Source organism: Magnolia sinica, chromosome 5 (genome assembly GCF_029962835.1).
Source record: "Magnolia sinica isolate HGM2019 chromosome 5, MsV1, whole genome shotgun sequence".
Lineage (NCBI taxonomy): Eukaryota > Viridiplantae > Streptophyta > Magnoliopsida > Magnoliales > Magnoliaceae > Magnolia > Magnolia sinica.
Window position 1 is genome coordinate 14,317,038 of NC_080577.1, and position 144,179 is coordinate 14,461,216.

The 144,179-nt window shown below is 40.2% G+C and overlaps 5 protein-coding genes across 11 annotated transcripts; 1 reads left to right on the forward strand and 4 right to left on the reverse strand.

Annotated features, from left to right (window-relative positions):
- The first annotated feature begins 21,652 nt into the window (after window positions 1-21,652).
- On the forward strand, window positions 21,653-27,653 carry LOC131245513 (serine/threonine/tyrosine-protein kinase HT1-like). 4 transcript variants are annotated; one of them, XM_058245033.1, is made up of 5 exons: window positions 21,653-21,898; window positions 22,218-22,321; window positions 22,404-23,181; window positions 24,470-24,925; window positions 27,228-27,653. In XM_058245033.1, exons 3-5 carry the CDS (start codon window positions 22,414-22,416, stop codon window positions 27,492-27,494), a joined length of 1,491 nt encoding a protein of 496 aa, XP_058101016.1. In that variant the 5' UTR covers window positions 21,653-21,898; window positions 22,218-22,321; window positions 22,404-22,413; the 3' UTR covers window positions 27,495-27,653. The 4 variants fall into 4 exon arrangements, with proteins under 4 accessions (XP_058101016.1, XP_058101014.1, XP_058101017.1 ...); XM_058245034.1 differs by lacking the exon at window positions 21,653-21,898 and adding an exon at window positions 21,978-22,119; XM_058245031.1 differs by having other exon boundaries at window positions 22,218-23,181.
- Window positions 27,654-30,310: 2,657 nt separating this feature from the next.
- Window positions 30,311-33,186, reverse strand: LOC131245514 (beta-glucuronosyltransferase GlcAT14A-like). The gene is made up of 4 exons (XM_058245035.1): window positions 32,224-33,186; window positions 31,751-31,826; window positions 31,539-31,654; window positions 30,311-30,828 (listed from the first exon to the last, which is right to left on the reverse strand). Exons 1-4 carry the CDS (start codon window positions 32,774-32,776, stop codon window positions 30,329-30,331), a joined length of 1,245 nt encoding a protein of 414 aa, XP_058101018.1. The 5' UTR covers window positions 32,777-33,186; the 3' UTR covers window positions 30,311-30,328.
- A 15,848-nt stretch (window positions 33,187-49,034) lies between these two features.
- On the reverse strand, window positions 49,035-53,105 carry LOC131245515 (uncharacterized). 2 transcript variants are annotated; one of them, XM_058245036.1, is made up of 3 exons: window positions 52,764-53,105; window positions 51,212-51,440; window positions 49,035-49,637 (listed from the first exon to the last, which is right to left on the reverse strand). In XM_058245036.1, exons 1-3 carry the CDS (start codon window positions 53,007-53,009, stop codon window positions 49,210-49,212), a joined length of 903 nt encoding a protein of 300 aa, XP_058101019.1. In that variant the 5' UTR covers window positions 53,010-53,105; the 3' UTR covers window positions 49,035-49,209. The 2 variants fall into 2 exon arrangements, with proteins under 2 accessions (XP_058101019.1, XP_058101020.1); XM_058245037.1 differs by having other exon boundaries at window positions 49,035-49,634; window positions 52,764-53,098.
- Window positions 53,106-66,873: 13,768 nt separating this feature from the next.
- LOC131245516 (protein SPA1-RELATED 3-like) lies at window positions 66,874-84,673 on the reverse strand. Of its 3 annotated transcripts, XM_058245038.1 has the most exons (8): window positions 83,622-84,671; window positions 82,341-83,462; window positions 82,078-82,235; window positions 76,322-77,300; window positions 75,677-75,823; window positions 75,233-75,550; window positions 74,899-74,958; window positions 66,874-67,550 (listed from the first exon to the last, which is right to left on the reverse strand). In XM_058245038.1, exons 2-8 carry the CDS (start codon window positions 83,244-83,246, stop codon window positions 67,362-67,364), a joined length of 2,757 nt encoding a protein of 918 aa, XP_058101021.1. In that variant the 5' UTR covers window positions 83,247-83,462; window positions 83,622-84,671; the 3' UTR covers window positions 66,874-67,361. The 3 variants fall into 3 exon arrangements, with proteins under 3 accessions (XP_058101021.1, XP_058101022.1, XP_058101023.1); XM_058245039.1 differs by lacking the exons at window positions 66,874-67,550; window positions 74,899-74,958 and having other exon boundaries at window positions 75,341-75,550; window positions 75,658-75,823; window positions 82,341-84,673; XM_058245040.1 differs by lacking the exons at window positions 66,874-67,550; window positions 74,899-74,958 and having other exon boundaries at window positions 75,410-75,550; window positions 75,640-75,823; window positions 82,341-84,673.
- A 43,248-nt stretch (window positions 84,674-127,921) lies between these two features.
- Window positions 127,922-130,163, reverse strand: LOC131245517 (L-type lectin-domain containing receptor kinase VII.1-like). The gene has a single exon (XM_058245041.1). The coding sequence runs from the start codon at window positions 130,104-130,106 to the stop codon at window positions 128,058-128,060; it is 2,049 nt and encodes a 682-aa protein (XP_058101024.1). The 5' UTR covers window positions 130,107-130,163; the 3' UTR covers window positions 127,922-128,057.
- Window positions 130,164-144,179: the final 14,016 nt, after the last annotated feature.

The window sequence follows — 144,179 nt, forward strand, 5'->3', positions numbered from 1 at the left end:
CGGCACTCGCATGCCAAATTCCGATCCTGGGATCCTAGAAGGAGGATTTTCAGTATAATTTTTTTTTTTGTAATGGAGCATAACCACAAGCATAACTAAGTCACAAAACAACAACACCACATATCCACTAAATCAAAAACTTTAAGTACAATGAGTATGAAAGGGAAATACAATATAATGAAAATAAAAGAAACTCCAGAAGCTCGGCCGCACGCTCAAAGCTCAACGCTACTGCAACCTAGCGCCACCTGCACGCATCTATCGTGCATAAGCTTATAGAAAGCGTAGAGGGTGGTGTAAGTGTGTGCGCAAGGCAAGCGCCAAGTGTTCAACATCAGAGTAATGCAAAAATATGTGGTAAATCCATTAATGCTATCAGCGGTACCAAAACTATGTGATGCAAGACATGAATGCTATCGGCCATGCCAAAGCCATGCGATGCGAGGCCTATGTAGCCAAATGTCATATGCGAGATGCAAAGCAAGCATGCCAGTACTCATCAAGTACACATATCAGTACAGTTCCTCTCTGGATATTATCGGGGTTTAGTACACCTCACACTGACTACCTCCTCCATAGCTGCACAGTCAAGCAAGTGGAAGAGACCACACTATCCGCCTGACCAGTAGTCTGCCAATACCTACCCGGCTCGTCGATAGCGGACTCATTTGCGAGCTGGTCAAACTCAGCCTAGCTTATAGCCCTCTCACTCGGGCGGATAAGGCCACACCCCCTTCCAACCGACCACGACACAGTGGGAGACGCGGCCTACTAGTATTCGGCACTCGAGCGCTCGTATATCCACTCGGTCTAAACGTTAGAGCATCCCCTGGTACCAAAAAGGTTCTGAGATTTTCACCTAAGGACATCCTAAGTGCCCACAATGCTAGAGCTAATATTTTTGGTATCCGATACGACCATCCACAATGTGTCTGTGGAGGCCACGGCCCTGATGTCGCTAGGGCGTGCAGTGAATCACGACACACAATGCGAAATGCATGAGTCACACCGTCAGTCATGCAGCAATCTCGCGCGTACCACGCGCTCATGTAAGGCACTCCATCTCATAAGGAGTCCCGTAAATGTCTCAGCCCAACGGCTTATGCTATGATCAAACATTCCTCATATCAAGCATACATATGATGCGTATGGGCATGAATCATAGAGATATACTAAGCATGTTACAAAGTGGTGAACTATCAACAAGTATGGGCCTACCAATGGGCCCTAGGGAGAGTTGTAATGCGGACATTTAACCAACATTATTCTTACAACGTAGACGTCAAACCAACATTGCTCCCAAGGCATGACCCGCCATAAAATATCATTACACAAACCATAGGAAATCACACATTGCAATAGACCTATATACATCTCATTGGGCCTCGACCCATAAGCCTTAGATACATCCAATGGGCCACCTCATATGGGCCTTATATAAATAAAGTGGGCGGCATCAATGGGCCTTGTGTACATTGCAGTGGGCCATATCCCATGGACCTTTGAAATACATCACAATGGGCCTCGTAACATGGGCCTTATATATATCAAAGTGGGCCTCAACAACGGCCTCATACACATCAAGGTGAGCCTCAACAATGGGCCATAAATATGACAAGGTGGGCCTAAACACTTGGGCCTTATATATACCAAGGTGGGGTCCACTTGAACTATAGATCTATCTTATTTTTAGTCTCAAACCTATTAAGACAAGCTTGCCAAATGGCTAGACCGTTTGGATGCAACACATGCATCAAGGGTGAGGTCCACCAAACTATGGATCTAGCTCATTCTTTAGCTCATACCGTAAAATGAGCTTTTAAAATGGATGGACAGGTTGGATGCAGCACATGCATCATGGTGGGTCCCATATAAATAGACAGCATGGAGTGAACACATGCATCATTGAGGTCCCACCATCCAGCCCTGGACGGTGTGGTGAAAACACATGCACCATGGTGGGTTCCACCGTCCATGGTGGACGGTGTGAATAAAGCACATACATCATTGTGGGTCCCACATGGGGCCCACCATAACGTTTGTTTTCCATCCAACTTGTTGATAAGGTCACAGTGACCTGAATGAAAAGGAAAAACAAATTTCATGTTGACCCAAAACTTGTGTAGCAACCCAAAAGGGTTTCAACAGCTGGTGTTCAATCATCACTGTTTCCTGCTGTGTGGCCCACTTGATTGACGGCTGGATGGCATGGATAAAACATGTACATCACAGTGGGTCCTACCATCCAGTACCGTGGACGGTGTGGATAAAACACATAAATCATGGTGGGGTTCACCGTCCACTACCGTGGACGGTGTGGAGAGAACATATACAGCAGGTGGGTTCCACCGTCCCGTACTGGGGACGGTGTGAATAAAATACATACATCATTATGGGTCCCACGTGGGGCCCACCATAATGCTTATATGCCATCCAATCCGTTCATAAGGTCACACGTGCCTGGGTGAAAAGGGAAAACAAATTTCATCTTAATCCAAAACTTCTGTGGCCACAAAAATGGTTTCAATGGCAGTCGTTCAAACACCGCTGTTTCCAATGATGTGGGCCACCTAAGCATCAAATCGGCCTGATCTTTGGAGGGGGCCCGCTACAGGGAAGTTCCCACCAAATGAACGGGGTGGATACATAATATACATCAGGGTAGGGCCCACGACTAGGACCGTGGGTCCTTGTCGTCTGCCCGCCGGCCCGCCATCAGCAGGCGCTGCCTGCGTCTCTGACAGCAGCAGCGTCTACTGCATGTATTTTTAATTTTTTTTAATCACGAAATATCACGGTTTTTCATGTATGGGGCCTGCATTAGTGGAATCTGACCCCGCCCTTGGTCCCCATAGCTCAAGACAAGCAGGACGAGCCTAATCTTCAATATATTTTGGGTACAAAAGAGTCAGGTGAATTTTTAACGGTGAAAACCACCGTTTGCTATGTTATGGGCCACCAGAAATTCGAATCAGTTTCATTTTTCGGCTCAACGCTTAAAATGAGGTGGGGAAAAGGATGGACAGCTTGGATTGAATTTATACATCAAGGTGGGGCCTACACAAGTGGCCCACCCAAATAGCCTTGAACCAAGGCTAATATTTTGGCTTTCCATTAACGTCCAGCGTCCATATTACATACATTTGAGGTGGGCCCTACCTATGGACATGGGCCACCAAAAGGACAGGTTGGATGGCATGGGTAATGCATATATCAACGTGGGGTCCATCCAAGTGGGCCACTTAACTACACCATCACACAAAAGGAAAAGAGAGAGAGAGAGAGAGAGAGAGAGAGAGAGAGAGAGAAATAGAGTGGGACGCGTGTGATGGAGGGACCCCGACACTATGGGCCTTCCTTGAAATCGATCATACATCAAGTGGGTCCCATTACACGTGGGCCCACCAAATTGAAAATCAACGGTGGAGATCCTTTCTCCACCAAAATGAAAGGTCTAGATGACCCTATTTATGCAAGAAAATAAACATGGAATGGCCCCATCATGGAATGATCATGAGGATCAAGGTGGGCCATTGGCCACACCTAGGGTCCAAAGTGAGATCCATACCATCAATCGGTAGGCCTCACTTGGCCTATCATCAAAACATGAAAAGTCTAGCCTAATGATCGCCCACCATTGATCTTCTCGGTCCGTTGGAACGCCGATCTCCTTGTGCTTCACTTTAACGGTGGAAGATGAGAAATGAATGGTTAGGATGATGGATTTTTGGGATGAAAAGAGGGCCACACACACTCACTTTTCTCTCCTTAGAAGTGTTGGACGTCCACACTCTTTTGCTTGGGATTTTGTGTTTTGAAAAAAATGAGAGAGAGAATGGGATGTAAGGAGAGAGAGTGATGGGTGATGGAGTGATGGATGGGAGAGAGGGATGGGTGTGTAAGGATTTTGTTGACTTTAGGGGTACATGATGTAAGAAGGGTATGGGGTGTGTAAGAAACTTTTGACTTATGGGTTGCTTGGGGATGGGTGTGAGGTGATGGTGTACTTGACCCTTCATGGGATTGATTGATTGATGGGACATGTTGTAGAGATTCTCTTGGGATTACAAACGCGAGGTATTTTTTCAAATTGAACGTCGGCCCACATCTCCCTGCCAAGGTATCGGATTGGTGTACGAGTCGCGGCGTTGGAACCGTGGCGACGGTGCGGTCGCAATGGTACAAGTCTCGGATAAAGCCGACTCAATTCTATAGAATACGACTTAGGGTCGTGCGCAAACGTTGATTATCGGTCGCATGTTGCCGAAATTCGACGAGAAAGATCGCGGGATTCAACGAAACAGTACGAAGTAGGATACGGGTCTTATATTTTTCTTATTTTATTTATGTAATATGTAATTAGCATAATCTACACATTAGATGGATTGGATCAATCAAACATCTATTATGTAGGTTTAATTAATTCATGTAAAAAGGTATGCGCATGACTTGCTAAAGTATAGAATGTGAGATTTTAAGGTATGCGCAGGGCTTTAAGAGTAATATGTAGAATGTGATATTTTTATGATGGACAAAAACCAGTACGATCCATACCATTCATGGGTGTTATGACAATTAATTATATAATATTTTTTAAAAATCAGATCGATTCGACACCTTAATGAACCGTACTGGTCATATATCTATCAATCTTCTTCCTTAATTAAAAAAAAAAAGATGGAAGAATAATTCTCTACGCAAAATACAATTTGGCACAGAAAATTATATGACATAATTTGAAATGTGTGATTAAATCATCACCATTCATTAGTTCCTTAATATTAAAAGAAATTAAAATCTTAAATTCTAGACAGATCTGACCATTGGATGGGCAATATTGATATGAATAAATAATAGATCATACGTTGTATTCATTATGTATAATCATAAGATTTAAAGAAAATTCTTATTTATGTAATTTTAGGAAGTCCTAATTCAATTCAAACCGTTGATTCACGGAATCATCTCCACCACATCAATGTGAGTGATCCCGATTGTTTTTCATCCATCAAGTTAAAATAGATGGATTGTTTGATGTGTTATATTATTATCCTGATTTAATTACCATAATTTAATTGATATGATTTAATTGCCATGATTTAACTGATATGATTTAATTGCTATGATTTAATAGCCATGAATTAATTATCATGATTTAATTGATATGATTTAATTACCATGATTTAATTTTCATGTACTCTTAGTTGATTTAAGGGACTGTGATTTCTGTATTAATAATGATATGATTTGATTAAGGTGTTAGACTATGTTGATTTAAATATGATAATCGAAATAACTTATGCAATACATGATTCATGATTATATGGTGCATTTATCAATTCCATTCACAACACGTGCTGGATTCCTGGGGGACCTTCCTGGATGGTATATCCTGGTAGAATCGTTACTAGAAGCCCACTATACTAGTGAAAGCCTACTCAAGGAGTAGATGCGGGCCTTGCCTATGCCCACCAGATAGTAGAAGCCTGCCAAGGGGCAGATGCGGGTTGATGGGTTTCCAACTCAAGCAAGTGGACGGATTCCCACTTGATGCATTATTGCATTGCATTTGCATTTTTAAAATTTTTTTTATAATGTATATATTTATTAGGTATTCTATTATAAGTTGATGTAAAGAACCATGTAAGGAATTCTCACTAGGCCTAGCCAGCTTATCCTTTTTATTGATTGGAAAACCGTATAGATGTGAATGAGGGTGAGCAGGTGGCTCAAGAACAAAAATACGTGGCCGAGCCGGAGGAAGATTTAAGGGACACGTGGCCCTACTTGATAGAGGAAGAAATTACTGCTTTAGAGTAGCCATAATTTTATTTTATTTTATATGATTTTCTTAGATTGTTAATTAATTTTTCAAGTTGTTGAACATATTAATTATTTCATTTCATAAGACCCCGAATGGGAGGGTCCTTAACTATGTTTATGATTTGAAATAAATGGTTATTTCTTGTTTATGAGATGATTCGTAGTATGAATGGAATGTAGATCTACGGTAAAGCTATTGAGTAAATAAGATTTTTGTAAGCAATTTAATAGTTTAAGTACACTTAGTATACAAGTCATGACATGGATCTCAGGTCCGAAGTATACGCTAGGTACTTGAAATCTGAGTTGTGACAAAATGGTATTAGAGATTAGTTTTTTCAAAACCTAGAGTGATCTGTAGGTCATGTATCCCACAAAATTTCATAAATTGTACACCCCTAAAATTAGAAATATTTCATCATAATTTTTTTATCTATTGATGTATGAAATGGGGTACATAGAAATTCAAAACTAAATTCCTATTCAATTTTGAACGTAGAAAAAAAAAAAAGATTCTCAGCACTCCTATTTGAATATAATTTAAATTAATATGGGTTAGTGTGGACCGAAATTAATTTTTTAAGATTTTTAATCCATAAAATAATATTTGACAGCAATAGGCAGCATAAATTACCCAGCTTGTAAAATTCGTAACTATAAAAGCACTACTCCGATTGAGGCGATTCAAAAGCCTGATCGAAGATAGACGAGTCTAAATTTATATAAAAATAAAAATAAAAATCAAATCTCAGAGTCACTATACTGATTCAGTGAGTTAGTATAGGTTGGTAAGGATTTATCAAATTCTGGACAGGTCTGACTGCAGGAATTTAAAAAAATAAATAAATAAATAAATTGTGGTTGGAATTTTTAGATAATATTTCACATAGACATATTAAACTTATAGTAAGAATTCCAGAAAAAAAAATTAGAATTTAATTTAAAATTTTAAAGTACAAGAAAAGGTGATAGAAACGACGGTCATCAAACCGGAAATCAATCTGCCCATACTAGTTTTCTATCGGTTTGACTAATGGAGTTTTTCATTTTAATAATTATTTTTAGTTTAATTAATATCTTTATTTGAATTAAATTATTTTAAAAATATATATTAAGAGTAAAATAAAATTAAATAAAGGTCATTATCTCTACTAAATTTAAAATTCTTTCTTATAGGATTATAAGCCCATACTTAGCGATTTATATATATATATATATATATATATATATATATATATAAAATTAATCTTAAACTTACTAAGACTTATTTTTAGGCCTATAAGAATATTTTCCCCAAATTTCAAGGTCCAGGGTAAGTATTTCTAATTTTTGACAATTTGTTTACATTGTTGATTGAAAATCTGGGCCATTTTAGTATCCCTGATCAAACACAATAAAATTATTACTCAAAAATATTTTAAATTTTTTTTAGAGTCATGTACATATTGCTGGATATTTTTATAAAATTCTACGACAATCTGAGCTATAAATAAATTATGAAAATTCAAATAATAGGCCATAAATGACAAAAATAACTGTTGGACAACATAATTTTTCTTCCTTAGTAGTGATGAAAAACTAAGTAGATGTAATGATTTTGATCTGAAATTTTTTTGAAAAATTCATCAGATAGTCAATGACTTATGTTCCAAATTTTAGATCATTCTGACTTCCAGTTTGGAAGCTAAAATTCTAGAAATGATGATCTGTCTATCAAATCAGAATTTGAAAATTTTCTTTAGTCACGTCGAGAGATACAACGCTTTGATCTTTAATCATCGTGACGTGTAAAACTTAGAAACCCAACCTATGATCCTTGATTAATATGATATATATATATATATAATTAAATTTTATTTCCTTGCTAAATTAGATTTTCTTCTCATAGGATTAAATGGCCCCCAAGAAGACCCGTAGTATCCGAGATTTGTTGCCCTCCGCGAGTGCACCTCTCCCTAAGACTCTCGTAGCAAATCTGACTATTCATGAAGAATCAGGGATGACTCCTGAAGAGCAAGATGAGAATATGATAAATGAGGATGAAGTGGGGGATGTAGGGCAAGTTCCTTTACCACCTTCTTATCCAGTTAATATGGGTGGTGCAGGACCGAGCACTCATTTGCCGCTATCTCCAAATACGATGCGTGCTAATTTCAATGGACCTCACATTCAGGCCTGGGATGCAGCCTTTGGGTTGATGACTCAGATGGCAGCCATGATAAAATAACAACAAGAACAATTTGCGGCTCAGTGGGATATGTTAACGAATTTGAACCAGGCCCCTCAGAATCACCGAAATTCTTCACCGCACGGAACCGAACCACCTCGAGAAGTAGATATGCTCGAAAAATTTACCAAGCTACATCTGCCAATTTTCAAAGGAGCTTTTGATCCATCAGTTGCGGAAGATTGTCTTAAACAAGTTGAGAAGACTTTAGAAGCTATGAATTGCTTTGATAACCAAAAGGTTTGACTCGCAACATTCATCATGCAGGGCGAAGCAGATGTATGGTGGAAAGCAGCCAAGAGGATGGTACCAACTGGATATTTGTGGACTTGGAAAGAATTTCAAGATAAATTCCACGAAAAATATTTTCCCAAGGCTTATCAAAACCAGAAGATGGTAGATTTTGCAAACCTACAGCAAGGAGCGATGACTGCGGCTCGATACAAGGCCAAATTCGCTGAGTTGTCAAGATATATTACAAGACTAGATGAAGATTACAAAATAACAAGATTTGAAGAAGGTCTTCGTCAGAATATCTGAACAAGATTTTGTTGTGCGGATATTCAGAAGTACTCTGAAATTGCAGATAAAGCCCTCCAAGCCGAGAGATATTGTGAACATTTTCTGAAGTCGAAGGTAGGAAGCGAAAGCAGAACCGCGCCAAATCAATAACAACCTTTGGAGAAGAGACAACGGACGCATGTTCAAACAATACCATCAGGAAATCAGGAGCAACATTTTCTTGGACATTTTTTGTATTGTGGAAAATATGGACATAAAGCTCAGGTGTGCAGGACTAGACTTAAAGACATGGGAGTGATGCCGCTTCAGCAAATACCTCTTAGATTGCAACTTCCAGCACCTACTCAACAGTCGGGTCAAGCGACGAGTGCATTACCTTCTAAGCCTCCACAGAATCCACATAATAGGCCTCAACCTCCTACGTCTCAAAACCAAGGAAATCAACAAACCAAAATGCAGCCGTCGAGAGCTCGGGTTTATTCTGTTCATTCCATCACACCGGCAGACAAGCCTGAAGATAAGCATAATGTCGTGGAAGGTACAATTGATATAAACGACATTTCAATTTCTGTGTTGTTTGATTCTGGAGCTACATTATCTTTTGTTGCGTCATCCATTATAACTCCATTAGGGTTAAAACCAGAAAGTCTTGTAAAGAAGATTTCTATGAAGTCTCCCATAGGAAAGCCTGTTATTTTAGATAAGATTTGCAAGTTTGTTTCGGTCATATTAGAAGGGATTCCAATGATAGCTAACTTGGTTGTCATGGACATGTCTGGATATGATATTATTTTTTATATGGATTGGCTCACCCCTAATTATGCCAAGTTGGACTGTTACGAAAAGACTGTTAATTTTTCTATACCTTGAAGAAAGCCATTTTCAATTCAAGGGAAGCAATGGAACGAAAGGATCAAGCATGTCATGATGTTAATGAATGGAGAGACAACAAAATTGTCTGTAGACCAAATTCCAGTAGTGAGGGAATATCAATAAAATTTTCAAGATATACTAGGTTTACCACCTCATAGAGAAGTAGATTTTGGTATTGATCTTCTGCCAGGATCAGCACCAATATCTATGTCTCCATGTCGAATGGCGCCTATCGAAATAAAGGAATTGAAAGAACAACTAGAAGAACTGAAAGCTCAGGGATTCATACGACTGAGCACGTCACTGTGGGGTGCGTCGGTATTGTTGGTGAAGAAAAAGGATGGTACTAGATGCTTATGTATTGATTATCGTTAATTAAATAAGGTGACGATTAAGAACAAGTATCCCTTACCACGTATTGATGATCTGTTTGATCAGCTAAAGGGAGCTCAATATTTCTCCAAAATTGACTTAAGATCTGGATACCATCAGCTGCGAATCAAGGAGGAAGACATCTATAAAATAGCATTTCGAACACATTATGGACACTATGAATTTCTGGTTATGCCCTTTGGACTAACCAATGCCCCAGCAGTGTTCATGGACCTGATGAATAGAGTATTCCATCTTTATCTGGATAACTTTATTATTGTATTCATTGATGATATCTTGATTTACTCCAAGACTAGTGAAGAGCATGAGCTACATTTGAGGACAACATGATAGACTTTAAAGGACAATCAATTGTATGTTAAATTCTCTAAATGCAAATTATGGAAGGAGAGTGTTAATTTCCTTGGCCATGTTATCTTAGAAAAGGGAATTGCAGTAGATCCAGCAAAGATTGAATCCATAGTGAAATGGGAACGACCCACAAATGTCTCAGAAATTAGAAGTTTTCTTGGACTGGCTGGGTATTACAGAAGATTCATCAAAGATTTTTCGAAGATTTTCGGGCCATTGACAAGTCTGACTCGGAAGGGAGTACCATTCAAATGGACTGAGAAGTGTGAAGAAGCTTTTGCCGAGTTAAAGCGACTTCTAACCTCCGCTCTCATCCTTACTCTTCCGAAAGACGGACTGATGTTTGAAGTATATACAGATGCATCAACAAAAGGTTTGGGTTGTGTACTGATGCAATTTGGTAAGGTCATTGCCTATGCATCAAGGCAACTTAAGCCTCATGAGCGTAATTACCTAACTCATGACTTGAAATTAGCCGCCATTGTGTTCGCATTAAAAATTTGGCAACATTATTTGTATGGCGAACGGTTCAAACTTTTTACAGATCACAAGAGTCTTCAGTACTTATTCTCACAGAAGGACCTGAATATGAGATAAAGAAGATGGACAGAATTCCTGAAGGACTACGATTTTGAATTACTTTATCATCCGAGTAAAGCAAATTTAGTAGCAGATGCTCTAAGCAGAAAAGAGTATAAGCAGAAGACTATAGCTAGTTTGATGATCCACGAATGGGAAATGTTAAGTTTCATAAGAGAATTCGACGTCAAACTAAATTTCCAGAAGCAGAAGGTTGAGATATGTAATATTAAGGTGAAACCGAGTCTTAGAGATCGAATTATCGAATCGCAAGCTAATGATGAATGATTGCTAAAAATGGTAGCCAAATATCAGGATAATGAGGAGTCCAAATGGAGTACTAGGGCAGATAAAGGGATTCGATACCAAGGACATATTTGTGTACCTAATGTCTCAGAGTTGAAGGACAAGATTTCGACAAAAGCACATCGAACTAAGTTTACTATTCATCCTAGGAGCACGAAGATGTATCGGGATGTGAAGAAATTATTTTGATGGCCGAACTTGAAGAAAGAGATCGTAGATTATATTTCTCGATGTTTTATCTGCCAACAGGTGAAGTCAGACCATTAGAATCCATCAGGTTTGTTGCAGCCATTGAAAATACCTGAGTGGAAGTGGGATTGTATTTCTATGGATTTTATAGTTGGTCTCCCCAAGACTCAGAAAAAGCACGATGCGATATGGGTGATTGTCGACCGACTGACAAAGTCAGCACATTTCCTTCCCATCCGTATCAACTATTCGATGGATGAACTCGCTAAATTGTATATCAGGGAAGTTGTAAGACTCCACAGCATCCGTAGTTCTATCGTGTCAGATCGTGATCCTCGTTTCACTTCGCGATTCTGGATTAGCCTACAGAAAGCTATGGGAACCACTACAGATTACAGTACAACATATCATCCACAATCCAATGGGCAGACCGAACGTGTGAACCAGATATTGGAAGATCTATTGCGTGCATGTGCCCTTGATTTTAAAGGAAGTTGGGATGACAATTTACATTTCGCTGAGTTCGCCTACAACAACAGTTATTAGGCAAGCATAGGAATGGCCCCATATGAAGCTTTATATGGGCGGCCTTGTCGTGTGCCTAATTGTTGGACTGAAGTACGTGAGAAAAGTTTGGTCGGGCCAGATATTATTCAGGAAGCTACTGAAAAAGTCGAGATCATTCGTAAGCATTTACAAGCTGCGCAAAGCCGTCAGAAGAGTTATGTCGATAATAGAAGACGTGATTTAGAGTTCGCAATAAGAGATTATGTATTTCTGAAGGTCTCTCCGATGAAGGGACTTATGCGGTTTGATGCAAAAGGAAAACTTGCACCACGATTTATTGGACCTTTTGAGATTCTTGAACGTGTTGGAGCAGTAGCATATCGACTCGCTTTACCTCCTCAATTGGCAAGTGTTCACAATGATTTTCATGTATCGATGTTGTAAAAATATGAACGAGATGCCTCCCATGTTATTGAGTGGAAAGATCTTAACCTGCAAGAAGACACTTCTTATATAGAGAAACCGGTTCGAATTTTAGACTGTAAGAAGCATGTCTTACATAAAAAAACTATACCGTTAGTCAAAATCTTACGGTTACATCATGGAGCAGATGAAGCATCTTGGGAATCAGAAGTAGAAATTCGAAAGAAGTATCCTCATCTCTTTGAGGAATGACCTTAGGTAAATTTCGAGGACGAAAATTTTCTTTTAAGGAAGGTAGGAATGTAACACCCGTATTTTTTAAAAATAAAATTTTAAATTTAAATTTTAAAATTTAAACTTTAAGTGGGAAGGACGGAAAGAGATCCACCGATCTTGTTATCCTTCCTCTTATCTCTCATCATACAAAATTCCTCGTATCTTGTAGTTCCCCAACCAACCAACCTTCTTAAAAAAAAAAAAAAAACGTAAGAAAACAAGAGTTCTATTAAAATTGAAATAAGCAAGGACTAACTCGTAGAAAAAGAATATGGAAGGGAAAGTGCGAAGGATGAATTTCTTTAAAATCCACTTATTGAGGTAAGTAATTTTATATTATTTTTCTTATTTTATTTATGTAATATGTAATTAGCATGATCTACACATTGGATGGATTGGATCAATCAAACATCCATTGTGTAGGTTTAATTAATTCATGTAAAAAGGTATGCACAAGACTTGCTAAAGTATAGAATGTGAGATTTTAAGGTATGCGTAGGGCTTTATGGGTAATATGTAGAATGTGATATTTTTATGATGGACAGAAATTAGTACGATCCGTACCGTTCATGGGTGTTATGACAATTAATTATATAATAATTTTTAAAAATCAGATCGATTCGACACCTTAATGGACTGTACTGGTCATATATCTATCAATCTTCTTCCTTAACTTAATAAGAAAAAAAAAGATGGAAGAATAATTCTCTACGCAAAATACAATTTGGCACAGAGAATTATATGACATAATTTGAAATGTGTGATTAAATCATCACCATTCATTAGTTCCTTAATATTAAAATAAATTAAAATCTTAAATTCTAGACAGATTAGACCATTGGATAAGCAATATTGATCTGAATAAATAATAGATCATACGTTGTATTCATTATGTGTAATCGTAAGATTTTAAAAAAATTCTTATTTATGTGATTTTAGGAAGTCCTAATTCAATTCAAACCGTTGGTTCACAGAATCATCTCCACTACATTAAGGTGAATGATCACGATGTGTTTCTCATCCATCAAGTTAAAATAGATGGATTATTTGATGTGTTTTATTATTATCCTTATTTAATTACCATGATTTAATTGATATAATTTAATTGTCATGATTTAACTGATATGATTTAATTGTTATGATTTAATTACCATGAATTAATTATCATGATTTAATTGCTATGATTTAATTGCCATGATTTAATTTTCATGTACTCTTAGTTAATTTAAGGGACTGTGATTTCTGTATTAATAATGATATGATTTGATTAAGGTGTTAGAATATGTTGATTTAAAAATGATAATCGAAATAACCTATGCAATATATGATTCATGATTATATGGTGCATCTATCAATTGCATACACAACACGTGTTGGATTCCTAGGGGACCTCTCTGGATGGTATATCCTGGTAGAATCGTTACTAGAAGTCTATTATACTAGTGGAAGCCTACTCAAGGAGTAGATACGGGCCTTGCCTATGCTTACCAAATGGTAGAAGCCTGTCACTCAAGCAAGTGGACGGATTCCCACTTGATGCATTATTGCATTGCATTTGCATTTTTTTTTAAAAAAATTTATAATGTATATGTTTATTGGGCATTTTATTATAAATTGATGTAAAGAACCATGTCAAGAATTCTCACTAGGCCTGGCCAGCTTATCCTTTTTATTGATGGAAAAACAATATAAATGTGAATGAGGGTGAGCCGGTGGCTCAAGAACAGGAATACGTGGCCGAGCCAGAGGAAGATTTAAGGGACACGTGGCCCTACTTGATAGAGGAAGAAATTACTGCTTTAGAATAGTCATGATTTTATTTTATTATATATGATTTTCTTAGATTGTTAATTAATTTTTCAAGTTGTTGGACATGTTTATTTCATTTCATAAGACCCCGAATGGGAGAGTCCTTAACTATGTTTATGATTTGAAATAAATGGTTATTTCTTGTTTATGAGATGATTTTTAGTATAAATGGAACGTAAATCTACCGTAAACTACTGAGTAGATGAGATTTTTGTAAGCAATTTAATAATTTAAATACACTTAGTGTACAAGTCATGACATGGATCTCGGGTCCGAAGTATACGCTAGGTACTCGAAATTTGGGTCGTGACAACGTCCCTACGATAAGTATGCCTATAAAATGAAAGACTGCATAACACAGCCATATATATAAAAGACTCATCAGGTGAACTTATCTCATTGTCCATCTCTTTATAATCCTTTCAAAATGGAAGATTTTTTTGGAGAGGTTCAAAAAGCTAGCATCAATCTAAAAGATTTCAAATGCCGAAAGGTCGAGTTGGTATGTAAGCTAACTTAGGCTTGGTTTCGGACTAGGATCATAGAGGGACGGTTGAACTTATATCAAATCCTATTCTATACGACAATTAGAATTAAGAGAATGAAAGATTCTGATCTATCCAAATGATATATCAATATCGGGGGTCAAATCTCTCCAATACTTTAAACCATGACTTTCTGAGGAGTGGTCGGATAAAGAAAGGGGTTTGATCTAGATCGTCCAACACCTGAAAGTTGACAAGGTGAGCCACTGAGAGGTGTTGGATGACTATGTTCGATAGAGATCAACCCTTAAAGTTTTTGGATTCTAGCCTGACTATTTCCGTCAAAGGCATCTAGGGCTTTTCCTTTATTAAGCAGATTCAAGCCTACTAAGGAAGAGATTACGTGCCTAAGAAGCCCGCATGAAAAATCCAGAAGGGTTCCAAAGCTTAATAATGAGTTCCCATTGCCTCAAGAAAGCTATAAAGGACCATTCAAAGAAGAGCTCGAGGTCCCACACCAAATACATGTATCTACATATCTACTTTACTTTCCTAGCTTAGTTTGCTACTGCCCAGTGGCTCCCCCACTGCAGTATATTTACCTTATGAGTAAATTAAATATCTACAACCTTATGTTACCAGATCCTTATGTTCATTTGAATTCCAATTCAGTTGGTTATACCCTAGTTATATCCCGCGGACCGCTTGCCTCAATCGCCTGTTCCGATAGGTGCGTTAGGTGTTTATCTTTCCTTTTCTTTTCACTTTAATAATAAAAAGTACGAGGCACAACGATTGTAAAAGGGCCAATACATGAATAAAAAATTGATCGCGTTTATACTAGTTTTTATTTTGTTATGTGTAAGTCTTTTGCTTTAAATGAGAAACACTACGCTAAAGCACTGGTAAGATAAAATTTCTTTAACTAACTGGTTCCATAATCATTGGTAGAAAGAAAAAAGAGCTCATTCACAAGGATTAACATGTCCCTTTGCTCAAATCACTTAAGTACAATGCACATTTCTAAATCAGTCAGTGATCGAGATGACTCTAAGTTTCGATTTAGTCTCCAACCTGTCCGTCTCAACACATATTACCTATCAATGCAATTAATATATATTTTGGAGTCGAGTAGACTCTACCAAGTCTATGCAATTATACACGCACATGTACTTCCGTTACCGGCCCTCAGCCGCACAAGTGACTTTGATTGGCTGAATTAAGGGCAACACAGTCAGTAACATCTATGTCATTGGTTGGTATGACCCTCAACAAACGGGCCTCTTCCATTAAAAATAATTATTATTATTTAAAAATTAACAAAATTAAAACATGACGCGATAATATAAGAACATCAAAGGTAAGCACCTGTAAGCACTGCATGATAGACGGCCTGCATCAAATATGACACCGCGTGATGGAGGGGCCACATCAAAGGTGGCCTGTGGGCTCACATGATGGACAACCCTCTTCAAAGGTGGGCAACGCATGATGGGTAGTCAACGTCAAGGTGGCGCCTATGATGGATCATGAACATCAAAGGCAGGACCCTGTGGGCAGATGGACGGGCCACATCAAAGGTGGGCCATACCCATACAAGATAGAAGGTGGACATTGAGTAGTGCAAAATTGCCATTTTATGAAGAGGCCGGAATCAACGATGGGCATATGATGCTTTTTTATTTGTTGCCTGTCATTACTGGACAGGGTGAACGTGAATAGCTTGTCCTCCCACCAACAGAAGTTCCCGTGGGCAGAAGTTATGTAGGGCCACCATGACATGTCTGACATCTATTCTGTCCATCAATTTCATCATTTTACGTGAGTATATATATGAGCCTAAAATGAGGTAGATACATAACTTGAGCGGGCCACCTTATGAAAAAGAGTGGGATGAAAACACCAATAGTTAAAATCTTCCCAGGGCCCACGATGATGTTTATTTACCATGCAAACCGTTGATGAGATTATTCTCATCGGGATAAACTTAAAACACAAAAACTAGCCTAATAGAAAATTTATTTAACTATGGGACACTTTTAATGGTACCCGGATCTATCCCCACTTGTGGCCCACTCAAGACATGGATTTACCTTCTTTTTTTTTTTGAGCTCATATTCTAATTGAGATGGTGAAATGGACCTACCACGTGAATATCACAAGGGTATCAGGATGGGCTCTGGATAGCCTGAACTAAAGGATGTTCCTGATGGGGGCACAGACAATTCCCATTCATGCCTCAATTGGTGGCAGCCCCTCATTAGACGCAATCTATTATCAGTAGTTGACAAGCACTTCATCCATCATCGATGAAGTGCCACCAATGAAAAAGAGCCATGTGTATGTGTCATGCGTGGTCCAAGAGTAAATAGTAAAGATTTAATTTTACATGATGACAATTTTGTCATTTTCACTGTCGGCCATGCTTGACATGCATGCATGGGATCTTTTCATTGGCGGACTATCATTGCTTATGTGGTGTGGAAGATGCAAATTGGTTGCGCATGCATCCCAGAGTAAGTTCCTTTGCATGAAAGCTATGTGGGGCCCACCATAATGTCTGTGAAAAATCTGCTCTGCTCATCAGATTTTCGGACTCATTACATTATAAGAGCTAAAAAATGAGTTACGTCATATTTATACCCAATTTGATATAGTCAAATTAAATGACTCAAAAGGTGCTACCTAACAATAATACCTCACTTGATTTTATAGTTGAAATCTGGCTTAAATAGCCAAAATAATGATAGAAATGGCGGATCCTTACTCTTGCTCAGGTGGAAGACTCTCCGGAGTTTCAACACCCGGTGAAGGGTTCGAGTATCCATAAGTGGTGAAAACCCACTACGGCATGAGTGTGTGGGTGTGTGTGTGCGTGAGTTAAAAATAATAATAATAATAATAATAATAATAAATGATAGAAATGGCTAATGGCCACAACTAACAGCTAACTATCGATGGCTGATACATCTAGAGGAAGGAGAATCATTTCGAGGAAGGAGAATCATTGGAAATCAGATAAAGACTGAGACAAGATGGTCATAGTCACATGAGCGAGTGTTACACAATTGAGCGCTGAGAGATAATAATCATTGTCTACATGTGGCAAGATATGAGATGCCAACAGCCAACCTATAGTAACCACCATCTATACTTGGTGTGGTGAAATATGAGAGACCAGGATCATTTAGTGTCTTAACCCGTCCATTAATTGTATACAGTAAAGAAAGTGGTGAAACGATAAGAAAGAATAACTGTTGGTCATCTACACGTAACAAAATATGAGAGAACACAGTCATTTTGTGGCTTAACTTCTCCAATAAGTTCTCTTCTAACCATACAAAAAAGAAGTGGCGAAACAATTACATATAGGTCATAATCACTTAATAGCTTAAATGGTTACATGCACGTCCAATGCGTGACATAGCGGTTATAAAGATAACTTTTCACTAATTGCTTGAGAAATTCTATAAATATGAGGAGCGAAGAACTCGAGGGTCCTGGTAACACGGCCAAATCCAGTACCATGTTGCTATCTCTATCTCTCATGGACCCTTATTTTTTAAAATTTATTATTATATATATTTTTTTAAAGTGTAACTCCCCATCGATCAACAGAATAAGTTGTAGTCTTAGGTGTAGTGTAATCTCCTTCCATCCATGCCACATTGTTGGGTTGTAAGGAAGATTATAGTGTAATTCCCTTTCATGTATGCCATGCTGTTGGATCACAGGGAATAATCTAGTTTAAAGAACCTTCCATCTTTACCATGCCATTGAACTGCAAGGAAAGTAGTTAGATTTTGTCAACCATATCGCCTACCTGCATGGCCTTTACCCATGTTTAGAATAGATAACCAATGCAACACTCGACTTGCACTATCGTTTGTTAAGATGATCATCTTGTTTCACTTTTCGTTCACATTGAGGTTCTAAGAGATGGTTGCCATCATCTTCCAGACAAATGCCATCCTCCCCCAATTGATCATTAAGATGATATATAGATTGCCGTTCATCAAGACAATCGTCATCCTATCATATTTAATCTAGTTTCAGCTTTTATCCAATTATCTATCTCTTCTTTTTATATTGTTGTATTGTTGAAATATAGTTGCAATCACGTGAATATTAAAATTCTTTGAATTAAAAGGCAAAAAGAACTTATATAAGGATGAATCATTCCCTTCACAAATCATTTGATCTCGATAGGCATGTGGTTAAATACACGACCAACCTTCAAGGTAGTCTCATAGTTTATTTTAGTGCCGGCGGAAGGGGAGGTTAAAGGCGTTCGGTTCGAATCAAACTATATCCAACTGTAGCACACCTGGCTTAACACATTCAAAACTCATCTGCACCACACAACAAGAAATTAGGTAGTTAGAAATCCAACCAATGAAACTTTTCACAAGTTTTGGATCACGTTAAAAATATTTGTGTTTTTCATCTTAATGATAATAACCTTAATTATGAATTGTTTGGATAACATATAAGCATCATGAATTATGAATGGTTTGGTTGACATATGAATGTCATGATAGGCTCCGGGAAGGTTTCATTTGTGAGCATTTCTATTTACGTTTGAGTAATGTGGTCCACCCAAATTCTAGATAGGCTTCTCACCTGAGTTTTGGATATGCCTCATTTTCGACCTCTATCCTATTGTTCGCTTGCAAAAATCTATGGATGAACTAGATCATTTCGGAACATCAGGATGGCCCCAAATAGCATTTGCTTGTTGCAGGGCACAGTTTGGGTGGATCCCGACGTGTGGGGCCGACTATGATGTATGTGGCTTACATCAACGCTGTCATCCATTTTCACAGCTCATGTTAGGGAATGATCCAAAAATGAAGCAGATACAAATCTTAGGTGGACCATACCACATAAACAATCTTGATTGAATCTTCACTATTAAAAACTTCACAAACCTAAGGGAATGTTTATTTGCCATCCAACCTGTTGATAATGCCCAAAGAGACCACATGCATATCAGCTTGATTCAAAAATTTCGTAGCATACGAGAAGTTTTTAATGATGGATTACCACTGTTGTCCACTTGAGAATTGGATCCACTTTACTTTTGGGAGCATGCCCCCAAATGAATTTTAAAAATGAATAGACCGCATGCCTACAATGCACATGCTCACAAGGGGTCCCGCACTTAGATTTAGATCTGCTTTACTTTTGGAAACATGCACTCAAATGAATTTAAAAAATGAGTAGACTGCATGCGTATAAGGTACATGCATCACAGTGGGTCCCACGGCAAGGTATCCCACCTACCTCGGTAGACGATAGACCCAAGCCGCGCACCCGCTGGAATTCCAGTTGCCCCGCGCGGCTAGGGGGTGAATGGGCCATCGTGATGCATATTACGTAAATCCTAGGCGTCCATCGAATATGTCAGCCTAAAAATGAAGGGGATTCAAATCTCCGTGAATTACACCTCGGGGAAAAAAAGTGTGATTGAATATCTATCATTAAAAACTTCTATAAGGGTACTCAAACCTCTTTTGAGTCTACCACCGGGCCAAGAGTCACCCAGAGGACTCTGGCTAATTTGCCAACATGAATCCGAGCGTGAGATCCAGCCACTTGTACCCGGACCCAAAAATCTGGCTGGCCCACTCATCAGGTGGTACACACATGTAAAAGAAAAAATAATAATTATTGAAGTACAATGATCGGTCTGTATTTAACATGGGATTGTTTACTACCCCACCCGGACCTATACAGAGAGGGACAGTCCTGTCAGCGTCTCTGTAAGGCCCACCGTGATGTATTTGTTTTATCTATGCTGTCTATCTATTTTGGTAAATTATTTTAAATGATGAGCCTGAAAATGAGATGGATCGAATGCTCAAATGGACCAGGACCACACGATATCAAACAGTGGAGATTGAATGCCTACCACTGAAAACCTGTTAGGGGCTGCTGCCTTCATACAATTGGATGGAAAATAAATATCACAGGAGGTCTTAGGAAGGTTTCAACAGTGGTGTGGTCCACTTCATCCTTTGATCTACTTCTTTTTTGAGCTCTCCTCTAAGATGATCTTTCAAAATGGATGGATGGATTGGATAAAATAAATGGATGAATGGCTTCGATCAAATGACAACAGAACCACGTAGCCGTTGAGAGGACCGTCCGTCTCAAGCTAGGTCCTGGTGGGGGAGTACCCAATCAGCGCCCGATGAGCAGCCGGATCTACCAATCACACGTGTAACAGTGACAGGTGTTACGAGCGGCCATGCGGTTCTATCCTTCAAACGGTGGTGAACTCTCACCGTAGCCGCCCAAGAGGGGAATCCGTACCGCATCTCAGATAGCAACAGTTGGAATCCTTTTTAAGAACCGAAAACCGTACCTCGCGCTGGTTAGCTACCACGGTTACTTTTGCTGACCGAGAGCCACGTGGTTGGAACTTTCATGCGATCCATCCGTCCATCAGGTACGATACCTCATGTTAACGATCAAACCCAAAATTAGCTATTCAAATAGGCCAGAACACACGAAAAAGTTGAGATGTAACGGCCACCATTAGTTGTGTAGGGCCCACTGTGCTTTTATATTCCATGCCATCCGTTGATCTGATGTGACTCATGAGGATGAAATAATTACCAAAAGTCACAGTACTATAAAAGATGGTGGGCCATGACACGGGAATTTAAAGGTTTTAGGTAGATTTTTTTGGTGTGGCCCATGTAAGGGTTGAATCAGCCTGATTTTGAAATTAGTCAAAGAAAAGCTGGAGTGACGTACCAGATGGACGGCGTGGATCTCATGCATATTTAGGACTTTCAACGCTGGAGAAAGTAACGACGGTACATATCCAGCGCGGTGTACGCAAGCGTTTAACCTTTTTTTAATCCCCTTTCCTCCTGCCTTTTCTGACCTTGCGAGAGGCGGGCCCCGCCGCCTTCCAACGAATAAAAGCTAGCCCACGGAATCCACGGCCGTATTCCGCCCGTACGAAAATACGTACACCATAGCCTACAGAATTGGATCTGTCCAAGATCAGAGAATGCATCGTCAAATGGAAGGAAGATGAATGCAAAAGGAAGAAGGCGAAGCAGACCTTGTACTTTCTACATGACCGTATACGGATTCTAACGCCTCATGTACGGTCAAGGTACGGTTACCGTATTTTCGCCTTTTCATTCCTTTGCTACGGCCCTCATGACTTTTGCGGGTTTTCTTGCTTTGATTGACAGAGACTGGGAAGAAATAAGGGTTACGGTTTTCCCTTTTTCTTGATTTTTTGGGTTTTTTTTTGTTTTTTGGTTTTCATTTTCTATCTGCAGTGCTGGAATTTTATTTTATTTTATTTTTTTTCCTGCGTTTAATGGAGTGGTAATCATGACATTGTCTGCTTTTCTTTTTTGATCGATTCATTGAATATGATTTTTTGGAATTTTTATTTGATTATTTTATTTTTAATGGATTTCTAGGGTTTGGAAAGGTCTGTGAAGTGCGGCTTGGGATTTCGGGTGTCTGGTGGAGTTATGGAAATCTGTTCGGGTTTGAAACCCTATTCAGCAAGAAAAGTTTGAAGGTCTGTGTTATGATTGATTTGAAGGGTTATTATGGAGTCTGAAGGTTTCTGAGGTGGAATTCGTCGGTGTTGGCTGTTTTAGGAATTGGGTCATGGAGGAAGGGAACAGTTCGTGGGTTAGGAGGGTGAAATATTCGCATACAGTCTATCATCGGTTGGATTCTTCTAGATTGCCATCTGTTACGTTCTCTCTTCAAACCAATTGCAATCCTGTGTTAAAGCCTAAGATTTCGAACACACCTCCCGGATCGGTGGTCAATCGTTTATCAGGAGTAGTTCGAAATGATCCGAGAAGAGCCCCTGTCAAACAGAGATCAAAATCTCCTCTTCCGGAAATTGCTCTTTCAGATGAATTCGAGGAAGCTAGGTCTGATAGGCAGCGGTTTTCGACCCCCGGTCCCAGGAGAAAAGAACCCGATAAGAGAGGTATTGGTAGATTATTTTCTGGACAGGCCTCTGATTCTCAGACGCGTGCTCTAGGGAAGTTATCTTCCGTGAAAATCCCTGATAAATTATCTTCGACGAAGATCACGGGGAAAATGAAGAATCGGAAAGAGACTTCATGGGTGAAGTACTTCGACCATGGAGGGGGAAGGGTCTCGGCTGTAGACACCATGCCAACCGTGGATACTACGGAGGAATGGATGGTGGATCTTTCAAAGTTGTTCCTTGGGCTTAGGTTCGCCTCTGGCGCTCACAGCAGGCTTTACCATGGGATTTATAAAGACCAGCCAGTTGCAGTGAAGATGATCACAGTACCAGATGATGACGAAAATGGAGCCATGGCGGCTCGGTTGGAGAAGCAGTTTACTACAGAAGTCTCTGTCTTGGTTCATCTTCACCATCGAAATGTGATAAAGGTAAAGCTCCTCTTGCTCTCTCTCATGTTAGGCCATGAAAAGGCTCCATGTTGATGTCATTTGTGAATTTATGAGTCTACATTCACACAGACATATTCTTGAATAGTTAAGCAATTGCATCTGGTATCATTTCTTTGTACTTAGATTTTATGTCGGGTCCAAACCAAGATGGCATTTTTTGAAGCAATTCTGTTCTACTTTTGGATCATCAAGAATTTAGCTGTTTTGGTTCTACCCTCTTAACTGTTCATCAAGTCTCTACTTTAAAGCGCTCTTTTGTAAGGTTTCAAAGTTCATGGATATTCATTGAAGTTAAGTTGCTTTTGGATTCATAGAAAATTTTCTCAAGTGCCAGAGGAGTCACTTGTAAAGGAGGCCTTTTGCATAAAATTATCAATGTTCCAACTTGAAATAGCTTGCTGTAGATAATTGATTGTATTTATAATTAAATCTAACCATTTTACATATCTAATGGATATGTTTTAGTTTGATTCCCTTGAGTAGCCTTCATATTCTTGTGTATTTTTGCAATGTTGTTAATAGACTCACCTCAACATATATACTAAATGGAAGTGACGCCACTATTTTGTATTGTGTTGGCTTACTAACGCAGGGAAGGGCAAGAAACAATGATGATCTTCCTCAAGTGATTAAAACCTTGAATTCACAATGAGAGTTCTTGAATGACCCCGGTGTTACATAAAGATCGATAGATTGTGTGTCTCGTGACGATGTTCAAATCAAAAGTTACGACCCTTTTATGGTCAAAACTTTGAACGGCAATTTTTCCATATCTAGAATGAATTTCTTCAAACCGAACACACCCGAGACCCAACTTTGTCACGCCTTACGTAGGATTGAGTCTGGTTTTGACGGACTACTTCTGCTTTCGTTTGGACTTCTTTTGGTCCAGTCATGCTAAGAATGCATCTGTAGCACGTCCTACATCACTTACCCATGTTGCGAACCACTCGTGTTACCACCATCAACTAGTACAACTTGTTAATTATGTGCAAGACTAGCCAGCCACATTTTCATAGTGATGAGTATGTTATGCTGTTTGTTGTGCATATTCTCTTGGTTGAGTGATTATTATGTTTCGATATTCTTTAACCATATCTGATTGAGCTCATGAAAAAAAAGGGATGTTGAGTGGATCATCATCATCATCATTGCCTTATCTCAATTACTTAGGGTCAGCTAGCAATTGTAGATGTTTTTAATATCATGATTTGTAAGTCTGATATTTACTTGTTCATTCTCATGTCACGTCTATGGTATGATGCAGTTAGTAGCAGCATGTAGGAAGCCTCCCGTCTTTTGTATCATCACAGAGTATCTTTCGGGCGGTTCCTTCAGGTCACTCCTGCACAAACTCGAGCACAAAGCTCTTCCTCTACCAAAATTGGTAGCAATTTCTCTAGATATTGCTCGGGGCATGGAATATGTTCACTCACAAGGGGTGATTCACCGCGACCTCAAACCTGAGAATATCCTATTTGATGAAGAATTTTGCTTGAAGATTGCTGACTTCGGAATAGCCTGCGAGGCAGCATATTGTGATTCTGTGGCTGAAAATCCAGGGACCTATCGATGGATGGCACCTGAGATGATCAAACACAAGCCCTATGGCAGGAAGGTTGATGTGTACAGCTTTGGACTTGTGTTATGGGAGATGGTGACAGGGACAATCCCATATGAGGAGATGACACCTGTCCAGGCAGCCTTTGCCGTGGTGAATAAGGTATCTCCCGCAATTGTCCTTTCTTTGCATTTCCCTTAAAACTTCTAAATTTTTGCAGGATTGGTTGTCCTTTCCTTGTGTTTCCTTCTGGAACTCTTAAATATCTGGATGATTGGTTTTCCTCAATTAGCATCAATTGAAATAACATGGATGAGCACATCAATTCATGCTACAGACTGAGCTATGTTCCTCTTTTAAATTATAGAATCCCAAGAACTGTTTGATGAAAACTACCATGTTGAATATCATGATGAGCTTAGCACAATTTTCATTATATAGTTTTCTCTTAACCATTATCCTTTGGGTGCTTTTTTTAATGCTGTGAAATCACCAATTTTAATTTTATAAAAGACAAACAAAAACTTCATTAAAGGAGAAGAAAGATACAAACAGCCGAGACTGCCCAGAGGGCTTACTGAAGGCAAAAACAAAAAAACAAATGCATACTCCAAACTAGCAGAGATAAAGACACAGCTGAAGCTCAGTAGGGAGACAAGCTGATCAAGATGCTCCTGTACTCCAGATTGACCTGGCCAGCACATGGTTGCCTGTTGTCTTCTATGAAAAGTGCAGGTCTAGATGTTCCTGCTTTTGCTAGCTGATCAGCACATCACTGGCTGCATGAATACATGCTTGAATGTGATGTCCCTGCCTTTCATAGATCTGTTAATCACTTCATCTATCAGATGCGTGATCTTTCCACAGGCACATGCTAGAATTAGCCCAAGCAATCGAGTTACTGGAGTCTCCTTCCACCACTGCCAGAAGCAAGTTAAAATTTGACAAATGTTTTACAGCTTGAAAGAATCTAGCAGCACCAAAATAATCTGCAATTTTCAGAGGCTTTTGGCCTAGAAACACTGATCTTTAGAGCACTACTCGAATCTGCACCTAATGATAATAACAAAAAGTACCTATCTTTAATGTTGAAAGTGGTCTTACTTTTCTCAAAATGGCAATGTATGAGTTAGCACTCTAGTCATACTTGAAAAAACTCACATTTTTTAGGTTTGTTAATTCTACACGCATGTAGTGGTGTACGCATCCACATTCGGCCACACATGTAAATATGAAACAAGTGTGAGATCTGAGCTTTCTATAAGGTTGGAAATAATGATTAGATCTTCTACCTTAAAAATCTGACAATTTTGCTCTTCAGGTATGCCACAACATACCATTTCAATTGTCAGTTAAATTTTCTTTCTAGCCCTCCATTTATTTTGATATGTTGGTCTGTCTGAGGTGTGAAATGACCCGATTTTTGTGCTGTAAGATTTAAACAGTTTAGATTACCTGATGGAAATCTCAGATTTTACATGTGTCACATAATGACACATGTACCCCTGTGTGTGGATATTTATGGTTCCCACGTATGTCTAGAATCAGCAAACCTCCACATTTTGACTTTAAGGGCGTGTTTGATTTTCTAAACCAATTGTAAATACACTGCAAATGGGAGTAATGATTATTTCTTTTGGTAATTGCGGCATTGTTACCTGTGCTTGATTTGATGGTTACTTTTTGAACTCAAAAACCGAGGACACTACAAAATATATTTGGAGCCCATCTTGATGTATGTGGCTTATCCACACTGTCCATTTGTTATGCCAGCTATATTTATGGCTTAGACCAAAAAAATGAGGCTGATACAAAGCTCAAGTGGACCACACCACAGGATTTAGGGAATCGAACATCTACCTTTAAAAACTTATCAGTGCCACTATTTCCTTTAGTGTGGGCCACTTGAGTGTTGGATCAACCTCATTTTTTGGTTCATGCCTCAAAACGTTACGCTAAAATGGATGGACGGCGCAGATATATCTTATATATTAGGGTGGGGCCCAAAAATTTAAATTTTCTTTTTTGACTCGGTTTTCAAAACTGAAATGTAATTGCATTTTCAAACAGGGTAGAGAAGTAATAATTACTAATTCACTGAGCATTTACATGGGATTTGGAAAATCAAACAGGCCCTAAAGAGTAAAGAAAAACATGAGTGGCCTTCCAGAGATGGGGTAGAACATCAAGATTTGTGGTATGGCTCATGCACATTGGACCCATTCTCCACAATGGGACTGTTCATCCCGTAGACGTACCTAATCATAGATCTGTGGTGCGAAAATCACACTTATTACATGATTCAGTGGGTACTCTCTATTTGGATACTTGCTACTAGAAAACAGAATTTTGTAATTTTCTTTTTGCCTTTTCTAATCAGCACACATAGTAGACTGTAGTAGTGAAAAGAAGGTAAGAGCTGCAACTCATTGCATTTCTAATTAGAAATTTGAGCCTTTTGCAGAACCTGAGGCCCACCATTCCTGCTAACTGTCCAGCTGCCCTTCGAGCTTTGATCGAGCAATGCTGGTCATTGTATCCAGAGAAAAGGCCTGAGTTTTGGCAAATTGTGAAGGTATTGGAGCAGTTTGAATCTTCACTTACTTCTGATGGCACAATAAACCTGGTTCTGAACTCAACCTGCCCAGATCAAAAGAAGCGGCTTGTTCATTGGATTCAGAAGCTTACCCATGTGAATCCTGATAGTCTATCAAAGAGTAAACACTCCTGACTCTTCATTTGCTGATTTTTTAAAGCTTTACCACCTACCATGTAATTAAAATGCCTTCAATCATCTGTGATTAGAGTATCAAAGAAACAAGAACACACACAAAAGTATGCAGGCAGACTTGAAAGCTTTTGCCTGTCATGAGAAGAGCAATTTCCTCTACTCGATTCATTCACCATAATGATTGTTGATCCAACAACAAGGTTAGGATCTTTTTAGAGCTTTTCTTTTTTATTTCTTTGTCCGGATGGTCCTACAGCCAGATGGTGGCTGAGATCAGAATAGAACCCTTCTTTATCTCCACCGTCTATTAAAACAGATGTCCCCTTGATGTTGTTCTTCTTTTCCTGCTGCCCCAAACACCCAAATGCACCATTAGTTGCCCGACAAATTACAGGATGTAGAATTTGTGTGGATGTGGTGAGCCTGCCTAATGGACGATCAGATTTAGACCAATTTAGGGCCATGGGGAATCCAAGGTGGGCCAACTAGGTGGACAGTCCAGTTCGATGCATGATACCATGATGCAAACTGAGATGCATTGATCACTTGAAGAAGCAGAACATTGTGGTGGTGAAGTATCTCCTTTTATGCTCTGCATGTGGTAAACATGAAATTTCCTTTTAATATGATTTTTTTCCCCTTTGGTTTTCCATTCTTGTTTTGTCATGGCACAAAGATATGTGAATGTGCAGAAATGAATGGAAAAAGAAATATTTTGTTTCTCATACGTTGCTTATGGACCATGAATAATCTGCCACCTGACGGCCCCATTTCTATGTGAATAGTGTTCAAGCCATGGGTCGTGGTTCATAATTAACTATGATTAGATGATCTAACCATCCAATCGATGGATGGTTGCCCGTTTAAATGTGGACAGTTTGGATCACTGCCCCTCTTGTTTCAAACCATTTGCTTACCGACTATCTGAATGGTTGAGATTGTTGGACTGTGATGTTTGGGCAATCGCCCTGTTTAAATGTGGACAGTTTGGATCACTGTCCCTCTTGTTTCAAACCATTTGCTTGCTGACTATCTGAATGGTTGAGATTGTTGGACTGTGATGTTTGGGCAATCGCCCTGTTTAAATGTGGACAGTTTGGATTACCGTCCCTCTTGTTTCAAACCATTTGCTTGCTGACTATCTGAATGGTTGAGATTGTTGGACTGTGATGTTTGGGTAATCGCCCATCCTTGGTGGGGCGTATTGGATGGACAGACCAATGTATAGCACGCATGCCAACTGAACCTTGGATATGGTGTGGCTGGAGCGCATAGACCATGAGTGCTTAATGAGCTCAAGGAGGCATGAACCTCACGACACCCTTAAAAGAGTAATTCAACCCTGTTGCATGGCCCGGGTCCGAAAACTGCACCAGATGGGCTGTGTCCTATTTGATGCACTCCAAACTACCTGATTATGCAAAATGGTTGAGATTAGATGGCAAAAGGTTTATGGTTTTGCAGGCTACGAGTTCAGGTTTTGCAAGGAGCTAATTTTGATCAGGTCCTGTTTGGACGTACCTAAAAGCAGACATTGGTTTTGCTTTTTAGCAGTATGGGAATCAGAAACTGGGTTAGGCAGGTTTCTTTCTCCCTGCAATTTCTGCCTCTAATCTCAGTAATTTTCTCATATCACATCTCATCCAAGGATTAGAATATTTGCGGAAGCCCAAATGCATGCATGGACCTGCCTGTCAACACGAGCACACATACTGATATGGCATACTTGTTTGAGACCTGAGCTTTCCATCAGGCAGGTTATAGCGTGTGGATGTTCATGTCCTGGCTCAAGAATTCGGCAAGGTGGGCCATTGTGCAAAATGTACATAAAAATGGTTTTAGTTGTTCCTTTTCATTCAGTAACGGTGGCCTACCTAAGGAATCAAGCGATTTGATTTTTAGGCCCACCTGATGGAAAGCTTGGCCATCACACATGTGCCACATTGGCATATGCTTGCCTGTGAATGGACAGGGCTCCATACGCATGTAGGCTCACTACCATTTTGTAAATGGAGAACGTTGGCCATGAAGCAGTGCCTAATAACTGGCTGTTTTTACGCCCCCCGCCCCGCCCCCCAAAAAAAAAAATGGTGTTATAAATCATAGTACTAAAACTGACTCAATTTCTAACAGGGTCGGATCAACTCGATGAATCGATTGAGGCTTTAATCGACTCGACTTGATATTTTAATATTTAGATATATAGTTTTAGTGCATGTAATTGTTGGAAACAAAAGAAATTAAACTAGGTCACCCGTTTGAATGTTTGAAGGATGCATTTTTATTTTTTATTTTTTTTTATTTTTTTTATTTTTTTTATTTTTTTTTTGCTTTTGCTTTTGCAACGAAAAACACATTTCACCGAGTAAGCCACTTTGTGAAGTCATGCTGAATCAGCTGGGTTTTCGAGCTGCATTGACAGGTCAGGCCGAGTCACAACACCGGCCAATGAGTTTGGATGAGACTGGGCTTGAAATGTCATCAAGTTGACTTGATAGATGTACCGTGTTATGATTACTAGATTATAAATCACAATGTAACACTACTGAAAACTTGGTTTTTTTTTTTTTTTAATTTATTTATTATAATCCAATAATTGACAATGTAAGTTTCAGATGGGTCCTTACTCTTGCTCGGGTGGTAGACTCTCAGGAGTTTCAACTCCCCGTCAAGGGTTCGAGCACCCATAGGTGGTGAAATTACACTAGCGTGAGTGTGTGGAGTGTGTGTGCGTGCGTGTGTGTAAAATAAATAATTAAATAAAAAATGTAAGTTTCAGATGAATGGATTATGGCCTACAAAATGACATTTTTGAGTATGTGAAGTGTGTCGTTTTATTTGCACTGGTGCTGGATATACAAACCTGATCGGACCATCCTATCCATCAGGCTCGCCAGCCTAAGAGCTCCAGGACCTGGCAGCAGGCGATACGACTCTCTGGTTCCTGAGCATGGGGGGTCACCAGTGCACCAACCACCTGGGGTGAAGCTCCCATTTCTCCGGCCAAGGAGTGTGGCATCGATCATGTCCAACACTGGGTCGCTTTGGTTGAACTTACGTGCAAAAGGGGCTTTGCTTCTTATCATCTTGGCCATGTCTTTGACGCCGAGGGTGTGGGGGTGCTGCCTCGGTGGCACATCCCATGAGATGTAGTGCAGGTCGTGATTGATGGCTGTCTGTGCGAACTCAGGCGCATTGCAGATGACCGTTTGGAAGTAGCTCTCAGGAGAGGAAAGGAAGTTGGTGTAGTACATGAGTATGGTTCTTGGAAGGTTGTCCCAACCCCACACGCAGTATTCCACAAAGGCACGTGATTGAACCATCCAAGCAGAACCTGCACCATGTTATCCGTTCATCACCAAAAATAAAGAATGAATGAAAGTGAAAAACGAATCATCTCTAATGAAATTGGCTTTTGTTTGATCCTGGCGGGCGACATTGATGAAGATTGCTAACCTTTTCCAAACCTCTTCAGTGAATTCGTTCATTGATTTGGACCATCCACTGGAAGGGATACCTCTTGTATAGGCCACTCACTGCCTTGAACCAATCAATCTGGGTTCAGGGCAGAGGAAAGGTTAATATTCTTCACCATGGCTATGGAAATGAAGGTGGTTAACAAAACCCAATGAAGTTTAACCTCTGAAATAGGCACGAGTCACCTTTCATGCATTCCTCATTTATAGTTCATTGTTTCTCATCATTTAGTATGAAATCTGTGATCGAACCTATGCCACCATGCAACTGAGCCACGGGTTTGACCCCAAGTTAAAAAGAAAAACAAAAAAGTTTTCTGTTTCACCATCCTCTACTAAATTTTTAGATTGAAAATCTTGAATGGAGACCTTTAAAGATCGACGCTGTGATCAACGATTTCAACCAGGATGTATAGAGAATGGGAAATTGCTGACCGAACAAAAATTTATCGATAGAGTGACATGTGAAATCCAGTTTCTTGTATTCGAATCCTATGTTCTGAACTTAACAGTCTACATCTAATATCAACTTAATGTCTGCAATTAGCATTGTGAAATAGGTGTTTACCTGTAAATAACTTAAATGCAGTCGGTACTTCTCTCCGTTGTGTAACCCAGAAAATGTCAGTCTTTTTCGACATGTAAAGTCCAGGATCTACTATCAATGGCTTTGCCCTTTCATTCCTGCACATTCATTCCCATGATTGAATCCTTCGCCATGTGAAATCAAAATCCACTCTAATATCAATCCTATTCCTCATAAAATCAATGGAGACTCACTCCTTCCACCCGAGGCGACTAGTGTGCTCTATGAAATTCAGATTTCTCGGCAGGTAGGAAAATGCGTAGAGAATGTCTGCACACCGATCAAATTGACAACAATTGTTATCTTGTAAGGAGAGGAGAAAAATCAATCAGCAGAAACTATTAATCAGAGCTTTTTGCTAATCCCACATGTAGCAACCTGGCAGGTCTGTGGCCCCCACCATGTGCACGACATGGCCCAAAAATCAAGCGGATCAACTCATCAGTTGGTCCACACATCTACAACTTGTGAAGAGAATCGACGGTATGGTCGGGCATTCAACACTTGCGTTTGGCAGTGTACAATTGTGATTTTTTATCTGGTCATATGTGCAGCAGGGCCCACCTATGCACGGCTTGGACATCAGAGATTGATTCCAGGTTACAGCTATGCAAAAATCCCTCCCACCCATTAAAGATCCATACATGAATGATCAATGAAAACTCACCTTCTTGCGTCACCAATGGATAATCAGAAGCGCTGAGATTTATAAACCAGTCCCATTCCTTGCTTTTGTTGAGAAGAAGACCACTGGATTGGAGGGTATTTGCGATCATCGTCGGTCCTCTGTAAGTGACCATATTAGCTCTAGTATTCATGTGTACATTTCCAACCTTCGAGAAGATCGGTTCCCTCTCCACACGGGTTGCAAGTTCCAATCTTTCAACAGCCGACGATTCCAAGTCCAAATGCACTACATACTGGTTCAAAGGGTGATATAATGCATGCAGAGTCCTCCAAAGCTGCTCTAAATCGCCTTTAGATCCAGATATCAGATATGCCAGCCGAGGGATGGAGCGATCTGACGGTGGGGTCGATGAAATCTCCGATTCTACGAAGATGGGGTCTATCTCATTTTCAATTAAACGAGCTTGGAATTTTGATAAAACTGAATTGACGCCGTGGATCGATAAAATGGAGTTCATGTTGGAGGACATCATGAGAAGGAAAGCAAAGATGATTGAGATTATAATGAGAGGGAATGCTGATTTCCTGTTCATGTTTTCCTGAAACACGATCTTTTATGAATTCAAAATTCCAATTTGCTCACATCCCAGCTGAAGTTTCCTCTAACTTGCGTAATTTTTCAACTCAGAATACGCTTTCAAATGTGGAAAAAGATCCGTTTGCATATAAGGCTTCTGCAATTCGAGCAAAGCAATCCATCGTTGGCGCCTGAACAATGTGAATTTTGGGTTTTTTGATAGATCTGTTGAAGCAAATACAAAGAAGGTGAGAAGAATCCTTGGAAAACAATAACAAATCAAAATCAAAATAGAAATATTGGAGTTTTTGAAGATAGATGGTAATGAAACAGAGCTATAAACAGAGAACACAGATTTTGAAGAGAACGTAGGACTAACGTTGAAATTTTGAAGGTCTGCACGATGATGGGTCCGAATTACTGATGGTTCTGTTCCACTCAGACCAAGCATTTAGAACAGGTGGGGTCCATCTATCAGCAATTGAGATCGTTCATCTGGTGAACCTCACTGTCGAGATTCACCACATTTGTACATTGAACAATCCAACCGTCTGATCGGTGGGCCTTTTGGCAATTGAGGTGGACCATTGGCTATATTTTCTTTCCAACAGTCCAGTTGTAGGCCGACTATGGAAATGGTTAGGTTTATTCAAAGGGAGAGTTTTGTGCAGCATCGGCCATCGGTGGTGGGGTCGACCAGATGAACAATATCGATCGCTGAAAGATGGGCCCCACCTTTGTGCAGTGATTGGCACGAATTAAAACTTTGGTGATTCAAGGTAAGCATTGTAATAATACGACGAGAATGATGGCATACACACACTGTAGGTGAACTTTCACGTACAGCCCCATCTTTCCCGCCAACTTTTCGTTTTTTGGAACATCTGACCCATTCAAAAGTTTGGCTGCACCAGGAAGATCATGTGGTTGAAAATCACGTCTGGATTACTCATTAGGCGGGCTACACTATGGAGATCACCCGGGGTAAAAATAGTACGGTACACTCATGCTGGTCAATGAAAATCCAATTCCGACTCAATGTACAAGAGTGGCGGCCCACCTACTGAGTGGATCAGCCTGATTTGCTTACTGGATGATTTTCATTGTTTGTTTAATCTTTTGAACGGTTCAGATTTTTTGCATATATCATAAGTTGGTGGAAAACAAGAGGCTGTATGTGAAAGTTTGCACACATTGCCCCCGCATTTGGCTAATAAATTTAAGGATTATTAATTGAAACAGTCCTCAATTATCACATGATAAAGGCGATGATATCAGCATTTGAATGCATCATTATTCTAGCTCCTCGTGCTTAGTTGGCTTTTTCCAGGATAAAAATGCCATTTTACCGACTCCCGCTATAGGATGATGGCTTTTCTTGAAAGTTTGAGGAGACTTTGACTAGGAGATGTGGGCTCCACTAAATTAACTATTGGAACTACCTTTCAGCTAATTTGATCTATTTATTTTAATCAGATAGTCGAGAAATCACATTAATATCATTCCAAGCTTGTATGGCGATAGCTTTTTGTGAAAGTCGATTAACCCTTTTGAGAATTTTGAGAATGGGGTGTGAGCTCCACTAAATCAATAATTAGTCACCCCTCGACCAATCTAATCCGTTAACTTTAATTAAATAGTTGTAAACCCAAAGTAGGGTTATTTCAATTTTTATTTTTTTTTAAAGTTGTTTGTAGCCTACAGCTGCTTGAGTGATGTGCGCAAATTCTGAATTGTTTCCATTGATGTGCTCCACCTATTATGAATTTTCCCCTCAAATTTCAATAGATGGTATGAAATAAAAAGTCATTTCATGTGGACGGCTTAAATATGTTATAAGATGATCTAGTGGGCCCACATAAGATATGAGATAGGTTGAATATGTGTCCATTGTGAGGAAAAGGCCATTTGCATTTTCTTTCTTTTTTTTTTTTTTTATATGAGTGAACCATTTGGCTGTTAAGACGTTTGCCACCTCCATAGGACCTACTTCGGTGAGCTTACAACATGCATCCGACATCATTCTCTCCATTCCAACAAGCTTATAGGTGTTTTTTTAAGACTTTCGGCCATACTCTCTAACATAGACGCTATGATGGATAAATATAGGTTTAAGTTAGAATAATAGTGACTTTTGTGCGTTGCTTTTATTTTTGTTAGTGGATATTAATTGTGGAAGGGAGGAGGGTGTGATGTTCCCTTTATAATTATTTTTTTTAATATTTTTTTATGGGTATGAATGATGAGAGTTTGCAAAAGTGATGAATTTTTTTAATGGATGAATGTGATGAATGTTAAAATGAATGAATATTATAGTGGAACAATGTTGAAATTGATAAATGGTTATAACTCCCCAATTATCGTAGATCCCACGAAAATAATCATACAATGCCCTCGTTATATGTCTGATTTAAGTGATTTTATATTTGTTAAAAAGATAATTTGATGAACTTTCAAATAACTTTAGAATCACTTCATTTTCAAAGCATTTGATTGCCTAAAAGTGAACCCAAATTTATTATAAGTTATCTATAATCATCGTGGATCATAGGTACTTGCCATGGATCTCTAGTCTCACGAAAACGATCATAACTCCTTAGTTATATGTCCGATTTGAATGATCTTATACTTATTGAAAATATAATATGATGAACTTTCAAATGAATTTATAATCATTTAATTTAAAAACCATTTGATTTTCCAAATGTGGGCCCAAAGTTCATCATCGTATTTATCACCGAACGAGATATCTAAATAGCTAAACTTTGGGTCCAATTTTGAACAATAAAATGGTATGTAAATGAGATTACTCTAAATCCATTTGAAATTTCATCAAATTATCTTTGTAAAAAGTATAAGGTCATCGAAATCAAACATTTAACAAGAGAGTTATGATCATTTTCTTGAGACGAGTGATCCATATTAAGTATCAACAATGAACAATAACTTTGGGCTCACTTTTGAGCAATCAATTAGTATCCAAATGGAGTGATTCCAAAGTCATTTGAAATTTCATCAAATTATATTTCCAACGAGTACATGATCACCCAAATCGAACATGTAACGGGGGAGTTAAATCTATTTTTGTATGATCGATGATTCATAATGTGTATCGACAATCTACAGACCTTGATGAATTTTGGGCCCACTTTTGGGCAATACTCACTATAAATAGCCGATATTAACTATAGATAGTTATACTCACGATAGATCACTGATCCAATGAAAACTATCATAACTCCCTCGTTACATATCTAATTTAGGTGATTTTGTACTCGTTGAAAAAGTAATTTGATGAACTTTCAAATGTATTTATAATCACTTAATTTGGACACCATTTGATTACCCAAAAATGGCCCAAAGTTCATCAAGGACTCTGGATCACTGGTACACATCGTAGATCATCCGTCCCACGAAAATAGTTTTAACTTCCTCATTATATGTCTGATTTGAGTGATCTTGTACTCGTTGGAAGGATAATCTAATGAAATTTCAAATAACTTTGGACTCAACTCATTTTGAGACATTTGATTGCCTAAAAGTGGGCCCAAAGATCATCAATGACTATAAATTGTTGGTACGCATTGTGGATTGTCGATCCAATAAGAATGATCATAACTCCCTTATTACATATTTAATTTGAGTCATCTTGTGCTTGTTAGAAAGATAACTTGATGAACTTTCAAATGACATTAGAATTATTTCATTTAGGCACTATTTTTCATTACAATATTCATCCATTCCAACATTCATCCATTATAACATTCTTTCATTATAATATTTTTTAATTACAAAAATTCATCCATTACAATATTCTTCCCCATCCTTCTTCCTTTCACAAAGTCTCATCATTCATATCCAATCAAATAAAAAAATAACTACAAATGGAACCACCACACTTTCCACCTTATCACAAACTTTCATAATTGATATCCCCTAAAAAAATAAACACAACACACAAAAGAACTCATATTTGGTCGCCATAACTATTACATCGGATATTGTGGCCGAAGAACTTAAAATTTTTTATTTTTTATACTTCGTCGAAGCTTAGCCGGAGGTTGATCAGAGTTTTTTATCGTCGTCGGGTAGTCTAGTGTTCGTCGGTATAACCACTAACTGTCAAAGAGACTTTAGCTCTTCATGTGGTCCCCTCTTGTGAAAAAAAAAAAAAGAAGAAAATGTTAAAAGACTCTTTCCACATAAGGGCATCATCATCTTTTGAACCCACATAAGACCCTATGTGGGGCCCACTGTATCATCTTGGAGTAAATACATGCTGTTCATATGAAATGAGTTTTTATTTCATGTCATCTGCCGAAGTTTAAGGGATAACTCATCACAGGTGGATACGTATCGGTGGAAATTATCTAAAATTAGCATAAAATGCTCGTACAATTGTCAGTCACAAATAACTCTAATTTTCTTTTTTTTTTTGAAATGGCCTTATTATGGGTTCAAGATTGTCTTATTAAAGTGAACGGATCAAATCCATTGATGGATGACCCTAATCATTAATTTAGTGAAGCTCACACCCTCATTCTTAAAAGTCTTTCTCGACTTTCACGAAAAGCTAATATCGTATGAGCGGACGGCTGACAAAAAGATATTTTCATCATAAAAAAAGTTAAATAGTGCCCAAGGGATTAAAATAATAATGACTTCATTACCTTTATAATGTCATAATTAAAGGCTATTTGAATTAATAATCTAAAATTTATACCACCTCCAGTTACATTTTAGAAATTGCATAGAATTTGCATAGATCATGAAGGCACTTAGAAATTGCATCGAATTTACACACGTGACGTACAAGTAGTCAAATTAAACCGTACAAATTATGTTATCTAGTGTTGATATATTACAAATCAAAGTTTAATTTTATCTAGTTATCTGACCATCATATTGGTGGACATTTATTAGATGGTTAAAAATGAAAAATATCTACTGCTCCAATTTCTACAAATGAGTGCCCACGAATAAGAGGTTACGGTTGCTCAACTAATCTGATTTTGGAAGTATGCATTGTTCTGCACAATTTAGTGGGTTTATTTGAGTTAATATATGCCAGGTGTACAATTCCTTAGTGCCTGCTGACGCAGGGGAGGACGTGAGGTCGAGCACCGTCTTCCTCAAGAGGATAACTATTCCGAATCTACGGAACTTCTCTGGACTCCTCACAGAGACTTCTCGAATCCACGAGGAAAGAAAGCAGAAAATAGAAATAAATTCTAATAAATTCGAAATTGATTGATGAATGCTTAAAATCGAGTTCACAACCCTTTAAATAAGGGTATCAAGCAATGGGAAAGAAATCATAATCAAACTACAACTCAAACTCCTAGAATCCGCGACTTACTATAAATAGTAAACTTACTATTTATAGACGGTCGTGATGTCTACTAGTGCGCAAGGTTTTCGGCCAAAAATAGTAAGTGTCCTATTTGGCTTCACCAAACCGTTCCCCTAATTATTCTAAGCTCTTTTCACGTTGGGCGCAACTCCTAAAGCCCAACGGATGAAGAGTTATAATCAAACTAAAACTTACTATTTATAGTAAAAACGGATTTAAAACAGGGAAACGACCGTCAATCAAGGGTTTTTTCGCAATTCCGGGCGGCGCAACCCGGCGTAGCGGGTTGGTTGGCTAAAGTAGCTCGTTCTACCCCAAAATCATATATTTTACGTCAGCTAACTCATTCCGGATTGCGAGATACGCCCGATCTAAGGTCCGATGGTCCGGATCACTTCTGTCGTCGACCGGGCCTTTTCTGATCCATCTTGGCCATGAAACTGTCCGCGACCCGCTCTACATCAGTCCCCTCCACTTCAAAAGAACTCGTCCTCGAGTTCTCATCATGCGCTGGTTCATGATACTCGAACAAGTCCGCGACGTTGAAAGTCCGTGAGATCGCCATGTCATCTGGAAGATCAACAACATAAGCGTTGTCATTGATCTTTCGGATGATTGGTACCGGTCCAATCTTTTTATTCTTCAACTTGTTGTACGTTCCGGTCGGAAATCGTTCTTTGCGCAGATGGACCATTACTTGGTCACCCACCTCGAACACTTTTTGTCGCCGATGCTTGTCGGCTTGCTCCTTGTATTTTTCGTTCGAGGCATGTAACTTGGTTTGTACTTCCGCATGAATGCCCATGATCTTGTCAGCCATATGTTCCGCTGCAATGCTCATGCCTGGGAGCTTGGGCAGAGGGACCAAGTCTAGTGTGTGGCGAGGGACTCGTCCATAAATAACTTGGAACGGGGATTTTCCTGTCGAGCGGTTCACCATGTTGTTGAATGCAAACTCCGCTTGAGACAAAGCCAAATCCCACTGCTTCGATTTTTCTCCTGAAATACATCGAAGGAGGTTTCCCAACGTGCGATTCACAACCTCAGTTTGACCGTCAGTCTGTGGGTGGTAGGCGCTGCTGAACTGAAGTCGTGTATCGAATCGAGTCCACAAAGTCCGCCAAAAGTGGCTTATGAACTTCATGCATGATCAAAAGTAATAGTCTTGGGAACCCTGTGTAGCCCCACAATTTTTCTGAAGAATAGATTCGCCACGTGTGTTGCATCGAGAGTCTTCTTGCATGGGATAAAGTGCACCATCTTGGATAAACGATCTATTATCACGAACACCGAATCCATGCCGCGTTGTATTCGTCGGAGACTAAGCATAAAGTCCATAGATAAATCCTCCTAAGGGCCATCAGGCACGAGCAGCAGGGTGTAAAGGCTCATATTCTGAGATTGCCCCTTGGAGGTTTTACAAATATAACAATGTTAAACTGCTTTTCTCACATCACATACCAATTGCGGCCGGTAATACCGCTCTTCCACAAGAACTCCCGTCTTGTCTCGCCCAAGATGCCTACTAAGGCCACCTCCATGTAGCTCTTAGATGATTTGTTCTCTTAACGGACTTTTGGATATGCACAGTCGATTCTCATTGAAAAGGAACCCGTCTTACATATGTAAGTCGCTGGGGTGATCTTCTTGGCATCTAACTCATGCATCATTGAAGTCGTTGTCATCGGCATATATGTCTTTGAGGCGCTCGAACCCGACAACCTCATTACTCATAGCGACTAATAAAGTTGCGCGGTGACTCGGTGCATCAACTACTTTGTTCTGTTGCCCTGACTTATGTTTTAGTACGAACGTGAATTCCTGCAAAAACATGACCCACCTAGCATGCACACGGTTAATGTTAGCTTGACTATTAATGAATTTGAGAGCTTGATGGTCCGTGTAAAGTATGAATTCCCTTTGAATCAAATAATGTCGCCAGTGCCGCAGTGCCTGGACCACCGCGTATAACTCGATCTCATATGTAGACCACTTCTTACGTGCATCGCTAAGTTTCTCGCTATAGAAGGCTACCGGCCTACCTTCTTGAGACAAAACTCCCCCAATTCCGACATATGAGGCATCACATTCGACTTCAAACAGTTTGTCGAAGTTGGGAAGTACAAGAACTGGGGTCGTGGATAGTCTGCACTTGATTTCGGCAAAGCTCCTGTCGGCTTCGTCAGTCCACTGAAACTGCCCTTTCTTCATGCAATCTGTGATTGGTGACACAATGGTACTGAAAATTTTCACGAACCGACGATAGAATGTCGCCAGTCCATGAAAACTTCGCACTTCGTGAATATTTGTAGGAACCGGCCATTCTCTGATTGCCTTCACCTTTTCCTCATCCACCCGAATGCCCGTGGATGTGACGACAAAACCCAGAAACAATAGGCTATCAGTCATGAAGCTGCACTTTTTTAAATTGAGGTACAGTTTATTTTTAGTGAGCACTTGAAGGACCTTCTTGAGGTGTTCCATATGGGTGGTTTCGTCTTGACTATATATCAAAATATCATCGAAGTAAACCACAACGAACCGCCCAATGAAAGGTTTCAGAACTTGGTTCATCAATCTCATAAATGTGCTAAGCGCATTCGAAAGCCCGAAGGGCATGTCCATCCATTCGTATAATCCTTCCTTAGTTTTAAAGGCTGTTTTCCACTCATCACCCGACCGTATTCGAATCTGATGGTAGCCGCTCCTTAGGTCCAATTTAGAGAATATTTTTGCACCCTCTAGCATGTCCAGCATATCGTCCAACCGTGGTATAGGAAACCTGTATTTTATGGTGATTTTGTTGATGGCTCGGCTGTCAACACACATGCGCCAACTCCCATCTTTCTTTGGAGTTAATAGAGCTGGTACAGCACATGGACTCATGCTCTCCCGAATAAGACCCTTACGGATCAACTCCTCTACTTGTCCCTGCAGAATCTCGCACTCATTCGGACTCATTCGATAATGGGGATGATTCGGTAAACTGGACCCAGGGACAAAGTCGATATGGTGTTGGATATCCCGCATGGGGGGTAACCCATCGGGAAGGTCATCGGGCCAGATTTCTTTGAATTCATGTAGCAGGGGCCTTAGTATTTCAGGGATGTTGGTAGGCTCGAGTTCTTCCCCTTTTATAATTAATGCATAAGTCTGTCCTGTTTCCTTTGATTCTTCCACGAAGTCCCGTATGGTTAAGAGAAAACGGCCCTCCACTTTAGAAGTTTCAGGTGGTCCCTCTGGATCCATAGGGGCCAATATGGTCTTTCGGCCGTCCTTGACGAAGATATATATATTATCTCGCCCTTTATGAGTGGCATCACGGTCAGATTGCCAGGGCCGACCGAGTAGTATGTGACATGCTTCCATGTCGACCACATCGCATACTACTTCATCCTTATAATGTTTGCCAATTGAAAAGGATATGGTGCACCGTTCAGTTACCTTTGTTTCGCTAACCTTCTTGATCCAACCGATTGTATATGGAGAGGGATGACGCTCCGTTTTCAATTGCAATTTTTCCACCATGACCTTGGAGACGATGTTCTCGCTACTCCCACTATCAATGATCACGTTGCAAACCTTTCGATTCACCCTACACCTAGTGTGGAAGATGTTATGCCGCTGTGGATGCACTTCTTTTTTTGGCGCATATAATAGTCGCCTCACGACAAGCGACTCGCCGTGATCTTGCTGAATCCAACCTGAATCATCTGCCTCGTCCTCGGTGGTATGCTCCTGTTCTTCAATATCTGGATCTTCATAAACGTTATCAGCACTACCATCATTGATGGCGAGGTTTGCCACTTTTCGCTGGGGACAAGTATTTGATAGGTGGCCCGGTTGGCCACAACGATAGCAGTTATCGGGCCTTAGCCGAGCATAGGGGTTCGGGATTCTACTTGGACCAGCAGCAGTCGATACGCCCCCTTGGGGTCTAGCTTGTCCGCTTCCCTGATCTCGGTTCCCAAACGTAAGAGGTTAAGTGTGTGCTCCTATGGGCTCTTTCCACTTACGCTGTGTAGTTCCCTAAGGCAGACTTACCACAGGAATCCTTGCAGTAGGATAGGTCCGTGTGTTAGGACATTCAAGTTGCGCTTCTGCCCAAGTAGCCAACTTGATCGCATCATTATCATCCAGACGGACTGCATCTGGACCCGATCCTGGATAGCCATACGCAATCCACCGTTGAATCGGGCGACTTGCTGCGATTCAGTCTCGACCAAATCGTTACGCGCCGCCAGGCGGTAAAATTCTTCTGCGTATTCTCTCACCGACCGACTACCCTGTCGACAATTTTGGTATTGTTGGAATAATACCTTATCATAATCGTTAGGGAGGAATCGGCACGTAGTAGCTACTTCTCCGCTGTCAGGTGCGGATTGGTGCTTTCGTCTGCCTGGTTCGCGCGAGTTGCAGTTGTTCCCACCACGCTGAAGCTCCTCCTTTCAACTTGTAGGCCACAAGCTTGACCTTCTTTACTTCAGGGATGTCCATATAGTCAAAAAATCGCTCAACTTCAGAAAGCCAATCGAGGAAATCCTCAATGTGTAATTGGCCATTGAAGCTAGGAATATCAACCCTCATCTTGAATTCTCGATCCGTTCGATCTACTCGATCGCCGCCATGTCTGGGGTGTTGGAAGAGTATGTCGTCGATTTCCTCCTCACTGGAGCCCCCTTCCTCAGGAATGACCCTTGGATGCACTGTTGGTACTATCCTACGATCAGGGCGATTAATTAGGGGTGGAGGATTACCACCAGGAACACGAAGTTACCTTAGGTTTTTCGCCAAGAGATCCGCTATGCGGTCGATGGAAGCCTGCAGCCCTTGCATGGTCAACTCACTCTTGCGCTACTTCGAAAGCTGTCGCCGTTAAAGGTAAATTCTCCGAGCACCGCCCATGGGATTGTTGCCCGACGTCGTTAGAAGCCATCAATCCGAGGAGAAACCTCGCTTTGATACCAAATCGACGCAGGGAGGACGTGAGGTCGAGCACCGTCTTCCTCAAGAGGATAACTATTCGGAATCCACGAACTTCTCTGGACTCCTCACAGAGACTTCTCAAATCCACGAGGAAAGAAAGCAGAAAATATAAATAAATTCTAATAAATTCGAAATTGATTGATGAATGCTTAAAATCGAGTTCACAACCCTTTAAATAAGGGTATCAAGCAATGGGAAAGAAATCATAATCAAACTACAACTCAAACTCCTAGAATCCGCGACTTACTATAAATAGTAAACTTACTATTTATAGACGGTCGTGATGTCTACTAGTGCGCAAGGTTTTCGGCCAAAAATAGTAAGTGTCCTATTTGGCTTCACCAAACCGTTCCCCTAATTATTCTAAGCTCTTTTCACGTTGGGCGCAACTCCTAAAGCCCAACGGATGAAGAGTTATAATCAAACTAAAACTTACTATTTATAGTAAAAACGGATTTAAAACAGGGAAACGACCGTCAATCAAGGGTTTTTTCGCAATTCCGGGCGGCGCAACCCGGCGTAGCGGGTTGGTTGGCTAAAGTAGCTCGTTCTACCCCAAAATCATATATTTTACGTCAGCTAACTCATTCCGGATTGCGAGATACGCCCGATCTAAGGTCCGATGGTCCGGATCACTTCTGTCGTCGACCGGGCCTTTTCTGATCCATCTTGGCCATGAAACTGTCCGCGACCCGCTCTACATCACCTGCGTATCAAGACTCATACAGCCAGAGTATCACATTACTCCTCATTTTAGAGATGAGTCGTACCCCGACTAGATGCCCTTTTGGACGATCCACAGAAGCACAAGGTGGGGTACTGTGTGACGTGACGTAGGTTTTTGCCGCCCATACACACATTGTAAGAAGAACCTAGACTTTAGAGAGAGACTCTGATACTCTGGCAGAAAGGATGGATGATACGCGGCACTTAGAAATTACATAAAACTCGTAACATAAAAGTAAGTTAAATTAAACTGTTTAATTTGTTCTCAGTCTAGGTGCATCCTGAGCAAAATATTGCACTAATTTGGTTATCTGACTACAGGATCGGTGGACGCTTATTAGACGGTTAGAAATTAGAAATATCCGATGGTCCTATTTCAACAAATAAGTGTCCACGGATAAGTAATTTGGATAGTTCAACCAATCTGATATCGTGACTGTCACTTGATAACATTGGGTTCCGTTGAAATTTTGAATTAACTAAAAATTTTTGAGTGCCAGCGCATCAAGTGACATAATCTGCCAGAGTATCAAATAACTACCCGATAAATCGTTTTGCATTGAGGTAAGGCTCGGCCGACCCAAGACGGCAGCGTGGGATACGTCACATCAGCATCACGTCTTGAAACTAACGCCTTTCTTTAATGACGTCTAAACCACTTCTGATCACGACAACCCAGCACGCGTGCGGACTATGCCAACATTGGAAGCGGATTGGCTGGTGTACCGCACACCAGCTATATAGCTGCTGTAGGTACGTTTCGTGGGAGGACGAGTACCGGCGCTCCTCGAGCTCCGAGTTGTCCGAACGGTTCAAAGGAGATCAAAGTCACATGGCCCCACAGTGAGGTATTTGTTATATCCACCCCGTTTACCTATTTTTAGAAATCATCTTCCCGTATTATCCAAAAAAGAAAAAAAAAGAAAAAATCATATCTAAAGATAACCACACCACAGATGGAAGCGGAGATAATGATTTTCACCGTTAAATAATACGTAGGGCCCATCATAACATTTATTTTCCATCCAATCTGCTTATAGGATCACAAATAACTGAATGAAGAGGAAAAACAAATTTCATAATAAACTTTGTGACCCCAAAAAGAGTTTCAGTGGTAGATCTTCAATCCCCCACTGCTTTTTGCAGTGTGGTCCACAGTTAGATCTATCTTATTTTTTGTCCCAATCCTTAAGATAAGCTTGTAAAATGAAATGACAGTTCAAATATAACACGTGCCTCATGATCAGACTCACCACACAAAAAGCGGCGGGGATTGAACGTCTACCATTGAAACCCTTTCGAGGGTCACAGAAGTTTCAAATTTTGTTTTTCCTCTTCATCCATGTATTTGTGACCTTATTAATAGATTGAATGAAAATAAACATTATGGTAGGCCCAACAAATTTTTTAACGGTGAAAATTATTATCCTCGCTGCTATTTTTGGTGTGGCCAATTTGAGCTTTGGATATGATTCATTTTTTTGTCTAATTCTTTAAAATAATTTCGAAAAATGGATGAACAGTGTGGATATAATAAATACATCATCGTGGGGCCAATGTAACTTTGATCTCCTTTCAACTGTTCATACAACTCTGAGCTCGAGGAGTGTCTGTGCTCGTCTTCTCACAACATGTATCTACACCAGCTATATAGCTAGTGTGTGGTACACCAGCCAATCCGCTTCCGCCAACCTTTCTTGGGTGGACCCCACTGTGTACATGACCACGCAGATGGATGGGGTTTGACTGGTGACCGCAACACCAGCCAGTTAGCTGATGTCTAAGCTTTGTAGGCCTCAACACGATGGACACGGATTGCGTCCTACCTCTGCCCGGACGGTAATCCGTCCGGGTAGGGCTCTGTGCGGCCCACCGTGATGTAGGCATTTTATCCACACCGTTCATTGCTTTTCTCAAATCATTTTAAGCTATTATAGAAAAAATGAAGCAGATACACAGTTCCAGTGGACCACATCAAAGGAAGCTGCAGTGATAATGACACCCACCGTTGAAACCTTTCTAAGGGCCACCATGATGTGTTTTTTTTTTTTTTTTTACCACCCAACCTATTAATAAGGTCATGCAGACTTGGATGAAGTGAAAACACAAATTTCTGCCTAATTCGACACTTCTCCAGTTCTAAAGAAGTTTTTAATGGTGGACGTTCAATCCCCACTTTGTAGTCCACTTAAGCCCTGAAACTACCTCAATTTTTGGCTCATACTTTAAAATAATCATATAAAAATGATTAACAGTGTGGATAAAATACTTACATTATGGTGGGCCTCACAAAGCCCTACTCACCTTATAGGACGCAATTCGCGTCCCAACATGATGGGGGCACGGATTAGGTACTACCCCCACCTGTTCCGAGCTACGAACACACAGAGGCTCCGAGGGTCACTGAAGGGCCATCATGATTTATGAATTTTATCCACACCATCCATCCATATTTCCATATCATTTTAGATGGATAAATAAAAAATAAGGTAGATCTAAGGCTCAAGTGGACCACACCACAGGAAGCAGCGGTACTAAGGATGCCCACCATTGAAACCTTCTTAGGGTCCATTGTGTCAATTATTTTCCATCAAACCTGTTGATATAGTCATATACAATTGGATGAAGCGAAAAAACAAATATTGTCTGCATCCGGAACTTATGTGATCGTTGAGAAATTTTCAACGGTAGGAATTTAACTCCCATTGTGTGGTCCATTTGGGCATTGGACATTCGTTATTTTTGGCTTCATAACCTAAAATGATATGTAAAAATGGATGAATGGTGTGGATAAATTTCATACATCACAGGGGCCCTCGGAGTCTCTGCCTGTCCCGAGCTTGGAACAGTAGCCCAACATGATGTATGTATTTTATCTATTCTGTCCATCCATTTTGTCAGCTCATGTAGTGCACCAGCCCAAAAATAGGTAAATCCATGGCTCAAGTAGATCACACCACAGCCCACCAGCCCAAAAATTAGGCAGATCCAAGGCTCAAGTAGATCACACCACAGCCCACCATTGAAAACATCCCCAGGCCTATAGAAGTTTTGCATCATGCTAATATTTGTGTTTTTCCTTCATTCAAGGCTATGTGACCTAATCAACAGGTGGGTTGGAAAAAAAAAAAACATTATAGTCGGCCTTACCATGGGAGTTCAATCACCATGATTTTCTGTTATGCCGTCCAGGTCCACCTGAGATTTATATCTGCCTTATTCTTATAATCAAAATGAGTTGACAAAATGGATGGATAATATGAATAAAATACATGCATTAAGTTGGGGCCTACATAGCTTTGACACCAGCTAACTGATGGTGTTGGGGTCACCGGTCAAACCGTGTCCATAGAGTCCAGGTTCGTCAACTTGTGGCCAAACATGTAAAAAACAGCCGACGGTTCCAATTTTTTGAGCTGGGTCATCTATATTAAACGTTGATGTCTTGCTCCAATGTCACATTGCTCGGAAAATTTTTTTAGCATACAACTTATGATCTGGTTGCCCCGAGAAGAAAGAAGAAGGTGAACCTGAGTTCCTGTGATTCAAGGCAGATGTAAAGTCTGATTTAGTAGAATGACGAAATAAGACTCGTACAACCCCTCTAAGTTAGTTCGAATAAGGCTTAGAAAAGTTCCTAGGCATATCAGTGCTTCTTACTACTGTCCATCATCTTATATAATTCTAGAAATGACACTGCCAATGGTGTAAAAATCACGTTGATTGAATGATCATAATTTTACTCTCTTATCTTAATGCCGATTAGGTTTAAATCCACATTTTAATTTGATTTTTGTGTAACCCTGTGGTTAAGCTTTAACCTCAATTGTTGAGAACTAAGGTAAAAAACTGAATTTAGCTTTGGTTGGAGGCAAATAGAGTTAAATTTTGAATTTAGTCTCCATTGAAACAATCTAGATTAAAAATATGATTTAGCCTTAGTTTGAGACAGTTGGAGCCAGAAAGATTCTTTTAATCTCAGTTGAAGAATAGAGGCTAAAGCCTTTAGACACGTGGTTACAACACCAATTTAAATAGCCAAGGTAAAACCAAAGTTAAAAGATTTGCCCCTGATTTTTAATTTTTAAGCCATGAATTTGAATAAAGGCTAATGGCTTATTTTCTTATAATGAAGTGTAATTGTTACAACTACTTTTTTTCTTTATAAGCCATAGATCACGCGGGCCAAAATCATCAAACCAAGTTGCTGCTTCAAAATTATAAGCAATATTACAAAGTGGGGTCTAAGGATAAACCATTCAAGATGCTGATTCGACTTATTTGTTTCTCTAATTAATCTTAAATGTCCACTTTATATATATATATATATATATATATATATATATATATTATTGATGAAATGAAATGCTTGGGATCATATGATTAGCACGACTTTTGCTTGATGATGTTTCCTAATTATAGAAAAGAATAGACCGTACAAATTGATAATTGGGCATTCCACATGTCATTCAACAGGACCGGGGATGTTGCTAACAAGGCATTGATGAGTAGTTGGAAAGAAACTTGGCTAGCCACACTACAATTCTTAATTAGTCCCACTTAGCATACATATATTTATGTTGCAATGTCCCCTTAGATTGTCCTACAATCGAAGATTGGAATCCGCCCTGTGTTCGAGACTGGACCACCACTGACTGGATCTGCAAGTGCTAACCATCGGAGTGTCAAAATTTCACCACGGCAAAGCCGCACTGAGTTTGAACGGAAATTTGCATCGTGTCCATGTAAGTAATATAACCATTCAAGACAACCAAACAACCACCTAACCGTCCATTCAAAGTTTCAATTGGATCTGCAGATTCTTCCTAGAGTCAGGATATGGTCCTTGATAGAGTGGAATGGTGGAAAATGACTTGTATAGCTAACACTAATTAGTTAGAATAAGCCTTAGATGATGACATCAGTGATGATGATGATAATAAATTACTATATAGGGTATAAGATATTAAATCTTTAGCTCAACCCCACCAACTGGACCCCACCCAAGATGGTTTAGGTTCAAGGACATGTACATGGGGTGGATCAGAGTATGTGGGTTAACCCATCTTGATTCCAGGTTGAGCTTGAATTGAACCTCAACCGGACCCCAAACCCACCCAAGTTGCAATCCCTACCACCCATGGTTCAATAGTCTAGACTCCAGACTATATGTTCATTGGTCCCACAAAGGATGCCCAGAGAGTCTCAGTGGCACTGAGAATGCTAACCTTTGGATTTGTGACCTATAAATAAACGGACACCAACAGTCGACTACTTCACCATCTGTCCGTTTATTCAGGCCATACATACACACGAGGATGATGTGCACGTGCTACAGAAGCTTGTCCAAAAAAGATGTAATCTCACACGTACGTCCATCTGAATCATACCACTTCCACCACACCACAGTGCAAGCCTGGCAATTTCTCCAGCAGATCGAAGGTAAGCATGGATGACTTTAGCTTCGGCTGCCTGTCGGAAAACCCCGCCATCGAGAGCGGCACGGGCACTGTCCTCTCGCACGTGCCAAACCATTTGGCTTGCATGTACTCGTGCTTCCTCCAGGGGCCCATGTGCATCTTGTTCTCCTTCATGCACATTTTTGCGGCGCTGCACAAGATCTTGATCAGCGATCGTAACCTCTCGGCCTTCCCGATGTACACTCGTGGGAGCCGTTCGATGAGTCTGTTGTAATCTGGGCTCCCTCTGGCCATCTCAAACTCAGCTCTGAAGTCCAACTCAATCACCACACGAACCGCGGGCTTGTCGGCACGTGCGGCATCTACCACGTCAATGTAGGTATGTTCCCCTGCTGACACCCAACTGCGAATGTCATCCATTTGATGTTGAGAGAGACTTAAGACGTGTTGTTAATGAGAGATGTTCCATGCGTACAGATCCAAACCGTTCATCATCAGGAACGGATGAGCCTGGTGGACCAGGCATACACAGTGAATCTTGTCAGTATCAATCAGGATGGGACAGCGATTGAGAGGGCCCAGTAAACTGTCCCGCCTTGATTGAAGTGCGATAGATTTAAGGCTAGTGAAATGAATCCAGATCCTCCGTTGTTGGGAAACAGGAATTTCTCATTTCATGCATTTTTATTGGTCCACATAATCACTGTGACATCAGCACTGTTGCAAACTGCATCTAATACAGTAGTGTCTGATGACATGGCCCAACAAAAATGAAGGAATTCAGACATTCCTGTTTCTCAGCAACAGAAGATCCGGACTTGTGATTAGCTCTCATACAGCGATTGAGAGGGCCCGCTAAACTGTCCCACCAACATGCCACTTGCATAGGACATCAGTATATTGAAAACGGTAGGCCCCACCAAGAAGACGCTGTTTCGAAAAATCAGGTCGATCGGCTAACAGGGGAAGCGGATTCCCTGTAGCACCCGCCACCAGGGATATCCCCGTGGCACGACGTGGCCCAAGCTCTGTGGAGCCCACCGTGATGTATGTGTTCTTTCACCTGAGATCAGGCCGGTCTACTCATATCTGAGCCATACATGTACGAACGAAATGTACGGTGACCAACGGCCCATATCCAACGCAATGATTCACCTTTTTTTTTTTTTTCCTCATGAATGTCTCGGATCTCCACACGTTTTTGGACGGAACAACCTTATAGTGATGTCAATGGGCCGGGCTGACTGTTAGGCTTTTGGGCCTGGTCCGCCTATGACTGGGCTTAGGCTGAAAATTCACGCCCGTTTCTCAACCGGCCAAGACCATGTACAATGGCACGTCAGACCAGCCCATTATGAATTGCAAGAGCAATTTTGTAATATTGTTATTATGTTATTCTCCAATCAGACCAACTCATTTTGGGTCTGACTGAGGCTCAGATCCAGCAATAAACATTTTGGGTCAAGCTAAGGCTGGACCGGCCCGGGCTTTGACTGAAATCCGACACTTCTATAACCACTAACTATCAGAGAAAGAGTCGGGATCCTCTGCTTCTTATAAATAGAGTTTTTTCCTCATTGCAATATGACTGGGCCACGTAGTTACTAATTGCATTTAATGTAGCAGTGCACACAACATCAGTGCTATTTGCTGCAAGCTGGGTTTTTCTACTTGTTGCAATGTGATTGGTCTACATCATCACTGATGTTGTCAGACTACATCGGTGATTGCAACAAGCAGAAAATCCTTGCTCGTGGCAAGCAGAGGATGGGGATTAATGTTAAGTAGAGGAGAAAACTACAAAAGTAGCGCCTTCGGAGCTACACCGCAGACCCGCCATTTAAAATAACCAAAATATCCTCGAACGCACGGCCACAGCGTTCGGCACAAGTGACGTGGTGTTCTAAACGCCTGAGCAACTGGGTATCACTTGGAGGGTAGTGTGGACATTTGGCAATATGAATACCTGAGGGAATACAGGGGGAGCTCCTCCACTTGGACTTGCAAAGGGCGCTGTTGTATCCAGCGTTTCGGAGGCGATCCGATACGTCTCTCACCAAGCATTTCCGGCACACTCCACCAACCAAGGGTTTAACGCAAATGCAGTTGGGCCCCACCGATTGCGAATCCCTCAGTGCCTGCTTCGTGTCGTTCCGGATTCTCGTTTCCAAAGAACTGCTCCTACGCAAGGTTGCCTGTAAATAATAAAAAAGGAAAATGGTTACCTACACCCCTTAAATTGATATTTCCAGCTCTTTATATTGATTTAACAGTCCACCGCTGGTCCACCAGATGAACGGTATGGACATTGCTCCGTCTGATCAAATTGAAACCACCCATTTCATGATCAAATAGTGAATGGGCCATGTTCCAAAAATCACAATGTTTTAGACAGTTCTAACTCTTTTCTTGGTTCCAATTAAATTAGGCAAAGTCCCATTTTTAGATGGTTGAGATAGTCTAAAGAAACAAAATTGTAGACAGCGGTCAACTGAAAGTTGGGCCTATGGGATTTTGGTTCAGATCACTACACACACGTGCCACTTAACAAGGACAGTTCTTTTTAACCCTAGTTTGGTGGACAATTGATAGGATCTTCTGATCTTGAAATTTTTATGTGCATCAATCATCCATGGTAACCCATCATATAAGTGACGTAGATCACTGCAACATAACCCTAGATCCAACAGCTACATGGTCCAGATCCGGGACATTCAGGCCCGCCATGAAAATCAGGGCATTTGCGTGCGTTCAGTATGGACAGTTAGTGCACCACCCCTCATATTTGTGTTTTATCCACACCGTCCATCCGTTCTTGCTGGGTTATTTTTGGAGTGGACCACACCATAGGAAAAAATGGTGATTGAAAGCCCATCGTTAAAAGCTCCTTGGGAGCTGCACAAAAGCTTTGGATCAAGATGATATTTGTGTTTTCACTTCATTTATGTCCATGTGACCTTATCACCAGGTTGGATGGTAAATAAACATTACTGTGGGTCCCAGGAAGGTTTTGACGGTGAGTCTCATTATCCCACTGTTTCCTGTTGTGTGGTCCGCTTAAACTTAAGATGTGCTTCATTTTTAGGCTTACGCCCTAAAATGAGCTGACAAAATGGATGGACGGCGTGGATATAAAACACATACATCACAATGGGGGACCACCAAATCCTCTCCCATGCCTAGCTAATGAACGGCCGAACCTGATTTTCTGTCTAAGGAATCAAAACGGTGGGACCCACTTGATGAGTAATTTTGACGGTGCTCAAATGTGGGCCAACGGTTGTAATTGTCCATTTATATCAGTCGATTTCGATCATCCGAGCGTCGACCATCTTATGAATATGATGACAACTTAAGTCATCAAAGTGTGGGGCCCATTCCTTTTTTTTGGATCTGAGCATCATCCAGCATCACGTTTTTACGAATGGTCGGCACGAAGTGCGCCGAATCCAAAACAAAAAAGATGAAGATACCTTTACAGATCAAAGAAAAGATAACCGACATTAACATTACTTTACCTGGAGGAGATTATGCTGCGATTCCCAAAAGGCATTCTGCTCTTCAACAATACCGGAATTTCCATCGTCATTGTCGTCGTCGTCGTCGTTGCTACAGCTCTCGTACGCTTCCTTTTCTTCAAAGAACCCTAAGACCATGTCGGCGAGGCTCGCCCCTCCTCCTGAATATTCCACGTCATCATCCGTAATCGCTGGGATTCTCCCCATCACAGCCGTCGGATTGGCCATCTGCCTTTTAAAACACATATAGCAGCGAGGTCCGATGCCCCCCTTATATATATCGTGTGTTTTGTGGGTGGGACCCACTTCTGAGAAATGGAGGAACTAGTCGCCGCGACCGTGAACTGTACAGATCAGGTTCCTCGTGTCAGATGATAATTGGGGTTGTCGTTTCTGGAGTACTCGAGATTGGGAAAGGATTCGGTGCGGCCCTTTCACCTTGATGTATGTATTCCATCCACACTGTCCATCTGTTTTTTCACATCATTTTAGGTACAAAACCAAAAATTAAGCGATACAAATCTCAGATGGACCATAGTCTGGGAAACAGTGGTAACTGACCATTAAAAACTTGTTGTTGTTCAAAATAGATTTCGCTCAAGCTGATATCTGCTTTCACACTTCATCCAGATTTTTGTGATATTATCAACAGGTTGGATGGAAAATAAGAATTACACAAGAATTACGGTGAGCCCTAAGAAATTTTTAATGGTGGATCCTTCAATAATTATTGTTTCCAATAATATGGTCCTCTTGAGATATTTATCTCCTTGATTTTTGGGCCAATGTGGAAAAATGATATGAAACAACGGATGGACGGTGTGGATATAGAATAAATACATCAATATAGGCACTACGGTAAGGGTCGCACCATCTTGAGTGAGACCGGGGCCGCACCTAATCCGCTTCTCTCGAGCGTCTCGTTTCATTTTTGAGAAAAATCTTTGATACTCTGGCACAGCGTGACGGAAGATACACAATCACTTTGAAATTACTTGAAAATTGCATACATTCTATACAAGTGAGTCAAACTAAACTGTCCAAAATATGGATCTTCGTTTATATTTTTACTGAACTTAAATTTGCTCTTACTTTACTATCTTACCATCATTTTGGTGGACACTTATTGGACAGTTGAAAATTAAAATTATTGAATGGTCCTCTCTCAAGAAACAAGTGCCCGTCAATCAGAGCTTGGAATTGTTTAAAATATCTAATTTTGGTTTTATGACGTAGATACAATTATTTATACAATTTAGTCGGTTAAAATATGATTTAACAAATTACACGTTACAATTTCCAAGAGACTGCATATCAAGTGTTATACTCTGCCACAGTATCAAATAATTCTCCTTCGCTGTTACGCGGAGAACCGGATTTGAGTAGGGCTGATTACCTCGTGAGACAGCGGGGATCCACGTCAGTCTGGACGCAATAATTCTGCAACAGAAGTTTATAGCGCGATTCGCGTGAAGAGAGAGAACAGGCGATGCGAGAGCACCAGACGTGCCAACCGAACACGTATCAACGAGAGATTATCTTGGAGGATCTAGAACGTTCATCAGGCGGGGCCCAATGTTTACATGCGTTGAACAAAACATCTGGACCGTCCTATAATCAAGTGGCCAAAGGTTTGTCAAAAGAATGAACAGCTAGAAATGTGATGATCAACGGTTGACGTTCAATTGCGAATCGACGTCCATACGGAGCGTTACACTATCAAAATATGGAACACGGAGGAAAAACTCTATGAGCCCCACCATGCGTGTTTTATATCCGCGCCATCCGTCCATTTTCCGGCTCATTTTAGGGCATGAGGCATGAGCCCAAAATGAGGTAGATCCAAATCTCGGTGGGCCACATTTTAAGGAAAGAGCGGTAATTGAATGGCAGCCCACTGCCAAAAACTTCGTAGGACCCACTGCAATGGTTATTTGCCAGCCTGTTGATTAGGTCACACCGAACGTAGATGAACCAAAACATAAATAACAAAATAACAGCTTCATCCAAAACTTTTGTGGCTCCGAGAAGTTTTTAATGGTAGGCATTCGATCACCATTGTATGGTCCACCTGAGATTGACATCTATATGAAAAGCTCGTGACCTAAAATTAAGGGGCAAAATGGATGGACGGCTTGGATAAAACACATACACCATGGTAGGCGCATAGGGTTTTTCCAGTAGCACATGGTACCGATGCGGGTGCTGTGGGTTCCACTACGCCCGTGCGTCAGGTCCAAGATTTCACACGTGGGAGGTAAGGTGGCACCTTTGGGTGGGGAGCGGATTAGGCATTACCCTTACCATAAGTCCCACCTAGAAGATGTACTCTATATCCACGCCGTGCATCATATTTTTTCCAGCGCATTCCAAAACATTAATCAGATCGAAATATCAGGTGGACCACGCCATAGGAAACAATGGCGTTTGAATGACTACCATTAAAAACTTCCCTGGACCCACTGTAGGAAGATCTGTAATGTTTATTTTCCATCCAGCCCGTTGATAAGGTCATCCGGACCTGGATGAAGTGAAAATACAAAGATCAGCTTCTAAAAAATTTGTGGCCTGTAAAATGCTTTTCATGGTCGTTCGCCACTTTTTCTAAATGTGTGGTCCAAAGGAGATTTGAGTCTTATTAATTTTTGACATAACGTACTCAAATGAGCTGAGAAAACGAATGGACGGCGTGGATATACAAAAAAAATATCAAGATGGTGGCCCGCCTGATGAGTGGTCAGGAACGGTCATCTTATCACGCGCCCCATTTCTGCAGTCTCTTCTACGAGAATCCCCATCATGTTTTATTCTAATTGATACGGAAGTATGCAGGTATGCTCCAATTGAAAATGGTGGTGACTCATCTTCCTTACATGTGTCAGTCGTGTGCTGCTGTCCAGATCATCCAAGTTGCGAGGCACATTATAAATGGACTGTATCTCTGAAATCACGCCCATCAATAAATCCCAACCATTTCCATAATGGATATGGAATGGGCGGTTAAAATCGTGAGTGGTCCGAATTTCCAGGGCAAAAGCATAGGTTCAATATCATATTCATACGTCTTACGCTCTACTGATAATCAGGTTCTAGATTTTGAACGTTCTAAATTGCTTTACAACTATGCAATGCGTATGGTTGAAGAATCACAACCATTTTTTAAACGATGGTGGATGTTAAGTATTTTATTAGGATTTATTTTTTTCATATATACACCCACTCGCTTTTTAAAATATTATTTTTTACACATTGGTATACTGGCTCTATCGTCTTTGGATCATTTTGTCCTTGGGCACATTTTTTAAATTTCTGTGCAATGATACTTTCTTTGTCATTATAAATCTTTATTGTATTTTCAATTTTTTATACATCTTAGAAAAAGATAGCAGATTAGGTTACGGCCCCAGCCTCACCCGAGATGATCTGACCCTTATTATGGGACCCTTTTTGATGCAAGGATTTTATATACATGTCGTCCATACTTTTTTTTTTTCATATCATTTTAGGGCATGAGCACAAAAACGAGGTAAATTCGGGTCTTATGTAGACCATATCATAGGAAACAATGGAAATTAACCATTAACAACTTATAATGAGCTATAAAAGTTTTCGATGAAGGTGATATTTGTGTTTGCCCTTCATCCAAGTTCATGTGACCTTATAAACGGGTTGGATAGTAAATAAACATTATGGTGGGCCAAAAGAAGTTTTACTGGTGGGATGTTTGGTCACCACTTTTTTTTTTATAGTATAATCTACATAAGATTTCACGGAAATACATTACTTTGGGTGAAGTTGGGGCTGCATCTAATCCACTCGCTTCAGAAAATAGGTTCTCTTTCTTCTTTTTTCCCAAAAATTATGGATGGATGAGTCTTTTTCCAATAAGTGGATAAAATGAAATAAAAGAAATAACAGAGAGAGAGAGAGAGAGAGAGAGAGAGAGAACTATAACTATTTTTGTAGGTCACTCGATGATGTTGGAAACAAGTGTGAACATGACCTGACAACAACATAAACTTTAAGTTCACTTTTGAATAGTCAAATAGTGTCCAAATGAGATGACTTCAACTTCATCTAAAAGTTTATCAAATTATCTTTTTAATGAACATAATATAGCCTTAATCAAACATGGAACAAGGGAGTTATGACCTTTTTTTGGATTGTGCGATGCTGGAAATGAGAGCTACTATGATGACTTTTAAGTCTACTTTTGGACATTCAAATGGTGTCTAAATGAGATGATTCTAAATTCATTTAGAAGCTCAACGAATTATCTTTTCAACGTGCATAAAATCACTCCGATCAGAGCTGTACAAGGGAATTATGATCATTTCACACGATCGTGCGATGCTGCAAACCAAAGCGAGTAAAGATTGCCTGATTATTTAGAATTGAGAGATTTTAAAGACCAGGCAATCTTTTGAGAAGTCAAATGATCTTTAACCGAAATGCTAAATTCATTTAAAAAATCATCGAAATATCTTTCAAGCAAATACAAAATCACTCCAATCAAAATTGTAACAAATGATTTGTGACATTTCAAAGTTGGTGATTGCGTGAAAACAATTCAAAATCCGAGTCAAGACATACACAAGCTTGGCTCCTTGATAGCCCTACCCCCACGATACAGTGGGTGTATATATGTATTTAGAAATAAAATATATAAATAAATAAAAATAAACTTTTATTACATGTTTTATCGAAGGAAAACACATTTGTACCTTGTCTAGTAAGCCATCGAAGGTATTTTCTTTAACCAAATCAATCCAAATGACCTATGGTGTTTGTTTCACCAATTGCCGTGGTAAATGTAAAAAGGAAACGTGTGGACATTACTCTCATGTTTGGTTTGAAATTCATAATGTTTATTTACTTATGTAATTTTAATACCAACCTAATCTAAGATGTTGACAACTACTCTGACGTACTCAAAAAGTAAGGAAAACCAACAAAAATATTGCCTAGAGTGGAGTACACAAAAACTATTAGGCCCACTGTGATGCATGTGTCTTATCCACTCCCTCTATCCATTTTACAGTTCATTATAGTTCAGGAGCCCAAAAATGAGGGGATCCCAAATCTCAAGTGGACAACATCACAGGAGACAATTAGAGTTGACTGCCTACTGTTGAAAACTTCTCGAAGGCTATAGAAGTTTTGGATAAAGCTAATATTTGTGCTTTTCATTTATCTATGTTTCCATGGCTTTATGAAGATGTTGGGTGACAAATAAATATAACTACGAGTCCTGAGAAGGCTTCAGCTTTCAACATCATTAGAACTAGTGTCTTATGGTGTGGTCCACTTTAGCTTAGGATTTGCCTCTTTCTTTTTTGGTCATGCTTTAAAATGAACTGATAAAATGGATAGACAGTCTGGATGAGACATACATCTCTGTGAGACTTATAAATTTCCTTCCATACTCAAATATGCCAATTTCCCTCCATTTCATTGAGGTCTTTTAGGTAGACGTACCTATTTTCCTCTCTTTCAAATATTGGGCTATTAATATGCTTTTGCTATTATTTACTAATATTTAACGAAAAACAAACATGTCTTTAATATCAAATCACCACTAAAATACATTTTATCACGGGATACAAGATTTCTAATTACAAATTTCTTTACCTTGGTTCTGGAATACATATGAATACATTTGCACCTTGACTAATGATTCTCCCTGCTCAAAATGGATTGGATGTCATATGATCGCCAGTGTGATCTATAGGAATTCATCCCAACCGCTTCCTATGGTGTGGCCTGCCGGAGTTTTGGATTATCGTGATTTTTGGGTTGTGGTTAAGATGGGGCAGCGTACCCGATGAACAGGGGGGATCTAATGAAAGTTCCACCCAGATGAATCTCATCTTGCGAAAGTAACAGTGATCCAAATCATTCATTGGATGGGCCTCACTGTGGATGATGGATAGCAAAATCTAAAAGAAAATCCCTGATTAAAATATCCCAACCCTTTAACATTTCAAATGAAGGAGATCATTCATAATCAACGGAAAATAGTCAAATGATTTATACAAAAAAAAAAAAAAATGAAATATTTCAATCCATGAGAATTTTTCTTTTCTGGATTCCCATCCAAGTTGAGGCCCATCATATAAATGGTTTGGATCCTTCTAAGTTGACCTCAGATCGAATGGCTAAAGTTCCGATGTACCCTGTTACAATACATCCGAATGTATGCTAGCAAACCTCCAATAATGTGGATTGCTATGGTGAATATTAAAATAAACAAAAAAGATTAGGAAAGATGGGACGTGCCCTGTCCTAATCTAGAACATGTGGGAGCACCATCGCTGGTGAATTGGCGAGATAGATCTGCTGTTAGATATCACGTTGATGACACGTAGCCTTATCTGACGACATACGGATTTCTTGATTTTATTTGATGGGTGGGGCCCACATCGATGTCATTGATTCTATCCCAGCCAACCCATCGTCACTCTCTCTCTCTCTCTCTCCCACAATGGATGTACCATTCATAAAATATCTACAAGATGGGATAATCCTAACTTCAATTTGAAATGGACGGTTAAGAAAGAAAATACAGTAATAGTCCACGTTTAACCAGATAAAAGCCAAAATGTTAGACGGATAGGATCTCAACGTGGGCCCCACTTGTAAAAACTCATGATCTGACGTGTAGAAACCATCTAGTGTGGCAGTGTATGGTAGGAAACTATCACATAACAGGCATTTGTGGACTTCACGTACAGCCCCACTCTGCCCCAATGTGTGAAGCGTGTATGACATCCAAGCCAAGTAAAAGATGGGCCACACCTGTGGAAATCCAGATGATTCATTCATTAGGTGGGCCAGACGTGATACGTGGCAGTCAGACCATCACCTGTCCATTGATTTCAACGATGTGGCCAGCCAGAGGTGCTCTTCATGATTTGGCCCAACTTTCGTTCGGCTCCGTGTCCTACAAGTTTAGCACATATAGGTAAAGACAGGGCTTCCGTGTGTGACCAATTTCAAAGGTGCAATGAAAAAGTCTAGAAAGAAATGCAAGAAAATTTATGGAAGCATTCCCTGTCAACATTGGGGCCCATCAGATCAACCTTTAGGATTACCCATTTTTCATATTTGGAGCCCCTTACTCACACCACAATGGGTACTCGAGCCCGAGACCTCGTCTTACAACTCCTTCGAGTCTACCGCTTCAACTTATGACAATTTGAAAAGCATTCTTGTAAAAGTAATTTAGATTTTATATTTTTATTTTTTTAGCTTTTCAACTTTTAGCTTTTTTACTTATCTCTCCCTATGTGATGGAGATAGTCCATGTTAAAGGAGGCACCCACATGGTAAGCACTATTGTAAAAGTAATTCCTGTTATGAAAGTAATTACTTCTCTTGGTATTTTTATTTTTTTAGCTTTTTAACTTTTAACTTCTTTTACTACTGTCTTCTATGTGATCGATGGTCCACATCAAACATGGGCCCACATGATGGGTAGTCCACATCAATGGTGAGCCCATATTATAGATGATCCACATCAAGATGAGCCCATATAATTGATTGTTCAATCAAAGATATGATGTATGACGTGACATAAATGCATTCTTAATATGGCTGGACCAAAAAAGAAAGTCAAACGGAAGTGGAAGTAGTTCGTTAGATTCGAGCCTAGTCTCATAAAGGTCCTGACAAATTAAACTAAGCTCAAAGTACATCTGATTTGAAGAAATTCAATTCTAATAGGGAGAAACTATCATTTGAAGTGTAAACTGTGAATCGACCATGACCTTTGATCTGGATATTATTATGGAAGACATAATGTATCAATCTTTTGTAACAAGCGATTTGAGGACAATCGACCCACACAACGGGTCACATCCATATGTTTCGTGACAAAACGCATGCTTCCAACTCAAAAATGCAATGTTAGAAAAATTTTATTATTTTTAATAATTCTAATTTTTATAGTATTTTCTTATTTTTAGAGTTTTAAATTTTCATTTTTTATAGGGATTGACTGTTATCATGCCAGGAATGCTCGATAAGATTAATTTATGACTTTCTATTTTTAGAAAAACTCACTATTTGTAGTAAATTCTATTCTAGTTAAATTATAACTTTTATTACACCCTGACCCATAATTCAAGTGGTAGACTGAGTGAAAGATACCTCGTTTCAACGCTGAGGTCTTCGTATTGATCCGTAGTAGGGGTGGCTAACAGTGAAGTGTGTGTGAACTAACAGTGGGGTGTACTAACAAGCTAACCGAAAAAAAATAAAAAAATTATAACTTTTATGAAGGTTAAAATTTTGCTATTTTGAGTAATTTCAAAATAGAATTTTATTTTTTCTTTATTAGTGGTGTAATCGAAAAATCATACACATCACATATTATTCAATAAATTTTATTTGAGTTTTTTCTCTTATTTTTTGCTCGTAGATTCAAGGTTTTTATCACTTGAAAAAGACAATGATCTTTCTCACTATTATTTCAGAGTCTTTCTTGCGTCAATTAGTATCAGAGCAAGGTTTTTCCTTAGTTCAATAGCTTCTAACAATAGTTTGAACAATAACCACATGGATGGTGCTGTAAGGAACAATCATATGACAACAATGGCAACATTTATAGCTTTCCAACGGGAGAGCATACAAGCCATGTAAGGACTGAAGGCGGCGATTAACCATTTAATGAGAACTTTAAGATAGACTCATGTTTGTAATAATGAGTAACATGAGATCGACGATGAAGCTTGTGGTCATCATGTTCATAGTGCGACATCAGTGATAAATTGCAGGTCAACACTCGATAATAGTGAATCATAACCCACCACTTTGATCGTGCGGAAGCTGTTATACATGCCGAAGAATGAGATATATCTACAATTACACGGCATCTTTTAAATGAGGTGCACTGTGAACCAAAGGGTATATGATCTAATCATAAATAGCAGAAGTAGTGAGAACCTCGTGATGAATACTGTGGTAGAAAAGTTGTAACTAAAGACAAAAAGGCACCTATCTCTGCACACGATTGGATGAAATAAAGGGGTCATTGAAACTAAGGCAATTGAACGTTGTCATATACCATTTTCTATTGGTAAATATTAAAAAGACGAAGTAATATATGACATGGTTGATATGGAGGTTTATCACATGCTACTTGGCCAATTATAGCAATATAATGTTGATGATATACATAGAGGCCGATATAATATATTTATTTTTCTAAAAGATGGTAGAAATATTATTCTTGCCCTTATGAGAATGAATGATCAATCCAAGACTTCTAAAGTGGAAGGATAATCTCTCATAACTGAACAGGATTTCATCAAAGAATCCGAGGAGACGGGAAATATTAATATATTAGTTAAAAATGAAAATGAAGTAAAACCTATGAACATTCCAGAGAAGTTGAAACCAATGTTGTAAGAGTTTAAGGAGATTATGCCTAATGAACTTTCCAATGAGTTGCCTCCCATAGGGGATACTGCTCTTATTTAAATGGAGTTTACCTTCAATAACATGCAAAATCAATCCACTAGCGAATCTCCATTCAAGGTTGTGTATAGTCGTGTTCCTAAACATACACTCGACATGATCCCTTTGCCTAAGTTACTAGTGTGAGTGTTGCGGAAGAAAATATGGCAGATTGGATCGTGATAGTATATGTCGATGTCTAAAAAAAGTTACGGGAGTATAATGTCAAATATAAGAAAGAGAATAATAAAAATAAGCGCCCAAAAATATTTGAAATAGGTAATAATCTGCTAGTTCACCTACATTAAGAATGGATTTTCGACTAGGACATATAACAAGCTAAGGAATAAGAAGACAAGCCAAGTTCTAATCCTTAGAAAAATCAATGATAATGCTTTTATTGATTTTTCCAATGACAAAAAGATCTTATAAACTTGTGGCAAACCAGTATGAGTATTCTGAGCCGAGTTCGTTGAGTAACTCGAGAATGAGTTCTTTCCAAGTGAAGTTGACTTATGTAGTACACGACAAGATACATTCTTAACATGGCTAGCTGGACCAAAAGAAGGCTAAACAAAAGCAGAAGTAGTTCGTCAAATCCGAGCCTAGTTTTATGTAGGGCATGATGTAATTGCACCCCAGACGCGTCCGATTTGAAGAAATTCAATCTAGATGAGGAGAAATTATCGTTTGAAGTATAAACCATAAATCAGCCGTAACTGTTGATTTGGGTATCGTTATGGAATGCACGACCTAACAATCTTTACCATAACAACCCATCTAGAGCCAACCAACCCACACAATGGGTCGTGTCCGTCCATTTCGCGAGAAAATTCACACTTCCAGTTCAAAAATGAGATTTTATGAAACATTTATTATTTTTAGTAATTTCAATTTTTATCATATTTCCTTATTTTTAGAATTTTAGATTTTCATCTTTTTTAAAGATTGGTTGAAATCATGTCAGGAATACTCTGATAAAGTTAATTTAGGACTTTCTATTTTTTGACAAAACTTACAATTTGGGATAAGTTCTATTTTAGTTGAATTAGAACTTCTATTAGGATTATAATTTTGCTATTTTGGATAATTTTGAATCAGAGCTTTATCTTTTCTTTATTAGTGGTGTAATTAAAAAATCGTGCACATCACACATTATTCAATAAAATTTATTTGAGTTTTCTTTTCTTTTTTTTTTTGTGTGTGTGTGTATTTAAGGTTTTTTATCACTTGAGGAAGACAATGATCTTTTGTCATTATTATTTCATGCTCTTCCCCGCATCAAGGTAGGCCCCTAATGATGAATAGTCCATATCCAAAGAAAGCATCGCATGATGGTGGGGCCCATATGATGGATGGCCCATATCAAAGGTGGGCTCCACATGAGGATGGTGGATATTGAAGGTGGCTTCACATGATGGACAATAACTTTGAAAGTGGCTCCACATGATGGATGAGCCACATCAAGGCGAGCCTCATATTATAAATAGTCCACATCAAAGGTTGACCCCTTATGATGAACAACCCACATCCAAGGTGTGCCCCACATGATGGACAACCCAATTGAAGGTGGGGCCCACACGATGGACCATCCACATCAAATGTGGGTTGCACATAATGGGTCATGGACATTGAAGGTGGGGCCCACACGATGGACCATCCACATCAAATGTGGGTTGCACATAATGGGTCATGGACATTGAATGTGGGCCTCACATGATGGAATGCCCACATCAAGATGGGCCCCAATAATGGATGATCTGCATCAAAGCTACCGATCATGAATGACCCACATTGAAGTTGGGGCCCACATGATTAGCTGTCCACATCAATGGTGGGCTCTACATGACTGGCCGTGGATATTAAAGATGGGCCTCACATGATGGACAATAACATTTATGGTGGGCACCACATGAGGACAATTCACATCAAAGGTTGGCCCTAATGGTGAATGACCCACAACCAAGGCTGGCCTGCATGACGGATGGCCCACTTCAAAGTTGGGCCCTACATGATGGATTATCCACATTAAAGGTGGGCCCTCATGATAGATGGCCCATCCAAGATGGGTCTCAATGATGATGGCCCACATTGAAGGTGGGCCTCACAAGGTGGATGGTCCACATTGAAGATGGGCCCCTTACAAAGGATGGTTCACATCGAAGACAAGGCCAAGGTGGGTCCAACATAATGGTCGGTCTACATCAAAAGTTGGGCCCACATGATAGACAATGGATAACAGGGGTGGACCAAACAAACTTGAAGGATAAATACTTGTGTTGTTGGAAACTAAACATACTTTTCTACATTTTAGCTAATAAGTATATTGTTTGCCAAACGTATTTATCTGCTGAATAAGTAGGAAAACAAGATAAGCTACCCGAGGCACCCTCTTAGTAAATCTATGACTGGTCAGCGTGATGTTGGTTCTCCAAGCGTTGCATGTGGGTCCCATCGTAGCATGTGGATGTCATCAAACCTGTCAAGAAGGGTATAGGCACCATGAAATCTGTACACCCCAAAATCAAGCCTATTTTAGCATCTTGTGGGCCACCACGTGAATTTGGAGTTTTTTTTTTTTTTTTTTCTTTATCTATGGTGTAGCTCACATGATGATTACATGGGCCGGATTTTCCAGAGGCATCCCATTGTTATGTTGAGGCCCACTTATTTGCTGGGTTGAATGGCACACACAACAAGGTGGGCCCCACACAGACAATATTGGATAAGCGGGAGAATAGGCTTTTAGCCATGAGCATTGAGATTGATACTGTCAAGGGACCCACTCTTAAGCATCATGATACGATTACCTGAAACTAGTCTACCTGGAAAGGAGAGAAAGAAAGAAACTCCCTGATTGGCACCGTACAACCTGGCCCACCCATATTACATCACGTACTTTTGGTCATTTGTGAGAGGAACCGCAACGTCTGTTCCCACTTGTGGTTTTCACTCCCCATCTAACCTGATCACCGTCTGATCAGTCTGACAGTGACCATGTGCGGTGTGGGAGTGCTTTCATGTCAGCAATTGTAGTAGGGTTATCAACAGGTCAGCTTCTATCAATTCACATATTACCTATACCTGCCCTACACTGGTTTCACCTTGTTGAGTCCAGGTCTAGTTCTTGAAAATCGACCCAGATTATCTTAGGTGTGGGTGCTTTGGCACAAACAAGAGCATTTACATAGTCTGGCCCACTTGATCGATTGAATCACACAAAAATGTGAAACTTCATTACATGCATTACATATAAACGTTTTCTTTTACATGTATGTAGCTTATGAAAACTCATTTTGTTGCTGGAGTATATATAATTGTACTATTAAAACTAGCTGAACTGGCACATGCCCGAATTGACTTGACCCAACCTCATTTTAACTGTGATGGACCCCACCCAAACCCAAGTAAACCTGAATTTTTAACCGGTCCAAAAACGTCTGATCTAAATCATGCCAATTCTCTTAATGGTTCCAAAAATGGGACCCAAACCCATTAAAATCAACTCAGGCCCATTGGGTACTCATGGGATAGGTACCAGAATATTGGGGTTTTCAGTTTGTAGAAGTGAAGCCCATGGTTTACCTCTAGACAAGCATGGTTGGAAATTGAATATTGGGGTTTTCAGTTTATCCACCATTAGTCTGACAAGTGACAAGACTCATTAGCTAGGGTCCTTCAACCATGGGCCCACTACTTGAGTGGCTGTTTGGGAAAGCTGAAAATGGTTGGAAATTGAATCTATTTCCATGAATATGATATTAGCTATTGTTTGTATTTATAAAATATAGCTGTCCAAAACAGTAGTCTTTATCACACTTTTTTTTTTTTTTACACACGCACACACATCCCACACACTCACGCTCGTGGAAATTCACTACCTATAGATACTCAGAACCCTTGACCGGGTGTTGAAACTCCCAAGAGTCTATCACACTTTCCTTTGAAAAGAGTGCATTGAAAACGAGCACTTCATTTCTTTAGTGGGACAACAATAAGCATTGAGAGCTCCTTGTGGATATCCGCACACCTTTTTGGAATGGAGTCCTGTTTTCTACAGTGAAAGAAATTATTTTCAAACTTCATCTGTGAAAATAAAGTAAGCTATGGAAAACGGATTTCCTTTCCACAGTTTTCATAAAAAGATAGGCAACTTCCCTTTTAGGCTTGTTTTCCACCCTTTGTGAAAATAAAGCTACAAAAAATAGAATTCTTTTCCACAGTTTTCTTTTTAAATAAATAAATAAATAAAAGGGCGATTTCCCTTTTCCTCCAGAAAGCCTTATGATACTCATTTCATCTTCTTTTTTTTCCTTTTTTTTTTCCATTTTTTTTTTTTTTTTGAGAGAGCTTTCACTTTTTACTATTACTTTTTTACTCAAATTTTCTACGAATGAGGTGTACTGAAATGAGCATGTTTTGTTAGATTTTTCCATATATTTCAAATTGGACGGATTTCCTCAAATGTGATGTTTTGCCCTCCAACTTTACTTTTTAGATTCCACAATCCAAACAGGCACAAACAATTGAAAGGAAAAAGAAACAATTTCCATAAAATAAAATTTTATTTACAAAACAAACAGTAGACTGCATTCTGTTTTGTTCTCAACGCTACATTTTTCTATTCCACAATCCAAACAGGCCCAAACAATTGAAAGGAAAAGGATATCAATTTCCATAATAATAATAACAATATTTGCAAAACAAACAGTAGACTGGATTCTTTTCCACAATTTTCTACGTTTTAGCTTTGCATGGAGGTTTTCTACGTGCACATTTTGCACCCCTACTATTCTTAACAAGGGGAAAAAAACCAAGAAGCCAAAATAAATTAGGAATATCCAATCATATATAAGGACTACATGTATTACTAACAATGATATACATCACCAACTATCATTTTCCATTTTTACAGTACATTTGATCAAAAACAGCACCTCACCCTGGCCATGTCCATCTCCCTTGAAATGCATCCTCAAAAAATTTCCAATGCTCTGGTGGTAGCTCTGCCCAGCCAGCATCCTCTCAGCTTTGCTTACAGATGTTCGCTTCCTCCCTGGGGCTTGACTGCTGGCTCAAAAATTTCTTCAGCAAATAGCCTCCATGGCAATGAAAAATTCCAAAGGGGAGTGGATGAAATCAAACCATCTCAAGGAGCTTAATGTTTCCGGTGGAATTGGCGGAGACCAAGGTGGTGGATTGGCCACGCCAGCAGACACAGGAGATGAACTGGGACGCATCATTGACTTCCTGGCCGGATAGTGGGTCTGTGTTGTTGAATTTGAATGACAGAACTGGCATGGGGAAAGCTTTGTGGTAGACAAAAACCTGTGTTTCCATAAGATGTAAATACAGATAAATATGGTAAAATAAAGGTACATCTCAATGAGGAACACAAATTGCACACCAAACACAAACAGAAATGTCCATATATGTGGCACAATTGCGGACCCGGGACATTCATAGGGTGGTTCTCACAGTGAAGGTTCCACAACCAAGTCCATTCATTAAGTGTGCCACCACATATGAAGAAGTGGGCACCCATGCAAACACCAAAGATTACAATCAATGATTGTGTTGGTTGCCTGATGAGTGGGCTGGCCTGATTCTTACGCTAGCACGCACATACTTCAGGGACCACCTGATGAACAATGAGGGTCCTGCCCACGTGTACTTGTCTTTGGCGCTTGAAAATGGAGCATTTGGAATTACCATATTCTTGTGTTAGACATAGAGAGTTCATTTGGTAGTTTGGGAAATTTTTAACACTAAACTTTTGTGGCTTCCTGTTTTACTGCCCAAATATAATTCCTAAATGAAACATGATTACCACTTTTTGTAAGGGTCTCACAACTTCTACCAAGAAAATAAAAAATAAAAATAAAAAAGACGGTTTGCTATGGTTTTTAAAGCTTATGACCGCCTGATTAGGAACCATTGTGGAAATAGCCATCACTTAATCCAACCACCATCTAAAAGGCCAAAGCACATGGAACACACTACCTGTCATTGAGTTCGTGCAGCATGCTTATGGCAATGCTTTCTGAAGACATTTGCAGCTTGAAGATGCAACGAAGTACATGTCTCGATTTGGAGGAAAATAATGTGTGGGTGGGTGGTTGTTGGATATATGATGGGAAATAGTTGTCAATTGATCCAACCACCATCTAAAAGGACAAAGCACATGTAACACACTTCCTGTCATAGAGTATGCAGCACATTTATGGCAATGGAAGATAATTACATATATTGTGTGTGTGGCAATGTAAGATAAATGACATGTATATTGTGCGTCTCACTGGAAGAGAAATGGCATGTATATTGTGCGTCTCACTGGAAGAGAAATGACGTTTATATTGTCTGTGTGTGCAGGCAGGCGCGTGGCTCTGCATGTGTGTCTGCGCGTGCGTGGGTGGGTGGGGCTCCCAAGTAAAATCAGGAAAAAATGGAAACCCAGAGAAAGCCAATAGAACATGGAAATTACAAAACCATCCTTACTGTAATATAATTTGTGAGATTCAAATTATTGAAGGGAACTACAAACTGCTTAAAGTAAGATCCAACATTCCACATTAACCTCACCAACATCAACCTCTTAAAGTGAAATCCAACCATGATTCTCAAGATGACATCACACGGTGGATGGATTAATTGTCACTACATCATGTAACAATGATAGGATCCCATGGAACTCTTTTTAACTTATGACTTATGAGCCAATGAACATTGTCTTTGTCCATTTTAAATCAGTGGGGAAGCAGACTCCATTTTCAAGCAAGGCAAGTCTTTCCATCCCACCTAGGGTTGTCAATGGGTCAGGTCCTACAGTATCTGTACCCGGGCTAACCGGATCCCAGACCTTTTGGGTCCTGGTCTAGTTCTTGAAGACCCGGACCAAGTTCCAATCAGGCTTAGGTTCCCATTGGGTCTCTGGATCTAGGTTTAGTTGGGTTTGGGACTAATAAGAGCATTTAAATGGTTGGGCCGACCCAATGGATGGATTAGATCTCAGGGTTCTCTTGCATGTGTTTGGCTGAGAAAGCTCGTTTCTAATGTCAGAATTGTGAGTGTGTGTGTGTGTGTGTGTCTGTAGGACCCGCCATGTCTATAATGTATGCCGGACATCCACACTATTGATTAGATGTATCCTTCCATGGTGAGCCACAAGCCTAAAAATTAGGCCAATTTATGACATGCCACACCATAGACAACAATTGAGAGTGAATGCCCACCCATTGAAACCTTCCTGATTGTTCACAGGCCCATTGGGATGTAGTTCAGATATCTAACCCATTCATTGAGTGTCTCACTTGGATCAGGGATCACACCAAATTTCAGGTCATTCCAAATCTCAGATAGGCCCCACCAAGTGTTTTTAGTGTTTTAGGCATTATTCTAGATGGTTTCAGATTGTGTGGTTCACGCTGAGTTTCGGATACAGCTGATTTTGGGGACATTCCATAAACCTAGAGGGGACCCACCAAATGCACGGTGCGGATGTCCAACAAACATCACGATGACCCACATCCCATAACCTAAAGGGGACCCACCAAATGATGTCCAGCAAACATGAACAAGCTGAACCCGACCCGATCTAACCTTAACCAGGTCCATCACATGGACTCAACCCTGACCGACTAGACCCGATTTTTAACCAGGTCTAAATGGTAAGACCCAAACCCAACTGGATTTCTCAACTGAGTCCAATAAATGGGACCCAAACCCAAATAAAATTGGGTCAGGTCCATTGGGTTCCCACAGGTCCGAGAACACCATTGAAAGCCCTAAAGCCACCCATCATTACCCTTATCTGGGGATTGCAATTAATCTTGCATTCTATTCCAATTGTTAACTATTTTTTGTTGTGGCAAGAAAACAGATAGGAAGATAACTACTGGTTGTATCAGTTGTTGTGGCAATACAACAGATAGGAAGAGAGAATTAGTTGCCTGAACCCCATTAATCCATGTATCAATCAACAGGCCTAGATTAGCAATTCATGCAGAGAAAGGGTTTATCAACAAATATGATGGACAATCAATAGTGGTATCTAGCGGTAATGGATGATCAATGGTTTGATCCAGCAATCATTGAAGATCAAAGGTGAGATCGACTTGGATCAATAGTCAGATGTTGTAGTAATGGAAGATTGATAATCGGATAGGTTGATATTGGAGTATTGATGGTCGGATCTAGTGATAATGGAAGATCAATGGTTAGGTCTGAAAGTGATGGCAGGTAAATGGTTAGGTAGTGACAGTGGAAGGTCTATGGTTGCATATCGATAGTAGATTCAATGGTTAGATTTAGTGGTGGTGGACATTCAATGGAAGGATCTTATTATAATGGATGGTCGAGAGGCAGACCTAACCGCATGGACAATCAACAGTTGGATCTAACAATAATGAACAATCAATATTTTGATCTCACGATAATGGATGATCCACAGTCAGATCTAAGAAGGATAGGTGATCAACAATCAAAACTAGCAATCAGTTTGCAAAAGGCAATCTTGATGGCAGGGAAATATATGTTGATGGATGTCACGATCGAACAATATATGCGAGTTTAAGATACAATTTGTCCATCTTATGGCCCATTACATGAGTGGTTCATATTGCCTCACCAATCTAAATTTTCTACCTAGAACCAGCCATTACAATGTCCTCCAAATGAAATGCCCATGTATTATACACACATGGCAAAAATCTCATGGGGACTCATATCCCTTCATTGAGTCATGAGCAATTTGAATGCCCCATCACTACCGAATTCCAATTAGTCATTATGCAATCCAGACATGCAAAACACAAGTAAACTATATAGAATCTTGATTTAAGATCATGGTTTTGGTTATCGGACACCCCTTTGATACAGGATATGAAATTCAAATATGATATGCAAGATATTCAGGCTTTAGATCACGTTAGTTCATAAACAATCACACAAAATTCCATATCCCACACAAAAATTCAAGCATTCAATCAAGGGGAATCTATGCAAGCCTAAGCCTACACAAGCAAGGGTTGGATCAATCAAAATTATAGACCAAACAATAATCAAAGGAGGAAATTCATCCACACATGCACATAAATAATTCCCCAATCCAAGGGGTTCACAGATTTCAATTCGGGGAACCCGAAGATTACAGAAATGGCATAAAATTGGGGATTTGAGTAATTTAGGGTTAGGGATTTGGGGTGAAAGAGGGGTGAAAAAGGAGAAAAAAGACGAACCAGAGAAGTACCGCACGTGTGGACAGCAGCAATGGCCGAGACGCACATGCGTGTGATCCCGACCGCACGTGTGTGGGGCCCATTATTAAGAAAAAAGCCAGCTTGACCCTGGTCGGCCAGGGGTGGACTCCAAGACCCCGAATTTCAGCTCGATCCGATGCACGGTTTGTGCGTGGTGTTCCGCCAAAGTTCCATCCCTCTTGTAGGGCCAGATTTTGAAAATCTACTGTAGAGAGAAAAACGGCTGCAATAGAGGATGGATTTGAAGCGTAGATGATTGTAGGAGAAAAGAAATATGGATGGAAGAAGGTGGGGGCGAATTGGGATAGGTGTGGCTTCGCACCATGGTAGTTAGCCCTTCGAAGAATGTAGGGCTTCGCACCTAATTACGTTTTCATAACTCGGAAAGAAACAGAAAAACACAAAAATTTTATTAATCTTCAATGAATAGAAAAGACTACAAAGGATGTCTATTTATAATAAAACCCTATACTCCAAAACTCGTGCCATGTGCGCAACCTATTACTTGGCGACAAAGTAATAAAAAATAACAACTAATCAAAGCAATTTAAACCGTCCATGATACTCCTAATAACAATAATAAGCAAAACCCAAAGTACTAGATTAATTAGAATAGTAGGCCATGATCACGAGAACCCATGGTGGGATTCACATGACTATCGAGTCCACTCCAATGAACAAAAACGCAATCCTCTAATGAGGAGGCCCTCCCTAGACGTCGTCATCGATCCAGATCGATGGTGGGGCCCTCCTCCTTGCGTACATGCGTAGGGGGGCGTGCATGTGCACGTGATGTCCCCATCACCCTTCTATGCACTAGAGTGGGGGCCCATTTTGCAGACCAACACACAAGAATTAAGTGGGACTCTACGAATCAAAGCGAATGGACCATTTTGGGAAATATGAGATGAAGATGTAAACAATCACTTCTTTTTTTTTGCATTTTACAATCTTCTTTTTGTTAAATGGTCCCTAATTCACCAAATCATATTTGATTAGAGCCCATTTTTGTTGACTTCTGGCAGGTCAAATTGATAGACAACATCCTATCAAAGAATAGTCCAATACACCATTGGATACATGTTAAAAACAAGACAACAAAAAACTGGGGGAAAGACATTCAAGTGTTTTACAATTTTTTTCCTATTTTCCCTATGTTTTTTTCAAGTTTTTAGTGCCAAAATTTTGTGGACTGATATGGCCTCATAAGCACTGCATCGTTCATTTTTGGGCCCGAATGATACACCTACCAATACCTTTATTCAAAACCTTGTTTAGGGTAGGCAGGCCAAACAATCAAATTATTATGAAAAAAAAAATGCAAAACTGTTACAATAAGGAGATGTAATTGGAAAATATGAAAACATTCTTGGAAAATATGAAAACATTCCTATCCAAGCAGACACCTATCAAATGCCTCTTCTTCTTTTTTTGTGTGTGTGCGCGTTGTTTTGTGAGCCAAGTTTAAAAAGGCGCCAGTTTTGAGCTCACGACCTTGGTGGGACTTAAAACAAGCTGAACAATTTGCTTCTTTACTGAGTAGATCAATTGTTGAGAGTCAAATATTGCATATTAGACCCCAGTTATTACCTAATTTTACGAACATGATACTGTTTAACGGCCTATTTTAATCGTGTTTGTGTTGCAAGGTGAATTTAGGAGCCTGGACTGAAAAAGGATACTAAAAGCATGGATTTAACGCTCATAAATCACCAAGGCAAGGGACGGATCCCAAGGGACCGAGATCGAAGAATTTACACACCAAAAATCCAAAAAAATCAAGTGATTGGGTTTGAACGGGCCTGAAAGTCGTCCAGAATGCAAGATCATAGGGTTCCCACCATCAGTTTGGCTCGAAACTTTATATTTGACCTGAGGACCCTAAATTAACCGTACACATCAAATTTCAGCCATTGGATCCTTGTGGAAGTGGCCCAACGGATAGATCAGCCCATAAACCATCAATCTGAGGCCCACCTAATATCTGGATATACTTCAAATTTGGTCTCAACCCCTTAAATAGGATGACAGAACGGATGGACAGAACAGCTTTCTCACGAACATCACGATGGACCCCACATGTACACTGCATGTACATAGGGTACACGTGCACTGGACGCGCACCGAACACCAGATCCGGTCAACAGACGGTTGACCCGTCTCTCTCGCACAGAGGAATTAGCGGACGAGTGCTAGTCCGTCGGTTGTGGCTAGTGGGCCCCACCCATCTCACATTTCGGTGATCAGAGCCGTCCATTCACTCCAGAGGGGGGGCACGACCTTAGCCATGGTGGCCTTTTGGCCCATGCACACGTACATACATGGATCGTCATAAAACGCAGGATGGACGGTGAGTTGATTTGCTACAGTGGACCGCACCAAAACCCAACAAAAACCACTCCTTCCCGACTGGTTTTTCGCCAGGATTCCAATGAACGGGGTAGATTCATCTGAAAACACACTATGAGGCCCACCGAACACGACAGCAAGGTGCGTATGGATTACTCACGTACCAAGAAAACTAGATTTTCTAGACGGTTGTGGCCCATCACCGGTGATCGGATGGCCGATCTAAACCGTCCATCGTGTAGACCATCCAAAAATGTCCCAAGGGACGTTGTTTCTTTGGAAAAGAAGTGAGGGAAGTGAAAGTTTTCCATGCGACTTCTTGGCTGCGTAAATAGGTTACGCAGAAAGCTTTTTGCCGACTTACGCACGCAGTTGGCTGCGAAAACAGCCACCGACCGACTCAGCCACTGCCCCTGCTGCCTTTATAAAAGGGAGAAGGAAGGAGAAGGGAAGAATCATCTTGGACGTGAAGAAAGGGTATTCGGGGACGTGGAAGAAGAAAGAGAGATCGTGCGGCTGGCTAGGAGTTTGCTTCTCCTTCTTCTTTGTTTTTATTTTCTTTTCTTCCTTGATGTTTCTAAGAGATTTTAACATCACCATGCTGATGATAGGCTAAGCCTCTTTGCTAGGGCTAAGAGGTGAAGCTTGTAGCGTGATGGGAGACTTTTTGTTTATGCCTTTTGATTCCTGAACTGATTTTGATTCTAGTTTGATTATAAGGAATGCCTTTAGTTTTTAATGGTTTATTGTGACTTAAATTACAATGGATTGACTGCGATAGCTCTGAGCATGTCCTTTTCATTACTGTGATTATGAAGTTAGGAAGCCCTGTTGTTCACCATCGTCTCATGGGCATGATTGGATGACGGAACCCTTCCTAACGTTCATAACTCTTTCAGATTGTTTGTGGATTGGTTAAATTCTGTTGTTTGCGTCTCATGGGCATGGTTTTGTGATGAAATCGAGTCTAATTCTTGGTTTGAACATCAATTGGCATAAGAAATGCAACAGAAATCATTGCACAACTTTTTTAACCATAAAGAACTAATAAATAAATTAAAAAAACACACCTCATTTGTTTCCGATCCCGTGGCTATGTACCCATCGGATATTGATAGACCCACAAAATTCTGAAATCAAGTAGTATATGCATCAGTAGCAAGAAAAACCAACCATATTACAAGCGTCAAAAGATGAAAATGTTAGTATAGAAAAAATATGATAGCACATATTACTAGGATGTGAAATGCCAAGGCTACCCTAGCAATAAGATGAGGATCCTAATCAACAAGCAGACCTCACCATGAACATGACCCATCCCATATTGGTCACAATCTTGGAGATAAAATATGAGACTGAATATGAGCATTGAGGAGCTTAATCTAATACTGTGAGAGAACACACCTTCACATTTGTGTGACCAGTGAATGTCTGGATAGGAGTGTCAATTATCCTCGACGACGATGTATTCATTGTCAAGTCCCATAGCTTCAATGAGTTGTCTGTGGATGCCGATACAAGAGTCGTCGAGTCTACAAACTTGACATAGCTGACAGTCTTCGTGTGGCCAACTAGTGTGCACCATGGTATTTTCGTGGTACGGAGATCATAGCAATAGATCTTATGATCTGCCGAGCCTATTGCAAGTGAGCGTGCAGAATCAGGAGGAAACTGGACACAGCACACATTTGCCTTTGTTCTGATAGTCGCAATGCTTCCTCCCTGTATCACCAGCCCATGTAAGAAAAATAGCTTATTACATATCCACATGGAAATCAGCCATGATAATGGTAATTAGCTGACTGTAGTACGTTTAGTTCAAAGCTGACATTGCAAGAATAGAATTGCCTGATTGATATTCCATAGCTTGACAGCACAATCATCACTTCCACTGGCTAATTTTGTCGGGTCTGCAAGCGAGAAGTCAACAGACCACACACGCCTCTCATGCTCCCTCAGTTCCACAAAAACTTGTCCTCTTGTAACATCCCAGACCTAAAGACGATTGAAATAAATCAATGAATGACCATGAACGTTAGAAAAAGAAGGAAAGAGGAATTATATAATCTTTGACCTGAGAATGTGTATAACATCCTTGTATTGTGGGTTTTTACAAAAAAGTGGTACCTCACATTCGGTGACCCAGAAAAATTGATCTCTTGTGAACCACTACGGAGATCACTGCTACAATGATCCCACAATGGAGAATTCTAATCATCCATTTGCCCTTTCCACAGTTGAGTCTGGGTCTTTGTTGTATTTCTTTTCCCAACTGTGAACTATCTATTTGCAGACCAGCAAGGGTTAGGATTTTCACATTGAGGAGATTTTTAGGCCATGGTCTATCCACTTCTCAGCCTATCAGATCAATCTGGATCGCCTAACCACAAGGCTCACCTGCACAAAGTACCCAGGGTATATAGTATACCCTCAGCTCGAGGATCATATAGCTCCTAAAAGAGAAGGGATGAAAATCATAAATAAATAGCCTACCTGCACAACGCCTTCAAAGTCACTTGAAGCAATCTGACTTTTGATATAACTATTCCAACAGACACTGCTAAGTTTTGATTTACTTGCCATCTCAGTTACAGGATAATGAATGTCACGATCTTCATTTAAAATCGTATCGCATTCAAAAATTTTAATTTTACGATTTACACCAGCAGTAGCAAAAAACTCTCTGTCTCGATCGAAACTCAATGAGCATACTAAGTTAGAAGAATTTAGCAGATCCCCTTGCTTCAGGTCTGCCCGAACTTTCAACTTGCTAAAAGATAGATACTTGCACAAACCCTCAAGGAATGGATTTATCCACCCACTTCTTCTTCCTTCACTTTGGCCTTCCTTAGAAGCCAAATTATCAACTGAACTACCTTCAGTTCGCACAATTGACCCTCTACCAATACTACCAGCTGCCAAATTTCTATGTTGCAATTTCCCTGCTGGCTTGAACGACCTGCATCTTGTTGAAAAATAAGCTGACTCCAGCTTCTTGAAGTTCTTCATCAACCGATGACTTTTGGACAGCATACTTTCTTGGTTCTCCGACCGAGAGTCTGACCTCTGAACCTCAGCCGAATGCTCGTTAAATTCCTCACTGTGAATCTGAAGACCAGGTCTAAAACGCTTTCGGGAACCCAAGGCAGTTGAGTCCTCACTTCGCACAGGATAAACTGATGGTTGAACTACTTTGTCCAGTAAAGTATGCTCATCCTTCTTTGCTTCTGTATAAGAACTTCCCTTTTTCTTAAGCATCGATTGCTGCTTCAGAACTTCTTCAATGTCAGATGACAGGCAAGATATGGTATCATGCAACCTATCAGCAATTTCTTGTTTCTTCTGTTGCATCTGTAGAAGGAATTCCAGCAGCAACTCCTGCTCTTCTATTTCCTCTCTTAGCTTTATAGCTGCTTCACGCTCTTCTAAATTATCCCTTGGTTCATTGAGAAACTCACTTTGTAATAACTCACTATCAAACATCAAATCCAAACAAAAAGTAAGGCCCAAATAATCATCCCATAGACATCAAAAAAGGAGAACACAAAGAAATGCATGATATATGTTAGTATTTATCTGGTTGGCCATGCCAAGCATAAGAATCTGAAGATGTGCTTTGATCATTTTGAGATGACAAGGCACTTCAATTAGATCTATTTATCATGACAACCACAAACTCGATAAGAATAGATGAAGCATATCTGTGATCAGGCTTTTGTGTTGGCACTCTGTGTTTTAAATGAATTTATGAGCTAATTTTACTTTAATTATCATTTACAAGCAATTGAAAAAGAAAAGGCACCACCACATGAATATCAATTATTTACAAACAAGGAAATAAGGACAAGTACAATCATAAGCATGAATATCAAATTCTACATGTGGCTAAAGTACATGTAGGAATCATGGTACATTTGTAAACTGCTATCTCAGTTTCCACATTGAACATTAATGGGATCACACTGAGGACCATGGCAACCCCAACAAACTGTTGAAAGTAACATGGCAGAAGGAACAGTCTTCAAACTCATGCTCTTACTGCTTCCAACCATATTGTTTGCACATATAGGTATCTCCATGCTAAACGAAACAGGTTGCAAACATGCAGCTCCAATCATTTTGTTACATGAACCTTTTATCAAGGTGTACCTCCCGCCTCAAACACAGTCTTCAAACTCATGCTCTTACTGCTTCCAAAAGGTCTTTAAGTTTGCTAACATTTTGAAATAGAGGATTTCCCACTCCAGAACCCAAGTCCACTCCCCCACATAACAAAGCTGTTGCCATGGTATGATGGTAAGAAGCCTAATACAGACCATTGTGGGCTATACTAATGCATATACTCGGCTTCCAGGTGAATTGGGAATATGAAAGATCACGGTTTATATGACTAAATGACTAACTGCAGTGATTACCTCCAGCCAACAATGTAGAATGTCAAAACCAAAAGCATGTCGTCACATAAAACTTCAAAAACTGACTATACGACTTCCACAAAAGGTGACTTCACAAATTCTAGATATGTACTAGTGTCTTTCATTTGCCTTCTCATGTTGACACACTGGACCACTGGTTTTGCCCACAGACAAGAATCACTACTTCTACCTAGCTGGCCAAAGCATGTGCATTACTATGTTCACGTCTCTTCATGTTCCATGCACTAATTGACACTAAGTGATATTGTATTATGTACTGACATGATTACCTACAACCATCGTGCTCCACATAAAACCCCTTTAATACAGAACAAATCAGCAATAAATAGCAAACTTCGCTTCAAAAGATTTCCACCAACCACAAAGGTGCTTAACCTTTGGATAATACTCAGCTGAACTTAATTTACCCTTCTGGATTGGACCACGCTGGTGTGACTTGCACAGGTATACAAGGCTGTGCCTACTGCTAATCAAATTCCACATGAGGGGAATGTGCATGAGATCTGCCCCGTCCATCAGGTGCGCTGCCTCATGTTCACCCTATTTCCTAAAACCAGGATGATCCAAAACTCAGATACACCCATTGTTCGAAGTATCCCCGGTATTAACGAAATATCCCCAACACTATCCCTATCTCCAGCTCGGTGATACCGATAACACCAGCAGTCTCATAAATTCAAACGATCAGCAATGATTTACTAAGTATCACCAATGTATCGATATTGCCAATGCATTGCCAATATTTTCAACTATGTAAATTCCAGGAGTCACTTGTATCGGCGATATTTCGATAATATGCCAATGCATCAATATCGCCCAAAATTTGTTCATTAAAAATTTTCTGTTTCATTTTTTATGGTCGCATTGTTATATGCAATGTTCAAATTGTCGATGATAATATCGATCATATCACAATATTATCATGAACGTAACATGGGCGATATAGTGACCCCAATCTTTTGTTTCGACAATTTCTCAGCGAAATATCGTGTGTTGTCGATATTGTGAAATATCAATAGATATGTGGATGGAATGTTGGATGGATAGATGGCGTGGAAGGGATGGTTGGATTGGTTTCTTACGGCAACACATGCTTTTAGGCCCCCATTAAATGAAAACTTCTTATGTATGCATTCTTTTTGCAATTTTCTTATTCCTAAGTATGCAAATATATGTGTTTTAAAATCTCCTGAAGTTTCACTAAAAAAATCCACCGTTTTCCCCTTGTTTCCCAGCATTTTCAGTTATCGACGATATTATTTCCGTATCCCTAACCAGTGAAACTTGTAGTGATACCGGTACTTCAAACACTGGGTACGCCACACCATAGGGACCAGTCACGATGGGATGCCCACCATTAATTGTGTGGGGTCCACCATTGTGTTTGTATGCCATCCAATCCATTCGTCTAATGTGCCCCACTACGATGAGGGGTCACCCTAAGCTTAATGCTATTCCAACACTCATTTAGGCCACACCATGTTGGAATGATTCTACATTGTTACCAGCGTGGTCCACCTGAGTTTTTTATCAGCATGACTTTTGGAATCAAGACCAAGCACATGGGGTGACAAACCTGATGGACACAGTGGATCTCATGTATACAAAATATGTCACCCCACATTATTGGTAGCATGACCACATATGCCTACCCAAGTCATGCTAGCATTTTCAGGACTGGATTACCATGTTGTGGATGACTGAAAATGAAGAGGTTGAGAAGTTATGGGCTAGCTAACTTAATACTGTTGACTACCATCCTGTAGGCACTAGGAGGCAAAAAACGCCACTTCATAATGTTGGCTACCATCTTATAGGTACTCGGAAGCAGAAAAAAACACCATTTAATAGGGTTGACTACCATCTTGTAGATACTAGTAGGCAAAAACACCACAGATATTCTATGTAATCTACCCATCTCCTATCTCCAATCCAATGAGAGTAACTGAGGTAAGGGTCTGATGCTTATTCAAAGCATTTAATGCTACACCAACTACAGGTGAGAATATAGCCCGAAGAGTTTGGGCTGTCATTGAACCAACATCATAAAAGCATGGATGAAGGTTAATGAGGTCGGGTCTAACCTATGCGTTAGTTATGTCAAGTTGATGGCATTGTTGCCAGCCAGAGCTGTCAGACACTTCTTTTTTATGGCACTTTCATCGTTAGGGGACTCCAGCTTTATCCAGTATGACTTTCACCATCCTTCCTCCCAAAAGATACAAAAATCTCATTACGGTATCTACCACCCATCCATGGGAGACTAACCTTTCTCACCTGTCTACTGACGCTGGAAGGATTCCCTCGATAAGAAGGAAAATAATACAAGCAAGGGCACCCTGATCTCCAAGCCTCTGCATGCCATGGTTGCTGAATACACAAATGTCAACAGACTAGCCTATCTCAGCAAGTAGACCTAAGCAATGCCAAAAAGTCCTCTCCATGTATCACTAGAAACACTATTGTTTCTCTCCGGTCACAACCACAGGATAGCGCACGAGGATTAACAGTCGAGGATATATGACAATCCTTACCAAGTGACCTCCAAAGCATTTAGAAGAAATGTGATCCCCATTTTTTATCAAAAATAACACCACAGTCACACCAAAGAGGTCAGACTGCTGGGAGCCAACCAACATCTGAAATGTCATTCTTCGAAACAAGATACGCAAAAGGAGGATGGCACGCCAACCCAGAGCAAAAGGAACTCATATATAACCTCCTGAAAAATTCCAACATCAAATTTGCACACTACATAGCCCATCAAGAAAAAAATCAGTTTTTAGCATGGTCAACCCAACAAATTTTGAAATTTACCTCATCTTCTTACGATGTACAGTTGAGAATTAAAAACACTAGCTCCAATCCCATAAAAAAAAGCTGCATGAGATAGCCAAGCAACCAAAAATGATGAGAAACACTCCCCTTGTTCTTGGACAAATAAATGCTCACCCCTGGCTAACCAGGAAAAAGACAAGCAGACCATACTAACTGCCATCTCCTTTTACAAGCATCCCTCAACAAATTAGCCTCCAAAATAAGGGTCCATAACTCTTTTCCACTATCAACTAGTCTCCACTACCATGTCCTAAAAAGTGCCTCCCAGAGGTGTGTCCAACTATCATCATCACACCTACATATTGCAGGTGAGCAATGACCAAGACTCCATAAAATGAGGCAAAACCATGGATCATACCTAAAAGCTCTGCTCCTCCAATAAACATGCAAACCAATTCAACACTAGAATGAAAATAAAGAAGAAAATGGGCTAGAATCTCTTGGGTAACAAGATATCAAGAGAAATACCACCAGAGACACTTCAGTAGAACCAAAAGCACCTCTATGGAGGATTTTAAATTGAAGCCTATGATTACTGCAACATAAGAATTTCGTGTTTAACTCTTTATGAAGAAGTTACATTGTTTATCATCTTGAGCATGCGGTGTGCACAACTAATTCATTGCTGGCAAGACAGAGTGCTCCCTATCATCTCATGATTAAGACTAAAGACATTAGATTGCTTCTAACTCAACCAGGCAGGACAGCTAGACCAACATAACTTATATACCAGGAACAAAGTATCACTGTTCCTAATCTAAAGGTGCCACTAAGGACATATGGTATTGTGGTGATTTGCCACCACCAGTTTTCATTTCAAACATCTAAATTGAAATTAGTCACAGCTCGAGCCGGAAAATGTTCTGCACGAATTGGATGTTCTCATTCATTAAGGTGAAAATGACAGGAACGACACAGATACAATGCAAGGAACATGGAACTTAAGACAAAATCTGGGATGAAGGCCATTCTCACCTCATTTTCGGTCTAGTGTTGGGCTGAGGGTGCAATAACCACAGGCAAAATGAAGCTTCCTTTGGCCATTTCAGCAGTAACTGAGGGGGTAGCACACGGTGCCGCAAGTTGGACATGGTTCTCAGCTTTTCTTCTGTCGAGCTAAACGTGCAGAATAACTGGTCACAAGAAAGACAGCTACATTGGTAAAAACAAAATGCTCACAAACTTCAACATCCAACTTAAAAATCCCCATAGAAGAAGTATACATTAGGACAGGATACCTCGAAAAGAAGAACTCCCAAGCGATAAATATCTGAAGAAAAAGAACTTGAAGCACCAGCAGCCTCTTCTGGACTGGTATACCAATTGATCTCCATAACCAATATCTGCTTTAATGGGAATGTTTTATTCCGTTTTTCAACTTCTTCAGCATTGCCTTGTTCCTCTACTTTTCTTTCTTCCACCTCTTCAATTGACGAGAGACGTGTTGCATAAGCCGAACCAGACCGCAAGCAACTGGCTTCAGATGCCCTTTGGGAAGCAGCTGTTGGAGCTATCTCTTGAGAGGAACCTTCCCTTTCTAGCCTGTTTCTCTGCTGTGTTGGACCATGCGCAGATGGCGAGGAGGAGCTCTGATCTCCCACAATCTTGCTGGTCATGTCATCCTCAAATGAATCCGAACCTGAACTTGAACACGAAGCAGACTCTATAAAGGAGATGCGGTTGAAAGAAGACATGATGAAGCAGGAAGGGCGCACATTATGAACAACGATCCCTTGCGAATGTGCAAGGTTCACGGTTTCCACAATCTGTCTAAATATGTGCAAGCACTCCAAAAGATCAACTGATCGCTCCGACTTGTCCAACCACTGCCTCAAGCTAACGTCACACGGCTCCATAACAAGAGTGTTGAGGTCCATGATCTCATTGCCACACACTCCGGAAGAACCTATCTGGTTGTCGAAATTATCAGTGCTAGATGGAACCGCCTGACCTCTCTCCTTGGACGAAGCCGCTGCTGCATGTGCAGTGTTATTCGATGGCTGGTTGCTGTGAAGCAGCCTGCGGCTACTGCTCAAGGCGATGCAAGCATTCAAACCTCTAGAACTACTGGACTTCTCCCAACCCGACTCATCCGAACCCTCCATTCCTACCCATCTATAGTGATACCCACCTACAGCAGTCATTCCTTTCCATCATCAACACCATCGAAAACCCACTTCAGAATCACAACCAAAAGAAGCTCTGGTCTAATAGAACGGACCACATCCTCCCCATTGAAACACAATCCCGTCCTGTATCCGGTACAGCTCAGGAAGAAAAGAGCTTAACCTTGCTCTTTCTCAGCAGAAACAACACAAACATCCTAACCCACCAAAACCCACTTGCGGAAATCCCTTTTTCTTAGTCCAAACCGAAGAAAATCTAAGAAGAAAAGGTTACAAGGGAAACCAAAGAAAATCACTCATACCGAACCACAGAGAGAGAGACAGAGAGAAAGAGGGAGGGAGGGAGAGGGAGTGAGGGAGGGAGAGAGAGAGGGACGGAGGGAGGGAGGGTACCGTAAAGAGCAACAGGAGAGGAGATGATCTGCTGCTCCAACCTGGAGAAGACGAGCCAACCATTCGAACTTTAGTTGCATTTGGCTTTTCTTTTTTCTCTCAAAAACACCTCCACCTCACAAAATACGATCTCATTTCTCCACCTTTTCTTTTCGTTTTTTCTTTTCCTTTTCCCAAACGCGCAAAAAACCTGCCAGCCGTTGATAAGAAAATAGGAATTTCAATTTCAATTTTCACTTCCTTGTCTTTTTTTATCACTTCTACTGGTGGCTTTTGCAATATTTTATTATTTCTTTTCAAGACCTTGGCCTCTACTTCGTTATCTTCGCCCTTCTAATGCTCGTTGCTTTTATTCTCCATACAAGTACGTGGCCGAAGCACGTCCTCATGTTCCGTGCTTCTATTAGGGCGAGGCGAAAGGGCGACTTTCCTCGAGGTTGTGGACCAGATTTCCCGTTATGGAATATGGAAGAACAGGTGCCGCCAAACACTCCAAAAACTCAATATTCTAACATCAGATTCTTAACGAAAAAGAGGGAAAGAGAAGGGGGGAAAGATCGTGCTTTTATTCACTACTCTCAATTGCGGAATCTCCTTCCTTCTCTTCTTTTCTTTCCCTTGTCCTCTTTAAACGCCGAGAAACCCAAGGAAACAGATCTGGAACTGATTCCGGATCTTTAAAACCCTAATTTTCAATTCTTTCTTCCCATTTGGCTTCTTTTACCCTTTTCTGTTCTTGAAATCTCTATCAAACTCTCGTAAGCTCGTGAATTTCAGCATTTTCAATCCCCAAAACCCTCAAATCGCTGAAATCGCTATCTTCAAGCAATTCCAGTAAGAGGTAGAAGAATCTGAGCTCTCAGCTCTTCTCCAACTCGAAAACTCGGTAGCAGATTCAAAACATCTGAAATTTCAGAAAAATAATCCCAAAACTGCGCTAAGAATCGCCGGTGAATTCAATTTTCCGCAATCCAAACGCCTAAAAGTCTCAAAACCTATTTCAAATGATTCCTCTTTTTCGAGTTTCCATAGATAGATTGATACAGGAACAGAGAAAGATAAGCTTCTCCTAATACGCAATCTTTCGCGCTAATAATAATACCACGTGTATTCGCCACGTGGCACGTTTCACAATAAACACGTTACGGATAGGAGGCGAATTTGAAAATTGACAATTGATCACATACAAGCAATCGCATCACATCTTGTGGTATTGTACCATACTTTCCACTAACATGTCATTTTTATAGGAAATCAATACCAAGAAATAGGTAGCATCCACCATTGATATCATTCTCATGGAAATTCAGGATGATCAGCTCACTAGATGGGCCACAAATTTATATTGAATCCAACCGTCGGTATTTCATTGATTCCAAACGGTCGTCCACTTGATAAACAAAATGATCTGATTTTTATCCCAGATGATTTTTATGATTGATCCCTCCGTTTTTTATGGTCCTGATATTATAGAAAGGTGCCATGTTGTAATGAAAGATGGTAAGGTACCACAAGTTGTGATATCTTGCCTGCATGGGTTCAGTTTATTCTAGCTAGGTCCAGGTATTGCGTGCCACCAACTCCCCTGCCAACAGCCAATGGCTGATGGTCGGTGATCCGTGGGCCACATGATGTACGTTTTCATCCATGCTGTCCATCTTTTTTCATAGATTATTTTATGGTATGAAACAAAAAATTGAGGTATATCCCAATCTCAAGTGGACCACGTTACAGGAAATGTGTGTTGAATGAACATCGACTATTATAAACGTTTGGAGCGCTATAAAAGTTTGGATCAAGTTGATCTTTACCATTTCCCTTCACCTGGTTCTTAATAACCTAATGAACAGATTAGATGTCAAATAAATACAGTGGGCCTTGGGAAGATTTTAATGGTGGATATTAAATCACTACTGTGTTTTCTGTGGTGTGGTTCACCTGAGATTTATATCTCACTCAATTTTGGGATAAAGTCTTAAAATAATACGTAAAAGTGGAGGGATCCACCATAAAAATTATTTGGGTCCACCTGAGATTTATACCCCTCATATTTTTAGGATAAAGTTTTAAAACCATCTGGATTTGTATGGCCCAATAAATAGATTAGATGTCAAAAAAACATAGTGGGTGTTAAAAGGATTTTAATGGTGGTTATCCATTCGCTATTGTTCTGTGTGGTATATTTAAGATTTATATCACGCTCTTTTTTTGGATAAAGTCAATTGGAGAGATCCATGATAAAATTTATTTGGGTCCACCTGAGATTTATATCCCTCTCATTGTTGGGATAAGACCCTAAAATCATCTGGGTCAAATTTGACCTAATAAACAGGTTAGATGTCAAATAAATAGTACAGCCGGGCTTAAGAGGATTTTAATAGTGGATATTCAATCACTATTATTTTTCTGTGGTGTGGTTCCCTGCAATTTATGTCCCTCTCATTTTTGGGATAAAATCCTAAAATGATATGTAAAAATGGACGAACGGCATGGATGAAAAACATACATCATGTTGGGGCCCACATAGCACCAACCACCAGCCACGGGCTGGAGGCAGGAGAGAAGCCAATCGGTTTCTTGTGTCAGGACACTGTGAAGCCAACCGTTGTGTATGTACCGCTTTTTCGGCTTATCGTAGGCTGTTATCTCAAGATTGGGGCATAGACAAAGCTTAAGTTGATAATATCACGGAAACAGTGAAGATAATGACTTTTGCTATCTAAGCCTTCCTAGGGCCACAATTGTATTTATTTATCATCTTCGTGAGGCCACGGACATGAAAGATTGGAAAATATAAATATCAGCTTGATCCAAACATTCATGGCTGTTGAGAAGTTTTTAACAGTAGACGTTCAATTCCACTTTTTCTTGAGGTGTGAACAGTTGAGCTTTGGACATGATTTAACTTTAGGCCTACGGCTTAAAATCAGCTGCAAAAACTGATGGACGGCGTGGATAAAAACAAGTACATTGTGGTGAGACCCACAGAGTCCTGCCGCCACGGGGTAGCGGATTAGGTGTTACCCGAGCAACACGGTAGTGAGCGTGGAGCCTATCTCGATGAATGTACTGTATGTCGATGCTGCCATCTATTTTTCAGCTCATTTTAGGACGATATTTCAAAAATTACGCAGGTTAAAATTATTCAGTGAACCACACTACTGAAAAAAAGTAATGAATGATCGTTAAAACCTTTTACAAGTTAAAAAAGTTTTGGATCAAGCCTATCCTTGTATTTTACTTTAATCCAGATCTTTTTGACCTTAACAACAGGTTGGATAGAAAACATTACGGATCTTCTCACAGTGGGCTTTGGAAAGTTTTTAACGGTGGGATTTTAATACCCCAATTTCTTGTGGTGAGGTCAACCTGAGAGTTGGATCTGCTTTATTTTTGGTACCACGTTCTAAAATAAGCTGAAAAAACAGATGGACAGCATGGATATACAACACATCATCAAGGTGGGTCCCACGGTAAGGGTAGCACCCACTAAGGTGTTACCCGGGTAAAACGTCATACACTTCCCCGCCACGGAGGCGGGTTGTTGCAGGGTCACCCGACAATCCACGTCCGCACTGGCGTTTGTTTGTTTGTTTGTTTGTTTAAACACGCACCCGCCGCACACCTACGCACGTCGTGGTGGGATTTCACCACCTATAGATTTCGTACACGAGACCGAACCCACTGGCGTTTGCACATTACTCGAAGTCTCGTCACACGAGACAATTAGGCACACGTTTAAGTGATAACGTCAGCTAGTCATTGTATCCGCTTGATGTATGTAGATGCCTAGTGTGAAAATTCAGACCGACCTGATAATCAGATGGCTGAACGTGTACATAATCTGAACCGTTGACGAGAAACTCATTGGTCTTTCGTTCGTTTCGTAAACATGGAGCCCAATTGATGATCATGTAGTCCTGATTTTAAAAGCGGAGGCATTAGGGACCAGATGATTAGATCAATATATGACACGATTGCAACGTGTGCACGTGTGAGGTGAGGTACTTCGCGTTCATCCTTTTTATGGAAGATTCCCCGAACGTAGTCAGAGGCGGAAGTGGCTTATGGGGGCTTCTCGTTCGAGGGTTTCGCTTCTTCCCGAGGCTGACACCGAACCTGGAACTCTCCCGAGCCAGAGAACCGCGCCTCTCGCTCTCTCTCTCTCTCCCTCTCTGAGAAAGAAAGCACTGATACTCTGCAAGTATGTGACTTTCTAGACGCATCAACAGTCACAATGTAAACATGCTGTAGATTTACATCAATCGAAACCGTCCAACCAGTGGGACCCAATTTGATGATTGGATAACAGAAAAAAAAATGATTTTAGGATTCTAATGTATGTTAATTGAAAATATTTCAGCTATTTGTGGATATGAATGGTTCATCCCATACCAGCGTATAAAAAGACATGGACGAGGAAATTGTGGGTATTCAGTGAGAACCGTTGAATTTGTTAGACATTCTTGTGGCCATAAATGTTTTGTTGCTTACTAATTTTTTTTGTATTTTCACTTCATCCCGATGGTAATGACCTTATAAACGGTTTGGATGGCATATATACGTCAAGGTGGAGCCCAGGAAGGTTTCAACGGTAGGCATTTCTTTTCCCAATTTTCCCTATCATGTGACTCACTTGAATTTTAGATCCACCTCATTTCTTATAGAATTTATTATAATTATCTCTTAAAATAGATGGACAAAGTGGATTTCTCCATCTCAGTGGGCCCCCACCCAGGAGCCCTATGCAAGAACTTCCTATGAAAGGCTTTAGCAGGAAATCCACGTCCAAAGATACATCTACCTTTGCTTTTCTTTGCTGTCTATGTTCGCCGAAGCTATAAATCGCATTTTTGACTGGAGAAAAAACTTAGATACTCTGGCAACTGATGCCATCCGAGCAATAAGTAATGGGCGCTGCTTGGGTGGATCCATTGATCTGATTGTGGGGCCACCTTGATTTATGTACCTTAAATCCACGCCGTTCATACGTTTTGAAAGCTTATTTTAATTTTGATCTCAAAAATGAAGTATATTCAAATCTCAGGTGGACCACACCATAGGAAGCAGTGGTGATTAGAGGCGTACACGAACCGACCTAGCTTGGTTAACTCACTCTACTCAACTTGAAAAAGCTCGATTCGACTCGGTTCAAAGCTGAGTTCGAGCTAAGTCAAGCTGATTTTTTTAGCTCGAAAATGAGTTCGAGCCGAGTTCGAGCTGCCCCAGCTCAACTTGACTTGGATCGAACCCAGCTTGAATAGAACTCGGATCGAACCAGTTCGATAACTCAATTACTTTGATATTGATGTTGCTCACCCAGTGTTTGATGAAATGACTCAAAGAAGTGTGGCCGGTGGCAAGGAAGGTATGTATATGAAACCAACGCCCTTTTTTTATTATTGATTTTTATGTTGCTTAGAAGGTGTTTGATAAAATACCTATAAAACCATTGCTGTTATCTCAAATACGGTGAGATTTTGAAGGTACAGTCCAGGTGTTTGTGAAAATACTGCAATGGCGAACTTGGCTCGAACTCAGCTTAAATTGGCCCGAGCTGCTGATCGAACCGAACCAAGCTGGCCAGTCAGGCTCGAGGACCGAGCTGAACCGAGTTCGAGCTGAGGTCAGCTAGTGACCGAGCCCAGTCAAGCTACGGCAAGTCGACTGGGTTCAACTCAATATACACCTAATGGTGATTGACAATTAAAAACTTCTTATGAGCCACAAAAGTTGTTGATCGAGATGATATTTGTTTGATCCTTTCATATAGGCCTTTGTGACATTATCAATAGATTGGATGGCAAATAAAAAATTCGGTGGCCTCCAAAAGGTTTTTAATGGCAGAGATTCAATCACTATTATTCCTATGGTGTGGTCCATCTAAGAGTTGGATCTCCTTTAATTATTGGATCATGCCATAAAATGATCTTTCGAAACGGATGGACGACATGGATATAAGGAACATACATCACGATGGGCCCTACAATCAGGGATCCACCCACGTCAGCAGATCCAAATTTCTACCCTTAAAAACTTTTTGGGTGCCATAAAAAGTTTTGGATCAAGTGGATCTTTGGTTTTTCCCTTCATTTGGGTATGTATGACTTAATCAACGGATTGGATGTCAAATAAACAATACAAGGCCTTAGGAGGATTTTATTGGTGGATATCCAATTACTATTATTTTCCTGTGGTGTGGTCCACTTGAGATTTATATTCCTCTCATTTTTTTGGATTAAGCCTTAAAATGATCAGTAAAAATGGATGAACAGTGGGGCCCACAGAGCACTGACCACCAGCCACCGGGATGGTGGCAGGGGAGTAGCCAATCCATTTCCAGATGTAACCGATGTTAGGGGACGCAGATTTCCTGCGAAAGGCTTTTGTAAGAAGCTCCTGCGCAAGGATGTTGGGTGGCGCCCACCACTGTGTTTATGTGAAACATACTGTGTTCATCCATTTGGCGAGCTCATTTTAGGACAAGGACTAAAACTGAGGTGGATCAAAAACTCAAGTGGGCCACACGAGAGGAAACAAAGGGGATTCAGTGAGAACCATTGAAACATTCTTATGGCCTTAAAAGCTTTGTTTTAGGCCCTTCTTTTCTTTTCTTTTGTATTTTCACTTCATCATTGTGGTAATGACCTTATAAACGATTTGGATGGCATATAAACATCAAGACGAAGCCCAGGAAGGTTTCAATTATAGGTATTTCTTTCCTCAATTTTCCCTCTCGTGTGGCCCACTTGAGTTTTGGATCCACCTCATTTTTGGTCGCTTGTCCTTAAATGAGCTCGCCAAATGGATGGACAGAGTATATTTCCCACAAACATGGTGATGAGCCCACACATCATCCTTGTGCAGGAACTTCCTACTAAATGCTTTAGCAGGAAATCCACATCCCTTACTGCTAAGGCCTTCACAGGAAATCCACATCCTGTGTTAGGGTACGTGGATTTCCTACCGAAGCCTTTAGCGGGAACTTCCTGCAATCAGAACCTACGTGGTGGGGCCCACCATGATGTTTGTGATAAATTCACCCCTTGCATACGTTTTGTAAGCTCGTTTTAAAAAATGAGGCCAAAAATAATCCGAATCTAATACTCAAGTGGGCTGACAATGTGAGAATTGAATGTTTATAATTGAAATATTCGTGGGGCTACGAAAGTTTTAAATCAGGCTAATATTTGTGTTTTCAATTCATCCCAAGTAAGGATGATGTTATGAACAGTATAGATGGCATGTAAACATCACTGTGGACCGCAGTGAGGTTTCAACGGTAGGAATTTCCCTGCCGACCTTTTCTTTTACTGCGGCCCACTTGAGTCTTAGATCCTACACACTTTCGGTCTTGGTCCCAAAATGAGCTCACAAAACGGATGGTCGAGTGGATTTCTCATAAACATTATGGTGGGCCTCATCTAGGTTTCCAACACAAGAACTTCCTACAAAAGGCTTTAGCAAGAAATCCACATCTGATGTTAAGGGTGCGAATTCAGTGGACACCCGTGTCCACCGAGGTGGATGGATTCCTGACTATAAAGTCCATTGTGATGTATGTGTCTTACATCCACGCTATCCATCCGTATAAATAGCTTCTTTTAGAGCATTATCCCAAAAATAAAGTAGAACCAAATGTTATGCAAACCATACTACGGGAGGAAACAGTAGTGTTTGAACGCCCACAGAAATGTTTATTTGCCATCCAACCTGTTGATAAGCTCATAAAGATCTGGATGAAGGACCACACAAATATCAGCTTTATCCAAAACTTTTGTGATCCACATGAAACTTTTAATGGTCAGTACCACTAATTCCTGTGGTGTGGTCTACTTGAGATTTGGATCTGCTTTAGTTCTTGGCTTTGTCAAAATGGATGTAAGGTATAGATGTAAGACACATATACCACGATGGGCCCCACAATCAGATATTCACCCACCTCAATGTCACACCCCGAAATTTGAGTACAGAGTGTGCACCATCATATTTGAGTAATAACTCATATACTATATGTACTTAACTCATTCCATTATATAATTATTCAAAGACAAAAGTAATATTCATTTTACATTCCAATTAGATTCATTCACAATAATTCACACAAATTGATTTAAGCATCAATATCTATCCATTCTCAATATCCATAAACATCCAATCAACATAAATTAAGCATAATTCATCAGTCAATATAGCTTACCAATGAATACTTATTATAAACCTATAATAATTAAATAAAATAAAATCAATCAAATGCTTAAAAATTCTATAATTAATACCATCAGTCATTATATATAAATTAAACCATCATAATTATCAAAATTCTAATTAAATAATTAGGAATGGTCCAAATGCGGTCAGTCTCTCTTCTGATATGTACGACCATGTTTCTCATGGGTCATGTTTAAGTTTCACTGCATACTCTGGTTCTGAGCAACTTCATCAAATGTATCTTCATCTGTATGTTTTTTCCATTAATAAAAAGGTATATAAATTAACATAGTTCATGTATATACCAATTAAAATAGTACAAGATATAAAATGCAAAATGTCATGAATGCATATGATGTATAAATGTATCAGATGGGGTGATCGCCATCTACTTGAGTTAGAGATCGCCAACTCACATCCACTCGTTGGATAGGTTTCCACCTTCTGATAAGCTTGGACATAATCTGCATCTGGTAACGATCTACCACGATCAACGTTTCTTCTAGGGATTCCCCAAGATCGACAATACAAAGTGCTCATGCGATAGATGATGTATTATTTCATCATTTCGCAATTATTCATAAAATACTTGTCTTATTAGGAACATATATATTTGTGATTCCATCATGTTTCCAATAATTACATGTGAAATCATAAATTAGCATGTGACACAATTTCATATATTACCACCTGTTAAATTAATAAAACAATACACCAGTTAATACAACACATCAATCAATCAACCATAAACCAATTCTATTTTAATTTTCATGAACATTAGACGTGTTTGAATTACTTACCTAGGTCTAGTAGTGAAGAATTCACAAAATGATCAGATTGATTTGAATTCATAAATCCTAATGATCATATAGACCACATTATTATTTGATCTAACTCATCACACAGTGGGGCCCACCTTTGATTAATCACCTTAGGTGGCTAATTGCTATTCAACAAACCTTGAACAATTTATACATTCTTAATAAGTTTTTGATTAAAGATTAATTTAATATTATGAGAGTTTCTTCTTTATTCTTATATTCGTGGATTATTTACATCTTCAAATCAGATCCAAACCATCCATTGGCTTTTCCTTAAAACGACTTTCACTTAATTATTTTTAGGAAAAGCCAATGAATTGTCCAAATATAGACAGTCTATGATTTACATTTCTCCGAAGATTATATTAATAATAACTCTTCTTACGATCATCGTGTCCCACCAAACGATCGGATCCATCCACTGATCTGGATGTTAAGAGAGATTTATCCCAAAATGTATATGAATGGTATGGATAAGATCTAATATGTCAAATCGCCCATCTTATAATCAAATATATAATTTAATATTTACAATTAGATCTGACAAGTGTGGCCCGTCTGATGGTCAGATCGATATGAAAGTTAGGGCCGATGTATATTATAACCTTAGGGATTGTATAATACGTACAAATCTAATCTAATTCGACCAGATGTGGACAAATCAATCTCTCTGACATGAAACTTTGCATGAAATCTTAGCTTTCCCTTGTCTTTACATCATATCTAACCATAGATTAATGTGATGAATGTGTAGCCAATCCACACAATTCATTGGATAGATCGGGCAAAAGTAGATTAAACACATAAAAAAATTAAACAAAAAAAAAATATTACATACTAGATCCGAGCTCCCAAATCTTCCATTTCTCTCTCTTTTCTTTTAGTGTATTAGGGTTTTTCCTCTTTGATAGAGGAGATATCCTTCCATTGACTCTCCTTAAGAAGGAAGAACGTGGAGATAAGGAGAGATAAGAGAGATAAGGGGAAGATTTTTCGACTCTCTCTTATTCAAATTTTGAAAGTTTGTAACACACTAATCCGATTGGATTTGAAAGTCAGAAATTATTTTATATCAATGACTGGAGTAATTTGATGAAGCAGGCAAGCATTGTTAATGTCGATTTTGTGTGGGTTATAGATCTTGTCGAATTGGTTATAGTGGATGGTTTAAATGCTCCAAAGGAAGCTTAAAGACTTTTTGTTTCAATGGTAGAGATGACTTTAAGTGGTGGGCTTCGAAGGTAAAACATGTTGCATGTGGCTGTGGAAAACGATGAGAAAGTTGAAATTTCTCCGCATTGGTGAGTTGTTAGAATCCCCCTGGAATTTTAGATAAGATTCTAGGATAATTTATATATAATCAAAAGATCCAAATTAGATTTGTTTTTTAGTTTTTAAATCTCGTGCGTAATCAGTTTGGTTAAGAAGAAAACATTATATTAGAAATCCATGTGAAACTTATTCATAGCTGAGATCGATGTGAATGGTCGGGATTAAAGGAGAAATCTTCTCTCGGATTCATGGAAGAATCCCAATGGAGTAGGAAAGAATATTTTCAATTTAGAGAGGGAATATGGAACTTTGTTTATAACACAATTGGTATGGCCCGTTGTCTCAAGTCGTTTAATCATGTGGGATCCAATGTGGCGTTTTGTGGTGAAATATATACGTCCATGTGATTCGTTAGGTCTTATTAAAATAGAGTTTAAGAAATGGAGTAGATCATATATCCATGTGGTCTACATAACAGGAAACCGTGAATATCAAATATGGGTTGTTGATGGCTTCTTGGCTAATAGGTGAATGGCTTATATCATGCATATATGGGCTTCACAGATGGAGGAAGGTGAAAGATGGGTTGATGTTGCACTAGATGGATGATAGTTAATGGAGTATTGATGCTGGAGTCTTTAAGAAACATGGATTGCTGGGTCTTGCTGGGTCACTAGATGTCTTTAGATATAAATACGTGGTTGCATGTTTTTTTTTTTAAATAAATATATTATATAATATGTTGTATTGTTATCTTAGAGACCATTCTCTCTCCTCTTACATTTCTAATAAAAATCTCCAAACATTAATATTTTATATTCAGATTGTTGATTTAGAGCGAAACTTTATCAAAACTCGCCATTTTGTGTGTTCTATCAATAAACTAGGTTTGGGCTCGATCTCACCAAGATGCATTTTTAATGGCTTACATCTATTCATAATTTAAATCAATATGTATTGATATCACCTGTGGAAAATAACCAGTAGTTTTAATATATATCTTATGATCTTTCAAATGAATAATTTATTTTAATATTTTGATGATTTGTTTAGCAGATACAAATATGATAGAGGGTAAGATGAAGGGATAAAAATTAAGTAATTAGATAATTATGATATTAATCGTATTTATGGGTTATTGTACAGTTGATTTTGTAAACAGATACATATAAATTAGTTTTTTTTTTTTAATATAGTCTATATTGGAAATGTATACTATTCAATTCTAGTGGCCGTTCATGTCTACGAATTATTTAGATGGTAATTTTAATGGTATGTTAAGTATAATTATAGGTGATGAATAAAATGAATGGATCAGAATTTTAATTTGATATGTGTATGAGTAAATATGAAAATCAGGTAATTGGTTTATTATGATTGGGTAGTTCAAATTTAATGTAGTCGATCAGATATATTCATCTAGTGGTGAATGGTTTATTTAACGGTTGGTTTGATGAACATGTGAGAATACCAAGGTATTTAGGGTTCATTCTATTAATCAATAGTTAACTAGCTTAATACATGGATAGAAAGTTCTCATGATTTACATTAAGTAAAATTATAAATAGACGATTAAAATTAGAATAGATCTACAAATATATAATTGAACAAGCACACAATTTCAAGTTGAGCAGTCCAAACTGTGGGTCCCCATTTTTTAGCAGGTTACATATGTATTTGTCGGATGGTCCGGATGAAAATTTTCAGATTCATGAATCAGAGTTTAGAAGTCTTCAGTCAATTCTATTTTGGGAAAGAGCAAATCACAATTCCGGTGGTTTAACTTTTGGTAACGTACGCCATACAATGCAGTTTCTGAGTGTTTATTGTTTTAACACATGCACTCACCCCACTGCGTTTTTCACCACAGTGGGTAATCAAATTTATGAACTCGCATTGAAACTCTCGCGAGTCTACCGCTAAATGATTACAAATGGAATGACTGAGTATCAATCGGGGTACTCTGCCAGAGTATCTAATAACTTACATATTAGTTACTTTGTCTCGAAAACCACAACGCAGTGCCTTAAACGCACGCAAAGACAGAATAGACAGAGCTTTTTATTTAATCAAACGAACTGATTAAAATATGTATTTGTTAGCTAGCTGGTTATGCTTTGCTAAACATACACGCCTCTGAAATGAAGCTCATGTACATGGCACAAATGTGCCAGCATGACCCTATAGGTCTAAGATCCAGTCCATCCGTAGGAATGGAAACAGTGTTTTGATGTCCTAGCCCAAGAATCATGTTGATTAACTTGACAGGTGGGCCACACTTTGAAAAACAAATGTAAGCTTCTGCAAACTAGGCCGAAGTTTCCTAACCCATCCACCTGTTTCCAACATTGAGGCCCGCGTGCTGATTTGACCAGAGCTTGTTTTTGGAAAATATTTTCAAGTTCAGAACAACATGGTAGGTGGATTAGGTCTCGCACTCTGTGACATACTGGCACATGTGTGGCATGCACACGAGTTTTATTGCACACGCATGTATTCAGCAAAGTTTCAGTTACCTTTTGTTTGGTTTTTTGGTTTTTTGTATGGTAGACCCTCGACTAGGGGCGGTTCGGTCCTGCCAGTGAGACCGGCCCGGTTTAATAATATACTGGACTGGGCGCGGATTAGGTACTGCCCTCGCCTGTTCAGAGCTCGGGACAGGCGGAGGCTCCTAAGGCCACTGAGTGTCCACCGTGATATATGACTTTTATCTACACCGTCCATCCACTTTTACATATCATTTTAGAGTATTTGACCAAAATACGGTAGGTCCAATTCTCAAGTGGACCACACCACAGGAAGCAGTGGTGCTAAGGACATCCACCATTGAAACCTTCTTAGGGTCCACCGTGTCGTTTTTTTTTCCATCCAACCTTTTGATATGGTCATATATACCTAGATGAATGAAAAAACAAATATCATCTTAGATCCAAAACTTCCGTGGTCCCTAAGAAATTTTCAACGGTATTAATTTAATCCCAACCGTGTGGTCCAATTGAGCCTTGGATCTTCTTTAGTTTTGGGACCATAATCTAAAATGATATTAAAAAAAATGTATAAACAGTGTGAATAAAATTTATACATCAAAGTGGCCTCGCAATGGCCATCGGATCCTCTGCCTGTACGGAGCTCCAAACAGGCGGGGTAATACCTAATCCGCGCGCATTTCAAATTAATGGGTTTTTTTTTTTTTTTTTTTTTTTTAAACAATAGGGAGTGGAGTAGGTGAGACGTGGATTGGCAAGTGACCCAGCCACCAGCAGGCTAATTGTTGGTGTTCTGTAGGCCCCACAATGATGTATTTGTTTCATCTATACTGTTCATCCATTTTTCCATATCATTTTATAATACAAGACAAAAAAGGAGATAGATTTAGACCTCAGGTGGACCACATTACAGGAAATAATATTGATTGAATGCATATCATTAAAAACTTCTTGAGGCCATAAAAGTTTTGGATCAAAACGATATTTGTTTTTACCCTTCATTCATGTCTGTATGACCTAATCAACAGGTTGGATGTCAAACAAAAATTACAGTGAACCCTATGAGGTTTTTAATGATGGACATTCAATCACTACTCAGGTCCACCTGCGATTTATATCTGCCTCGTTTTTGGGATTAAGATCTAAAATGATCTGAAAAAATGGATGAACGGCGTGGATAAAAACATACATCTTGGTGGGGCCCACATAACACCGACTACCAGCACCTGGCCGGTGGCAGCGTCACTAGCTAAACCGCGTACGATCAGGTGTTATCCGGTTACCGCCTTAGTGATTTTTTTATATCCACGTCGTCCATCCGTTTTTACCCTTAACTTGGGGGCCACCTTAATTATTTTTTGTATCCACACCGTCCATCTGTTTTTTCAGTCCAATTTAAAGCGTGACGCAACAAATAAAAAAAATCCAAATATCAGGTGGGCCATGCTAAAGGAAAAGGTGCTGACTGGAAGCTCACCATTAAAAACTTCCCAAGTCCCACAGTGATACCCAACTTAATGTTTAGTTTTCATCCAACCTACTGCTGAGATCAACCAAACTTCGATGAAGGGAAAATATAAAGATCAGCTTGATAGAAAACCTTTGTAGCCCACAAAGCTTTTAATGGTAATTCACCATTGTTTCCAGTGGTGTTGTCCACCTGAGATTTGAATCTGCATAAGTTTCGGGATAACATCCTAGAATGATATGGGAAAAGGGATGGATGGCATGGATATACAAAAAGTTCATCAAAGTGAGCCCCATATGGTAAGGTTAACATCCACTGAGGTGTTATCCAGCAAGGGTTCACACGGTTGGGTTTGGTTCGGTCTCGTTCTGGGGTGAAACCGGAGCTGAACTGTTCCTTACGATTCTATGATTTTTGGAACCAAAACTAGACAGTTAACACCCTAGAATTGAACCGGAACCGGACCGTGAAAACTGGTTCGGTTCCGGTTTGGTTTTGGGCTTTTTATAATCCGGCTCAATTGCATGTTTTATTTTATAATTTATCCCATGTCTATTCGTATTATGATCCATTTGATAAATGGTTTAGATATTATATATGGTGTGAAAAAATACATTTATGAAAACAAAGAAAGGGTGCATTGTAAACCATAAATTATAAGTCAAATATACAACTAAAATATATTGTAAACTCACGATTCTAGGTTAGTTCCACGGTTCGGTTCTAAGTTTCGTTCCACGGATTGGATCCATAGTTTGGATTCATGGTTTGGATCTATAGTTCAGATCATGGTTCGGTTCAGTTCAATTTTATGTACCCTCAAATCGGAACTGAACTGAACTAAACAGTTCTTTAACTCTTGGAACCGGAACTGTAATCGGTGCACTCTAGAACCAAATCAAATCAGACCGCTTGGTCGGTTCCAATCCAGTTCCACAGTTCTACCAATTCGATGTGCACCCCTATTATCCAGCTAACACTAATCCGCTATCTTAACAATATATTTAGATTCCAGAGACTTACCCTAGAAAATAAATAAATATTATAAGAATAAGTGGTCAAAGTTATTCATACTTTAGGGATAGATAGTATTTTCAAAAGCATGGTAGAAAACAAAAATAAATGAGGTTTTCTCCTATAAACTCCACTTTTATCTAATTTCAGAAAAACTCTTTTCTTAATGCTTAAAAAGACCTCATTTTGACTCTGAATGAAAGATGGATACCGTGGGGTTAGGAAATAATTGTTATGCGCTCGATGAAATGAACGGTCTGCGCATTGAAATGACGTGGCCACTGCATCGTTTGTACGACAATTGGAAACGGATTGGCTGGTGTACCACACACCATTGATGTCATCAAGTTCTGTGGGTCCCATCATGATGTATATGTTATATCCGATCTATCCATCCATTCCGCTAGCTCGTCTTAAGTCTTGAGACTAAAAATAAGACACATCCAAACATAAAGCGGACCACACTGCAAAAAGCAGTGGGGTATTGAACGTCTAACATTGAAACCCTTTCAGGGGTCACAGAAGTTTTGGATCAACATGAAATTTGTTTGTCCTCTTCATATAAGTATTTGTGGCCTTATGAGCAGATTGGATGGAAAACAAACGATATAGTGGGCTCTATAAATTTTTTAATGATGAAAATTATTATCCCTGTTACTATTTTTGATGCGGTGCATTTGAGCTTTGGATATGATTTATTTTGTCTAACGTCATAAAATGATCTCTAAGAATTGATGAACGATGTGTGGATATAATAAATACATCATTGTGCGGCTCATGTAACTTTGATCTCCTTTGAACCATCCGTGCAACTCGGAGCTCGAGGAGCGTCAGCTTTCGTCTTCGCACGACACGTTTCTACTCACTACATCAGCAGCTATATAGCTGGTGTGTCGTACGCCCGTCAATCCACTTCCGGATTCGCTACTCCCCCTGCCACCGGCCAGTGGCGGGTGGTCGGTGCTCTGTACGTCCCACCCTGATTTATGTATTTTATCCACGACGTCCATCTATTTTTCTAGATCATTTTAGGATATGAGACCAAAGATGAAGTATATTCAAATATCAACTGGACCACACTACAGGAAATAGTGTTGAATAAATGTCGACCGTTAAAAACTTATTGGGGGCCATCAAAGTTTTGGATCAATATGATCTTTGTTTTTTAACTTCATCTAGGTCCGTATGAACTAATCAACATATTGGACGTCAAATAAACAGTACAGTAGGTCTCAGGAGGATTTTAATGATGGATATCCAACCACTATTGTTTTCCTGTGGTGTGGTGCCCCTGAGATTTATATCCCTCTCAATTTTTGTATAAGTATTAAAATGATCTGTTAAATTGGATGAATAGACACGAATGAAACACATACATCATGGTGGGGCCCACGGAGCACCGGCCATCAGCCACCGGGCTAGTGGCGGGGAAGTAGCCAATCCGTTTCCCACTCCATTCTTTTTGTCGGCACGTGTACGGGGCAACACGCATGGGAGTGGATTAGGTGGTACCGTGGTAACGATTCAGTGGGTGTTACCATCACCGTACGGGCCCACTTAATGACATAATGTATATACACGCTATCTATCCGTTTCTCGGCCCACGTTTTAGGCTGTTGGACCAAAAATAAAACAGATCCAAATCTCCGGTGGATCACACCACGGTAAATAATAGTAACTGAGTGACTCACCATTAAAAATTCCAAAGGGTTCCATGGTAAAGTTTTCGTAATGTTATTTTCCATCCAACTTATAAATAATGTCAAGTGGGAAAATATAAGGATTGTTTTGATCTAAAACTTTTATAGCCCACGATGGATTTTTAATGGTTATTCATCATTTGTTTCCAATGGTGTGGTCCACTTTGGGTTTAGATCTTCTTAAGTTCTGGAATTGTGAGATAAAATGGAATGACAAAACATACATATAGCCTGGATATACAACAAATACATCAAGGTGAGCCTCACACAACGCTCTGAAATTTGGCACCCGAGTTGATTATGCCTTCGAATTCCAAACTCTTAAGATTACAATAATTAAAAATTATTTGTAATTTTCATAATTTCCATTCCGTTCACAATAAGAGCAACTAAAGTTAAGTAAAATAAGTTTTCATTAATTCTTATTGTTGAGGAAAAATATGACAAGTCCAGAGATTTAGTTATGAAATGGACCAACTCTACTGATACGGCTCAGGATTTCGAGGCAATAAGCTTGACCGAGGCAAAAGAACTAAATGCCTCAAGGAGAGACTTAGCTCGGATTGCAAGGAATAAACCCCGACCAAGACTTATAAAGTCACAAGCCAAAGGCACAGTACATAAGATGTATGAAGTTGACTCGGAAGACGAGGCAACAACATCTGAAAGGCCGATTAAGGCCTGAAGCTTAGATGCCACCTGACCGACTATAAAACCGATCCAATTATGTCAGTTATAAGGTCGGCTATCGGAGTAAGACAGGATATCGATTATGGATCGGCTCCATCTCGCCCAGCAGATGGCAAACAACTTGATCCATAAAGCTGGCACAGACTAACTCATTATTAGAGTCGGTCAAGACTAGGCCGAGCAAGGAAAAGACAGCGTGAATGAAAACGCTGTCCCGAAAATCTCATAAAAGGATCCCCAATTCCGAGGATCTCGGGATCGGATAGAGACAAAAAACGGATTAAAATCAAATCTCCAAGATATCATGAGAAGAATCCTTGCATGCCAGGGCTCTCTCATTCCTATAAATACAAGAGACCTCCAAGGTGAAAGGTATACAGAAACTCCCCTAAAGAAACCCTTCTTACGAAGTTCTATCACTGACTTTAGCATCGGAGGGTCCCCGACTTCAGCCAGGGTCTCCTTTATTTCCTTCTTATGTAGGTGGTAGGACGGAGGAGGGCGCACCAATTTTTTGCATTAACAGATTGCCGCCATATGTGGGAAACGATACAAAAAATTATTTTTCAGGCTTTATCGATAAGCTTCAAGCAAGTTTCAATGGCGAGAACCAGAAGAACTGCCCAAAACGAGCCTACTGAAGTCGTCGTTATTGGACCGCTGACACTTGAAGGTCTGCCAGGTACGAACGGAGCTCAAGGGGCTCAGAACCAACTTGAAAACCGACAAGGTTCTGCCCCCTCTCAGCAACCTCCGTTTTAACCCGGCACAATCAATGGAACCGAGGAAACGGTTGGTTAGATAAGGAAGTCCAAGAGCTCAGGACCGATCTGAACTATATGAAGCAGATGCTAGAGCAGATCCATCGCCAACAAGTTTCGCCTCAAGATGATAGTGGTCAGGTGAATGTTCTGCAACAATTCGCCGACTCTCAGCCTCTTGCTCCACAATCTGTACCTCAACCGAGTCAGCATCAGGGTCCGGCCGAGCCTACGCCGGCTCATTCCATGATTGCTCCGCTGTCAACCTCTGATCTATGACACGAAATAGATCGAAGGAGGCGCAGCAAGCCTCCGGTTGAGGGTACGGCCGATAGTGACGAACCTTGGAAAGCCGACCTCCAAGACTTCAAGAAAGAAGTGTGGGAAGAGATCGTCGACATGAAGCAAGGCCGTGATGCACATTTAACCCGGCCAGAGGCAAAAGCATCTCCGTTCATAGAAGAGATAATGCAAGCTTGGTTACCGGAATGATTCCATCTTCTGCAGATTATGCCCTTTACCGACAAATTGATCCTACCGAGCACATCGAATCATTTCGAACTTATATGGAGCTGCACGATGCCTCAGATGCTATGATGTGTCAAACTTTCTCCTTTACTTTGGCCGATGTAGCTCGGCTTTGATTCAAGCAGTTGAAACCAAAGTCCATTAACTCGTTCACGGAGCTTGGTGATGCATTCCTCACCAATTTCATTGGCGAGAAGAAAAAGATGAAGCCACCTGTACACCTGAACAACATAGTGCAAAAAGAGGGAGAGCTGTTGAAAGACTATATCAAATGCTTCAACTTTGAATCGCTCTAGGTCCGAAAACATTCGGACAAAACGACACTCAACTCGATCATGCAAGGCGTCAAAGATAAACAATTTCTGACATCCTTGGACAAAAATCGGCCTACTACTTTGGCCAAGTTCATGGCCCGGTCAGACAATTATGCAGATGTCGAGGGAACTCGGATCATGCGCGAAGCCACCCAAAACACAAAAATCCTAGCCAAAGAGTCAACAAAGAAAGAAGTTAACTTGGCCAGTGGAAAGAAGCGTAAAGATGATCAGACACGTGATGAGCGTAAGTCAGACAAACGGCCAGACCGCAAGTTTTTAACGTATACCCCGCTCAACAAGCCGCAAGAGCAGGTTTTGATGGAAATTAAGGGCGAAAGATTCGTTAACTGGCCAGATAGGCTCCGAAGCAACCTGAACCGATAAAGCAAAAACAAGTACTGTCATTACCATCGCGATTATGGGCATAATATGAGTGACTGTTATCACTTGAAGGAAGAAATTGAGCGACTCATCCGAGAAGGCCGTCTCAGAGAGAATTCGAGAGAACCGGGACAACGGAAGAAGGCTCGGGCGACAACTGACCCACGGAGGAAATCCGAACCATAATCGGTGGTCCCTGAGGCGGGGGCGACTCAAACAATGCTCGGAAAAACTACGCTCGAAGCATCGGTCGACCCGAGTCCGAAATCCTTATTTATCTCGGCCTTCAAAAGAAAAGAAAAGGGAGAAATACTGCATTTTGTTCACTGATAAGGATGCTCGGGGCATTTATCATCCGCATGATGACGCGTTAGTCGTCATCCTCACGATAGCAAACCGCAAGGTATTCCACATTCTCGTGGATACAGGGTCGTCCGCTGACGTACTGTTCACTCATGCATTCGACAAAATGGGTGTCGAACGATCGGCGTTATGGCCAGTTCATAACCCATTAATCGGATTCTCTGGCGGACGAACACTCCCCGAAGGAGTCATCTCATTGCCACTCATTGCTGGTAACTCTTCGCACCAGGCGATAATAATGGTCAACTTCCTCATAGTCGTCCAACCATCGGTCTATAACGCTATACTTGACTGACCCTCCCTGTGCCTTCTCCAAGCTGTGGTATCAACGTACCATATCTCCATGAAATTTTTGACTGAGTCGAGAGTAAGAGTTTTAAAAGGTGACTAGCAGGAATCACGGCGCTGTTATGCGACAGCCGTAAAAGCTCCAGCCAATGTAACCACGATTGAATCGTTGAACCTTCGGGCCGAGACATACGAGCGAGGATAACCAGTAGAGGACCTTATCCCTGTACCCTTGGTCGAGACAGACGAGTCCAAAATAGTACAGATTGGCTCGTCTCTGCAATCGTCTCTAAAAGACAAGCTGATATCACTACTCCGACGATACGCTGATGTATTCGCATGGAGCCATGAAGATATGCCAGGGATCGATCCCTCGGTGATGACTCACCGACTCAACATTGATTCGACCTATCGACCGATCTGACAGAAGTGACGACCGCTCAGCTCCGAAAGGTACGCCATCATTGAAGAAGAGGTTAGCAAGCTTCTCAACGCCAAATTCATCGAGAAAATATACTACCCGGAATGGGTAGCTAATGTCGTCCTCGTTAAAAAAGCCAACGGGAAGTAGCGAGTCTGTATCGACTATACCGACCTAAACAAAGCCTACCCAAAGGATAGCTTCCCTCTTCCAAGGATCGATCAGTTGGTGGATAGCATGGTAAGACACAAACTTCTTAATTTTATGGATGCTTATTCTGGGTACAATCAAATTGTAATGCATCAATCAAATAAATCTAAAACTACCTTTGTCACTGACAAAGGACTTTACTGTTACTGTGTGATGCCATTTGGTCTAAAGAATGCAGGAGCGACGTACCAATGGTTGGTAAATAAAATGTTAACTCGAAAGATCGGCCGAACCATGGAAGTATACATTGATGACATGCTCGTCGAAAGTACACATGTGACCGATCATATTGCCGACCTAGAGGAGATGTTTCTCATTCTTCGTAAATACCAGATGAAGTTAAACCTGAGCAAGTGTGCCTTTGGGTTCGGCTCGGGTAAATTTCTTAAATTTTTGGTCAGCCAGTGAGGAATTGAGGCAAATTCAGAGAAAATCAAAGCATTACTTGACATGAAATTCTCAAAAACGATCAAGGATATACAAAGGCTGACTGAACAAGTAGCCGTATTCAACCGCTTCCTCTCTCAAGCTATCGATAAGTGCCTCCCGTTCTTCAAACAACTTAAGGGTTGGCAAACAGGAGAGTGGACGAAAGAGTATGAAGCAGTGTTCCAGCAGTTAAAGTCATACATCGGATCTCCACCTGTCTTATCGAAACCTGAGCCTGGGGAAGCTGCCATTATACCTGGCAGTTTCCGACGCAGCCATAAGCTCGACTTTGATACGCGAGCATGAAGGAAAATAATTGCCGGTGTATTATGTTAACAAAGCATTATTTTCGACAGAAATAAAATATTCGCCTTTGGAGAAGGTGACCCTAGTCTTAGTCGTCTCCTCGTGACGACTTCGGCCATATTTTCAAGCTCACACTATCATTGTTATGACCAACCTCCAACTGCGTCAAATCCTTCAGAAACCAAAAGCTTACGACCGACTAACGAAGTGGGCGATCGAGCTAAGTGAATTCGACATTAAATACAAGCCAAGAATAGCGATAAAAGTACAAGCTGTGGCCAACTTCATAGCTGAAGTTACACCACAAGCCGATCCATTTACCGAGCTTGGAACTGAACAATCAACGACTGCTTCTCTCGAGTCATCTCCTGACCCAATCCATTGGAAGCTTTATATCGATGGCTCATCTAAAGGCAAGCGGGGCAGGAGTCATCTTGAAAACCCCTGATCAAACCTACATGCAATATGCCTTAAGACTTAAATTTTAAGCCTCGAACAATACAGCAGAATATGAAGCCTTATTGCTCGGCCTCCGACTAGCGGCTAGTCTTAGAGTTACTCATCTCAACATATTCAGCGACTTGCAGTTGGTTGTCAATCAAGTCACTAGCGTGTATCAAACACGCAAAGAGCAATTGAAAGCATATATGAAGAAACTCAAAAAGTTGATCGATGATTTTTAACTATGTATTGTGACTCGGATCCTTCGAACAGAAAATGCTAAGGCCAATCTATTGGCAAAACTTACCTTTGCTGACGAAGACGACATACCTAAATCCGTCCCAATCAAGTACGTTGCTAAGCCGAGTATCGATGACCCGGTTAGCTCGCCCGTACATTCAATTGATTTGGAATCTATTTGGCTCGACTCGATCATCCAATATCTTGGCAATGAAAAGTTGACCGAGGATCAAGCTAAGGCCTGACGATTGAAGATCTGAGCTTCTCGTTACACCATACTAAACGGGGTATTGTACAAGAAAGGGTTCTTCACTTCTCTGCTATGATGCCTAAATCTCGATGAAACCGATTATGTATTACGAGAGATCCATGAAGTGATTTGCAGAAATCACTTGGGAGGACGATCACTCGTCCATAAGGTCTTACGACAAAGATATTACTAGCCGACCATTCAGCATGATGCTCATAAGCTCGTCCAAAGATGCGATAAATGCTAACGATTCACAGCTATTCCGAGGTAACCTCCCGAAGAGTTGACCCCTATAGCCGGTCCTTAGCTCTTCGCACAATGGGGAATCGACATCATCGGACCGCTCCCCTTGGGGAAAGGCCAGACCAAGTTTACTGTCGTTGCTGTGGACTACTTCACAAAATGGGTCGAGGCCGAGCCATTGGCGAAGATAACCGAACAGAAGATCACGAACTTTGTATGGAAAAACATCATGTACCGGTTCGGGATACCTCGAACCATTATTACCGATAATGGGAAGCAGTTCGACAACGGACAATACCGAGAAATGTGCGGTAATCTCGGGATCAGAAATGTTTACGCATCTCCCCATCATCCTCAGACTAACGGATAGGTTGAGGCAGTTAACAAGATCATTAAATAGCATCTCCGAACCAAACTCGACCGAGTTAAACGTGCATGGGCAGAAGAGCTTCCTAAAATATTTTGGGCATACCGAACCACCGCCCGAACAGCCACGGGAGAAACTCCTTTCTCCCTTGCCTATGGATCCGAAGCTGTTACCCTAGTCGAGATCGGACTGCCTATAGCTTGGGTCAGCTCGTTTAATGAGCAAGACAATGAAGAACTCTTGGCTCTCGGACTCGATCTCGTGGAAGAACAGAGGGAAAAAGCTCGTTTGCGGATGATGGCTCGATAATGACAAGTAGCTTGGTTCTACAATGCCCAAGTCAAGGTTAAACGCTTCCAAGTGGGAGACATGGTCCTCCGAAAAATATTCCTAAACACTGAGGAAGTTGGTGCGAGTACACTGGGACCCAATTGAGAAGGACCCTATGTCGTCTCAAGCACCATCCGACCTGAAACATATTGGTTGGAAGATCTAACCGGGCAATTACTACACCATCCTTGGAATGCCGAATATCTAAAGATCTATTATCCCTAAGTCAGCCGTTGAACATTCGCGAAGACTCGGTTAAGCAAAGAATGAAAAACATGTAAGCTAAGTCAAATGAATAAGAAAGTTGAGTATATTCATTCATCAGTATGCGTTTTACATCAGATTACATTTGTTTCTACTTTGGAATTACATTGATGAAACCACAAAGATAAAGACAAAAAGAGTTGGCCGCAATGCGCTATGTCCTCTCTCGGTTACAAATGCTCTCGAGCCCGCCTGGTGTGCTTAAAGTGCTTAACATCTTCAAACCAGCTCCAAGGTTCATCAGGAGCTAACACAGGAGGTGGCTCGGACTCAGCTGCTGCAGCAACTTGGAGTAACTTCTGGCGCCGCCTCCAGAGCCACCTCAGAGTCGACCTCGATACCAGTCGCAGCATCAGTAGACTCAGTTGCCTCGGCTTTCGGACCTTCGGACCCAGAGGCACCTTCTTTAAATCCTTAGAGATTAAAGTCGAGGAAAGATTGCTTCATTAGCTGGACACATTTGTTGTATCCATCCTGATATAAGCGATCTCGCTATTCCGAGAATTCTTAGGATTCAAGAAAGGCCTTTACGGCCTGATCCCTGGCCTGTTCCTTCGCTTGCTCAATGGCAACCTTGGTATTAGCCTTAAGCCGAGCCAACTTGTCCTCGGAAAAGGCATGAGCCTGACGAATTCGCCGACTCTCCTCTTAGGCTTCTTTCAATAGCGAGGCCACATGAGCACACTCGGCCTTAGCATCCTCGACAGCCTTCCTGGCAAGCCCCAAGTCGTCGGACATTATGCCGATCCGAGCTATGGCAGCTTCAAGTTATGCTTCAGCCTCCACTACTCGACTTTGAGCTTCGATCAGATTCACGCTAGCCCTGAGCAAATAAGGAACGAACTGTAAAAAAAAGAGGCAAAGTCAATTTAAAATCGAAAGGATCAACAAGACAAGTGAGAAGTCCAACTCTTACCTCAAGGAGAATTTTTGCAGCATGATAGAGAGTCTGCCTCTGGGGAGCTTCGAAGAGGGCAGCGAATTCTTTCTTGCTCTCGTGAGAAATCACCCAAGGGACCATGTCCGACATAGCCCATTGGAAAAATGATACCTCCTGTTGAGTAGTCTCCACTCCTGAGGGTTCCCCCCTCTGCTCCGGAATCTACTCTGTAACGGGTCTTGGCTCAGGGGCCACCTGAGGCTCGGGAGCCACCGCGTCCACCACTTCCACCCCTTCCTCCAAGTCGGGGATTATTACGGTCGGGACGGCCAGTGTGGCTTACCCTTTAGCCTTCGAGACTGTTTTCGTTCTCTTTAGAGGACAAGTCTCGGACCGAGTCTTTGACCATGGAGGAGCTTTCATCTTGGAAGGAGGACGAAGATTGGGTCTTGCCTCAGCCATCTCTGCATCAGGAAAAGCAAGACGAGTCAAGTAAAATTTGAAGAAAACGCAACCAGATAATAAGAAGTTACTTGTCAAGGCCGAGTGTAAACCTGAGTCAAGAAGACGCTCTGGCTGGAGAAGTGTCTTCCAAGACCGCTCCTCCAGATTCAACGCCTTTAGATCCTTGATCCGTGCTAGGGCGCCAGCTCCAAGTTTCGGCTTGCGCACAGGGATATTTGCAAAACACATTCGGTCAGACTCAAAGACGCAACAGTGTGAGGAGATAAAAGAGAAAGTGTATGCTGAGTCACCTGCTTGGGAGAACGCCCGAGGAACGCCAGGCTCAATGAGTCCTGGCTCGGCAGTCTCCTAGCGGCCACATGCCTAGAACCATCTATCTCTCCAGTGCTTGTTGGAGTAGGAGGGTTGGTTATCAAAGGCCCGCCCTTGTTCCGCCAAGCACATAAAAAGTACTAGCCGGGCTGCTGCGGATTTGGCCGTACTTGATACAAATGGAAAAACTCGTCGATAGTCAGTGGGGGTTGCTCTGTCTCAACCCACAACACCGAGCATCTGAACAAGTTCTTCCACTAGTTCGGGACTATCTGCCCAGGCGCTATCTGGAGTCGGGAAAGTAACTTCTGAGCAATGCCTTGAAGAGGCAAACACAAACCACATTGAAAAGCGACTTGAAAAATTGCGACCATCCCAGCAGGGGGACGGTCCGGTAATTCACTTGGCAGGGGAAGGCGAAGGATGACCGAGTCCGAGACATGGTACCCGACCCTAATCCTGTCTAGATCTGCCTCGGTTAAAATTTAGGGAACCAACCCCTTTTGTTCATCTCTGGCCTCCCCTCCCTCGGCCGTCGACTCAACAGCTTTTGCCGATCTCCGTGTGGAGACCGACTCACTGGCCCCTTCGATGTCCTCATCCTTCATTTTCTCCCCAGGAGGATTAGGTCTGCCAGGGGCAGTCGTCAATGATGCCTCTCCACTAGAGGGACCCACATAAGCAGGGCACTCCGCTGAAGACCCAGTTGCCCTTTCCGAGTACTGGAAGGCCTCATTGGCACTAAAGACCATCTTCGCCAGCAACGAGGGCGATTCCGAGATGTTTCAGAAATGTCTCACTTCGCCCTCGTCGCTGAAAGCTCCCTCTCGAGGGCTCTGGGAACCTTGCATTGTTATGAGAATTAAAGGCAAAAGGGAGGGAGAGAGCTAGAACTCACTGGAGATGGCAGAAAGGACGTGAACGTGAATGGAAATTAGGAAGGAAAGACGAAAATGGCGGAACAAAGAAAATGAAAATAAGAAGAGAAGAGGGCGCACGCAAAAATGAGAAATGGGGCGTCCCGCTCCTCCTTATATAGCCTGCCACGTGGCAAGGGCATTTAAGGAGGAGTCGTATCGATAGTCGTTTCGACTCCCCCGCCTGACACGTGGAGCACGCCGACTGATAGAGATGCCGCCTTCGCCACGCGTACGATTCTTATATCCTGCAAGGACGCTCTGACGGCCCCTCACACGTGCGACCTCGGTAAATGAATAGGCGTGTGCTCTGGACGACACACGACTCCTGCTAACATTAAATGCTCCATCATAATATTGGTCTCCGGTCCAGGCCGACCCAAAACTCTTTACTTCTTAGCATCAACACAGTTGACGTAAGGAGTAAGGGGGCTTACTGTTGGGGAAAAATATGACAAGTCCGGAGACCCGGTTATGGAATGGACCAACTCTACTGATACGGCCCGGGATTCCAAGGCAATAAGCCTGACCGAGGCAAAAGAACTAAATGCCTCAAGGAGAGACTTAGCTCGGATTGCAGGGAATAAACCCGACCAAGACTAATAAAGTCACGAGCCAAAGGCAAAGTACATAAGATGCATGAAGTTAACTCAAAAGATGAGGCAGCAACATCTGAAAGGCCGATTAAGGCTTAAAGCTTAGAAGCCACCTGATCGACCATAAAACTGACCCAATTAGGTCAGTTATAAGGTCGGAATTGGAGTAAGAGAGGATATCGATTACGGATCGGCTCCATCTCACCCGACAGATGGTGAACAACTTGATCCATAAAGTTAGCCCAGACTAACTCATTATTAGAGTCAGTCAGGACTGGGCCGAGCAAGGAAAAGATAGCATGAATGAAAACTCTGTCTCGAAAATCTCGTAAAAGGATCCCTGATCCCGAGGATCTTAGGATCGGATGGAGACAAAAAACGGATCAAAATCAAATCTCTGAGAGATCAGGAGAAGAATCCCTGCACGCCGGGGCTCTCCCATTCCTATAAATACAAGAGATCTCCAAGGTGAAAGGTATGCTGAAACTCCCCTAAAGAAACCCATCTTACGAAGTCCTATCATTGACTTTAGCATCGGAGGGTCCCCGGCTTCAGCAGGGTGTCCTTTGTTTCCTTCTTATGCAGGTGGTAGGACGAAGGAGGGCACATTAGTTTTTTGCATTAACACTCACCAAGTAACTCTGTTGTCTCATTACATTGGAATCTCAATTTCAAACTAACCTAATGAATACGATAATATATGAAATCCAAATTAAATCTAAAAAATAAAATAAAGTCTCAATATAAATTAATCAGAAGATAACAAAAATGCAAATTCTTTAATATGGTCCAATTTGTTCTTCATCCTCAAATCATTTACTTACAAAACTATTTAAGAGGGTGTGAGCGCAACGGCTCATAAGGTTACATCATTCTCAAATTAAAAATTCTATATTACATTAAATATGAACACACTAAAATGAAGCAAGCGTGTTACTGAAGAATAAATAAGAATGGTTAAGTTATGATGCATAGTATCGTGAGCGGATGGGGGCCTCGCACCAAGGTTCACAACTCACGTTAGTCTCATACCTAACGTGTGCAGTAATTAGAGGATAATATACTTTAAATCCTAAATAGTCTTATACCTATTGGGAACCGTGGCTCACGAATATGCACATCAAAATTGTATTTGTGGATTCAGATCCTTTACTAAAAGTTAAGGATTCAAATCCTCTGCTTGCTATAAACATGAATTTTCTGTTTTTCTTGATTCATGATTTGTCAAAATCATTACCGATATGGCAACACTACTACATTAACTGCAGTCTGATAATGTAGCCAAATATTACATTGCAATAAGCAATTTTTTTTATGTTTATGAGAAAAGAATATCTAAATTTTAAGAAAAAATAATTAGCACTTAAGGCCATCAAGGCACCTATATGACATCTCACATGTTCAGTGAGTTTATACCATTATGAAAATGAGATACCTCAAAAATTAGGTTAATCCAACCATTACATGAGTCTTTGTAAGCATCGAGCTATTTGGACTGTTGGTCATTATTTTAAGTGGTGTGCCCCACCTGTTAATTGGATCCACAAATTTTTTTGAGCGGTTTGATTTTCACGTTGGAGAACCTTCTTGGATGATTAAGATGTCGTATAAACACAATGGTAGGTCCACATGCCGTACAACCTATATGCGATAATTTCTCGTTAGTCATTATTGCCTACGTATCAGCCACGATGCTCCACCAGAGTATTAAAGGTTCTCTTGTGTGTGTTTGTGTTTTTTTTTTTTTTCGATCACTACCAATGATTTATGGCCTTTTCTCTTCTCCTCATTCCTTACTAGCCCAAAGCCATCAACTTAGGGTTGTAGCAGGGCCCTTGATCTCCATGATGCTAATCAGGTTTTTATTTTTCTGTGAGCATTCAATTTCTCCTAGAAAAAAAGGTCCTAATGAAGTGTGATAGGAATCTAAGGATTATGAGGCATTAAAATGTTAATTGAGAAGGTTGTCCTCTTAACGGAAGGTCTACAACTGGTATATGTATCTTTGTTGGTGGTAAGTTTTATATGAAAAAGTAAAATATAAAGTGTCGTTGCTTTATCCAACAAATAAGTAGAGTATAGAGTAATAGCCTCAACTATATATGAACTTATATGGATAAAAGTCTTACTTAAAGACATAGGCTTTCATGATGATCATCTTATTAATTTATTTTTAGACAATAAAGCTGAAATTGTGGTGAAGACCGCTTTAGATGAAGTGGGAACATGCCAATATGTCCTAGAAGGGGGTGAATAAGACTTTTTAATAATTTTATGCCAATTTAAAATCCTATAACACCAATCCTAATAACAAGCATAGATTAGGATTACTCAAAAGTAACTCTACTGGTTTCCAAGCCCAGTAGAGGATCCAATCACAAACTATTTTAGAGATGAATAATATGTAAACTAGTTTATGATGGATATGATTGTGTGTGTGTATGAGATGTGATATTAGATAATCAGATATGAAAATATAGAAGGAAATCACACAAGCAAATAAATATCAATTTCAAACACAGTTATTTTTATAGTGGTTCGACTACTTGTCTACTCCACTCCCGGTAACCGCACTCAACCCTTGAGTGTACCGGATTTCACTAAGGAGGTTTCACAGCAGTTCACCTCAAACATAAAGTTTTAAATCATGTTCACTTTCAACCTTTACACCTAGGCTGACTGTTTATGCTCTCTGAGCAAGGGTCAACACATAGCACCTGGTTTAAGCACACAGGCTAAGGATCCACACAAGGAACCACACTATTATGCTCTCACGAGCAAGGGTCAACACAATGCACCCACTTTTAGGCACATTGGCCAAGGATCTTGCTCAAGACCCTAACTGTTTATGCTCTCCACAGAGTAAGGGTCAACACAACGCACCTACCACGTACACCCCCGCCGGAGGCCTCCTACAAGGGCTTGAAAGGGTGAGAAACACTTTAGACCCAATCCTAAAAAGGAATGATCATAAGTGTCCTCTGGACTCTAATAACTTATAGGTAAGTAGATGAGTCCCTTTTAGCTCGTTGTAGAAGATCTCCTCCTTTGTTGATGAAGAGTCTTCTGCTTCCTTGATCCGCAACTCAGAAGATGTATCAATACATGGCGACGGGTTGGGTCAAGTTATGATGGAATCCTACTCTCAAGATATTTTCCTATAAAGGAGATAAAGTGATTCCAATCATCTATGCATTCAAGGCATCCAGCTTAATGATTTGCCATTAAGATGGTAGCTAAAGGATCCTTGAATGTGGAAGTTCATTCCCCAATCTACTCTATTGAATATCAATGATGAGGGTGGATTGGAGGATAAACTCCCTTGAGAGAAAGAGCTTTGGGTATATGATTTAAGGTAAAACACTCAAAAGCTCTCTTCTTTCTCTACCAACAATAATAGACAAGTCCTCTTTATATAGACAAAAGGTTCCAACGGATATAAAACGGTCACATTTATGACAGAGTTCGATATCATCGAGTAGGGTCGATATCATCGAGCGTATACTCTCGATAGCATCGACGGTTCGCTCGATGACATAAACTCAAATGTCATATGCTTTTGAAATCTATTGCCAACTGGTTAAGGGAATCGAACCACGTGTCAATGTCATCGGATTTCGAACTCCGATTTCATCGATGCGAGTTTTGATTCCTCGACATTTGAAAACGAGAGAGACTTGCTATGGAATATTTTAGGTTTACAAGAATGATCGAGGGATCTTCGGGATTATCAGAATTTGAATGTCGATGATATCAATAACTGTTTCGAGGCATCGATAAATCCAAGGGAGTTTCGTTTAAGCTTGCTGGACAGTTTCTGTCTTTGTTCGATGCCATCGAAACCGTACCAATATCATCGATGTTTGAATATCGATTCTATCGAGTGACCCTCGATCATAAATAAACTATCCTGAAATATTTTGCTGAAAATCTTCGTGCCCATGACTGATATCATCGAGAGCGTTCCGATATCATCAAGATTTGAACATCAATGCTATCGATGGGGGCTTCGATATATCGATGCACATATGATATTCTTAAGAAAAAACAGGGGCATCGAAGATCTGCCTGTCGATATTATCGAGTCACTTTAGATGGACTCGAGATTCAAATATCGATGATATCGAAAGATATATCGATACATCGATAAATCCGTCCAGAGATATATGTGGTTGCTGGACATTTTTGTCCTCATTTCGATGGAATCGATTTGTCATTGAGGACATCGACAGCGCAGGTCGATCATATCGAGCGATGTATCGATAAAATCGACAAAGCATGAAAACTTAGAGATATCTGATTTTGAAAAAGTTTTCTTAACTTAAAAAACCTATGATGTTCTAACTTGTTTTAAGGGTTTAAATTCCTAGTGTTTTGGGACATGGGATGTGAGGCTTAGATTTACCTGTGGCGAGCTTGCACACATCCGGTTGAGGCAGACGTTTTGAATTGATCTTTCTATGAGACTCTGCAGTTTAGCTGACTTAACACTTACGCTAATTGACAAACCAGAGCACTTTCAAAAGCGTCTATTCATATTGATCTCCATATGGTATTATTTTCTACCTCTACCTTTTCTCTCAAATTTTATATATTTATCTCCATGTAATTAGAAAGATATGGACGAGAATTTATTTATTTATTATTATTTTTTTAATTCCTACTCAATTTTTACAATACACTTGTAAAGGAAATAAGTAAAGTAAATTATAATAATTATATTTTCACATTATAAAGCTACTAATTTTACATTGATTTGAGGGTGAAATAAACATGTATCAAAATCATTATTATAGTTAAATGCAAGTGACAAGAGTAAATAATCATTACCCATTTATAACCATTTACCATTATAAGTGATGCAACCACATAATTACAAGAGTAAATAGTCATTACTCATTTATAATCATTTATCATTATAATTGAAAAACCAAGTAGGCCCTTGAGGTAATTGTTGTCATTTTTTTAAATTTTGACTTCATTATAATTAATGTGGACTATTCATTGCTTTTACTACCTTATTGCTAAAATCATTCAATCAAGAGTAATGAGCAACTAAAGGTGGGACCCACCTTCGATGTGAATTGTCCATCATATGGGGCCCACCTTTGATGTCCATCATTCATTAGCCCACCTTTGATGTGGACCATCCTTCATGTGGGCCCACCTTTGATGTGGGCCATCCTTCATGTAGGGCTCACCACCATGCATCATGTGTGACACACATTCGGTGTAGAACATTCATCATGTTGGGCTGCTTTAAATAGAAGTCATCCATCATGCAAGACCCTTGATGTGGACTGTCATGAGGTGGGCCACTTGATATGGACCGCCCATCATGCAATGCCGCACTTTGGTGTAGATTCTCCATTATATGGACCACCTTTGATGTGTACCATCTATGATGTAGAACCAAACCTTCAATGCAGGGCATTTATCATTAGGCCCACTTTTGATGTCAATCATCCATCATGTGGGCCCACCTTTGATGTCCATCATCCATCATGTGTGGCCCACCTCCAATATGGGCCACTCATTATGCGGGCACACATTCAATGTCAATTGTCTATCATGTGGGCCGACCTTGAATGTCCACTATTCATCGTGTGGGTCCACATTTGATGTGGACCATCTATCACATGTTGGGCACCTTTAATATGGGTCATTCATCATATAGGTCAATTTTCAATGTCAACTATCCATCATTTGGGCCCACCTTTAATGTCCATCATCCATCATGTGGGTCCCACCTTTGACGTAGACCATCTGTTGTGTGTGGCTTACCTTCAATATAGGTTGTTCATCATGCAGACAAGGCTTGATGTCATTCATCTATTACGGGGGCCCACCTTCAATGTCCACCATCCATCAGGTGGGTGTCATATTTGATATGAACCATCTATCATGTGTGGCCCACCTTCATATGGGTTGTGCATAATGTGGACCCACCTTCGATGTCAACCATCCATCACCTAGGCCCACCTTCAGTGTCTACCATCTATCATGTGAGTCTCACCATTGATGTGAACCATCTATCATTTGTGGCCCACCTTCTTCATGGGTTGTTCCTCATGTGATCCCACCTTTAATGTGATGAGAGACACTGTTAAGTCGGGAGAGATAGTAGAGAGAGAGAGAGAGAGAGAGAGAGAGAGAGAGAGAGAGAGGAGAAGTGGGCAATATGAGAATTTATTTAGTTGTCCCAAAATAAGTGTTAAAATGTTCATCTGCTTTAGAAAAATAAGCTCTTTTAAAATGGTAAACTCTTCATACCTAAAGAATTAAGAGGTAAAACTTATTATATCCATTGGTAGATGTAAAATTAAACCATTGCCAAATAATCTATTAAAAAAAGCTTAATTTTTAAGTAAAAAACAAATAAGCTCTAATTCATAGAGATACCAGACAGGCACTAACCTTATTATCACACACAAATATGGCTATGAGCACTGAAAAGATTTCAATGGCGGGCCTTTACATTCCCAATGTTCCTTACCATATAACTCACTTGAGTGCTAGATATACTTTATTTTTTTGGACTTGCATCCTAACATGAGCAGGATAGCGTGAATTTCATGCACATGACGTGATAGAGTGCATGGGGGTACTCTGGTCATGTACAAATGTAGGATGTACTTTTTTACTGTGACAAAGGGAAAACACAAATATCAGCCTCATCGAGAACTTCAATAGGCCTCGGGAGAGTTTCAATGGTGAATGTTCAATCTTCACCGTTTCTCATGGTCTGACCCATTTGGATTGTGGATCAGCCTCATTTTTCAACACACATCCTAGCATGACCTAGAAAAACTGATGGAATGATATCACACAAACATTACGGTGGGTCCCATGAAGCTCTGAGGTTACACAAAATCGTGTAAAAGAGTAGAACCATAGGGGGTCATTTAGCACTACAGATTTGAGGGGATTTGGAATCCATGGGCTGTCTAGCAAAGTAGACTAGTGGGTATTTTGCATTTAGGAAAACATACGGTGAGTTTTGCAATCCCTTCCTTTTACTTGGATTACCAATCAGTTTTTCTTGTTGTTGTTGTTTTTTTAATTTTTTTACTTATTTTTTAATGCGGTCACATGTGTAACATGTGTCAATAGGCTACTAATTTATTATACACATGTAGCCAGTTGATGATATTTCAAAACAATCCTATTATCAATTACATCACTAACATTACTTCAATAGAATGACCCGAGTAATCCAAACATTGACCATGTAAATCACTGTTTAAAAAATGTTGGTTACTTACTTTGTTGTAATACTATGTTGGTGGCTCATCCGAGGTTTGGAATTTCATCATTTTTTTACGAATATACATATTTTAATGAGGCTTGTTATAATCATTATATCAAACATTACATATGTACACTAATTAAGAATATTAAAGTTAATTTAATAATTAAATTCAAACTCCTATAAATATGCTAATGCTATGTAATTTAAATGCATATTTATTTTTGGATTACATGCAATTCTAAATCCAAGGTGCCACACACAATCGGAAAATTCCGAATAATTATTTTTGGATTACATGCGATTCTAAATCTACGATGCCACAGACAATTAGAAAATTCCAAATCCAGGGTATTTAAAATTAATTGGATTTTTAATTCAGATATTCCAAATCCACGGTAGGAGAGGAAAAGTGGGCCACGGTTTAAGATAAGAGAGGAAAAGTGGGCCATGTTGGTGAATGGCGTTTAACAAAGGAAATTTTATGAAAAAGGTACCCTTCCAACTATTTCCACCACATTTTAAGATAGTTTTTCAGATTTTGTAAAATACATTTAATATTGAGAGTGGCCATCAACCACAACGTGTTCGGTAAATATGTTAAGTGAGACCCCGGCCTTACCCAAGAGGTACGGCCCTTACCGTGGGGCCCACCTTGATGTATCTGTTATGTATCCACTCCGTTTATCCGTTTTTCCATATTATTTTAGGAAATTATTGTAAAAATGAAATAGAACCAATTATCAGGTGAACCATACCATAAGAAGCAGAGGTGATTGACCGTTTCTACCATTAAAAACTTCTTAGGGCGCACCGTAATGTTTGCGGTCGGGTTTGTATACGATTCAACATGTGGATAAGGTCAAATAAGCATTTATGAAGGGAAAGAAAATAAAAATCGGCTTTATCCTAAACTTTTGTGGCTCATTAATCCTCAATCAGTACGGTTTCCATTGGTATGGTCCACCTAATAATTAGATCCACTTCCTTTTTTGGATAATGTTATAAAATAATCTGAAAAAGCAGATGAACGGAGCTGAGAAATAATACATATATCAAGGTAGGCCCCACAGTAACCCCACGGCAAGGGCAGCCGGAGTCTCACCGACTCCGCTCTCCTTGGCAAAGCACTGATATTTAAATATATTTAAATTAGAATTCAGCTGTCATACTCTCCTTTTAGTGTTCCTGTGACAAAGAACCAGATCATATATGCAGTGCCCGAGTAGGAGGGGAAAATCATCTAGAACACTTATTTTATGCAACTGCACAGAACACCCAAGTTCTGTAGGCCCACCTGGCTGTATATGGAAATCCACACCGTCCATCTGGTAGGAAACCTTATTTGAATGGTACATTAAAAAAATCAACTGAATTTTTATTTATTTTAACTATGAATCACACCAATGGCAATAATGGACAATTGATTCTAATACCTCTTAAGTTTACGCGGTGGGGTCCGTCTGAGTTAGATCGAGTTACTTTTTATTAATGGGTTTGACTAAAGACACACCACGGTGACCCCAAAAGCTAACCTATGGTAAGATCCCATCCCTATCGTTCCCGTTGGTGTGGCCCACCTGAGTTGTGGATATATCCCCAGGGCCTGAAATTTCAACTGCCGGTAGGTTTACTAAAAGAAATGCCAAAGCTATTCCTGAAAGGAATGATTGACGATGTGAATAAAGTCAAGCATGCCACCACGGCACAAGTGTACCATATCCCGACCCGTAACAACCGTAGAAGTTTGTCAGGATGCGTTGGATCAAAATCCACGTTATCAAATCATCATGTTGTCCACACATGTATGTTGAGTAGACTACTTTAGCCCAACGGGCTAGGTCTAGCCAGGCCATTCATCAATGGCCCGGCATAGACCGGTCGAAGCATCTTGCCTAAATTTCAAGACCAGGCCCGGCCCTGGGACCAAGCTTTAGGACCCGTGACTTAGCTCTACAGCCCAGCGCACTGACACCGCTAAGTAGAGCTGGGCATTGAGTCGAGTCGGACCGAGTTAAGGCTCACTTGACTCGATCCGGTTTTGCAATAGGGTTGACCTGAACTCAATTCGCCTGACCGATCCAAGTCCAGGTCTGGCCTGGACTGATCTGGACTGAGTTCAACCCGGTCAGAAGTACCGAGTCGAGTCGAGTTGGCACTGAGTCGGATCAAGAGATGAGGGAGTGGAGAGGAGAGAGAGAGAAAGGAGGAGGGTGGTGGTGGTGGTTGGTGACTGTCGGGCTTGGAAGAGGAGGTTGACGAGGGAGGGAGAGAGAGAGTTTGGGATTGGGTTGGGGTCGGGTGCGGCAGGTATGATTAGAGATAGTTAGAAATTAGATATCATTATTATTATTATTATTATTTTTAATATATACCCGAACTCGAGTTAAGTCGGGTTTTGGATCGAGTTTCGTGTTGAGTCAGGTCAGGTTACTAGGTAACTTTGACTCGACTCGGTTTGAGTTCGGATTGGGCAAAGCCTACTCAGTTTGAGTTGAGTTGGGTCCAAATGAGTCGGACAAGTCAAGTCAGAGGAGTCGAGTCGTCCCGTGCCCAAGCTCTACCGCTAAGCCTGGTGGGTGGCCCTAGCAGGCCCAAGGCAAATCCGTTTCTGGGCTGGGCTTTGAATCTTAGTGGATCCATCAGACCTGGTGCTTCTTTAGCCGGACCATGAGCGGCCCATTTGCTACCGGGAAGGAATCACGTAATCCTGGATCCAAGGATATATAAAGAGTAGGTGAAAGGGAAGCTTATGGTTAGGTGATCCAGACCATTGATCTGATGAAATCTGAAATGAAAATATTCGCAGTTACAAATCCTAGTCATCCAATCTTTTGTCCTTTTTCTATATTATATTTTTAACCACCGTTTGGAGGGCCCTGATAGAAGGGTTAGGATTGTCCTCCTGAATAGGTTTTTGAGCAAATCCCATCCTTCAGTCCGGGACACTCAGATCAACGATCTGGATCGTGGAGGCATTATACAAATTCAAGGCCAGCTTGGGCCTTGGATCATATAACTCCCTTTATGTTTTACAGATTGTGCTAGCCCACCTGAAATTGTGTTGCTCCAATCTCCACCACACCCATGGCCCACAGGCCCCCAGAAACTACGTGCAAGCACACGTGCCAACATGGCACACATGCGCAAGATCAGAGCTTTCCATAACGTGGGTCCCACTGTTTAGATCCTCTGGCATAAAAATAGAAAGTTTCATTCTGAGTGGGCCACAGTGTACACCACGAAGGGACAGCTAAAACATTTTCTTCTAGACATCCAACTGTTACATGCATTGCTGTCCACTTAGGGAGTGAAGCTGGCCAGATGATATAAACAATGTGGGCCACCTGATGGACAGCTGAAATCATGCACACGTTATTTGTCGGTGAATGGAGTGCTCCACACGCAAATGGATAACAAAAACATAAAACCAACAGAAATCCACGTTAGATATACAAAGTTCCTTCCATCAAACAATTAGGATCTTCTGGCCCGTTGGCAGGGCCAGTCTCTCCAAGCCTGGCCCACAAAGTAAGACATAGAACTAGAGTTGGGCATGGGACGACTAGATTTGCCTGACTCAACTTGTCCAACTCGTTCACACTCAATTCAACGCGAACCAAGTGGGTGAGTCGGTCCGAACGGAGTAGGCTTCGCCCAATCTGAACTCAAATTGAGTTGAGTTCGAGTTACACAAAACTCTATCCGATCAGACTGGACTCGATCTGAAATCGACTCGACTCAGATTTGGGTATATATATAATAAAAAACATAATTTCTAAGTATCTCTAACCTATATGCCGCACCCGATCCCGACCCGAACCCAAACTCTCTCTCTCTCCCTCCCTCATCCTTCTCTTCCAAGCCCGACATCCACTCACCACCATCACCACCCTTCTCTCTCTCTCTCTCTCTCTCTCTCTCTCTCTCTCTCTCTCTCTCAGCAGCCACCCACCACCATCATCACGCTCCTCCTCTCTCTCATCTCCACTTCATCCCTCCCTCATCTGTCGATTTGAATCGGTGCCAACTCGAACTGAATTGGTACTTTTGACCAGGCCAGACTTGGTCTAGATTAGTCTATAGGCCAAACCTGAACTCGGATTGGTTTGGGCATGCTGGACTCGGTACCGAGTCGAGTCGAGTCAAGTTCAGGTCATTTTAAAATCGGATTGAGTCGGGTCAGCCCTAACTCGGTCTGACTCACAGTGAAAATACACGTGTAAAATTACACTGATTGTTACATGTTTATGTTCTTCTTCCTCTACACTGAAAACATTGATGCAAGTCAATGAAAATGAATCACTGAGCCGTGCAAACTGTCCACAAGACACTGACATCCTCTTACTAATATTTTTATAGTAAGAAAAAAAAAAAAAAACATAATCTGAGAACAATAGACAGTCGATATATTATAATGCATACGGTGCAGGAAAAAACACTAGTCGTAGACATGTTGGTAATAAAAATCCATAATAAAGAATCAGTCCATTCTACTTTGCTATCAAGAAATAAAAAAAAGCTCTCCACACATTGGGATGTGTGCATTCTGTTTCACTAGAGACATCCATCTAGACGTGGGAATGCAAATAAACATAAACCACATATGAGATCTGAGCTCTCCATGAGGTTGGGAATGATGCTTAGGACTTCGGCTTTAAAAAATTAGACAAATTCACCATTTAGGTGGGGCACAACCTATTAAAGTAAATGCTAGTTTAACTTTTTTTGTTTTTTTTAAAAAAGCCATTCATTTGTTTTGATATGCTGTGGCCCACCATTTGAAATTGGCCTGATTTTAATGCTAAAAGATCTACACAATGTAGCTTACCTGATGGAAAGCTCATATCCCACGCATGTGTCACATTATAAAACATTTGCTCGCATGTGTATGTGTACAGTTCTCTGTGGAATTAGCAATCCTCTCCCTATCATATCCAGTCGGGCTGGCTGTATGGCCGTGGGTGGCATACTATTTCTATTCTTCTTTTATTTTCTCTTTTATCATTTACTGGCAATATGGACCAAAATAATCAAACACCAAGAAATGAGAAATTTTCATATGCAACCATTGTATGCAAATTTCCACACACAGCCTCATTTTTCCTACCAAGGTGCCACTTGCAAATGTAAGATCAGGTATATCAATGGTCTGACCCAATCTACCAGTAAGAGTTAATAAAATAAGAGCTGGGAAATTAAAACTTTTGTTTTCCTCTTGCTATTAGTTTTATGTGAGCATTTCTCATTTTATATATATATATATATATATATATATATATATATATATATATATATATATATATATATATAACTTTTGTTGCCTTTAGAAGTTTTTAATGGGCGGCTCATTTAATATATATATATATATATATATATATATATATATATATATATATATATATATATATATATTATATATATAAAATGATATAAAAAATTCTTATTTAAAATAAGCGTTAGTGGTATAACATTCAAATAAGAGCTTTTTTAAATTGTAGGTACTATTATTTTATTTATTTTTAATTGTGACATTTTCGTCTTAAATAAGAGTGCCCTCTTCTGCAACTTGCCTTGAATGTGGGCTGCCCGTCATGTCGGATGTTGGATGTGGATAGTCTATCATGTGGAGCTTACATTTGATGTGGACCATCCATTGTGTGAGTAAAACCTTTAAAGTAGGCTGTCCAACATGCAGTGCCTAACTTCAATGTGGACTATTCATCATTAGGGCCGACCTTTGATGTGGACCATCCATTATGTGGGGCCCACCTCAATGTAGGTATCCATCATGTGGGGCTACCATTAATGTTAACTGTCTTCTGTGTGGGGCCCTTCAATGTCCACTGCCCATCAAGTGGAGCCCACATTTGACGTGTCCGTCAAGTGGGACCTACCTTGAAAGTGGTTGTCCATTATGTGGGTCCATCTTGGATGTGGACCATTGATCGTCAAGGGTAGACCTTTGATGTGGATTGTCCATTATGTGAGGCACACCTCGACATGGGTCATCCATTAGGTGGGGCCCACCTGATGAGGGTCATCCATCGTGTGGGACCACACTTTAATGTGGTCCGTCCATTACGCGGAGACCACCATTGATGTGGGACTTCCATCATGTAGCCCACTTTTAATGTCCACCATCCATCCCGTGGGGTGCACCTTCTATATGGATCATTCATGTTGGGCCACTTTGGACATGGGTCATCTATCATGCAAGAATTTGGATGTGGATCGTCCATTAAGTGGGGCCCACTTGATGTCAACTGTCCATCATCATATGAGGCCCACTCCATCCATTAGGTGGACCCACTTTTATGTGGACTATTCATCATGTGGGCCCCACCTTCAATTTAGGTTGTTCACCATGTGGGTCCACCTTTGACGTCAACTGTCCATCATGTTGGGCACCTTTAATGTCCACCATCCATCATATGGATTCCACCTTTTGATGTGAATTGTCCATCAGGTGGGGCCCACTTGATGTGGATAGTCCATCATGGGGGCCACACTTTGATGTGGGCCATCCATTATGTAGGGCCCACCTTAGATGTGAACAGAGAATTATATGGGCCAACCTTGATGCAGACCATTCATCCTATGGGGCCTCATCTTCAATATGGTCATTCATCGTGTGGGCCTACATTTGATGTCCACCATCGATCATGTGGGCCCATTTTTATTTGGGAATTCATTAGGTAGGGCCCACTTGATGTGGATCGTCCATCATGTGGGCTACGCTTTGATGTGGGCCCACCTTGATGTCAACATTCATCATGCGAGGCCCCACCTTCAATATGGGTCGGCCATTATATGGGCCCACATTTGAGAGAAACATTATAAATAGAAAAAAAAAGGGTATGATAAGAATTAGTTAAAAAATTTGGGGACAGATTTGTCTCAAATTAGCCCAAAACATGTCTGCTAGCTTAAACAAAATAAGTCTTTAAAAAAATGAACATTCCTTCATTAAAGAATGATGAGAAAATTAAAAAAAAAACCTTTTTTTTTTTTTTTGCAAATAAGCAAATATACTCTTATTAGTAGAGATGACAACCAACTCCTTAAACTCTTCCTTGTTATTCAGGAAAAGACTTACTAAAAGAGTAAATTTTGATTAAAAAGTTAAAATTATTCATTAAAATGACTTATTCTTAGAAACCCTTTAGGCTAATATGTAGGGCTCACCAATAGCTTTCCTGAGATGCATTATATGCATGAAATGGATAATTGATCTCAAAATTATTATGGTGAGAAACTATAATGCACGCTAGACTCTTGGATCAAACTTCCTATATGATCTCTTTCAATGCTAATCATCTATGAGATGTCCTTTACTTGTCCTACATCAAACCCTCCACTCGAAAAATTAAAGATGTTCCTTTACTTGTCCTATATCAAACCCTTCACTTGAAAAATTAAACTGGTTCTCGGTTTTAGGATTCTAGCAGCAGTACCTTAGTACACTCCGCCTTTATAGCATGTCTTCTTTGGCTTTCACAACAAGTGATTTTCCTCGTTCTATATCATGTTACAGATGCCCCAAACATGATTGCACATGGCCTTGCTTTGTCACACATTACCTAGAATGACACGAGTTATTGTATGACAACAAAAGCTTTCCTAAGCTAGGTTCTTGTATCATGTGAGGGCATGTTTATTCCCCTGTTTCCATCCATAAAACATTTAAAATAAAGCATGGGTATTTTCATCAGTCAAAGATTCCCTTCGATAGAAAAGGATGGCTGATCAGTGCACCCAGTAGTACTAAAAGTTGAAAGGAAGGGTTTGAAGAAGAAAAAAATTTCTTACTCTGTTAGAGTTGGTGGATGATAGACTGGCATTTAGAAATTGCCTACTTGGTATACAATTAAGTGAAATCATCCGATTCTCTGATAGCACTATAAGTGCTCTAGTTGCATTGGTTCACATGGACAATTCAATTGATCGATCTAAACCATTTATTAAGTCTAGAACACTTTTCATCAAATAGATGCGAAAATTGCACTTATCTGATTATCCAATTCATATGAGTTGTCTATATTTTCTATATCCATCGCTTATCTAAGTCATGAATGGGATAGTTAGAAATGGGTTCTTTAGAAGCATAAGCAATCCTCCTTGGCCTTAACAAGTAGATGGATCAAATGGTTTATTATACTTATTTTTGTGTAAAAAATATTGACTGTCCATATTAAAGGTAATTGATAAATGGTTAACATAATATATCAGTGTAATATTTGTATGGTAGCTCATCATGTGTGTTGGACCTCATGAACAGTGTAGATCCATGGATTGCACTAAGTGTCCCAATGCAACAAGGAGCATTGCAACTTATGGTGATTTGAGAACACTAAAGCATTTATTTACAATTAATTTAAATTAAATTGTCAAATTATGGGTCCCATTTTAGATGCATTATGAACCAAATATTAACCTCATTGGAGTATCTATCGGATTTGTTGACATTTGTTAAATGGTTAGGAACGAAAAATATCCATGGATTCTATTTCAGCAAACAACTGTCTACAAATCAGAGGTTAGAATTGCTTAGCCAATCTTATTTTAAGATTGACTTAGAGAAGTGAGTTCCACATCTTAGTCTAGTTAATTATGCAACTTGTACACTTTCCCAGTGCCTTTTTGTAAAAGGTCAAACCCCCCATGAAGGTGCACTCACCTCACACATGAAAATAAGGCACACATGTGTAATGTTGGAGGCACTCATTAGGCGAGACTCACTTTGCAGGTGCGATTATCTCTAACATTAGGCATATACGATTATCATGTGGGAAACACACATATTAAGCAAATGAAAAACTGTGAGAAATCAAACTGAAAATTTTGGCATAGGGGTAAGTGGTAAAATGGGTGAGAAGGAGATCACCATTTTCTACCTCTTAGATAAACTTTGAATCTCTGTGTGATCGATCGCCAATGAACCTTAAATTCATATAGTAAATAATTTCTTAAGAGAACTAAAAAAAATATGTTTACAAAGTCACTTATCTACACCTTATGTTCTATATTCTTAACTTTTCTAAAATAATAAACAAGTTATAAGCTCACTCAAACTCTATTATATGATTCGAAAAAGCACTTTAAGGGCTCATTTGGATACCACCAAAATAGTTACTTTTTTTTACTTACAATAGTAGGTAAGTAACTTATTTGAGATAAATTTAGTTTATGATCAATTATAAGTAGCTTTTTATTTATGGGAGTGTTTGGATCCAAAGTTACTTAAGATAAGCTACTTATGTCTCAAGTAGCTTATCTTGTTTTCTACCTATTAAGCTGAAGTAATTAAGTAACTCTAATGACCTGTTTGGATACCACTGAATAAGTTACTTTTTCTATTTACAAAGGTAAATAAGTAACTTATTTGTGATAAGTTCCATTTAGATACCACCAAATAAGTTACTTTTTCTACTTACAACAGTAGATAAGTAACTTATTTGGGATGAGTAAGTTTAGTTTTAGATCAATTATAAGTAACTCTTTTACTTAGTTACCTAATGGCTTCAATTTAATAAGTAGAAATCACAAAAATCTTCTTGAGATATAAGTAGCTTAAGATCCAAACCTCCCCCGAGCATAATTGAACTTATTCAAATCCTAAAATGCTAAAAAATCTCAAAACCATCATATATTAAAAACAATAAATTTTAACTTAATCCTCAATTGCCTTTGGCATGGCTGAGCCGTAAAGCCGACCCTTGAGTCAAACTTTATAGCCTGATTCCTTTCGGTCCTAACCGTACAAGAGGTCCTAACCGTACATGAGGTTGATCCTGACTTAATCCTTACATGAATTGGATCTCCCTACTCCCTCACCTTCAAAAGTACCAAACGGTTCCCAGCAACCGCCACCAACTTTGGACAAGAAAAATAAAAACAAAAGTACCCCACAACGTTCATTTCCGACACCACCTTTTAAAATAAAAATCAAAAGCACGTTTCTTTTACCAGAAAACCTCATTTTCACAGAGGTTTCCCAACCCAAAAAATCTTCTTTAATCACAGTGTAGTAAGATATATACATAATACATCCTGTTCATGGGTTCAACTACACATTAAGATGAAATCTCACTATGGTGTGAAGACGTGTATAAAATAATAAAAATACATAAACACTATCATCTTTCGAATGAAATCCTTTCAATGTATAAATACACCATTACGGATCAAAAAATGCACCCAACATTCACACGTCTCACCGTCCTTCCTTGATGATATCTGATCCCGACAATGAAGTCGACGTAGACATAGACCGCTGGACCTCCTCGAACGTGGGGTGGGACCGGCGAACAGACCACCGACGATACTTAGACCAGTTCTTGGGTTCCAATTTACTAAGCAAATAAGCGTCCATTCCCTCTCCCTCTGTATCATCCACATCCAATCCACCATCTAGCAACTTCATGGCCTGCCTCATGGTGGGCCGCGCACGTGGGTCCGAGTACGTGCACAATAATCCCAATTGCAGCAACCTCTCAGCTTCCTCAGTATCGACCCCACCGTTGAGGTTCAACCGTAGGTCGATAGCCTGGACCAGCTTGCCCTGCTCCATCAGACCCCACACCCACTCAATCAACTCTGGCTTACCGACCTCGACCGGCCGTCTTCCACAGATCGCTTCCAAGATCAACACACCAAAGCCGAACACGTCCGTCTTCTCCGACGCCTTGCCGCTCTTCACCACCTCCGGCGCCATGTACCCGACCGTTCCCACCACACGTGTGGTACTCAAGGCTTGGGCGTGTCCATGCATACGTGCCAAACCAAAATCACCCAACCTCCCATTCATTTCCCCATCTAACATAACATTGCTGGCTTTGATGTCCCTATGCAGGACTCTGGCTTCCCATCCCTCGTGCAAATATAGGATCCCATTTCCTATGTCTTTTAAAACTCTAACTCTAGTTTCCCACCCCAACAAAGACTCTTCCCCACAATCGAAAATCCTCTTGTCTAAGCTACCATTCTCCATGAAATCATATACTAGCATCAAGCTATTGTTCTCTCTCTTGCACCACCCTCTCAGCCCCACCAGATTCCGGTGCTTCAACCGCCCAAGGCTCGACACCTCCGCCAGGAACTCCTTCATTCCTTCGTTGTTATTGTGCGAAATGCATTTCACTGCGATCTCGATCCCGCCGGCTAACGTCCCTTTGTAAACCTTCCCATTGCCTCCGATCCCAATCACGTTCGCTTCAGAAAACTCATCCGTCGCGCTGAGGATCTCTTTGTATCGCATCCGATGCGGCCAGTACTCCAATTCCCATTCTTCCATGTCCTCCCTTCCTCTCTCTCTCCTCTGCCGCAACCGCCGGAGCCAAAACAGAGCAATCGTAAAAGCGGACCCTGTCAAAACAATAGTCCCCACCAAAACTCCGGCGATGAATCCCTTCGATTTGATGATCGAATCGCTCTTCGGAATGAAAGACGGCAGGTTCGAAGTGATCAAAGCTTCGTAGGCTGAGAAATTCGAATTGCTGAAGCTCCAAGCCAGAATCCGATGGCTTTGGACCAACTGTCCGGTGGCCGCACCGAATCCGACATACATTTCATCGAGGAATACATCGGAGAGATTCAATGGCCCTGATATAAGGGGGCGATGAGGCTTGCGGGTCCCTGCAGGGGCCATCGTGACATTAAGATGGAAATCAGCGTAGTCGATCCAAACCTGGTAATTGTGGCCGTTGTTGAGAGTGAGGTTGACGAATGCATCATCACCAGAATCGGACGGCCAGAAACCAGCGGAGTGTGAGTAGTTGGATGTGAGGGAATTGACGTCGACGCCAACGTGGTTTGCGTCGATGTCTTGGAATTCAGGGTTCTGGAAGAGATCGAATTCGACGGCGAAGACGTGGTTTTGGGGATCGCCATCGTTCGTTGCGTTGAAGAGGCCCAGATTTTGGGCGGAGCTGGTGCCGTTGATGCCTGGGGCAGGGGCGAAGAGAAAAAACAGGCCGTGGCCAGGGAGGACGCCTTTCAACCGCGAGATCGAGAAGATGAAGGAGGTAGAGAAAGGGAGAGGCAAGTAGGGGTAGTTTGGGGATTTTGCTGGGATTTTGGTCTTGTAGAGGGCGCGGCCTGTGTCGAAGGCTCCATCATTGGTGAGGGAGAGGATGCGAGATTGGAGGGTGGCGTTGCCGTAGAGACTGAGATTGGACGATTCGAAGCCGTTGAAGTGGAAATCGACGGCGGATGATGAGTGGAGGAGGAGGAGGAGGAGGAGGATGAAGGGTAGGTTCGTCATTAGCAGCGCAGATGTTAGTCTGCTGCTGCTATGCCTGCGGGTGAGATGTGAAAAGAGGGATGGAGTGGTTCGCGTGCGGGTTTATGAAGGGTGGAGGAACCGAGAGTCAAACGTGTGGTGGGATGGCGGTTTGCGTTTGGGATAAGGCCCGAGAGCTCAATGAAATTACGAAGATGTCTTCGGATTCCGTAATTGATTGATGAGGCCCATAAAAGCAGTCCACGGGAGCGGATTAGCTGTTACCCGGGTAACACCTTACCGTGTGGGGCCTACCTTGATAAATGTATTTTATATCCACGACGTCCATCCGTTTTCTCAGCTCATTTAATTACATTAATCTATAACTTGAGCAGATCCAAATCTCCGGTGGACCACACAAGAGTATAAAGTGGCAAACGACAATTAAAGCTATTGTGAGCCCCATAAGTTTTGATTCAAGCTAATATTTACATTACTCTTCATCCAGGTCTGTTTTACCTTACCAAATAGGATGGAAAATAAACATTATAGTTTTTATATTCATCCAGGTCTGTTTTACCTTACCAAATAGGATGGAAAACAAACATTATAGATTTTATATTGTGACATGAGAAATTTTTAACCGCAAGAGTTATAATCGCCACTGTTTCCTATGGTGTGGTCCACTTAAGATTTAGATAGTAAAATGAGCTGCAAAAACAGATGTACGACATTGATATATAACACACTATCAAGGGGCCCCACGGAAGGGGTAACACCTAATCCGCTTCCCTAGTCCGATCTACCTGAGTGCTATCGTGGCCTGCAAACTGGACCGTGGATTCTGTCAGATCCAGGACCGTCCAGCGTGGATATGTTAGTATGATCCTGATCATTCGAAAAGTGTACTTGAATGTCATCCGTAGGCCCTTTTATGAATTTATCTGCCAATCAATCAAAATGAAATGAAAACATTTTTATGCCACCTCAAATGGAATCAGAATCTACCGCTCGGTTCAGATAATCAGTATCCCCGGCTGCAAATCCCACTCTGATCTGTCCTGCAATGGATATGAGATCCATGTCGTTCATCAGCCGAGCTCAATGTGTGTGCGTTGAATGATATCATTGGTTACCTTCATTTGATAATTCATGTCCACTTAAATGGTTTTGGTCATTGAAACATAACCCATATTAAAAATTGCTTTTTAACTACTTGTTTGAATGGAAATAATGGCAAGCCTTTTTAAACGGTCCATTCTTTCCGTACAATAGCGAAACACTAGATGATGGGAGAGCCCATACACCAAGCATTGATTTCACACCCAGCCCAGGCACTTGGGCCGATTTTAAGAACCTAAGCCCCCTCCCGGGTTGGGTCGCCGACCCAACGCAGCCCCCTCATCCTCTCTGTTTAGAATCCAGACAAACTATGACAGATTGACAACTGAGGGAGCATTACATCGTACTTCCGAAAATAAAATAAAATCGTGGATCATGCTCCAAAAGTTTCCTAGACTGAAGATCCTAGCCGTCATGCCAAGACTTTTCTTTATTTGGAAATAAAGGTATGAAATACACAAGGCTGAAGAGGATTGCGTGGTGTGCCATACACCACCGACCTTAGCGATGTGTAGACGTCACCAAGTTCTGCTAGCCCAACTGTAATGTATGTGTTATATCCACACCATCCGCCCATTTGACAAGATCATCTCAACTGTAATGTATGTGTTATATCCACACCATCCGCGCATTTGACAAGATCAGTTTAAAAGAAGACAAATCCAAATCTCAAGTGGACTGCACCACATAAAGAGTTGGGGACAATAATTTCTATCATTGAAGCCTTCCTATGGCCACAACAAGTACTAGATTGATCTAAAACTACTGCAGCCATAAGAATTTTTCGATGATAGACATTCAATCCCCGCTGCTGTATGTAGTGTGGTCTACTTGAGTTTTATTTCCGTAAAATGATCTTGTAAAATGGATGGACGGGTGCCTATACGACACACATCGTAGCGGAGCTCACAAAACCTAGTAACGGCAATCGGTTTCCGTAGCTGTTCTAATTCGACTAAAAAAGCCAAGTATGGACGGCTAGAATCATTCCATCTGAGAAATATTTGTGCACGGAACATCAGTTGGCTACTCTGTGGCACGCGTGTGATTCTAGATGGAGGGGTACATCTGTAGTTTTCTTTAAGCTTAGGGGCAATTGCAATTTTCTTGTTTCTTCGAATGTGAAGCTATTAAAAACAAGCGGCGCCTGCCGGCTTTGAAGAAAACTCGCCGAGGAGCGAGCGAGTCTGAAAATGGATATCGAAGGAAAAAGATAGTGTGACACGCATGGTAGGCTTCGGTGAGGAAGGTCTTTATATGCATGAGATCTGTCCCGTCTATCAGGTCCAGCACCTCATATTTAGTCTTGATCCTCAAGAACAGGCCGATCGGAAACTCAAGTGGACCTCACCGTAGGAACAATATAAAATCATGGCCCACCTTAACTTTAAAATTGAGTGATTTTTGGAGCTCCCCTTCAGGTAAGAAGCGTCCTATGAATGGATCGGATTGCATATAAACCACCTGATAGAGGGGCAGGATTTTATGCATGTCCTCCCGAATGTGGCGCTATGTTACTGGTCAGCACGCCCCTAGACACTGGAGAGGGTGAGTCATCGACATACGTTGTCGGTTTTGGTGCTCAACACGGCTCTCGGGCAATCTACTAACTAATCCTCTTTTTACATGACCGATGGCCAAGGAAAGAGTGAGGAGGTGATGGGCCGCACGTTGATTAATTCTCACACGTGTGACAAATCGGGAACACGTACCAGGTGTGTCTCAGTGCGCCCATGGTATGTGATTAATGTAGACCACGTCATATCTCCAGCCATCTAATTTTAAGGACGCAAATTTCCAGAATCACTTGTAGCCTTTTAAGCTCCTTTTAGCCTACTTTGGTGTGTGCATTGTACCCGTTCTCGTTGGCAGGTTCATTTTAGGCCGTGAGTAAAAAACGAGGCGGATCAAAAAACGAACGGTGTTATGTGAGCCCTGCCATGATGTATGAGTAATCATCGATGCCGTCCATCCATTTTTTCAGATTATTTTAGGGCGTTAGACTAAAAATAAGACAGATCCAAATCTCATGTGGACCGCACCACAAAAAACAGTGGTGACTGAACTGTCACCATTAAAAACTTCCCGAGGCTCACTGTATTTGCCATCCAACTATTGGTAAGCGTTCAATCACCATTGTTTTCTTGTGTTGTGGTCCACTTGAGATTTAGATCTCTCATTTTTTAGCTCACGCTTTAAAATGACATGAAAAATAGAGAAACTGGGTGGATAAAACACTTCTATCATGGTGGTGCCTATGCCGGTCAACGAATGAGTTAGATAAAAAAACTCAACTCAGCCACACCCAGGGCACTCTCGGGGAATAGTGACACTGAAGAAAGTTTCAATGGTGATCACGTTGAAATTTTGTTTTTGAAAAATTAAAATTTTAAATTTTTTGTTTTGTTACAAAAATTGATTTTGAAAATTTCAAATGGAAAAGTGCAGGTTTTACTTTTGTCTCACATCAGAAATGGAAAAAGAAAACAAATAGTTTATATGTGGAAGTATGTGTAGTATTTTTACTTTGAGTTTTGGAGTTTAAAATACTCAGGTTGAATGTTCCAGTGCGTAGCATTGACATGCATACTCGCGCTCGGGCGTAAGCATGGTCAGTATGACTTTAGTGGCGCTAATTGTCACACTTTGCACTTCGCAGAGTGGTCACTCCCTTCCAACCTTACATGAACCGTCACAAGGCGGTGTGATCGCGATGCGAATGGTATAATATGAGATTGGGGTGCGAGTGGTCTGATATGAGCCTAGTTTTTATAGACTACCAAAAATGGTTGAATTATTAATCTGAATGGTCAACTGTTTTTTAAAATGACTAATAGCCTAAAAAGCTACAATGATCTGAAAATGGACTGACTTTGATGATCCAACGATCAAATATTTTAATCCAACGATCTGAAACGGCTTAAATTAATGATCAACAGTTATAAACGTTTTTCAAACGTTCGGAACCATTGATGGCTACCTAGCAACGGTCCACTACCCTGGTGCTTATATAAATTGGACCATTCTGGTCCAAAAATCCAATCAACTCCAATAGATCTCTTATTATCCATCAGATCTCACAAAAAATATTTCCATCCAAGAATATTGCAAATATGTCCGCTGTCTGATTCTACCAGAAGATCAGCTACGTTGAATTGTTCATAAGTGAACCCTTCGTGATTGATGTACGCATGATCTAGATATACTTGTCTTATCCTAGAAGCAATTCGCATGTAACCCATCAACAATTGATAAGGGGGCGAATCATATTTTAAGGACAACGTAATTTTTCGGTGGTTCAGCCGAGTGAAACGAAAAAAATTATTTTTATTTTTGTTTTTTTATTTTCGGTATTTTTAACTTATTTCACAACAGATCATTCAATTCTCCCATTATTTTTGATAGTGTTCCCCACTTGAGTTTTGGATCTAGCTTCATGTCCTTAAAATGGGTTGGATGTACAGAGTAGATATAACACATGCATCACTGTAAATCCCACATAGCTTAGGGTTACAGGGCATTTCACTCATGCACCACGTTTACAACTTTGCTGCATCCCCGTAATCCTATTGAAGAGTCGTCTGTATCCTTCCAACCATAAAAAGTAAGTTTTCTGCTGATCTTTCTTTAAAGACCCTTTAACCCTAGTAATATTCAGGTTGAACCTGTGTTTGTTGTATATAATCAAATTATCACAATCTATTCTCTATCATTTTATATCTTATTTGGAGAACTCTAATAAGCTATTTAAACAACAACCTAAAAATCATTCCAATTTCTAACTAAAAATAACATTTGACACACTCAATGTTCGTTAGAAACTCATCAAATGGTTCAAAATTACATCATTCGTAAAGTGTAGTTGCGGGAGGAATGGTGTTAATCCTTTAATAAGGGAATAGTCGCATGACATCACACACTTGAAGGCAGCTTCTCTACAATTCTTGGTGGAATCAGCTTATTTTACAAGGGCTACGCTCCACTCGAATGCTCCAAAATTGAGGCTGATCCAACCATCATGTGGGTCACCACATGAATTAGGAATTGTTTTTGGGTGGTTTTTCATATGGTGTGGCCCACCAGATGATTGTATGGCTTGATATGGGGACACATCATCGCCACGGAGGATATGACTGGATACGTTGGTTGGGAGGCGTGGCACAACCTGGTGGCCCCATATGAGCAATAATAAACACGTAGGTGAATAAATTATTAGAATCAAATGAATAACTTGTTCAACAATCTTATCCTAAGAGCTTTTGCATGGGAACTGGCATCAGCACACTTTCCTAAACCCATTCTTCATTTGGGATTTGAAAATTGTACACTTGTTTGTAATATCTTAGTCCCAAAATAAAAATAAATAAATAAATAAATAAAATAAGGGCATGTGAATCATTCATGTAGATGCTGGTCACAGTGCGTGGTTTATTTCAAGTTATATGAATTTTGGGCACATAAATAAGGTTACGCGGATTCAACACCTGAAAGGAAAAATAAAAATAAAAAACACAAATAAGAAGTAGAGAAAGAAAAAAGAAAGATTGACAGAACCCCGGGTAGGGCCCTACTCCAAATGCTATATCAATATATACCATTCAAGATTGGAAGGACAAAGCCCAAAACTCGCAACTGAATGAAAGATACTTATACATACATACATTTATGACAGCCACCTATTGTATGGTTAGGATTATCCAATCCGTTCAACTTTTAAGCTATGCCTATTAGGGCCCATAAAATGGACGGTCTAGTCATGCGTACATGTGAGTTTGATCCATAATACATCACCAGACCGTCATATATTTCCTTCTTACATAGGTTACATGTCCACAAACATATATTGAGAGGAAACATTGAAAGTAATCATTACTTGTTGCATCAATGATGCCATGGGTTTTATCCTGTAGGAAAAGAGAACTACAAAAAAGAAAAAAGAAAAAAGAAAGACCTGGAATCCTTCAATATTTCTGATTTGGGACGTTTCCATCACCTATATTTTATATATTTACAACATATATTTGGATTTTTTTTTTTCTTTATGTAGTGTTTTAAAATGTGGACCAGACCAGGGAGTCCAACCCCTTGAATGGGGCCCTTTGGGTTGGATTGTCAGGGTTACCTGATTTAAAAATGTGCTAGATTCTAGTTGAGCAAAATTCAGGTCAGGTTGGGTTAGGTTAGGTTGAGAATAATTACAGTTGGGTCAGCTGAATTTAGGGTTTAGCATAGAAGAATTCAGGTTGGGCAGTTGGTGTTATAGTCCGAGTCAGATTGTCAATAGGCCCTCTTGAGGTTGGATAGGTTGACCCTTTTTTTTTTTTTTGGTTAGCTTAGTTACTATTCCCACTGTCAGTTCACACTTCACTGTTAGCCACCCCCATAAGGGAATCGATACCAAAACCTCAGTGTTGAAACGAGGTATCTTTCACTTAGTCTACCACTTGAGCTATGGATCAGGGTGTAGATAGGTTGACCCTCAATACAACCCAACCCACTTGAATTACAACCCTAGTAAAAATTCATTTAGGAAAGGAGAGTTATGTAATTCTTTGCCGGTGCCCACCTATTATGTAGCGGCCCGGAATGTCTCCTTATACTCTTTCTGATTGTATTATCATTCTAGAAGCTGATGACATTAGACAATGTATGCACTTGATAATCTGCATCTCAGAAAACTGCACTTTGGTTCTCCTCTCAGTGAAGAAATTGTATTTGGATCACCTACTACCTCTTTTTAACCCAATTGGCTCATTTGTACATGAGAAACTTATAAGTCATGTGAGGCCTGCATTCATTCCTTGATTTGCCGCCTTCTCACTATTTCATTTGATTGTGGTGGACATTGTACTTTGACACCTCATAAAAGAATATCAAAAGAGTATGTTAACAGCAACATCTTCCACTCCCATCTTGATGATTGATACTCAATCACCCAGAATTTGTACATGTGGCATTTACTAATTCAAATTAATCTAGCTAATCAACAATCGCTAAATCCAAGTCTCAATATTATATTAGTTGAGCAGTCTAGAGACACCGCACTATTCGAATACTTCATGAATGTGAGAAGGAATTTTTTTATTTTTTATTTTTGAAAAACAACCCAAAGTATCAGGAAACACTTCAAAACACACACAAAAAAATAAAAAAATCCAGAAAAACATTGAGAAAAATTCATAAACACTCAAAAATAAAAATAAAAAAATACTTAAAAACACCCATAAATATTTAAAAACTCTTTACAAAGGCCTTAAAATACTAAGAAATACTTCAAAACACCTGAAAACGGAAAAATCACCCACAAAAAAAAAAAATAACCCAATTAAGAAACACTCAAAATGGGCTATAGGGTCAGATTAAATAGAATTTCACGTTCTAGGGGTTGTTTATACCTAGCTGGAAGTTCAATGATCTAATCCTCACCATGGATCAATGGTCGATTAAACAGATTTCATTGTTCAAGGGTCTGTTTGGGTTGAGCTGGAAGATCAACTATCTAATCAAAGGGATTTTGACCATCAAGGGTCTGTTTAGAGTCGATCTCCAAGGTCAACGGTAAATCGAACAGATTTCAATGTTCGGGTGTCTATTTGGATCAAGCTTGAAGATTGGTGGTGTGATCAAATGGATTTCAACAATCAAGGGTGTGTTTAGATCAATTCCAAGATCAGCGGTCAAATTGAACGGATTTTAATATTTAAGGGTCTGTTTGGACCGAGCTTGAAGATCAACGGTCTAATCAAATGGATTTGATGATCAAAGGTCTTTTTTGATTGATTTCCAATATCAATGGTCAGATTGAACGGATTTCAATATTCAAGGATCTGTTTGAACTAAAACTTGAAGATCAATGGTGCAGTTGAAGGGATTTTGATTATCAAAGGTCTGCTTGGATTGATCTCCAAGATCAATGGTCAAATTGAACAGATTTCAAAGTGCGTTGCACCAAAGGGAAAAATAGGTAGGTAATGGCCACCATACAAACTTCCAGATAAAAGCAGGGTCCATCCTATTTTTTATTTGTCATCTATCCCAATCAGCATGTGAGACCCACCAAGACTAAGGTTCATAGTGAAATTCAAAACATTCCAATATTTTATTGGGCCACAACAAATGAATATCCAAGTCGTAGGCATGCAGTACATTGATCCCTGTGATGTGTCCCATCTAGGTTTTCAACAGTGATGATTCATGGGATGTACGGTTGACATGAGGAGTCTCGGGTAGTGAAGGACTTGGATTCTAAGTAAATGCATGTGATCATTATCGAAGCTCCTCGTGGGAGACTTAAAAGTGGAGGGGAAAACTTTTGCTACTCTGGCAGGTGCATTGGATGATACACAAGCTCTTACAAATTAACTAAAAATTGCCTACATAGCATTCAAGTTAAAGGCTCTTGATTTAAATGTATTCTAAACTAGAAATAATACTTGGGTGATTGGTTTCACTAATAATCATGATAATGAAAAGGAAACGTACAATAAATATAAATTACTTGCTTTCTAACGACATCTACATTTAGCTGCTGATTCTGATAATAGATTTATCAATGTTAAAATCATAATAATGGGATTTTTTCATTAATATTAAATTATTATTAAAATATTTTAATATCACTACTTAAATTCAAGATTTTCACAATAATATCATGAAAAAAATTATATTAATTATAAATTTTTTTACGTTAAAACATTTGTATTTGTGTGAAGATTCATGTGTTTAGTTTGGTGGTGGTAAAATTATAATGATAATATATTTACTTTATATTATTAAAATAATTAGCAAAAACAAACATGCCTTTACTGAATTTCTACACATTGAGATTTGTAAACATTTATTGAAGGGTTTAAAATAAAAATATCCAATGATCCCATTTGATCATCTAGTGTCCATGAATCAGAGGTTCGGATTGTGACCCAATGAAAATGAGTTCCACAATTTAGTGTGTTTAAATTGAGTTAACGAATGACTCTTTTACAATTACTGGGTGCCTTCATGTCAAGTGAAATACATTGCACTATGCCAAAATCGTGAATTTGAGGACCATATCCGTCACAAAATCAAATTAACGACGGATTTGGTCCATCGCTGTTTGACACGTCACAAAAATCAATTCATACAAAATAATTATAAATAAAAATAAATACAATTAAAGCATTGAAATTATTTTAAAAACACTTCTTAAACTGCAGTAAAACAGTTTACCATCATATTCTATATAAAAAAATGGGTGCAAAGGTCAATTTACGTCGGACCATGATTCGTAGCAAAAGCAAATAAAATGTCGCCAGGGGTGGTACTTTCCGATGGAGCAAAATCTGTCGCAAAAATAAAAAATAAAAAATGCATGGGCAAAATTCAATTTACGATGGACCGTGAACTGTTGCAAAACTAAAAAAATACATTGCTAGGGGTGGTACTTTGCGACAGACTAAAATCTGTCGCAAAATTTAAATTTGTGACGCACCAAATCCGTTGCAAATTTCATTTCCAGCAACAACCATTTTCAAGCAAGCCTTTTTTGCAACGGACTAATCCGTCATAAAATCCTTTGCAAATTTGCAAATTTGGCTTAGTGGCATGGGTGGCATGGGTATTGTATCCCCGCCCCTTCTGAAATTTCCTCTATTTTGAAAAGAGAACTACTCACCTATCCGTAAGGTATCCCAACTTGTGATTTCATACTGTATTTCCAGCCAACATGCCATTTCCGTAGGAAAGTAGTATCATTCGTGAGGTGTTTATCACCACAAATTTAATCTTATGCAAAAATCAGGCTGCAATGTCACAAGGTGGGCCACACTGTTGGAATTAATAGCAAACTGATGGTTTAAATCAACACATGGGATAAGTGTATCTATGGAAAGAATCAACTTAATTTTATAGAAAATTTATCTTCAAGGTAAGTCCTATCTTTTTAATGGTAGTGATTTAATAAAAAAAAATCATTCCGTTTGCACTATCACAAGCCTCCATTGCTTGCTATAGAAAAGGATTGTGTTGAATAAAAGTCATCAATGGTTGGTATTAAGCGAGAAAATGTGGATCTTTTAGATGGTTAGAGTTGCTCAACCAATACAACTTATTTCTATTGGCCAATGCGTGACATGGCCTACAGGATCAATGGTTTGGATCATCATTAGCGTTTTAGATCATCAAATGCATTGTCCATGGTATGGAAATTAGAGTTGGGCACGGGATAACTCAACTCGGCACACCCTACTTGTTCGACTCGTTCAGACTTGACTTGACCCTAACTAAGTGGGTGAGTCGATCCGAACTAAGTAGACTTCATCTAATCTGAACTCAAACCGAGTCAAGTTCAGGTCACCCAGTAACTCAACTCGACCCGAAATCCAACTTGGTACTAATCGAAACTGACTCGTACATATGAAAAAAAGATTTGATATTTCAAATCAAAGATGTCGTAGAGCTGATGGAGAGGTTGTCATTTCGACATGTGCACCTAAGTTTTGAGCTGTGATTTCGGCCTGCGGATACCCGCCACACCCAACTTGACTGGGTGTTGACTCGATCCAACTCAGTACTTGTGACCGGGTCAGACTCAATCTGGGTTAGTCTAGGCCAGACTTGCACTCGGATCCGATCAGGCATGCTGGACTCGGTATGTCCACCACTGAGCCTTGGGTTGAATCCCAACTAAAAATTATGCTTAATGATTATTTGACCATTGGATTAGTGAATATTTATTGAATGGTTAAAAATGAAAAAAAATCCAACCCTAACTCAATAGTGGAACCTGACAGCCCAATCCAAACTCGGGTTAGGTCAGTAGGGTTCAGATGAACCCGAACCCAACTCAAATCCAAGGCGTGCAAGCCTACCAGTGTTAGATTATTAGAGCTAGTTCCACTGGGGGCTAAAAAAGAGGCTGCACAATAAAAAAATTGAGCCATGATGAGGCCACATGTTTTCATCTTATTATGTCCAGAGTGCACAATCTACTAATGAATCTGCATGCTGATTAGTCTCCTAATTAGTGCGGAAGAAGATTTTATATAAACAGCCCACGTGAATGGTGGTGGGACTGGCTTCCACATGGTGGCCCACCATTGTGATGTTGTTGATCGATCTTTGCATGAGAGAGGGAAATATAACCAAGTTCTTTAATTGAATTGAAATCGAATTTGTTTGATTCAATATAGAGGAAGAAATAAACAAAGTGGGGCTGGGACCATTTTAATCCTAATGATGGCTTGACCCTTAATTGCAGTTCCTTGTGTTACAAGTTGTATCTGTGATGATAGAAACTGTGATTTAGAAGCAAATCCCTTGTTATGAGTAGGATCTGGGTGGCTAGCTTTGGTAATTTTTCCTGAACTAATGAATTTCATTGAGCACCCAAACACACTTTTGTGGTCACAAAAGTTGGCTATCATTGTATACTTTTGGAAGCATGTCCAATCTACAGAAATACATTCCCAAATATAATATGATATAATGAGGTCTCATAGGCAACTTGATATAGATGAGATCTTCATGCAACTAGCTGCATGTGGGGCCCACTTTAGTAGATGTGTGTATGGTGTTGTGCTCTTCCAACAGGATGATCACCCCATCATGAACGTGGTATAGCCAATAGATTAGGTGGCCATATATACAATAAAAAGCCAGGGCTAACTACCCAAAAAGATTCAAAATTCACATGGGCGAAATGATTTCTGAGTCATTTCAAATGGTGGGGTAATTTCATACGCACGTAACATTGCCTAACATGTAAACTACCTGCGTGTGAGATGCTCTCCCACACTATATGCTCTCATGGTTGGATCATTTCAAGAGGTCAGGTCCACTGCAAAACCCGGTAGAATAAGCTTACCCTAAAAAGATCATATGTGCATTAATTCTACAATTATCAAGCAAGATCGTTGACTATGAAACTTGGACACTTCAAAAATAAACTGATCTAACTAATGCGTTGATCGCAGTGTGAATTTGGAGCTTTTATGTATGGTTGTGCTTTGTTTTCTGAACTGTAGCCTACCTAATAATTGGATGAGCTTGATACTTTTATGTATCCCATCATCATAGCAGGCTCACATCACTAGGAGATTAGATGGCATGCATCAGTGGCCACATACAGCAAGTGGATTAGGTGAGACCTCGGCCTCACCCAAGATAGTGTGGCCCTTACTATGGGATTACCATGAGGCCCATCTTGATGTATGTATTATGTATCCTGGTCGTCTATCTATTTTTTCACATTATTTTAGTGCATTATCCTAAAAATGAAGCAGATCCGATTATTAGGTGGACCATACTGTTTCTAACAGTGGTGATTGACCATTAATGGATGACAAAAGTTTTAGATCAACCTAATTTTTTTTCCCCTTCATCTAGGTTTATGTGATCTTATCAACAGATTGGATCGTAAATAAAGACTATGGAAACATTAGGCTGCGCCCTAAGAAACTTTTAACAGCAGAACAGTCAATCATCACTCTTTCTTATGGTGTGGTCCACTGATAATTGGATTTGTTCATTTTTTAGGATGTTACCCTAAAATAATCTAGAAAAATGGGTGGATGGTTTGGATACATAATACATACATCAAGGTGGGCCCCACGGTATTACTATGTCAACAGCCGCGCCATCTTGAGTCAGGCCGGGGTCTCATATAATCCGCTCTCCCACACACAAGCAACAGTGGATGATTAAGTGGGAATAATTTAGTCCAACAAACTCATTCAACTAGCACTTACCGACCAACCTTGATTACATTTTTTTTTTTTAAAAAAAAACCGAGAATATAGCAATTCGTGGAATTTGTATTTTCTTCTTGAGGTGAGGGTAATTTAGGTACTTGAAAATTATGCAGGAATGCTCGAGGTAGTTAGTGGATTCGTAGGTGTACTATTTTAAGTTTCATGCGAATGCAACTGATTTTTCCGTACGTAATCCGTGCAACCTTTTTCATTTTCTTAAGCTCTATTTTTATTTTATTCTTCCTTTTTCCTGACCTATGAGACCCACTAGCTTTAGACTCTTACATGGGTTTTGATTTTGATACTCTGGGTGCATATGACTCTTGATACGCAGGCACTTACAAAAGGTATACTTGACAAGTACAAACATAAATTAAACCAACTACAAACAACTTTAGTTAAGTTACATTCCAAGACCTAGATCGATTGAAGGAACCTAACCTTTGTGGACAGCTTTTTGTTGAAATAAGAACATTTTTCATTATCAACCACCCAATAAATGTCCACTCATATGATAGATAGATAATTAAATAATCGTGATTTTCATATTCTGATACATCTAAACGGTTAAAATTTATTTGGACGGTTTAATGTGAAGTATCTGTATGATGTATAGAATTTTTAAGTAATTTATAGGTGCCGGCATATCATCCATCACAATCTGCCAGGGTACCGAGGTTTCCCTTGAATTTAGGAGATTCACTAGATCCGCACGCATACAATCCGTACCAACCTGGAAAGTTAGTCAAACGTCCAAATGGTCGTGTGAAAATAGTAGGTTTGTTGACTGATAAGGAAGGGTACAGGTGCATGTTGAATGTGGAACGCTGGAAGTGATGTTTTTCGTAGACAATGTGATGAGTGGACGGTCTTGATTTGAGGGCTAATTTATGTTGGAAATTATAAAGATTAATATATTTTTATATAACGTGGAAATCAAAAAATTACAAAATAATCTGAAATTAGGATAGGCTGAAGCACGTCTGAAACGCTGTTCTTAAAGCGTTATTTGCCCCTACTCAAGTGAATTGAGTATGCTGATAGGTTATAGGCAAACCGCTTCTAAGATACGACGAGCCTGGTGTGAGTCTGCGTTCAGCAAACACGAAGGCCTACCAAATGGAACTCTTATATACTCTATCTGGCAGAATTACAATATAGAAAAAGTCTCAAAAGAGGAAGAAAGAGAATAAATTTCTTTTGATTTAGACCACTGCACTGGTCAATTCTTCAGCCACTGGTTCAGATGAACCGTTGGTCTGTT

Bases quoted from the DNA above. Each gene is read 5' to 3' on its own strand.
- LOC131245517 (XM_058245041.1), bottom strand. From the start codon at position 130,106: ATGACGAACCTACCCTTCATCCTCCTCCTCCTCCTCCTCCTCCACTCA.
- LOC131245515 (XM_058245036.1), bottom strand. From the start codon at position 53,009: ATGTGTTTTAAAAGGCAGATGGCCAATCCGACGGCTGTGATGGGGAGA. The intron at 51,441-52,763 runs GTAAAGTAATGT...TATTATTTACAG, and splicing joins CGCAGCATAATCTCCTCCAG to GCAACCTTGCGTAGGAGCAG. The intron at 49,638-51,211 runs GTATTCATATTG...GTTGGGTGTCAG, and splicing joins CTCCCCCTGTATTCCCTCAG to CAGGGGAACATACCTACATT.
- LOC131245513 (XM_058245031.1), top strand. From the start codon at position 22,414: ATGGAGGAAGGGAACAGTTCGTGGGTTAGGAGGGTGAAATATTCGCAT. The intron at 23,182-24,469 runs GTAAAGCTCCTC...GGTATGATGCAG, and splicing joins ACCATCGAAATGTGATAAAG to TTAGTAGCAGCATGTAGGAA. The intron at 24,926-27,227 runs GTATCTCCCGCA...AGCCTTTTGCAG, and splicing joins CCTTTGCCGTGGTGAATAAG to AACCTGAGGCCCACCATTCC.
- LOC131245514 (XM_058245035.1), bottom strand. From the start codon at position 32,776: ATGAACAGGAAATCAGCATTCCCTCTCATTATAATCTCAATCATCTTT. The intron at 31,827-32,223 runs GTGAGTTTTCAT...ATCGGTGTGCAG, and splicing joins TCCATTGGTGACGCAAGAAG to ACATTCTCTACGCATTTTCC. The intron at 30,829-31,538 runs GTAAACACCTAT...AACATGGTGCAG, and splicing joins TGCATTTAAGTTATTTACAG to GTTCTGCTTGGATGGTTCAA.
- LOC131245516 (XM_058245038.1), bottom strand. From the start codon at position 83,246: ATGACTGCTGTAGGTGGGTATCACTATAGATGGGTAGGAATGGAGGGT. The intron at 82,236-82,340 runs GTATCCTGTCCT...TCTTGTGACCAG, and splicing joins TGGGAGTTCTTCTTTTCGAG to TTATTCTGCACGTTTAGCTC. The intron at 75,824-76,321 runs GTAGGCTATTTA...AATCGTCTTTAG, and splicing joins ACTTTGAAGGCGTTGTGCAG to GTCTGGGATGTTACAAGAGG.